The sequence below is a fragment of the Lissotriton vulgaris genome, unplaced genomic scaffold, assembly GCF_964263255.1.
Source record: "Lissotriton vulgaris unplaced genomic scaffold, aLisVul1.2 SCAFFOLD_2691, whole genome shotgun sequence".
Taxonomy (NCBI): Eukaryota; Metazoa; Chordata; class Amphibia; order Caudata; family Salamandridae; genus Lissotriton; species Lissotriton vulgaris.
The window spans coordinates 53,874-183,874 of NW_028255437.1; the positions used below are offsets into that span (position 1 = coordinate 53,874).

The window sequence follows — 130,001 nt, forward strand, 5'->3', positions numbered from 1 at the left end:
TTTAACTTATTTATTTATTTTATTTCAGTGCTTTATAGTGCGCAAACATGACCTGTGGGGGTATCAGAGCACTTTACAAGGTTTACAGAAGTGAACAAACAAAAGGCTTAGAAGTACAGAAGTATACAAAATGATTCCCCATAGGGGAAAAAGAGGGACACAAGTGTATGGCTACAATTACAGTTAGAATCCTTAAAAAAAACACTGTTTCTTGGTGGAGTGAATAGGTGATCTGAGGAAAAGGCGATAGTCTTAGATAAGTCCGGCAGACTATGGTGGTTGAAGGCAGAAATTAGACGAGGAATTTACCCATGAGGAAAGTTTTGGCCTCCTTTTTGAAGCGTGCCAGAGAAGGGATTCTTCTGATGGCAGGTGGGAAAGAGTTCCAAATTCTTGGTGCAGCCCCGGAGAAAGCCCGATTGTAGGTTTTTTCCCCCCGAAAGCGGGCAGGTTGGAGCAAAAAGTCTCTAACGGACCGGAAGTTCCTGCTTCCTTCAGCTACCACTAATTTCTGTGCCAGATAAGCAGGAGAGTTTGTGTAGAGAGCCTTGTGGGTAATGCATGCCAGTTTCATCTGTATTCTGGCCTCGATGGGGAGCCAGTTCAAAGCTTTCAGATGTGGAGAGATGTGGTCGACTTGGCTAGTATCAGTAAGTAGTCTTGGGGCCGCGTTGAGGCAGACTTTTAAAGGTGCCAGGGAGATCTTAGGTAATCCCGAGAGGGTGGAATAGCCAGATTCCAGCCTAGAGATGACTAGTGCCTGGACTGCCATTTTTAGGTCAGGAGCATCGATGAAGGGTTTAAGCTTCCATAGGACATCAGGTGGAACCTAGTTGATGTGGTCCTGCTTGTTAAGGTTGCAGTCGAGGATTATACCCAGAGATTTGGCAGAGCCCACAATGGTCGGCGGGCAGTTTAAGGCTGGGAGCCTTGATCCACATCTGAATCGCGGGGTTGGCTTTTGTCGGGGAGATTAGGAGAAATTCAGTTTTCTTTGCGTTTAGTTTGAGGTGGTTAGAGGCGAGCCATTGGACGGTCAGTTTCAGGGTCTCATTCAGGCAGAGGATCTCCTCGAGCGATTACATTTTAATGTATATTTAAAGTGTTGTCCGCGTACATATGGTAGGAGATGTTAGCGGTGCAAAGAATTTCAGTAAGCGGCTCTAAGTAAAGATTAAATAGGGTGGGGGACAGGGTTGAACCTTGAGGGACTCCAACTGTGACCAGGGGGGAGCTGATAGGTTGCCGTTAATTAGGAATCCCTGAGAACGTTTGTGGAGGAAGGACCTGAAACAACAGAAGAGCAGACCAGGTCTGGGGGTAGTGTGTCACCATACCAATGACTCCAGACCCCGACCGAGCGCATTACTCTGTTCCTTTGGGAGGCTTCGGACGCATTAGCGATCCATTATTCTTACATGCTCCCAGTTTAATGAACAAAGTAATATGTTCTATTTAACTAACCATTATCGGCGGTTCCGCAACTGAGCGCGCATGCGCAACGAGATAGTGTCTCCTTCCGCGCTTGCCCTGATAATCTCTTCCGTGTTGATCACCACCGGTTGGTGGTTACTTAACGGTTCAAGGTGGACTTATCAGCACCTCCACTTCCGCTTGGTGCAACTACAGGGGTACCGACGGACAGGTGAGTGTCCCTCCGGACCCTCCTTATTTTAGTTAGCCCCTGCATTGCAGTTAGCTCGTTCAGAATAATATAAAAAAAAGGCCTTTCAGCATAGCCGGTCCTTAGCTCTAATGCCACTATGCAGTAAGAGAGGACTCCGTTTTTCTCCTCTATAACTTTTTTGCCAGCACAGGAGCCCTGAAATATAGTCAGCCCAGCTGGTCCCCTTAGGGCTACTACTAGCTCCTCTTTTTAATGCCACAAGAGAGGTTCAAAGCAAGCCTTTTTCCATCGAGGTATCCATAAACTATCTACAAAGTGTTCAGGGACACTCTTATGTGTCTACATTGAGTTATGTGACATGACGTATCTCGCAGCATGTGCGATTTATAATGTGCCATTAGGGTTGATGTGGTGGGGCTTGTGTCTGGCAGTTGAGCACCTATCACACGTTTGTTGGGTTATTTGTGTAGAGCAATTGGCTGGGACACTGTAGAGTTATGTACTTACTTTGTCCTTTTTTCTACACTGTAGAGCGGGGCCTCATACTCCCGAGCGGTTGCCGGGTGAGGTGAGGTCTTCACCCACACAAGGCTGGGTGAGTATCACCGTGAGGAAATGCCTCTGTGTGATTAAGCTAGTATGCTTGAGCCTATATATGCAGAATGTAAATTAATTCATGCAAGTGTTTTTCTATGCGGTTACTCTGTATTCAGGCGGTTGTATGTGTGTTATTTTATGTTGTTGTACAACAAAAATTCTTTTGTTTGTTGATAGGAAGAAGATATGCTTCTCCTCCGCCAGTGGACGTCCAAGCGTTCTAGTTCCTGGTAGATATGTATCTGTCCTGTCTATCAGTAAACGTATTCAATTTTTAGCTTATTATATCACGTGTGGTTATAGTGGCAGTAGCGATTATACACCTAAGGTCCTGAAGAAAGCTGGGGAATTGCCCCTTAGGCTGAAACATGTCGACCGATTTGCACAACGCCACAGGGTAGTTCAACTTTTCTACCAGGCGTGTTTTTAACCATTGACACACTGACTTCAGTATGTACATTCTCTCTGAGCCAGTGTAGCCAATTTTATTTTATCACCAATTTTTTGAGCACTGCACTTTATTTAGTCCACTTCATGGCAAACATCATGGCTGGACCGCTGACATCCTTTTCCGCTACAGCACTGTATGGCTAGGTGTGGTAAGGATTGATCAGCAAGTCCCACGTGACGCAAACTCCACCAGCAGGGTGGTCTGATGGAACTTTTTCTAGCCTTTTGTGTCCAATAATTTTCAACAACATTGATACACATGTGCATCTTATCGTTTCAGAGTCATTGGTATGGTGACACACTACCCCCAGACCTGGTCTGCTCTTCTGTTGTTTCGTACTTGACTAGGGGATCGAGCAGACAGACCTTTAAATATTCCCCTTGACCCTCCACACAATTTTGTTTTTTAGAGGAAGGACCTGAGCCATTCTAGTACCACGCCATCCAAACCCATCCTGAATTTGAGGTATTCAAGTAATTTTTCATGGTTGACCGTGTCGAAGGCCGAGGATAGGTCCAGGAGGATTAGAAGGCAGGTTTTGCCTTGGTCTAGGGCTTGGTGGGCATCATCCACGATGTGGAGCATAGTGGTTTCCGTGCTGTGCCCCGGTCTGAAACCAGATTGGAAGTCATCAAGTAGGTGGACGTTGTTGATATGTTGACTTAGTTGCTGTTGTACACACTTCTCTAACACTTTGACTAAAAGTGGGATATTGGAGATAGGTCTGAAGTTGTATGGGGAGGCTGGATCCTGCAATGTTTTTTTAAAATAGGGAGGACTTGGCTGGCTTTCAGGGAGCCCACAATCGATCCCTGCTGGAGAGCGGCGTTGATTATTGCAGTCCAGCTAGGAACAATGAATCGGGAGGCAGCAGCGAGACACTTGGATGGTAGCGGGTCATTAAAGTGGTTATTCGGGTTTAAGGTAGAGAGAATTTTAGAGACGGAGTCTTTGTCATAGTATTTGAAGTCGGTCCAACTTGCTTGGTTTTTAGGTGATGGCAGTGGGGGTAGCGTGGAAAGGGGGGGCAGGTCAGGAAGGGGTTGAAAATATGTGGCGGTACTGAGTTAATTTCCTAATGCCGTGATTTTATCAGCCAAGAAAGAGGAGAATTCCTCAGATGATATTAGAGTCTCTTTCGGTGTTTTAGCCAGTTTATTGGATTGGTGTTTGACCAGTTCAAAGAGGTTGCGGGGTCTATTCTTGGCATTCCCCAGTTCTGATCTGAAGTATTCTTTTTTAGGTTTCGGCTACCGTCGCACTGCGTAAGCAGTGGGCGGAGCCGAAATCTTATGTGTGTAGTATTGGGGCCTGAACACGCCCCTCTTCTCCATTGGCTGGCCTCGTAAATGCTGGCCAGCCATTGGAGGAGAAGAGCGTCACTCAGTTCAGGGCCCGCCTTGACGTGATTCAGGGGCGTTTCTGGGTCTATTTTTAAGTCCCGCCCTCTCCTCTTCCCATTGGCTGGAATTTTACCTTCCAGCCAATGTGAAGGGTAAAGGGCGAAAAACATGCCCCCGAATCTCAAATTGACCTTGTTTTTCTCGTTTCTTTCTTTTGTTTTATGTAGCGCGAACTCGCCCCGAAGCTATCCGGGTGCTTTACATGAGCACCGGTTGTGTTGCCGATGGTCACATTCATTTCTAGTTTTTTAATTGTAAAAGAATAGGAGACGCGCCAAGATTGATGCTAATCTCCCAGCTACTCGGTCAGCTGCCGGAGGGACCACACGCTCCTCCCTTCAGCATGCAGTCCCAACCTTATTTCCTCTGGCAGGCGGCTCCTGTTTACTGCTGCACGGGCCGGTCGTTCTTCTTTATGGTGTATTTATGCCGAGGGCTCCAGTTCTGTGGTCATGTGATAAGGCTCTCTGATCCCTTTAATCATGCAGCAGCCTCAATGCGACCCAATATGTTGTTTCAGAAGGCAGGACACCCCTCAAGCTCCAGAGAGATCCAGCAATAAAATGCCCTTGTGACACGTACCGGATAGTGCATTCCTCTCCAGTTTGATTAGACTGGCTGTTTTTAAGCAACCCTTTTCCCCAGGTGAATGAATCTTTGTTTATAGTATGTGAAAAATAAATATGACCTTTAAACATAAAAGAAACCTTATTTGGCTCCTGTAAGGCTTTTTTTAGAGAAAGAGCATAACACGTCACCTGACATTTAAATAAGCACAGGCGTGATGTTCTTTCTCTTTATTTTGCATGTCGCTCGAGAACGAGAAACTTGTAAAGGAAAAGGCTTCACAGTGAAACACTTATAAGACATGCTTGCTAGTATTAAACCTCGCATGAAACATCAGATAATTAAAATGACTGGCTGCAGCTTAATCAGAGCTGCATCAGTTTCACGGCTCGTGCACACATATGGGCCATGCAGGCGCTGCTCACCACTCCCGGCGCCCGCACAACATCCTGTTTTCCTGAGAGCCCCTCTGCCTCTGCCTGAAACGAGACCCCATGCAGTCCGCCCTGATGAAGTTCTTCAGTAAATATTGGACTAAGAGGGGCCTGTCTCTGGACTCGGCCATGCATGGGGAGTAGCAGCTACAGGACAACCAACCAGTGAGTACCGGCCCAGGCTTTCCTTTAGCGGTGTTGAGCAAGGCCTCGGGACGTTCGCTTGCACGTTTCAAACACGTTAGGAGAACACAGTTATCAGTGTTGCATGGGATTAACAATTTTGTAATTTTGTTTTTGTTTTTCCTATTCTTATTATAACTATTCTTATTTAGACGCTTAGTTGCTGTCTTGCGGACCTGGATGTTTAGCCCCAGTTACTAGTAACTGACCCGAAAATGTGTAATTCTGTGCAGATCACTTACTTTCCCTGTGCTAAAAATTATGACTGTGATACAATTGTAAACCTAATGCAACTGAAATGTGAAAATGCGCACTTGATACACATGATATATTACCTTCTCTCAGTATCCACATGGCACACAACACCTTTTTACCCAACAGCTGGTTTCCTGCTGTGTAGCTATCTATATGTGCATAGTTGTTTTTATTTATTATTGTTGCGGCTGCTATTTTATTACACTTTTTATTATAACTTTTCAACATGCTGGATAGTAGCAACAATACGCTACAACATAGTTCACTTATGAGGTCCCAAATGCAAGACCTATTGGCTATGCCAATGCTTGTTTTAACGTGCCTACATGATCCCACGAGTGGTGAACGGTCACGCTTTACTAATTTTTTTAAAAAAGGTGCAGAAGTCTCTTCCAAACTATCCTTGTTGTTGGCTTTTTTTATTTTTTACACAAAATGCAGATTGACGTCGAATAATTAATTCTATTGATTTCAAGCATTTATCTGTTTCATAAAAAGCAGATTGTAACGACGTGAGAATTACTAAATTAGATTTCGTTCTTACATCCTGTGATTGCCTGACAAAGAACTTCAGAAGGCGCCAGGGCTATGTTCAGAGGGTTTTCACAGGGGTTACTCATGGAGAAAATCTGATATGCATCATTTTTGCAGCTTGTGCAAAATGGAATAGAGTAGTTAAATTTGCCACACGTTTTAAAAAATTAACTATATCTCTAAGTTTGAGTCAATAGTTGTTTATTTCGTGCTTATCATTTAAAAAAAGCCACTTTGCTCGGTTTGCTGTAGTGCAGAACGTTACCTAATATTTATATATATTCTTTATTATAAACCAACATTTTACCACGACTACTTGGAAGAGGGGTTAAGGGCCATTTCTGAAGGTGGGACACAGATGTTCGTCTGAATCTGTGATCTTAGATACTGTAGGAATCACTTAGCAGTATGGAGGGTGGGACTGGTGTGAGACTGAAAGTTGGGCCTCTAAAGCCTCTCTACCTTTCCTGGGTGGCTAGGCTGAAATGGCACCCACCGGCACAGAGAGGCCTATGGGATTTGTCTAGATACTCTGTAACAGAGTTACTGTTGCATGCAACAGAGATCACTGTACAGGCAAGAGAATAGTTGTTTAATGACTGGCTCTTAAATGAAGACATCAAATACAATACTGCGCGCCTGAAGTCTATATCCTATCCGTGGAAGAGGTGCTCCAGCAGAGTTTTTGGATGATGGTTTTCAGGCAGTGTCCTCCAATGAAGTTTAAACACCATAGACGGCTCTGCAGCTGTCTGTTGGGTTTAAAATCGAAGTCCAGGTTTAGGAGACCCGGAAGTATACTTTAGCAGACCCGGAAGTATACTTCAGCAGACCCGGAAGTATACTTTGGGAGCAGGACGTGGATAAAACAGGAGCAGGTTCCCATCCCTCCTACCACCGCATACTTTATGCTGCTATTCATTGATGTTTTATGGACCAAGCCACAGGTCCCCGTGATAGTGAAAGTAGCCACTATCGCTCCAGTATATAATGGCCACGGGTGAGACTATCCTATTCTACTCTAAGTAACAGTAGAAGTTCAGCAAACTGAAACTGGCTCAGTTATGAAAAGAATTTATAAAGCACACTATACCCTGAGGTGTCAAAGCGCTAATGGAAGGCACCCTGAAGCATTCAGAAAATAGCCCTAAAAAGGGTAAGGGCAATGAGAAGAGAAAAGCCATGTTTTTAAGATTTTTTTAATACGCAAATGAGTTCGCTTCCGAGATATAGACCGAGTATTCCACAGTTAAGCAGCAGTTACCGAGATGAAACAGCCTCCCCATCTGGCTCTCCGAAATCTGGGAAAAAACACCTTCTTGCAGAAGGAGGATCCGAAAAGCCTACTAGGGGTGTACAGGTGGAAGACATAATGAAGTTGGCTGGAATATTTTTGATGCAGAGAGCCTTAAAAAAAAGTACTGGATGGTTGTGTTGAATTTTTTTAGGTGCTCTCCACCTCCTACCATGCACTATTTTCTCACAATTAGACCCAGTGGCACCCTTACTGTTTAAATCCAGTCTCTAGAGCTAAGGGCCGCTAAAAAAGAATATCATTATCCTCCAGTGCACTAGTCAATGGGGGCGCCTTATGGTTAGTGTTGGGGAAGTCTTGGCAAGGGGTATCTTGACCTGTGCAGACTCATGTTTTCCTTGTTCTCCACGGGCAATTGACGCCAAGGGGACATGTCCTTGGTTGCACAGGCCCCCAGTAAGGGTAACTGACTGCAGACAGGAACCTTGAGGACTGCAGCCCACGGGCTCTGGTCTGGTACCTTCACATGTCTGCCAAACATTTCCATCTTACCTAGTAGTTTTCAATCTAAAAAGACAATGTTCATGTTTGCTGAAAAGTGCTGTAAGATGAGTGAAAATAGTGCAGATGCTTGTGCCCCACCCAGAGTCCTCCTTACACGTGCTTCAAGGTCGGCTCATCCTTTCTGAAAGGGATAGATGGACACCCTTTAGCACAGAGTTGTTAAAGAGCAATGACAGCTTGGTTCTAGACTGTCAGCTGGAACACAAAACATTTTTGACTGGCGCTATTTCATATCTTTGGTGGTAAGTTTAGGCATTGCTTGGTGCAAACAAACCCCTTATACTACTGTGTTGTGAATGCGGATTCCTGGCAGTTGGATGTGGGATGAGAATTATTTTGTATAATTGTAGTATGGTTGTGGTAATGGGGTGACCCAGTGAACCTCACGACCATTTAGTACAATAAGCCCTGTCGGTAGACAGAACTTTTATGTTTATTGTACTACTTAAATAAAATATGCGTGAGAGTCATGAATTAAAACTACCACTCCCATAATGCATTAGGCGCGTTGAACTTGGGTCCACGATTGCATCTCCGACCCTCGGTGTCATGTGGCAAAGCTATACCCCTGTCCCTGCCCCCATAGGCCCTGCCTTCAGTTCCCAGGCTTGCCTAGTTCAGTGGATTTTCAATGAGCTCATGCGCCCCACCCAGGTGTTTGTGCCAGGCTGCGAAGAATCTGATATGCCCCCGTGTTGGCATGCACCTACTTAACACACGCTGGCTCGAGGCATTGCAAGATTTTCATGGAAAATGAAAGCAGGGCTCAGAGATGGGATGACTAGAGCTAGACGTCAGACTTTAGTTACCTGGCGGGCTGATGCCGCTCTTTTTTTAAATTAATTTTTTTTATTTAATGCGATTTTCTATAGCACGAACATTACCCGAATGTGTCAGTGCGCTTTACAAAAGAACCAGTTGCGATACTGTAGCGATGTCATGGTGGAGAAGCACACTGACTGGTGGTTACCTGTCCCTAATTCCACTCGTTCCCTGCAGACTAACAAACCAAGGGCGGAGTGGGACAGCGTTTCAGAACCGGAGAAAGACGGAGACCGCGGCGCCTTTAATTGGACCTTCGTGGAGCAGGACGCGACTCCGCCCCTTGCCGACGTCAGAGGACCCGGACTGGACAAAGGGCAGGATATCCTGTATGGTGGGTGTGTTTACACCTCGGAGGACGGAAGCGGAGAAGGCGAGCAAGCGTGGAAGGACGGAGCGGAGAAGAAGGACGGAGCAGAGAAGAAGGACGGAGCGGAGAAGACGGACGAGAGCACCGAGAGTGAGGGAGAGCCAGGAGGCCAACGACCCTGTGCATCGCCGTGCCACACTCCCGAGGGAGGAGTGTGGCTTTCCCAGGTACGGAGACGTTTTGCGGCTTGGGTGGGGAAGAAGAACGCCCCTGTGTAGATTTGTAAATAGCCTTGTGCGTGCCTGCCCTGTGTGTGTGACCCGATTCCCATCCACCCATTCTTACCCCGCCACTGTGCACAATCACGACTAGGTAGCGAAAGACACGGGTGACTCCTCACTTCACTTGGGTCCTGATCAGTCCGGAAGTATCCAAACTTTAAACTAACGGCTCCCTCTGTTGGTCTCCTTTTTCCCTCGGTATACCGGCCTGGAGACCCGAAACAGAAGACAGCTACGCCGGTCAAGACAGCGTGGACTATCCACAAGCCGAAGACACCGCCACCACGAACAACCTGGAGTTCGCCAGGGAAAGACTGACTTATAGGACAAAGAGAACCATAAAAATAAAGCCAAGTTTAAAACGTTATACCGGTGTACCGCCTCTACCTAACCCTGAAACCAGTACCAAACCCCCTCCCCCGCCTACAGATACATAAGGACTTAGAACCACACGAGTACAGCTGGGGCAATAAATGCAGCTTTCTAGCAGGAAATCGAGAGTCTGAAATATGTATTTTAAATGTGTTGCCCGTTCATGCGCCGCACTCCTGTCGGCTCAATGGCGGACCACCGAAAATGGTAAATTGTAGGCATTTTAAAAAGCCTGACACCCTTGAGAGGCTGGCAGAAATGGAACCGGGTCAGTCAATTTTTATGACAGACACATGGGTACATTTGGCAACTTTTCAGCAGGCCACTGTCGCCATAAGGTCGGAAGGGCTGGGGCAGAGTCAATCACTGGCTTTTCTGCCGAAAAGAGATTGCCTTTGTGAAGCTCTTGGGCAAATCCAAGTCAGGATAAGAGTTTAGAAGTATATTAAATTCATACTTGTTCTTTAATCACTAACAAGCATGGATCATGATCATGATAACACGAACGTATTAGCTGGCTGGCTGCTTCTGTCTCACAGTAGCACATGTCAGCACTGCCACACCCCACCGCTCCAGAAGTCGTCACACATTGTCAATAACACCAGCCTTTCAGTCTCCCTAGGGTGCCCTCAGCAGCACGGATTACACTGGCTGGTTCAACAGCTCTCTGAAATAGACGCGCCAAAGAACCGAATCATAGAATCAGCCTGGAGACCGTTGCCATTGTCATCGACCTTGCACAATACAAAAACACCACCAACAAGCATTGGCAAAGCACCACACTGATTTTTGAAGAAAAAAAATTGGGGCATTTTTAATCAAGAATCCTCTACATATGGGACAGGATACAGTACTAATCATTTTCATGCAGTGGGTGAACGAACACAACTCAATGTATTGACATGAATTAAAGTTTGGTAGCAGTTCACACTGCTCCTATGGAGGGTATAGTGGGGTATCAATTAAAAGGAAATAAGGAAAGGATAGGGCCTTAATCACTTTGTCTTGTAAAGGAGTAGCCAATGTATTCATCATAAACTAGAACAAAAAGTCAATAGCATCAAGAACTGCCTGGCTGGCGCTGCCCAAATCAGCTAATTGGAACTGTGGAGACATGAGTGGCAGGAGCATGTCACAGCATGGTGGTTGTAAACTAACAGATGCTCCAGGGGGAACAAGAGAGCAGGAAGAACCTCTACGTATTCCCGCCCAGGGGGACGCCGGGCCTTCTTTGGTGTCTGTAAACAGTGTGTGTGTGGGTCTGTGTGTGTGTGGGTCTGTGTGTGTGGGTCTGTGTGTGTGTGGGTCTGTGTATGTGTGGCTCTGTGTGTGTGGCTCTGTGTGTGTGGCTCTGTGTGTGTGTGTGGCTCTGTGTGTGTGTGTGTGTGTGTGTGTGTGGCTCTCTGTGTGTGTGTGTGTGTGTGTGTGTGGGTGTGTGTGTGTGTGTGTGTGTGTGTGTGTGTGTGTGTGTGTGTGTGTGTGTGTGTGTCTCTCTGTTGGTGTGTGTGTGTGGGTCTGTGTGTTTTTGTGTGGCATTTGCCAGAGATTAAACTATTGGCATTGTAAATGACAATGCCATTTATTTATCTGTTTTCAAAACCAACACATAAATACAAATGTTGTCATTTACAATGCCAATAGCTCAAACTTTTCAAAAGGCGAAACCATTGCATTATAAATGCTTGTTTGAATTGAGGATGTTCTTGTTGTTGGAGTTTTTCGCCTGGCGGAGAAGTTTTAGATGCGCAGCATTGGGGTGTTGTCTCCAAATTCTTTCAGATTGCCGGAGGGATCTCCTCTCAATGTTTAGGGATCCAGTGAACCATGGGTTTCTGTCTTTGATTTGTGTTCTTTTTAGTTTTAGTGGTGCAAGGTCATCCAGAATGTTCAATATAGTCGCTGAGTAGTGACATTGAGGTCACTGATCGTAGTTATATTCAAGGGGTGGGAGGAGGTCAGATTTGCAGCGAGCCTCCAGTTTCATCTGGTCAAGGTCCTTGGTGTCTCTAATCCAGCGTTTGGGAATCACCGGTGGCGGTGCCTTTGTCTTGTGAGTCCCGGGTAAAAGGAAGGCAATGGCGTGGTGGTCAGACCAGGTGTATGGAGAGAAGCTTGACTGAGGATTCCTTAGAAATGATTCAGTCTAGGGTGGCCCCTCTTGAGTGATTTGGCAGAGAGCAGGCTTGAGTCAGGGTTTGATCGGTTAGGAGGTCTTTGATGGTGTTGATGTAGGGAACTTTAGGGTCGTTCCAGTGCAGGTTGAAATCACCGAGGAAAATCTCTTTAGCATTGGAAGAAATCTTAGTTGTGATGCTTTCCAGGAGGTGATCAGTGAAAGAGTCATTCAAACCTGGGGGGTGGTTAAAGATGTGCAAATTGCACAGATGTAATGAGTTGCTGCAAATGAAGAGGGTGAGGTATTCGCAGGAGTCAGTGGTGTCCGCCGTGAGTTCCGTGACAAGGAGGCTAGAGCAGAAGATGCAGGCGATGCCTCCTCCTTTCCTGCCGGATTGTCTGTCCAGTCTAGTAATATTGTAGTTGGGAGGGACTACTTGTTTCCACTAGTTCTGCCCATAAACCCAGGGTCAGCAGGTGGTGTCTTCTTGTATAATAATCTTCTGCCATAAACACTTGGCATCCAGAACCCAGGGTTATTCAGAAGCCAGTGGTGGGTCTGTCTCTGATCCTGTACGGCGAAGCCAGCTTGCAGCATATGGACCTGTTAGTTTGCAAATGCAATGAACTATTTCTGAAGAAGGCACTGTTCATGGCAGCAATTATTGGTCTCTCCAGGGCGGGCTGCAGTTTTCCTTAGACTTGTCAATCATCCATCAGTTGTTGGTTTTCACAGCTTGCTCTGAATGGTTCTGGCATTTTCTCTTGAATTGTATGTACTCCATTTGATGTTTGTTTTCTGGTGGGCCACTGTTTCTCTGTCAGCCTTTCTGCCAGAGTTGACTCTTTTCTCACTGACTTCCTTCTGTCATACTTTGAAGAATGTCTGCAAGTTTGATGATGGAAATGGAGTTCAGCGTGGTATGTTTACTACACAATGTATTGTGTAGATTTGGACCTTTTCTCTTTATTGGGAATGTCTGAGAGTTTATTATTTGAGGGATGTCAACATGTGTGGTGTGTGTACAGTGCAAACCTAGTCAGAATACAACAGAGCAAGTGCATGGGAAAAGGTAAAGTTGCAGGTGCCTATAAATAAGACTGTTTGCGTTGCTCTTGCACCACACAAAGTGGTGCAAGATTGGTGCAAACCTTAATACAGATTTTTGAAGCCACGCTAAACCATTTTTCGAGGCTCCAAAAATCTGGAGTAAGGCAACGCAGCACAAATCGCTGTGTTGCATTACTTCGCCCCAGGGAGGCATTCCATGGGCTTTGCATGAGTCTTCCAACACAACTTCCCTGTATTTTGACCCATCTCCAGATTTACAGGAACTTGTAAACCAGGGTATGTACCAGAATCTTGCACCTTCCCAAGGGAGGCGTAACAAGGATAAGATAATCTCTTGTTTCCCGGGATTTGTTTTTTTGCAAGAAGGTGTCCCTTCCTGGGCAAAAACAATCCTGCATGCATCGCAGGCACCATGTACCCAGGTGCAAGGGTGCCTGCATTGGCTCTAGGCTGCCCATTGTGCGCTAGTGCATGGTAAAGGACAGGAATGTGCCATATTCCATTAAATATGGCACATTAGAACATTGGAATGTTAGTAGCTCCATTGAAAACAATGGAGTGCTCTGGGCTTATAATGGCTGGTATAAGCCTGGAGCTCCAACATTCCAATGTCTCTTTGTTCGTAGCTCTGGCTGTGAACAAAGCCTTCAGGGAGCCTGAGGGGATTCCAATCCCCTCGCGCTCCCTGAAGGCTTTCTTTTTTTTGTCAGAACATTCTGCCCTTCAGTGGCAGAATGTTCTAATAGCCTTATAGCCCTTCGAAGCAGGGCTATACCTGCAATTAAAGTCCCGCTGCTTTGTTAAAGACCCTCGCCTTTGGATCGGGCCTTTAACACTACAGCAGGCCTTTTATAGCCGGTATAGCCCGCTACGGCGAGCTATAAGGTTATATTCATGCCCTTTCCCTCTCACGCAGTGCAAAAATGTGACTTGCTGCACTGCGCTGCACTTCATCACACAGCTCATAAATGAGCCCCACAGTGTGCGATTGGAGCGAGAGGAATACTGCGTCATGATGAAGTATTCTTTAACCCTTTCGATGCTGATGACGAGCTCAGCTCGTCATGAACAATGGGGCTCATAAATAATCAGCACAGGAGGGGAAAATGCACAGCAGCCATGGTGTTAAAAAGATGTGTATTGTTGTAGGACATGTGGGTATAATTGCTTTCAATGCCTCCCTTTGCTCTTGGGAGGTGGAATCCAGCAATACAATGAATAGTTGATGGTCATGTAGAAAGAAAGGAGAGTTGATGTAATGCTTGTGTGTTGTTGCATGCTGTCAAAGAACTCTCTAGACTTCAGTTTGTATCTTCTGTCGTACACCGGATGCTTTGTGATCCTCAAGTGTACTCACCGCACCTTCTTCCACCTGTTCAAGTTCTTTAATGTTGGCTCAGGCTCCGCCTCCTCTTTCCAAATGTTGCTTTTGGACATTTGTCAAATCCCAAAGTTCATGCAGATTTCACTGGGGAGGTGATTTACTAAATATATAAGTATAGCTGTTTGTCACATTTGTCACCATCTGCAATGTATAGATCTTAAAACCATGTCCGGGTTCAGTGAAGATGTCATCCGACCAGGTACGGTCCAGGTGCTATAGCAGCGGGGATAAAGAATCTCCCTAGAATATACCTCGTTAAATCTTCCCTTGGAGGTGCTAATCACCCCCTTCTCGTTGAGAACTGCTCCACACTTGTGTAAATGTTGTACGATTGTAGACATTACAGTATCCAAGAGTGTGACATAGGATCAAATGCTCTTTATTGTACATTCTGTAGCTGATCCATGTGATGTTGGCTTTCCTTGCAGCTGCTCCTGATGTTTTCTGAAGTATTAGTTCGACTTTATTGTGATTGATTTTCTTCTGTTGCTTCTTATATTGTCGTCCTGACTAAGGACTTGGAAGTAACAACACCCCTTTTAGTACTTGGATCCAGAAAGCGCGCAATGCCTCGATTCCCAAGAAGAAATCCATACTTGTATCAAACCTTCCTCCTCCTGGTTCACCCAGTCACTTAGAGCAGGAAAATAGTCTTGTCAATGCCTGGAATGGAAATGGAGAACCTCTTACTGGCCTCAGGATTAAACCTCCTGTATTTCTGCTCTTTGTGAATATAAACAAAACGTTTACTGGATTAACATTGCATTCTACAGAGTGTGGCGGCACAGAATAAACCTAAAGAGAATATAATTAAGAAGCTCACCGGCCCTGCTGGGAATTCTTCCAGACTTTCTGTGATGCACTATCTATTTACTTCCGTGGTAATGTCACAGAAATCATCATTATCAACAACTTTATTTCAGTTTGAAGAACCATAAAAGCAAATAAGAATGAATACAATGCTAAACAAAATATACAATAAATTACAAATCTCAATTTGCTGCGATGCAGTTGATTAGACTGGTATACATTTTAATTCAGATTGCATCGTTTAGCACCAATAATTGATGGATCCAATAGAGAACCCCCAATACAATATCTGCATACCAAATCAAGGTTCCAGATACGCAAAAGACTCCCAAAAAAACGAAGATAGCGCCAAACTGGTCCGTTATGCCATCCGGCAAACTGATATAGTACCCGTAAGAGGACACTCAAATAAACTGATTATCAAAGAAGCATTAAAGTACTTGTTTACTCTCTCCTGAGGCGGAAAGCCGGGGCCTCTACTCTCTATCCCTTTTGCGGTGTAATTGCGGTAACTTTTAAAAACTTGTAAATATTTTAATTGTTGCGCTTTTAATTCCACTGCATAACCGCGCTTCTCGAGTGCAAGATTTGCTTTGCACCGAGGCACGCTCCTCTCACCTTTCCTTCCCAGCGTGGCCGATTAGGGGCTGACGACGCGGGGTAAAGACGCCATCTTGGAGGGAGAAAAGGTTGGTGGTCCAGTGGCAGGACGCCTCCCACCCTCCTCTACAGAGTATAAAATGATGAGGCCATTCCGTCCGGGCAGCGGGCGGGCGCAGCGGGCTCGCCGGCGGCGCGCCAAAGGCAAGCCCGTCTGCGCCCGTCCGCGCCGGACACGGGCCTAGGGCCACCACCCCTGGCTCTACCGATTGCACCCGCCTCCCATCCTATTCTCACTCCTTGTTAACTGATCTACGTCCACAACTTATGGAAGGATGTACCAGATATAGTCCAGACTCCATATCTTCCACTACAATTTTAAAATGTAAGCACTGTCAGGCTGCCATCCCTCTATTAAACAAATCGGTGGGAAGCGACAATCAAAATCAGACAACACAAAAATTTATAACGGCTCTCATTAATGTTCGCTCCCTGGCTAAACACAGGCAAGAAATCGACGATCTACTTCTAGACAGGAACATCAATATAATGTTCCTGACAGAGACCTGGTTGGATAAAGCATCGGATCCAGATCTTGTGATAGCCGTCCCAAAAGGATTTAAAGCCTACAGGCTGGACAGAACAGGCAAAAGAGGAGGTGGGATAGCTATAATTGGCCGGGTCACTCTCAAAATCCGCACTACGGCAATACCCTCCACAGCATGTGAGGCGTTCCAATTTGATATCTACCTGTCTCCTTCTTATAACTTTAGAGGCGTACTATTATATAGATGACCAGAAAATTCGGTCGGAATTTCTTACAGAAATCGCCACTATCTTAGAAGCCTTTGCAACTGAGAAGTCCATAACATTGCTAGGAGACTTCAATTTCCATCTGGACTGTAACAAAGATAAAGACACCATGTCTTTACAGTCGGAAATGGAGGTCTTCGGTCTATCACAGCTGGTGATGGGACCCACCCACAATGCAGGACATACACTAGACGGAATATTTACTAATCTAGATAATCTGCTAGTTACTGACGTCCTGCCAATGACTTGGACTGACCATTACTAAAAAATTAGCGAAACCCCCACTGTTAAAACACCTACCCCCAAGCAGGAATCTTTTAAGGTATGGAAAGACATCAATATTCCCAACCTTAAGGTAGCATTAGACATTTCTAAACCCATCTTGTCTAATGATCCAGAAATAGCTACAAAGCAATACCAAGCTTGGCTGGACCAGGCTACTAACAAATTAGTACCAGTTAAAAGAATGTCCAGGAATAGAAGTTCTCCTTCAGCACCCTGGTACACAGAAGAACTCAGAAAACATAAACAGATATGTAGAAATAAAGAAAGACACTGGAGGAAAAATTATGACGCTGAAAGTAAAAATACGTATAAGGAGCTTCAAATTCAATATAAACTCTTGATTATAGAGGCTAAAAAAAATTACTACAGCGAGCAAATCGAAAGTGCAAAAAACTCTAATAAAAAGCTCTTTGACATAACCAAACAGCTTGCAGGAGATGTTCCTGACTTGAACCCTCCTTGTTCACAAAGTTTCTGTGACTCATTAGCATCCTTCTTTTTCACTAAAGTGAATGATATCTTCTCAGCATTTAAATCCGCTGATAATCAAAGCAATGAGGATATAACAACACCACTTACTGACAATATTTTTCCTCAGTTTGCGGAAATTACAGAAAATCAAATCCAGGACATTATCAAATCCATTAAGTCTGGCTCAGCATTGGATCCTTGTCCCCTGAAAACTCTCTGTCCATTAATGGACACCGTGATTCCTGTCATAACCCAAATCTGTAATCTAATGTTCCGCACAGGAATTTTCCCTAACCCTTTAAAAAAGACCTTACTGAAGCCTCTTCTGAAAAAATCTGGACTAGATAAAATGGAGTTGAAAAACTACAGGCCAATAGCCAACCTCCCGTTTCTTGCCAAAATAGCTGAGAAAGCCATGAATACTCAACTTGCGGAATTTATCGAGCAACACCATCTGCTCGATGAAACCCAATTTGGATTCCGCAAGTTTCATGGAACAGAAACGGCGCTTATCAAAGCGGCGGATGACATCCGATTAATCCGAGACCAAGGAGGCGCAGCACTGTTGGTGCTTCTAGATTTATCGGCCGCCTTCGACACGGTTGACCACAAGATCTTGGTCGAACGTGTTGAAAAGATGGGCGTGCAAGGCCTGGCTAAAAAACTACTGGCATCTTTTCTGACGGATAGATCCCAGGCAGTCACCTTAGGACAATTCGAGTCAGCAGAGTTGTCCTTGCCATGTGGGGTACCTCAAGGTTCATCCCTTAGTCCGACACTATTTAACATCTATGTGTCGGACCTCGCTAAAACAATCAAAGCACATGGGATGAACCTTACCTCATATGCGGATGACACCCAGTTGATTCTGGCCGTTAGAGATGATGGGGAAACAGTAGCGGAGAATTTTAAAGCAGGTATGTTGGCCATCGGACAGTGGATGTCAGCAAACTGTTTAAAACTGAACTCCGATAAAACCGAGGTGGTAACCTTTGGTCATCTCAGCCCCTAACTGGTCCCCGGCATGGTGGCCGTCATCCTTTGGAACCTTGCCCAAACCAACCACGAAGGTGAGAAACTTGGGCGTCATTTTTGACGACAACTTGAACTTTATGGCTCATGCCAACCAGACGGCCGCCACAGCGTTTTACAAACTACGCTTGGTTAAGAAGATCCTTCCTTTTCTCCCCAAAAATGTAGGCAAGACATTAGTTAGCGCCCTTGTCCTGTCAGCATTATATTATTGCAATGGCCTGTTTGCCAATGCCCAAATTAGAGTCATCAAGAAAATGCAGACAGTTCAGAACGCAGCAGCCAGACTTCTCTCAGATATCCCCAAATTCAAGCCTATAACCGAGACCTTGAGAAGCTTTCATTGGCTCCCTATCAGGAACAGAATCAAATTCAAAACATTGTGTATTGTTTATAAATCGTTAAACCAACAAGCACCTCAATTCCTGAGAGACCACCTTGTTCCATATATTCCTTCTCGGCCACTCCGTTCAGCCAAGCTGAACGATCTGGTTGTTCCATGGACTAAATTAGTCAACTGGGGAGACAGACGTTTCCTGGTTGCCGCCCCAAAACTATGGAACACACTTCCTCAATCCATAAGATCCAGCCCAAATCTCCTGTCATTCAGAAAGAAACTGAAAACATGGTTGTTTAACCTCTAAGAGCCAGAAGCCAAGTATAGGAGAGTTCACAATAGTACAGCGCCGAGACGCCTGCGGGCATTTGTTCGCGCTTAGGAAATGTTAAAAAGAAATAAATAAATAAACTAAAAAGCATCCCAGTAGATGGATTAGATTAAAAATTCATGAAAGATTTTAGAATAAAATATGTGTTTGAGACAACTAAAAGCAATATATAAGCAAAAAGAACCTAAAACGCAAATTATAAAAAGAGCATTATGAATTTGATTTTTAAAAATAATAATAAGACTGTACTAAGTGTAACAATCCTTCAGGAGAGTATTATGTGTTGCTAAATTTCACGTGCCTGCCGGGCTGAGACAAGTCTGGCCATACACATTCGAAGACCTCGCAGCCCCCCTCAGTGCTTCTTCTAGGATGTTTTAGCATCAATAGCAAACCTCCGCTCCGTATAAAGCTCCTTCCAGAGACTTGATATTATAAATCTCAAATGCTGTAGCAGCTTTCTTGGAAAAGGTTTGTTTGTATGTTTTTAGCAGTTGAGACGAATAGGGTATTAGCGTACAACCAGCTTTATGGTCCAATGTAAGCTAGATGTTCAAAGTTCAAAGAAACTTTATTCAATTGAATTTACAATCATAAAAGTACATTATATAAAAATATTTACAACATTTTGTAAAAAGGGATTTACATGTGAACAAAATTGACTGATTGATACAGTAAAACATTAGATTAATCTTTAAAGGAATCGACTTTACAGTGGTACCCTGTATGGCAATGAGGTAAAAGTTATTAACACAAGGACGAAGGAAAAATTTACTATGCAGAAACCGCTAGTTGAGAACGAATTTTCATACATGCCTTTAAAAAACAAGCAACTGATTTGGCAACGAAAGGGGAGTCTAAACACTGTAGTGCCAAAAGAGCAGGTCTGCATCTTCTCAGTCCTATTTGTCTGAGCAGTGGGACCAACCAACGTTTACGTGGGATCTCATAAAAAGTACAGAAAAAAGTCACGTGCAATGTAGACTGAGAGGAACAGTCGTCACAGGGGCATTTGATCAATTCACGCGACCAGTCAGAGGGGACAGGGAACGAGACAAGACGGTAAAATGAATCAAACCGGAATCTAGTTAAAACATATCTATCATAGTTTGACAAATAAAAAGACAGATAGGGTTGAATGCCATGTGAGGGTTGGATCATCATTAAATGTGTGGTCGACTGTTTACCAATTTCAGAACACATGCGTAAATCACTTAAATGCGACACACAAAGATTCTTTAGAGTCTTTCTTGGAATGGCCATAATGATGTGGGGTTTGTAAAAAACGCTGGACAATTCAAATCGTTCAAAAAATTAAAAACATACAGTAGCCAGGGGATCTTTTTCCAGTGGGTCAGTGTCAGGCAGTCTGTTATTAGCGACCGAGTATCGTATCGTATCGTATCGTATCGTATCGTAAGGGGTGCTTATAAAGCGCACTGACACCATGGGTTTCCTGGCGCTGGTTGGGAGTACAGAGAACAGAGAGACTAGGCAGATTGGGGGAAGAGCCAAGTTTTTAAAGACTTACGAAAAAGGGTTAAAGAGTTAGAGGTTTTGAGAGGGAGGGGGAAAGAGTTCCAAAGCTTGGGGGCCAGGTAAGCAAATCTCCGGCCTCCAGATCTACAGAGCTTGAAGGAAGGAACAGTCAAGAAATGGAGGTGAGAGGATCTCAGGTTGCGGGATGGGCGGTAGGGTCTGATGAGGGATTTGACGAAAGCAGGACAGGGGCCAGCTAATGACTTAAAAACAAGGCAGCCGATCTTAAAGGCTGCCCTGGAGACGACAGGGAGCCAGTGGAGTTTGACAAGAAGGGGCCCGGCGGATTGCCACTTCGGAATCCCTAAGGCCAGTCTCGCCGCCTGATTTTGGACCACTTGCAGTCTAGCCATCGATGTTTTGGACAGGCCGTGGTAGATCGAGTTAGAGAAATCTAGGCGGGAGAGGACGAGGGCCATGATAACATGCAGGAGGGCATCGGGTGTGAAAAGGTATGCCACTTTCCTGATCCTGCGCAGTTGGTAAATGCAGGACGAGACCACGGTCCCTACCTGCGGCCCTAGGGATAAGGCGGAATCGATAGTGACCCCCAGGCTCTTCACCGAGGCTACAGGAGTGGGAGAGGGGCCCAGGTCCGCCGGCCAGAATTGGGGCCCCCAGAAGGTGGCGCTCTTGCCGGGAAGGAGGAGCTCCGTCTTTCCGGGGTTCCGTTTTAACTGATTATGGCCCATCCACTGGAGAATGTGGGACATAACTGCTTGAAAGTTGGGGATAGCAGAGGGGGAGTTGAGAGAAAAGATGAGTTGCAGGTCGTCTGCGTAATTGAACACGGTGACGTCCCACTGCCTCAAGGAAAAAAGAAGGGGGCGAAGATAGAGATTGAAGAGAAGAGGGGACAGAGAGGAACCCTGGGGGACCCCACAGAGCGAGTGCTCCCTGGGAGCCCTGAAGGCGCCCAGGCTGAGGGTCTGGGACCTGCCTGTCAGAAAGGATCTGACCCAGGCCAGCGCCAGGCCCTGGATGCCAGCCTGTTCGACACGGTGGAGAAGGATGTTGTGGTCCACCGTGTCGAAGGCGGCTGACAGATCTAATAATACCAGGGCCTGGGGAACGGCCTTGTCAACACCGTCTCTCAGGGCGTCCAGCACGGCCAAGATCACTGTCTCCGTAGAGTGGCCGGGTCTGAAGCCTGCCTGGTTGGTCTCGAGAAAGTTGGAACTCTCGATGAACTGAGAGAGACAGGTGGTGACGTGGGCTTCCAGGATCTTTGAGAAGAAAGGTAAGAGAGAGATAGGGCGGTAGTTTGCCGGGACAGCGGGGTCGGCCCCAGGCTTCTTCAGGAGGGGCACCAGCACGGCCTCCTTGAAGGAGCCCGGCACCCTACCAGAAGAAAGAGAGGAGTTTAACAGGGGGAGGATGCAGTCGGGTAGAGAATGGCAGATGTCCCGGAGTATAGAGGGGGGACAACAGTCGTCTGGAGATCCCGACTTGACGCGGGTAGCAAGAGTGGCCAGAGATGTAGAATCTAGAAGGGGAAATTGAGTGAAAGAGGAAGAGTTGTGAGGAGGGGAGACAGATCCAGCGCCAGGAGACATGACGGGTATGGTGTCCTTGATGGATACGATTTTTTCGATAAAGAAGGTGCTGAGAATGTTACATGCTTCCTGTGTGGGGGCCTGAGTAGGGAGCGTCCTGGGGTCGGAAGTGAATTCAGTGAGCACCTTAAAGATTTCCTTAGACTGGCAGGGGGCAGATAGAATTTTGCCAGAGGCATAGGTTTTTTTGGCATCCAAGATGGCAAGTTTGTACCTATTGCGTGCGGCCACATAGGCATCTCTGCTTGAGGAGCAGTAGTCCCTCCTCCCCTTGCGTTCAAGCTGGCGGAGTTCTAAATGAAGGGCTTTTAAGTGGGGGGTGAACCATTTGTGGGAATGACAGTGGCGGGATTGGGGAAACTTAGTGAGGGGGGCGAAGATGTCACTGGCTGTGGTGAGCCAGTCTGCCACAAGCCTACAGAGCTCGTCGGTGCCAGTGTCATTAGGTAGCAGGGGAAACGTTTGGGAAAGATGATCCGATAGTTTGGAGGGGTCGACAGCCTTCCACTTGCGAGCCATGCCACCCTCCCGTGGGGGGGCCCTAATCCGACCAGCCGCCGAGAATGTGGTGTCAATCAGAAAGTGGTCTGACCACACACAAGGTGTTATAAGTGGGCGAGAGGACGTGACTCCATGCGTCCAAATGTGGTCGAGGATGTGGCCACCCTTATGGGTGGCTGACCTGTCTAGTTGGATGAAATTCAGGCTCGAGAGACCCTCGAACAGTTCGGAGGCATGTGGGCCAGCGTCCTCGTGCTGGAACCAGTAATTAAAGTCACCGATGATGACAGTACGGGGGGAGCAGGTAGCAATATTGGTCAGCTGGTCGATAAAAGATGAAGGGAAAGAAGGCATGGAGTGGGGGGGACGATATAGTAGCACCAGAGTGACTGCACCTACCTCAGTCCCCAGGCTCAGGACCAAGGTATCCACTTCCGGCAGGGTCATGGCCGCAGAGGCGATGATCTTAAGATCCTTGCGGATGATCGCCGCCACCCCTCCCCCAGTGCGACCCCCTGCTCGGTTGGTATTCAGCAGAAAATAGTCGGGGGGTAGCGTGGCCAAGATATCTGGGAGAGAGTCGTCGGTGAGCCAAGTCTCTGATAGCAATAGGGCATCGGGGCTTTCGGACATAAGTAGCTGTAGGATATCGACTTGGTGCTTAACCATTGAACGGGTGTTTAAGTATAAGACCCGAATGGACGACTCGGTGAGAGCCGGGGCAGCAAGTGATGGTATCGGCGCAAGGTTAGGGGTTGAAGTGCCTGCGATGCCAAGAGATGTAATGCGAGCCTAAGTGTCGGAGGGGAGAGGGCTGGCGGAGGCATGTAAGCACCTGAGAGCAGAAGACGAATAGGATACAGGAGTGGCAGCGTCCCAGGCCCCTGGTCCCGTCCGGCCGCGGACGGGCGCGGACGGGCGCAGACGGGCTTAACTCAGGCGCAACTCCGGCGCGCCTACGTCGCGCCCGCTGCGCTCGTCCGCTGCGCTGACACATAAGGGCCGTTTAAATAGGGGCGGGACGAGGGTGGAGTGTCAGGGCTACACTCCGAAGGGACAAGCCCAATCCAAGATGGCGCCCGCGAGCGCTGGGAACCGGCGGTTCCAGGCAGCCCCCAGCCAGCAGCTTACCTTGGGAAAGTAAGGTTTGGAAGTTAATTTGCCTGCATAACGAAAGGGTATATTAAAACAGTATAAAAATCAGGCGAAGCGTGAAAGCGCGACCCGCTCGCAATCAGCGGGGCACAAAGCAGGAAATGCCACAAATTGCTCTCTGAGCGTAGCGAGCCAGCCCACTGCCACTGGGCCACTCGCAAACACGGAGCAGGAATCAACACGCGCTCCTAAATAGGGGCGGGACGAGGGTGGAGTGTCAGGGCTACACTCCGAAGGGACAAGCCCAATCCAAGATGGCGCCCGCGAGCGCTGGGAACCGGCGGTTCCAGGCAGCCCCCAGCCAGCAGCTTACCTTGGGAAAGTAAGGTTTGGAAGTTAATTTGCCTGCATAACGAAAGGGTATATTAAAACAGTATAAAAATCAGGCGAAGCGTGAAAGCGCGACCCGCTCGCAATCAGCGGGGCACAAAGCAGGAAATGCCACAAATTGCTCTCTGAGCGTAGCGAGCCAGCCCACTGCCACTGGGCCACTCGCAAACACGGAGCAGGAATCAACACGCGCTCCTAAATAGGGGCGGGACGAGGGTGGAGTGTCAGGGCTACACTCCGAAGGGACAAGCCCAATCCAAGATGGCGCCCGCGAGCGCTGGGAACCGGCGGTTCCAGGCAGCCCCCAGCCAGCAGCTTACCTTGGGAAAGTAAGGTTTGGAAGTTAATTTGCCTGCATAACGAAAGGGTATATTAAAACAGTATAAAAATCAGGCGAAGCGTGAAAGCGCGACCCGCTCGCAATCAGCGGGGCACAAAGCAGGAAATGCCACAAATTGCTCTCTGAGCGTAGCGAGCCAGCCCACTGCCACTGGGCCACTCGCAAACACCGAGTAAGGATACATTGCTCCTTAGTCCATATACGGTGCCAGAGGAGAATCGGTTGGTATCTAATGGTGTCAGATAGATAATCCCAACCGAGCTCTGTGTGGCTACCGTAATTGGGGGCGCTTCGAGGGAGGGCTAATACATATTTCAGGAAATCATTTTCAATTACTTGAAGCTCGTTGGTGGGAGCATAGCCCCATACACCTGCTCCGTAGGTCGCCACGCTCAGACATTTGGCTTGATAGATTTGTAGTATCACAGCCGGAGCGGGCTTACCCAACTTTCTTGAAAATGAGGTCAGAGCCGATGTTGTGCGCTGAAGCTGCAGTTTCCTACTGGAAATGGCAGGTTTCCAGGACATTTGATCATCAATGAGGATTCCTAAATATGGATAGTTCCTAGCACTTTCTAACCTAGTATTCTCGATATAAAGGGGTTTGCATTTCTCGGTTTTCTTGCCAATATGCATAACAAAAGTCTTGGATTTATTTACTTTTAAGCCAAGGGAAAGCATATATTGACAATACTTGTCCAGTTGCAACTGAAGCTGATTAGGTGTCCTCGCTAAAATAACAGAATCGTCAGCATATAGTAATGCTGGGATTGGACGGGCGCTTATGCAGGGGAGGTCCTTGTTTCCTGCCAGCATCGCTTGTTCCAAACCATTAGTGTAAGTATTAAATAAAAATGGAGCAAGAACGCACCCCTGTCTGACGCCTTTTGTAATACTGAATGAATCCGATAGCTCTCCATTGATGCCATATCTCACACAAGCTCTGGCATCCGAGTAGAGCTCTCGGAGAAATTTCAGAATTGGGGGATCTACTCCCAAATTACTCAGGATCTCCCACAGCTTGGCGTGAATTACGCAGTCGAATGCGGAGCTTAAGTCCACATAGACCAGGTAAAGATTACCGCTTTTAGCCCAGACATATTTGCCCATAAGAAGAGTTAGGTTAAGGGCCTGTTCCACAGTGCCCAGTCCCTCTTGAAACCCAAACTGGAGGTCGGTAATGATCTTATTTTCCTTTGCCCAGTCCTGGAGACGTTCCAGGATGAGTCTCCCGGCGACCTTACCCAGCGAGTCCAAGAGGGAGATTGGTCTGTAGCAGGCTGGGTTGTCGCGTCTCCCTTTTTAAAAATGGGAAGAAGCACAGAGGTAGACCAAGAATCGATTAAGCCGACCTGAGAGGCTGCAGACATGACTTGCATGACTACTGGGGACCATAATTCGAGGTTGTTCACAAAGATGTCAAGTGGGACTCCATCAGGACCGGGAGCTTTCCCGGTCTTTGAGGAAGTCAGTGCTGCGTTCACCTCCCCAAGGTCAAAGTGAAGGTCAATTGGATAGGTATTATCACTGATGGAAGGTGCCTCCCCTAGTCTTGTGCCATCGATCGTTGGAATGGAATCCCCAAAAATCTGAGAGTAATGGGTTACCCATTTTTCTGCGGGTACTGCCACATCTAGATGAGAAGGAGCGGTGGCGTCCGCTAAAAAAGGGGACTTGACTGTTCGCCAGAATAGCGTGCTGTCCTTGGATCTTGTACTCTCGTGAAGTTGGGCCCAGAGATTGTTTTTTACTTCCCGTTTGCGGGCTTTTAGGGCCAGTTTGTAAATGTAAATGTAAATGTAAATGTAAAATGTGTACATTGCCTTCTTAGTAAGGAAATTTGGGCAGTATCCCTGTCTTGGCTGTGAAGGGCTCGTTTTAGTGCGCTAAGGGCTTTACGACAATGGGAATCGAACCATCCCCGGGTATCTTTATCCTGCTTCTTGTGTTGGCGGGTAAGCTCCTGCCGTATAGTTTCTAGAATCTTAGCGAAACTAGACAGGATCAATTGAGGGGGTGAAGTCACCTCTAAGCAGTTGTATATTTGAGGAAGGGATTGTTGGATGATCCTTCCGGTGACCTCATTAGGGTCGATCTTTGACCACTTTACTGTGTAGCCATTGGTTTTGCTCATCACCAGGGATTGCTGAGTTAAGAGACTGGGCTTGGTGTGAGAAGAGGAAGCGGTGTTAAATATGATGGTGATACTGTTGGGGAAATGGTCGCTAGAGGGGTCTGTGCCAGTTGTAAAGTTTTTCAGTCTGTTGCCTAAAATTTGCGAGCATAGGATATAGTCGATAGTAGACGACAATCCTCTTCCATGGAAAGTTGGCTTAAAATCGACAACAGGACACACAAGTTCGTTCGCAAATTCAAGTTCCAATGAAAATAGACAGTTATTTAATGCAGACCCTATAGTAGAATGTGTGAAGTGGGTGATGGGGAAATCATGGTCATCTTGGAGGCCACAAATACCTTTGTTGTAATTACTGCATAGATAAACATTAAAGTCCCCACCCCACACAAAATAACATTGTAGCTGTGAGTTTTTAACTTTCTGATCGTGCAGGAATAAAGTAATTTCCGTCAGGGACTTTACACAGTCAACAGGTGTTGAGTTATTATACATATTAATAAAGTAATAAATGGAACTTTTATCAGGAACTAACTTAAGAATTTGGAAAATTGGGGACACTGGGAATACTTCAGTAATAGTAAATGGGATTTGGTTGGAAACGTGGATAGCGAGCCCACCCTTGGGTCTTCCTTGTACAGATGGAGTAGCAGACATATGGAAGGTTTTAAAGCCCTGAATGTGAATCGGCTCGGTAGCCCAGGTTTCCTGGAGGCAGACTATATTATGCCTATTGACCAAGTCGGTCCAAGACTGGAGATGAATCTTGGATCTGAGGCCCGCTACGTTCCAATACATGACTGGGAGATCCCAAGTTGATGATAAAGTAGGATATGTAGACAGCGGGTTAACAGGGGGTGGTGAAACACAAATCTGAGGGGACGGGAAAAGGGACGAGGGGGTGGTTTTTAGATCACAGGAAGTTGATGTAATATTTTGTTGCCTTATGTGTGTTTCCTTATAAATGATAGAAAGAGCCGAGCTGGGCTCATGGACCCGTGGGGTTGGCGAATACGAGGATACATTTAGCAGGGAAGTGGAGGGCTCAATGAGAGAGCCGGACGAAGAGGACTGATTGGGGCCTGCCAGCCAAGTTTTTCTGGAGATGTAATTAGAATGGGTCTGGGTATTAATAATGTCTTGGGTGTAGACGGAGGGGACTGATGGTCAGTCAACCATGTCCAAACATTCGTATCTGTTGGATAATGGTGGTCCTCTCCAATTGGTAAAATGACCAGAGGCAGGGTTGGAGAAACCATAACCTGCCCAGTGACCGCGGTCTCTATTCCCATCCCAATTACCCGCTCTCGTCCAACTCCAGGGAGGACCGGCGTTGTGTCGAGGAGCCGGGGGGTAGAAATATGACAGATTATGGGTGGCTATCCCTTCAGTAGAGGTGCGGTCTCCCCAGGAGCAGATGTGCTCAACAGTATTAGGATCAGCAAAGTTCACTATAACGCAGTCACCCTGGATATTTTTGGGCTCAGTGCCGAGCCATGGCACTCTGCGGACGGTGTTAACTCTGTTGTCCAAGAAAGTTGGTAGAGGTCTATTATTGGACAACCAGTATATAACTTTGTTTTTTAGTGACCAAATTGGCTCGTCCTGGTTGGGGGGGAGTTCCGGAACACCTGTCATAATTACTACGTAGAGGGATGCCTCAGGCGGGAGATGGATGGGATGGCCCCGTCTCTTTCGATTTCTCGGGACGGTGTTAAATCCAACCGATTGTTGCTTGGGGAGGGAAGGGGCCGGGGTGGGAAGGGCAGGAGGAGGAAGAGATTTTTGTTGATTGGACAGCTGATCCTTGGAGTTAGTCAGAGATTGGGTTGATAGGGGCTTGGCTGGTTTGGGTGGAGCTTGAGGCTTAGGTGCAGCTGGTGGTGGCTGTTTTTGGGTAGGTTTCTGCAAAGCCTTTTGATTAGTGTTAGCATTGGGAAGAATCGATTTTGCCGAGCTGGGCTTGGTAGTTTTGGTATTATTTGAAAGGGATTTCCCTTGGGCTAGATTGGAATTTTTAGTGGTACCCTTACTTGGGATCAGGGCTGAAGACAGATGGGTAAGTTGGGATTGGACCTGGTGCAATGCCTTTTCAATGGGATTTAAATATAACTTAAGTAGATCTCCTATTTTACTAAGCAGTAAGCTATCGTTGCTGCAGGTATTGGTAGTTAGATTACCATTATCAGCCATACTGCCCTCGCTGTCATAGCTACTAGAGCTGCTAAGATTCAGATTATCTGCGGTAAGGATCGTTGCAGCTGCTGGGAGCAGTGTGTGCTACTGCCGACTGCAGAAAGCGCTCCCACCAGCGAGTGCGACCAGGTGGGGAGGCGAGCCGATCCGTAGAGCAGGTAGGGAATCTGACAGCAAATCCACTTGTTAGGCGAGAAAGAGATGTGAGCGGCACCCGCAGAGCGGGTGTCGCGAAAAGTAAATGAGCTGCGAGTGAGGGGCGTGGCCGCCGGGGGAAGAGGCACCAGCTGTGCTAGTTCAGGGATTGCTGGTCCTCGCAGTCCCCCGGGCGGAGTAGTTCAAATTAATGCCCCCTCAAGCCTCAACCCACAGCGCACTCCGCTGGGAGCAGTGTGTGCTACTGCCGACTGCAGAAAGCGCTCCCACCAGCGAGTGCGACCAGGTGGGGAGGCGAGCCGATCCGTAGAGCAGGTAGGGAATCTGACAGCAAATCCACTTGTTAGGCGAGAAAGAGATGTGAGCGGCACCCGCAGAGCGGGTGTCGCGAAAAGTAAATGAGCTGCGAGTGAGGGGCGTGGCCGCCGGGGGAAGAGGCACCAGCTGTGCTAGTTCAGGGATTGCTGGTCCTCGCAGTCCCCCGGGCGAAGTAGTTCAAATTAATGCCCCCTCAAGCCTCAACCCACAGCGCACTCCGCTGGGAGCAGTGTGTGCTACTGCCGACTGCAGAAAGCGCTCCCACCAGCGAGTGCGACCAGGTGGGGAGGCGAGCCGATCCGTAGAGCAGGTAGGGAATCTGACAGCAAATCCACTTGTTAGGCGAGAAAGAGATGTTAGCCTTAGTCCTAGGTAGTCAAAATTGGATACCTGCTCTGGTGCACCTGGCCTGAGCCAGGCTGAACTGGTTTATGTGTGCCAGATAAACTTTATTTGTACCAACTTCAAAGGAAAATGTGGTATAAATATTGGGGCCCTGACCCTAGAATGTTCGATTACTGCAGGACTAAGGAACGTGCCAGGAAGAAGAGCAGGAAAAGCTGTGAGGAGAGACTACCACTTTGCTGTGTGCTTTGCTGTGTTGGTCTGCAGTTGCTGCTTCTGTCTTGGGCAGCGAAAGGACTGGACTGGACTTTCTGCAATCTACTTTTGTGACTTTCTCCGAGGGCTTGAGGTCGAGCTTGCCCCCTGTTGGAAGTCTCAGGAAAATCAAAGACTTCAACATCTTCTGGGCACCGGCTTCTGGAACTGGATGTTTCCGCTGCCACAGAGGACAAAAGGCAACACAACTACGTCAATGACGCCACTGCGGCTCCGTGACCTGAAAGCACTGCAGAGGGCACCGCCACACTTCGCACTGCAACCCTGGTCTCATTCACACCACTGCCCTGATATCCCTGATGACAACGCCACGCTGTCACCGACGCCGCTGCCTGCACATGACCTGTGGACACTGCTCGTAGATAACAGTGAGCACCATCCCACTGCGCACCGCAGCCCTGGTCTAACAGAGGATGACTCTCCTAGCTTACATCGACGCCGCTGCCTGCACTGTGTTTTGGGGGGCACCACTCATAGATTGCTCAATGCACCGCCCCTCCCACACTGCAGCCTTGGCCCACCATTGCCAGCGCCATCAACTCCAGATCGCCCACTCACGCTGCTGCTTGCAGTGCAGCCAGTGGACCCCGCACACCTCATTGTTCGGTCTCGCACCGCAGCCTTGGGTCTACCGACGACAGCGCTTCAGCAATGACGCTGCTGCTACCTCCACCGTGATCTGTCAGCTCTGCAATGAGTACCGTAACAAGCACTGCCCCGCTTTGCACCACAACCCTGATCTCACTGACCTCACTGGACGACCGTCACCGAGCCGCTGTCTGCACCGCGACCTAAGGGCACTGCAAGTCACAACGCTCCGCTTCACACCAGAGCACTGACACCTGCCGGTGCTCCTGATTTTAAACACAAGGAGTTCGACCTGCAACACGTGTGACTTCAAGGGCCTGACAACTCTTGCACCGACTCCAGGAACTGACACCTGCTGATGCCGCACCCCTAGAGCTCACTGCAAGGTCCGACACCCTGCATATCCAAAGGTACTGTTTTACGGGTCTCCCTGACACTGTAGCTGGCCTGCGATGCCGCGGTCGGCAAAACTGTTGGGTTTGTTTGCTCACAACGCCGTGATAGCCCTGGACTTCAAGGAACTGTATCTAAAGCCTATTTTTGCTTTATTGGTATTTGAATCACTGTATGTTGGATTTTTTATTGTTTTACACAGATAAATATTAGCTATTTTTATAAAACTGGTGTGTTGTCCTTTTGTGGTGTTTTCACTGTATTACTGTTGGTTATGTGCAAGTGCCTTTACACACTGCCTCTGGGATAAGTCGGACTGCTCGTGCCAAACTACCAAGAGGGTGAGCAGCAATTATTTTAGACATGTAATCCCCTTATCCTGATTAGAGTGGTGTATTCTTTCTGGCTTAGGTGCACCCCGTAGCCAACCAGAAAACCCATTTCTAGCAATAAGCATGATGTTTCTCTCTGTTACTTCATGGTATAATAAATGCTTGTCCTTAACCGAGGCTGATGCCCCCACTGATATCAATTGAAGTGCAACTGGGGGCCTCCCCCTAATTTATTTATATATTTTGTGCACTTCTAATTGGAGAGATTGTACTTTGGTGATGAGGCAAGAATGTTTTTTTCTATAGTGTTATATCTCAAGATGTTTCGTTGAGATGCTTGCTCTTTTGCTCTGGTGTAGACATGAAAGTATTGACCAGGGTGGTACAATACAGACCAGATGCAACTCTGAAGGCCTGCGCCCCCTCCCCTGGCCCTTGCAGGCATATTCTAGCACTGCTAGGCCTATGGAACTGCCAGTGAGCCAGGCTCGCAGCATTAATAAATTGTATTTGAATGCCCGCTTCCCAGGTGTTCTGCGAAACTGGGAGAAATCCTCAAATGAGGCTGAGAGCAGATATATCTGAAAAATATGAAATGAATCTGCATCATGCTAATTTACCAAAGTAAATGCACCCTGGACCCAGGTAAGTGTATACTAATAATTTGTATCAGAACATTTAGAGGCTTCAGACGATGTTGAAAGGGCTGTTGTAGCCATGGCTACCAAAACATGGCATGAAACCCTTTTAGCCAACATACAATTGTATTCTGGTATTTTGCGGTGTTTTGAAGTGACCTGGGTGGTGCCATTAATAGAATTGAAGCTATGTTTAACCGTTTGATTTGCTTTTTCATCTTTCTTGCACATACCTTATCTTGCACTGCGTATCTGAGGAAACCATCTTGGAATATTAATACACAAGTCCTCCTTCAGGGCACTCCACATGCTGCAGCACACCTCACTAGGTCATGAAGAACTATGACCACGCCAGTCCATCACGATAGATCTCTTCAGGTTCTTCTAGCCAGCCCGCATCATTTTCAAACTCAGGCGCATCCTCTGCAAAGCCATCGCAATGTGTCATCAGTGAAAAAAAAGTACATCCATATTTGTAAAACACGAACTACTCACCCTTACGGGGCTCAAGGTGCTGGGGGCTGTCATGGAAATTAAGTGAGCTATTGCCCAGAGTCACATGGTGCTGAGCTGAGCTGTCGCCGGAGATCGAACCTTGAACTCCGTGCTCCGAAGTCAGCTGCCCTGGCCGCTGCGCCACATCTCTCCACAGTCCAGAACCCAGATACCTTCGGTATCACTCAGTGACTTTATGCTTGTCATTGACCTTGTGCTGAGGGCTCGCTCCTAGGACTGCATGTTTTTTTGGAGATGGTAAGGAACACCGCTGGTTTTAAAACCAGAGACGCAACATTTACAAGTTATTTAGGAACAGGGGTGAGAGCACACCGCTACAAAGAAACACGTGTCTAGAGATCAGCACTATCTGCGCCAACTGTGGCGAAACACTCGAACACTCTTGAAGCAAGCAAGTACCTGAAACTGCATTTACCACAATGCCAGGGGCGAACCTTGCTGGGAGGTGAAGCAGTGTGCTCCCACCCTTGTTCCTGTTTACAAGTTATTTCTGATAAAGTTTTTAGTTATAAATAGATTTAAAACAAAGGCCTGCTCACAATTGCTCAAATTCCTTAGAAACCACCTTGGACTCCCAATGTGACATTCTTTAATCTACGGATTCTTCGAGCCGCTCGTGAGCGGTGGGACCCGCCGGCACTCAGTTGTGCAGTCGGCAGTTGTTTTTCCTCAACAGACATTTACAGAGCAGGGGAGAGTGTAAAACACACAAGCGGGATGAAGGAGGAAGAGAAAGATGAAAAACCTGTGACAAAGGCAGAAAGTATGAGTAAGATAAAGGAACAAAAACTGTCTGGTGGTGTATTAAGGGGGCCGAGGTGAGTGGATGTTTAGCACGCCGACATTTAATACGACAGCAGCGAGCTTCTGAGCAAACCTTTGGGCTTGGCATTTAGGGGCCAGATGTACAAAGCTTTTTCGAGGTCACAAATGTTTGCGATCACAAAAAAAGCATGATTTAATGTACACAGCCCTATATGTGATTCAATAACATCTTACTGAATTGCAAATTGGGTTTGGGACTCAGTTTTAGGAAGCAGTGTGTTTAGACCATCCATGCCTAATACCAACTTGCATGTGTGAATGTTTTTCAACTGAAATGCGGCTGCAAAACATTCACATGTTACTGCCTAATTCAAGTATGTGGTAACGCATTTTCTGGGAAGGGGTCCCTCCCCTTTGACAATGTTTGTAAAATCATTTTTAAACTTTTTTCATTTTTCTTTTGTAAACTCATCCTTTAAGGAAAACAGGCTGCATTACAAAAAAAACAATCACAGACATGGTGGTGTGATTTAAGCAATTCCGAATGGGTCACAAACTGAGACCTACCTCATGAATGAATATTAGTGAGGTAAGTCTATTTGAGCCACACTGGAAATGTGTTAAACATGAATGTGCGCATTGCTGTTTGCCATTACCAAATAGCAAATCGCAAAGCTTTGCTATTTGGTAAATGCAAACACCTACCTAGCACACCTGGCGCTTATTCTTTAAAAATAAAGCCCTCCGGGTAAGTAGTGCGCTATATAAATGCCTATACATATATACATACATATACTCCCTCTTGGAGCCTACTCCGGGAATCTTCCCTAAATCTATGCATTGGCACCACTCTTTGCCGGCCTCTGAGTGCATTTCAGCTTTGCGCCTGTAGAGGGCGCCGTAATACCAGTATTAACCTTGTGCTGTGAACACGTTCCAGATGCTCTTTCGGGGCTGGATAAACACGGAAAAATAGTCTGTCTGTCCCTCCTCCTGTAAAGACGTCATTGGTTGCGGGGCAGGGTCAGCTCAGGACTCTGGGTCTGGATTGGAGCCACAGCTTTTTGTTTCCCCTCATGTCGATAAACAATGGCCCTGGAACCGTTTTCAGTTGAGAGGGCGTTGCTGGCAAGCGATAGCTGCATACTAAAACAAGCATTGGTAAATGCATTATGTTTTGCATTTTTTTTATTTTTTATTAATAAAAAGCCGTCTTTTTAATGTTAGTTGTAGCTTGGTTAATAGTTGTGCACTATAAGTTTCTGAAATTCTTTTCAAGTGTTATTACTTTTTTTATACTAGACACCAACGGGAAATTTGAGGTTGTGAGGATGGGCTAGAAGAACGAAATAGCAAAGCAAAATCCACACTTTGTTCTTTGCAGACCACACTTGCAAAACAGAGCAGCTGCAAGGAAATAAAATAAAGAAGGCCCGTTCATTTCACAGGGTAAAAATTCTGCGATTGTAGCACCTAAACACAAGAGATGAATTGTTAATCCAATTGCTACACATGCAGCCGGGTTAGCTCCCTTGCAGGAGAACAACGAATCCCGCTCAGATAATAGTTCTTACCAGGGCTTTAAATCGGATGAAAAAAGTAGGGGGCTCTCAAATGGGCGTGGCCATCGTAGTTATGGGCGTGGCTTAAACACACTAGCTAAAAATGTGTGCTTAGCATAGTGTGCCACTCGACTTGTATTTTGCTGTTTCTGTCATTGCATCCAGATATATCATACAAGTAACATCATACCTACAACAAGTTAGGACTATTGGCTTTGTCAATGGTTGTTAGTTGTTTAAGATAAATAATCTAGCAAGTATGGCTTGTATAGAATAGTGAAAAAGCTTCCACGTAAAGCCTGGTGACACCACAACAATGTCGCTGCTCCTGATTTTCAAAAAGAGAAGTAAATTCAGAGAGAAAATTACTCTTTAAAGGATTTCCCTTCCCCTACAAGGCTCACCTGGCGTGACGTCATGCCGTAACTTTTCTACTAATGAGAAGAGCAGTGTGAGCAGCGCACATCGATTTGCCTGCTGTCACTGCAGTCTGGAAAAGTAACGGACCTCTTGTGCCAGGCACAAAACAGAGCCCAATAGAGACCCGTTTCGAGGCCCTCTTTGAAAAACCTGCTGGTGCTCAGACCCGGTGAGACCCGGCCCACTTAAAGCCCTGATTGTTACATTAATGTGCTTGTGTTTTAACTCACTGTGATGTTAGTGGCAGAAAGAGTGGCCCATGAGATCAGTAAAAAGTACCCTTGCATAACCTGGTCATTACTGCAAGTCGGTAGACGATTAGAGTTCAGATCGTATTCTGCGCCTTGAGACCCTCACGGGTGAGAAGCGCGCTTTATAAACCCCTGATTGGTTGATTGATTGAACGTATCCAATTAGTTAGTAGCCCTTTCTTTCAAAACATTAGCACCTCTGACGTGAATCAGACATTGCACCGCTTAACAAAGCAGGTTCATCGGTCCAATAGACGTGCAGGCGTTTCAATCATCAGTTTCTTCAACCTGGGAGATTTTACTGCTTGACTTAAAATATAATAATTGTGTGGAGTTGTGCTGGTTGGTAAAAGTGAAACCCAATTGTGACGGGTGCTTTCTGTCTGCGACACGCTTCCACCAACCGTCTGGACATGTTCGAAGTCAGTGGATGTGGCCAGAGTAGAACGACCACACTGAAAACACTGCAAAGCAACAAACAGTCACCGCAGACTGGACACACTGTGGAAGAAGAGACGCAGCAACAGAGTGAACCCTGCAGAAGAAGAGACACAGAAAAGCTGAAAACGCAGGACAGGATGAGATGCGGGAACAAAGCGAAACAGGGAAAATTCAGCAGAGGAAGGGCCTGAAACAGAGCAGAACAAGAGAGACACATTCTGAAAACGTAGAAAGGCAAGAAACAAGAGAAATACTGAAAACACAACATGCAACGAGGAGAAAGGGGATGAAAAGGGCATGAATGTTTCCTCAACTCAGCCCCCAGCACCATGGTTTATGCTTGTTGAAGCGGTGGACAGTTTCTCTGATGGGAGATGATCCGAAAATGACTCGAGGGGGAAGAAGAAGGAAGTAGATGAACTAGTGTACCCTAAATCCTGGTGCCTGTCACGGTCTTTACGCTCCCCTCCCCCATTGACGCTGCACATCCATCTTCACCAGAGGTGGCACATGTAAGAACCTTTTTGGGGCGGTGGCTTGAAGGCAGCTGTGAAGCTGAAAACTGGCCTATGTATATAGAAGGACCTTTATTGATCCCAACTTTGATTTTGCTTTTCCTTTTGGATGGGGGTTCCTGCCAAAGCTACTGACTGTAAAATAAGCAGGGCACGAGTCGGGGGTCCACGTGGACGGCATCCCCCCACTTCTTTCACCGAGGGGATGCCGTCCACCCTGCCAAGAAGTTGGGCCCCCACAAAAAAGATGCTGAATTCGTCCTGGTGTTCCAAACACCGGGACACATTCAGCAGCGCCTGCACGTTGTTGTCTGCTTTCGATCACAACAACGTGCAGGCGGGGACGGGGCTCTCTTATTTGTGACTCCTGCTGGGACAGGGCCAGACTGGGAACAAGAACCGGCCCTGGCAAAGTGCTCGGCTGGCCCCCCTCTCCTCCCGGAGGGAGGGGGGAGAGGTGTGACCGTGCTCTGTGACAGGGCCGGTTTTCGGCCGTTTTTGTTACAGGGCCGTTTTTGCAGCATAACGACCCTGTAACAAAAACGGCCCCAGGGGCCCAAAACCGGCCCCCAACCATGCGGCCCACCGGGGGATTGCCTGGTGCCCTCAACGGCCAGCCCGGGCCTGTGCTGGGATACTCAGCCATAACAAAGGCCGAGTCTCAGGGGTCATCAAGCCTCCCTTTGTTGGAGTTTCCTGGCTGGCAACAGTCAGGAGCCTCCCGCAAATGCAGCAGAGGGGAAACAAAGGCTTGCACCTTGTTAGCACTTCACACATACTTAGGAGAGGCAGCTTTTCACTTTGTTCAGGCTCCGTTTAGGAGATTTGCATTCACTGTTAGAACGTCAGATGTGTTGGTCTTTCCCAGTATTTGCACAAAATAAATTGCATTTATATATGCTTATTATCCTTGAGGGGGCGTTGTAATAATTCAAATATCACTATTGCTTTTAAAGGACTATGGCTATAGAAAGCTTAACTCTGACAAAAGGTAACATTGTTTTATATGTAGTGTACAAAAGTGTGAATCTTCTGCCTAAATCAGGAGGGTCTGCAAGTATACTCGAAATGTGCTCAAACGTACTCATGATAGTGAGGTAAGTGAAGTAGTGTGGCTCACTGGTTAGAGGCGGCAGACCCGAGAGCAGAGGACGGCCCGGGACCAGGGTTCGATTCCCGGCGCGGCAGGTTTCTGGACCAGGGTCAGCGGACTCGATAATTCTCTCGCCTCGGTGCCCACTCTGATCAGCGATCACACTCGGCAACTCTGGGCATTAGCTTGCCTCATCTTCACTAACGGCCCCACCAGACCGCCGGGGATGCCTGGCCTCACCCTGGAGATACCCATTAAGGGACCATCTCTCAGGGAAGCCAGGAAGGGTTTTGCAGCGGTCGAAGCGCCTTGGGACCCTCCGGGTAAGTAGTGCGCTATATAAATGCCTATACATTTACATTTACATTTACATTTACATGATACACCTGCTAAACATATATGTGAGGGCTTAAGATCTGATGTCACTTCTTGTGATGCCAGTTCCTGTGATGTCATACACTGTGATGTCACACGCTGCGATGCCATGCGCTGCGATGCCACTTGCATACTGATTAACTAGGTTAGTCCCCACACTTCTTTTTTTAGGACTTGTGCCCTGAAAATAAGCTGCCCCAGCGTAACTGGTTGGCACGGACATATGTCCTCATCTTGAACTAATATGAACTTAAAATACCCAGAGAAGGAGAGGCTTTCAGCTGTGCCAAGAGATACTTGATCTGGTATTTCTTCCTGCAAGACCTTGTGGGGGTTGACTCGGGCGAAGATTGGGCCTTCACAGTTCAGGAGTGCAGTGGATTAAAGTACAAACGTGCCTGGAGGTTGTCAGTCTGTGTAAAAAAAAACAGTATTATGTGTCCACGAATCCCTCTCACACCACTATTCGAGTAATAGATTTGTAGAAAGAATGTGTGCATTACCACTTTCAGGTGCAAAGTTAGGTCTGACCTAATTTCTTTAAGTTGCCCCTCTTTTTTTTGCAGATTTATACAGCGTGAACTTGACATGAAGTTATTAGAGCCATACCTGCCAACTCACACGGTGCCAAATCGGCTTCCATCACATGGTTACCCGGTGAGGAGCCGATATCACACGGTGGAAGGGACAAATAGCTGAAAACCACTGTAAAGAGGGGTTTCCAGCCCGTTTTCCGAGGCTTTGAACTGCCGACATCCATTAACCCCTTGCATGCTGATGACGGCCCCCAGCCGTCATGCACTACTGCGCTCGTGTGCTGATGACGCTGGGGGCCGTCATAAACCCGCCCACTCGCGATTTTGCGGCACAGGTGCAGATCGCAGCCCCATGGAAGGGGTTAAGGGGTGGAAAAACACCCCAGGACATCAGCACCAGCCTCAGCAGGGTTTAATTTTTTGGGGGAGGAGGGGCTTGGGGCTGGGTGGGGTTCAAAAGTGCCTCATAGGAAATCTCTGCATGAGGCCACACCCCCTCCTCACACAGAGAGATTGTTTTTCAGGTTGGCAGGTACCAGAGTACCAGTTAAATTATATATGGTCATGTTATTTTTTTTTATTCACAGGGAGATCAAGTGATTTGCCCTTTACAACGTTTTAAGTCAACTAACAAAGGTCCATACAACAAATAGGAAAACATATTTGATGATTCTTCCTCATGAGTCTGCATGGGTGTTGGGGTGTGCGTCTTCTGGGTGTGGTACCGGAATATCATATCCTAAATGTTCAAAAACACATAGCCCCATTGAAGTTAATAACAGAAAGCATATAGTCAATGGAATCATACTGTAAATGAATGAATGAATGAATGAAAAGGCACTTATAAAGCGCGTGGCTACCCGGAGGTGTCCCAGTGCCGTAGACCAACATGGACGGAGACAGACTAGGGAAAGGATGTAGCATTTGTCAGCTTCAACAAAGACTCAGCAGACAAGGCCAAACCTTGCAGGAGCAAAGACAAACAGAGATCAAAGATTAGACTTGGAGCCAAACAGGCAAATGCTAGTGAACACCCAAACTCAGAAATATGGCTGCTTCATCTAGGACCATCAACAGAGCAAAGGCACAGAGGCCAGTGCAATCAGATCATCTCAGTGACTTAAACTTCACACAACACCATAGAATCTCAGGCCATTTCCCCACCAGCCTTACAAATTGTCAAGAAACATAACCTCTTGAGTGGAAGCCCCAACGGCAACCACATGAGGAGCTTACACTGTGCCTAAAATGCTCACGTCTGCAGCCCTAATAGTAACTTGTTCTGTATTGTTCAGTTTTTGCTGTTTTTCAAGACAGTAAGTTAGAGGTATTTGTAATCAATCTATCGGCCTTGGAAGGATGAAAGGTCACATTGTCTTTTCTGGAATTCATGCCTGTGACCTGAAGGCCAGCTCAGATGGCACCAGTCAGCACTTAACTCACTGAGCCATCTTGCACGCTGACACTAAGGACCATTTGTACAAAGAAGTAGCAGAGTGAGGCATTAGCCGTCATGGCTTAACGCCTCTCTCTGCCACTTCAGAAACACTGCACCATATTTACAAAAATGTGGTGCAGCCCTGTGTTTCCCCCTGCGCTAATGCTAAATTTAGCAGCCTAGCACCAACGCAGGCACCCTTGCCCCATAGAGCAAGGGTGTTTGTGTGCAGCGGAAGATTATTTATGTGTAGGAAGGTGTCCCTTCCTACACACAGACAATCTTCAAATGCATTTTGTCACTTCAATCTGTGCTGCTTAATAAAGTTACAAAATACAATTTTTTTAAAGGTTGTTTATGTACACATAAACAATCCAATGCATTTTGCAAGGCAGCACACATGGAAAAAGCAAAAAACGAGGAGAAATAAAGCATTTCTCCTCGTTTCGCCAAGTTAAGACCAGGTTCTCCCTGGTCTTAATTTTGGAGCTGCCTCCTATTTACGCCACCCTTGTAAAGATGGGACAGCATCAAAATCAGTGGGTGTTGCGGCGGAATGCCCACTGTAACACCCACTGCCCACCCCTTTCACGCTAAGCATAGTGTGAAAGGGGGCCTTATTTACAAGGCAGCGTTAAGCCACATTATGTGGCTTAATTCTGTCTTGTAAATAAGAGGCCCCTATCGCCACCTTTCAGTGACGTTGTGATGGCGATAGGGGTTTGTACATATGCCCCTTAGAGCTGGGGGCAGCTGCACACCAGTTCTTCTGTCGCCAGGGAAATCCATTAAATGACAAGATTATAAAAGACCTCCAGTTATTGCTTCTGTAACGAGGACCACCCCTGCAAAAAGAGATGGTCCAGTGAGCCAGTGACCACTCTGGGAAGAGGCAGGGGTAAGAGCGCCATGAACCTAGGAACTACCACAGTGCTTGGGCACTCTTGCCCCTTTCTTCCTGGCAGCCAGGCCCTTATTGCACACCCTTTCAATGCATCAGCTCCTTCCTCACAGGGTGCACACTGATCATCAGCCTATCCCCTCCTCCTTCGAACCAACCAAGCTCATCTGTGGAATACCCCAGTATCATCACCTCACATTCTTTAATATCAACATGACCCTACTAGAAAAGCTTTGAAGACTTGGCTTTTCAATCTTTAGGACATGATGTATGTCTGATAGCTCTCTGGTGGTGAGCGCCAGGGACCCTTTATAGCTTTACAGGTGAGAACATAATAATACTTGCCAACATCATGCTAATCTTTGGAATCAACATCATCCCATGCGCCAACGACACACAATTTATCCGCACCCTCTCTAAGGAAACCACCAGCACTCAAGCAAAGTTCATCAAGAGCATGGCGAAGTCTCCCTCTGAATGAAATGCAACTGCCTTAAACTCAACACGGACAAGACGAGGTAGTACACTTCTTAAGAAACACTACACTCTGGTCCTCGGCCTAGCAGCCAACCGAACTCGGACCCACGTCCAACCTTTCCAGCCAGGCAGGAACCTGGGAATCTTGGATGACAGCAAACTACTGATGGCAGCCAAGTCAACTCAGTCACCACTTCCTGCTTCCACACCCTCAAGACCCTCAGGGAAGTCTTCAGCTATCTGGGTCTCAACGCCCGCCAAACAATCACTCAAGCACTCACCACCAGCAAGCCAGAATAAGAAAACAGACTCAACATTGGAATCTCCACCCAACTCACCATAAGGCTCCAGTTCACCCAGAATACTGAAGCAAGACTCACATTACACCTCCCTCCATGCACCCACATCACCACTCACGTAAGAGGCCTCCATTGGCTCCCCATACACAAGCGCCTTCTGTTTACACTAATCAAACACACATACAAGGCACTACCAAAATTTGGCCCCCACTACCTGAACAGTTGCATCAACTTCTACACACCGTCCAGGCACCTCAGTTCCGTCAACCTCATGCTCGTGACTATTTCTTTAAAAAATAGCATGCTTAGTTGTGACACCATTGGTAATTTGTGCAACGAGCACACACAACGAGCACTACAGTATTTTTTTCTCACAGGGGAAGATCTGTGATGAAATCCAGAGACATATTTTCCTGTGATCATTCAGGAGTAGATATGAGGACTCAAGTATCTGCAGGATTCTGATGGGAAGATTTTATCTGGGCACAATCCGAAGGCTTACAACTGATCCTGAAGAAACTGCAGAACATTCAGAACTCGGCGGCCAGACTAATCCTCGACCTCCCCAGACAGACACAAATCACCCTTCACCTGTAGAAACTCTGCTGGCTTCCTGTCCACAAGAGATGCAAATTCAAGATCCTGACCCATGCCTACAAAGCCCTGCACAACCAAGGACCAGCATACATCAACCACTGTCTGAGCGTCCACCAACCCTCCAGGCTCCTGCGATCCGCCTCCCTCTTCCTCGCTCATGCTCCTCACGTCCGCCAAAGCAACAGTGGAGAGCGCTCCTTCTCGTACCTCACTGCGAAGTCCTGGAACAGCCCCGCCCTTTATCTCCAGAATTCACCCTCTCTTCAGAGTTCAGAAGGGGCCTCATGACCTGGCTATTCAACGGATACCACCCGAGCAGCTTGGACCTCAGTGCCTGGATACCCGTGCGGGTGATTACCTGTGCTTTATAAATCTGGTTTGATTGATTTATTGACATCGGGTCAACACAAATGTTTAGTAACTAAATCGTAGGTTTTCCGTTCTCCCGAATGTCCTACACCAGTATAGCACTTTTTCCTGTAACTCAGATACAGGAATACATCATGTTTTTTCTGAAAAAATAGGCCATCTATTATGGTGTGATCAATATCATTTTCATGATTTTAATGTTGTGGATCCAAGGAGGAGAGTTCTACTTTTATCTGGGCCAAAAAACTTTCTAAAGTGGATACATTGACGTTTTCTAAAGCTTAGAAACAAAGTTCAGTCATTGAAGTTTTTTCAGGTTCCAACTAGTGTTACAGAGCCTTTCTTCGCCTTTTTCCTGGTCTATATGTGATGTAATATTGAAATCTCGAGACAAATTACTTCCACCCAACATGTCGAGAATTTGTACGTTTTATGGACTTCAAGACCCATACATTCTTGAGATCTGTCCATAGGGTTACTGGATGTAGAGCCCCTTCTAGGCGGTGCAGGCACTAAGCTTCTTTTATTGACTATAATTTCTTATCATAGATTGTATATTTTGTGGACAGGGCATCATATAGGCAAACACACATTCAATCCTGCGCGCACTTATCAAGAAGATCAGACACTACTTCTGGCGTTGGTGACGGGTCTTGGGGAGGAGGGAGGGAGAGATGGCGGATAGATTAAAGTATGTTGGGTTAAAACATTCAAAGCCTAGTTTAAATGGAGGTTCTGATAGTAAGAACTGACATATCTTTATGGCATATTACCACAGGGGTTGGGATAACGAGTACTTTGCGACTGTCAATATATGTTTTGTGTAGAAAAACAATAAACTATGTTTTGAAAAAAAAAAGATTGTATATTTTGTGCTGCTGTCATCACGGTGCTACCAGATGCTCCGCTTCGCTCATCGGATCTCTCTGGGACAGGACAACTCCAAAGGCGATGGAAGAGCCATTAGTTGCTATGCCAAAGGGTAGGTTCTGATTGGCCTGCCTCAGATTTAGACCTTTGGTGAAAGCGGATTTCAGACGCCTCTTGTTGAGTTGCTCCACAGTGGAATGGAATTTCTTCTCTGGTCAGTTGTACATTAGCGTTGGCCACTGTAGAGAAGGATGCAATGGAGCGTTGTTAAAAATGAACAGACCCTAAGAATCTCCTTCACATGTCGGGGTCTATCCGCCATCGCAGCTACTTCTTTTAGGTTCCCAATTGAAAGCTTTCTCAATCAATCAATCAATCAATCAATCAATCAATCAGGATTTATAAAACGTGGCAAGTTACCTGTGAGGTTCATAAGGCACTTTATCAGAGAGGAAGAACTCTAGAAAATGTACTGATTGAATTTCAAAGATGAATTTCTATAATTTGGCATGTAAAGGATGGGTTTTCAAGTGCCTCAATACTTCTCATACATGTCAATATATTTGTAGACTGTGAGTAAAAATGAGATGTTTACTATGTAGAGAACAATAAAAGGGTCCACAATATTTCTGAAGATGCTGTTCATTAAATGTTGAAAAGAAACTGAAGTATTGCATGAACCAATCAGCCTGACCAAAGACTTAAAGTGACCGTAACTAGTATTGAAGGTGGTCTTCAAAACTTAAATCAGTTGCACAGGGTAATGATTCCTCACTGATGCTATTCAATTCTTGGTAATCCACACAAGGTCTAAGATCGGCACTGGATTTTGGACAAAAAATATTGTAGCCTTTGAAAGCAATATAAAATGCCTAATGAAGCCCACTAAGTTCTCCTCAATATATTTATTTAGATGTTATAATAATCCACATTTGTAAAGTGCGAACAATGACTCGTAAGGGTCTTCAGGCACTGGGGGCAGTCGGGAAGATTAAGCAAGCTATTGCCCAGAGTCACATGGTGTTGGGCTAATCTGCCACCGGCGATCGAACCGTGATCCCCACATTCCAGCATCAGTCGCCATGGCCGCGGCACCACACCTCTCCCATGTTTAGATGTTCATTTTGTTTAATGGTCAGAGCACATATCCCACCATGCAGAATTGTGGCGTTTAGAATTAATGGCACAGTAGCGTTCCCTATGCGGAGGTAAAGAATCTGCACCCTTCTCATTGGTTCTGCTAATTCTCCTTTTACATATCTTTAAATTCTGCAAAGGCTTCAGGAATGCTCTTCTCTTCTTTGATTGTGCTTAAAATGAAACATTCGGATAACAGATGCAAACGATACCTCCTATCAGTGGAGAAACAATGTGCCCAGCTCCCCTACCGCTTACCTGGCCTGGCCCTCCGACCAGTCAAGACACTTTCGGGACCAGTCTTGCACCCAAAGGCCCCGCCTCTCTCCTTCTGCAGCCTCCTCTCTCTCACTCCCTCTCCTCTCGCTCTCTCATGCCTGTCCTCAACTTTCTGTGTCCTCTCTCTTCAGTCCCTCTTTCTCTCATTTGCCTCCCTTTATTGCCTTTTTTGTGTTTTTGGCCCTCTTCCTTATGTTTTTTTCTCGCTCTATGCTCTCTTTTTCTTGATGTTTTATACTTTAGTACCACTCCCCAATTTACTTACCTCTTTGTGTTTTCTGCTCTTACTTTAATTTCAGTGTCTCTCTCTTCTCACCTCCCAAGTGACTTTTATCCTTCCACTCTTTTCTTTTCCTCCCCCTTGCCTCCATCTTGTGCCTTTTCCCCCTTGTGTGTATTTTCTGCTTTCAGCCTCTGTTTCCTTCTCCCCTCTCTCCCTGCTTGCCCCTTTATTCACATTCAGCACCCCCACCGCCTTCCAGCACTTTTCCCCCTCCCACCTCTCAACACTTCTTACCTGTTTCCTGTATTTTTTGCTTTTTCCAGTATCTTCTACCTGCCAGTTCTAGCCCCGCCCACTGCTCCCCTCGGGCTCCTACCAGGACCTACTCAATGGTGGCAGCTGCTGCCCAAATACACAGCCGACATGCCACTGGTGAGCCAAAGGTAAGCCTGTCTGCGCCCATCAATGTCCCTGGACAGAAACTAGCGCCAAAACCCATGGTCTGATCAGCTCCCGCTGCTACACAGGAACTACACTACGCTCACCCAGCCTGAGTTGTCAAACCACCGGCTGCTGCTGCACAGCAACACACAGCAAGGTAGGACCTTTATGCTGATTCCACTACTGCTACACTTGCAGCAACCCACCTGCATACGTCTCTCAAGCCCTCATCACCCACTCAGACTATCAGCACACAACACTCTGCACCAGGATCTCAACAAACACTTGCTTGCATGCTCCTCAACACCTGTTTGCTTAGCAAACACCCCATTCAAATGTGGGATCTGCTCTATAACAATGTGCCACACCTCCTCTTCCTCACAGAAACATAGTTAAACCCAACATCGACTCACGACATTGCCATGGCCATCCCAGAAGGCTCCAAATTGCATGTCATGACGGTCTTCACAGACCAGGAGGAGGACTCACAATTACCTACAAAGACACAATCAAATGCGCCACAACCTCGGACTTAGGCATCCCTTTTATGGAACACAAGCAGTTCAGCATACAGACAAACTACAACTTCACCCTGAAAGGAACCCTGGCATACACACCAGCTGGACCATGAAGCAACTTTAGCAACTGCATCACAGACATCATTGCGGCCCTCAACATCAATTCCAAGGACTCGTTTATATGACTTGGCATACTCAATTCCCACCTGAAGTACCCAATTGATCTCTCCTATAGAGCCTGAATGACATCAGGCTCTCCAACTCATTGAAGACCCATCAGACATCACAGAACATATTCTGGATCCAATCTTAGCCACCATCAACAATATTAAATACATCTTTGCCTTACTGCTCACATGGACTGACCACTCTATCATACAATACCAAATCTCAACACCGCAAGCAAAAGCACCCACCAGCATCACCCTGTCCACCTGAAATTGGAACAAAATAACGGAGGTTTACTGGTGCAACGCTCTTGAAGCAGGCCAACCTAACACTACTGACAACCTAGACAAGGACATCGCCAACTTCAACCAAAAGATCAAGACCTATGCAGACTCACTCGCACCCATCAAACTTCACAGATAATGCAGAACCAAGAAACAGGCTAGCTGGTACACAGATGACCTCCAGGAATACAAACAACACTCCAAACAGCTGGAAAGAAAATGGAGATCCAACCATGAAGCCAATGCCGGAACCACCAACAAGGCTGCACTCAGGCACTACCAACATCTCTTGGGAGACACCAAGTGAAGAGCCCTAACCAAATGTATTGAGACAAGTTCCAACAGCTGTGAGAGATCTTCGTTATTATTAAGGAATTCACAACCCCTGACGCCACAGCCAACTCTATAACACCATCACAAGAACTCTACGACAACCTAGCCAACTTCATGAACAGCAAAATCCAAACATTTACAGCAACTTCAAGCAACAACCCAACCCTGACGATATCACTGACACCCTACCTGCCACCAACCAAGACACACAAATAACCAACTGAAAAGCACATACTGAGGAACACTCCACAGCTATCATGAAAACAGCCCACAAAGGGGGCACAACAGACCCTTGCCCTCATCACATCCACAACGTGGCAGGACGACAGATTATAAAGTTGCTCACCAACATCATCAACTCCTCCATCCAATCAACCACCTTCCCTAAACACTGGAAACATGCAGCAGTCAATACCTTCCTCAAAAAAACATTGGCCCACCCCAGCAAGCTGGCATTCTTCTGGCCCATCTCCATGCTCCTGTACCCAGCCTAAGCGATAGAAAAGGCAATTAACGAACCACTCAGCAACCACCTTGAGCTCCACAACATACTTGACAGCACCCAATCAGGTTTTCGAAGCAACCACAGCACGAAACATCACTCACCGCATCCATGGATAAGTTCTGCAAAATAATGGATGATGAAGAAACTGCTGCCTTCACCTTACTCGACCTCTCCATGGCCTTCAATACCGTATTATACGTCACCCTCATCAGAAGACTGCACGACAAAGGCATCCAGGAACCGGCCCTCAACTGGATATGCTCCTTCCTCAGAGGAAGAACACACAGAGCCAGGCTACCACCCTACACATCGGAACCCAAGAACCTGATCTGTGGACTTCCCCAAGGTTTCTCATTCAGCCCAACCCTGTTCAACATTTACACCACTCCGGTCACTGACATCATGATAGCACATGGCATCTCCATCAGTTCCTATGTCAATGATACCCAACATATCCTATCAATGTGCGTTAAGTCCATCACTACCAGAACCAACTTTGCCAACTGCATGATAAACGTAGCAGAGTGAATGAAAGTCAATTGCCTGGAACTCACCTCCAACAAGACGGAATTGTTGAGCTTCGGGAACAGGAACTCCACCCGGGACTCTACTGGTGGCCTTAACACCTCAGACCCACACCCACATCAACCAACCCCAGAAGGAATGAACGTCAAAGACAAACTCAACATGAGAGCACTGGTCAATGCAGTCAGCTTCTTCTGCTTCCATATACTCTGAATGCTTCACAAGGTCTACAAATCGGTACCCTGAAAAAACAGACGCACCATCACACAGGCCCACACTACAAGCTGACTAGTCTACAGCAACACACTGTACGCCAAAATCTCCAACTACCTGCTCCACCGGTTCAAGACCATTCAGAACACATCAGCCAGACTCATTGTCAAACTCCCACAACGCACCCACATCACAGCACATCTCGGAGAGCTCGACTGGCTCTCCATACATATATGATGCCAATGCAAACTCCTCATGGGTGCATACAAGGCACTGCACAACCCAGACCCAACATACTTTAGCAACAACCTTCTCTTCCATTGACACACAAGACACTTGCGCTCAGCCTCACTCTTACTCGCACACATCCCCTGTATTCGCAAAAGCAGAACGGGAGGTTGACTCACTACACACTCACCTATACACCTGCTCTAGTGCCTGGATACCCTGCGGTGAGAAGAGCCACGCTATACACTGTGCTATTATCAAGGTTTATCTCCTAAGCGATAAAAATCTGCCGAAATGCATGAATATCGCTGAAAAGTCAGCGATATTCATGCATTACCGAGCTAATGCTCTTAGCCATGTTATCGACCTCCCATTGGATAACATGGCTAAGAACTGCTCAGGGGCAGGTGTTAGCTTTTGAAGATATTCGCGCGTAGCGGAAATATCTCCAAAAGTTGGTAATAGGAGATAGCGATGTTAGCGACTGTTTCCAGTCGCTAACATCTTGGCACGCCCACTTTGCATGTCATTAGTGATAAATATCACTGACATGCAAAGCGGGCCCAAGATGGTCGCTATCTCCTACTAGCTGTCGCTAACTGGTGTTAGCGACAGCTAGGTAATAGGGAGATAATTTTATCTCCGCTTTCTTGGCTTTTAAAGCCAAAAAAGCGGAGATAAACCCCCTTGATAATATGCCCCTTAATTTTTGGCACTGTGGTGAGGAACATGTTCGCTGAGCGGAGGCTTCTATTCGGGTGGTAAGGGATGATCAAAGGACGATTGATTGCTTATCCCTTTCCCCATGACGACTTATGGGTAATAGAGAGTGCCTTGAATTTGACTCTCTCCAATATCGGAAGCCAGAGTAGGGTTATCAAAGCAGGTTTGGCTGACTGCCGATAAGGGACGTCTAGGAGCAAACGTGCTGCACAGTTCATGATATTCTGAAGTCTGCCGGTAGTGGTTTTAGGAGCTCCTAGATAGAGTGCATTTCCATAGTCCATGTGTGAGAGAATCCACGCCTGGACCGTGATCCTTCCTGCCAGGAATGGGAGGAGAGGGAGCACGTTCCGAAGCAGCCTCATGATGCCGTAGCAAGTTGCAGACAGTGTCGCTGTTTGGTGCCCAAAAGTCAGGGAATGATCCAGCCACATGCCAAGACTTTTAATCTGTTTTTTTTGGTGGAGGGGCGGAGCCAAGGCAATTTGGCCAGTGTAACTCTGTGTTGGAAGTGAGAGAGTTGCAAAGGAACATGAGCTCCGTCTTGTCTTCATTCAACTTAAAGCAAGAGAGATCCATCCATTTGGCAACCTCCTCTAAACAAGGGCCTAAACTTACAGAAGAATTGTCTGGGCGATTTAAGGTCACGACCTACTGTGTGTCATCAGCGTATGTGACGATTTTGATGCCAAATGGTTGGACTATCTCAGCCAATGGCCTCATATATATATATTAAATAACATGGGGCTCAGGGAACGCCCTTGAGGCACACCGCATCTGAGGGCCATACGTTTAACCCCTCCCCTGCTGATGACGGAACCGCTCTGTCATCAGCCGCGGTCGCGCTGTGCTGATGACGGAGCGGTTTCGTCATGGCCCGGCCGCCACGCCTGCGCAGCGCGTTCTATTGAGTGGGCGGGGTCGTGACGGAACCACTCCGTCATGAGCACAGTGCAACCGGCGCTGGTGATGGAGCGGTTCCGTCACCAGCATGCGCCCACCACGCGGCCCCCCCGCCCCCATAGCACTTCGGCGGAATAGCCGCCGCAGTGAAAGGGTTAAACACAACTTCTTCTTCGATGACCTGAAAGCAACGGTCCTCTAATAAGGATTGTAGCCAATCGATAACACCCCCTGACACTCCCAGTCTCCTGAGTCTGAGGGTCAGGATATTGTGATTGACGGTGTCAAATGCGGTGCTGAGATCCAGGAGAATGATAGCCGCTGCGCGACCCTGATCTAAGATCCTCCTGGACTCTTCGGCCACCGCTAAGCGTGCAGTCTCTGTCCCATGTAGGAGTCTGCGACGGGTGCAGCAGGTTACTTGATTCTAGAAACGCCGATAGCACTGAATTCTATTGCAGGACAGGAGGCTCCGATTATGCTAGTCTCATTTCTTTATTGAAATGCTCAGCAGCCAAGTAAAAAACCACATTACCAAGAAACACTTGGGTGATAACCATAGAGTCTTGTAGTATAAATAAGCGTGCAGACAATCCCACTCCCTCTTTCTTTGCTGCTCCGCAGCCAGTTAAGTGCTCTTACCTTATTCTGATTGTATTTGAGCTTTCTTGTGCTTTTCATACTGCATTGTTTATGCCTTGTATGCGCTTTGTTTGCGCTCTTTGCCGCGTTGTATTTTGTTGCTCCGTTTTGAGTTTCGGCGTCGCGCGGCTGGAAGCGAGAGTTCTCCTTCCTGGGACCGGGCGCTTTGTGCCTGTGCTCTTGTTTGTTGTTGTGGAGTGGTTATAAGGGTCCTGGTGGCCTCGCGCTGTTCGCGCGAGCTGTCCTCTTCACTGGAAGGCAGCCGGTTTTCGCGCATGCGCGCATTGGCATTTCCGGCGCTCCGTGTTTACTTCTCACCGGAGCTTGTCTGACTGGCGTCTCTCACGACTGTCCCGGGGGGGTTGCTCAGCTTGTAACTGCCCTTCAGATTTTACCGAACTCGGGGTAAACACAAAGGTTGGATCTTTAAGTAGTGATTTTAACGAGGGTTTTATTGGTATATAGGTCTTCTTCTGCATAACAAATAAAGAGTTCAGGGAGAGAGAGTTTCAGTCTCTTTACAAGGGAACGAAAACAAAGTTCAGTAACTGGTAGCTCCGGGTACTTCCGTTGGTATAATACGTGGTTCCCGCTGACTCTGAGGAAGGTTTCCGGTCTTGGCTGTTCCGCCGGTAGCTGAGGTCTTCCTCGTCGGGACCGCAGAAACCCAGAAAGCAAAATGGAGAAAACTAACGGTTACTGGGACGTCCAGTACAAACAGTGGAGGGTAGGGGAAGTGAAGGAAACCAAGTGACAGTGAACTTTACTAACGTCACGTAGTGCTCTCAGTGCTCGTGAAGGGAGGGGCACATGGGACGCTAATTACACTCGGCAGCGGTTATCACTCGGTAGGGAGACTACTCCGTCCCACACACCCCGCAACTCGGCCCCGTACCTTGTTAAGCCACGTTCCTCCCTCGGGACCGTGGCGGGCGATGCACCGAAACGTTGGCCTCCAGGCTTGATGATATCAGCTGGGCTCGTCTGCGCTCCGTCCTCCTCCGGATACACACTCGCGTTGCTCCTTCTTCTCTCCACACCGTCTACCTCCAGGGAAACGCCGTCCGTCGATGATGAGACACTTCCGCCTTTTGACATCGCTCCGTAGAAGGGGGGCGGGGCTGCGCCAACCTCGTCATTCCAGTTAAAGGCACCAGGTCCCGTTTCAGGTGGTATCCAGCAATCGTCCCGTTTCTCTCTCCACTCGTTCTCTGGCAGCTGTGGGGACAATGGGCAAGGTGAGAGGGGAGCGGCGGACCACCACTCCGGGTCATCTCGGGGTTCTCCTAGCACCCCGTCACATAGACGTTCTCGCCCACAGCCTTCGCAGTTGACCCTTTGGACGCCGGAGTCTGTCAAAAGTCTCCGGCTGGAATAATTTGCATAGGCTTTGCCTAGAGTGACTTTCATTTTGTGACAGTGAGCCATCCCTCCACTCTTTAATTGTCTTTCGTCTGTAGCTTTTTCTACAGTTTGGCTTACTGTGAGGGTTTTTTCACTCCCCTTTGAATTGGCCTTTGGCTTGCTTTAATTTTCCTTCCTCCTTGTGGGCATAATTTTCACGAACCTCGTGACCATGAGTGATTACTATTATGAGGAGGAAGAGGAGTTTGATGAAGAGGCTCCGGACAGCATGGAGCAACATCTTGTAGAGGCTTTGGACCGGGGAGTTCAACACTCCATGAATAAGGCTCTTGTCCGTGCTATCACGCCGCTCAAGAGGCACTTGACTAAGTATGCCCGTCAGCAGGGTTGGGTCCCTGCAGCCAAGAAGGCTTCTTCCACTTCCCCTGCCAATCCACATGCTTCAGACTTCAAAAAGTTGGCACAATCCTTGTCCTCTGCCAAGTCTACCACTATTGTGGAGGAAGACGAGAGTGAAGACTTGCAGTCCTCTTCGTCCTCGGACCCTTCTCCTCCCCCTCCAAAAAAGAAGAAGTGTAAAGAACATTTTGTCGATGCCTCAGCACATCCCCCTGTGTTTACCTTTGAGCGGCGGACATTGTCCATCCTCAGTCCACGGCTTGGCTACCTTCCCCGGCTGTGACGGAGTACGTCCAGCAGCACATACGTCAGCCCTTTGAAAAGGAGGTACGTGCCCGCCTCCGTTCTGCATGCCCGCGACCGGATTTGGCTGACCATCTGGCGGAGACCCCTGAGGTGGATCCCACCATGACGACGTACCTGCGCAAATTTGCGAAAGATCCTAAAAAGGGTCTTGATAGGTCTTGGCGGGCTTGCCAAGACAAGGTTTTGGATCTCTTGGGGCCCCTCACCAAGATGTTGGACCTTGGTTTTCTGGCAAAAAGTACGAATCGGATGGTTGATCCAGATGAGCTAATTAATTGGGCTCAACCCGCCATTTGCCAGTTGGGTAATGCCAACTGTGCGCTCTCTGCCGAGCGGCGCCGTTCCATCTTACTGAAATTGGACCCTAAGCTGGCAGAATTGGCGACTTCAGAGTCGGGCCCTGCGGCTCAGGGTCTGCTTTTCGGGCATCCCTTTTTGAAAGAACTGACCAACTTCGTAAATACCTTCAGTGGCCTGGATAAGGCACAGGCGTCTCTGCGCCGGACCTTTCGTCCGGTTTTCAACAGGGCTGGAAGAAGTAGGGGGCGTTCCTCCGGCCGTGGTCAGCAGCAGCCCTCCCAGAGGGGGTACCAGTCCCAGCGAGGAGGTCAGCAGGATTCGGGATATACCCAACGTTCGAACTTCTATCCCTCGAGAAAAGGCCGTGGCCAGTTTAAAAAAGGACGTGCTGGTGGCTCCTCCGGCGGCTATCACGATTCCGCCACTTCAGGTGAGAATTCTTCCTGCATGCAGTGTTGTTCTGGGGGGCAGGATTCGCCTTTTCCTAGAGAACTGGCGATCAATCTCCAGCGATGCATGGGTGCTGGAGACAGTTCAGGGCTTCAAACTAGAGTTTTATCAGCCTGTTCGTCAGTCCCGTCCTCCCTTTCCTCTCCATTTCTCAATGCAAAGTCAAGAGTTCATCACAGAGGAACTCAAGTCTCTGGAGAAGAAAGGGGCGATTGTGCCGACAGTGCGCCATCCTCAGGGCTTTGCCAGCTCAATCTTCCTTGTGGAGAAGAAGGGAGGGGGATTGAGGTTGGTCCTCAATCTGAAGGAGTTCAATGCGGGAGTGGTTTACCGCCACTTCAAGATGGAGGGCATCCATCTTTTGAGGGATCTCCTGAGGGAACGGGATTGGATGGTCCGTCTGGACCTCAAGGATGCATACCTCTCTGTTCCGATTTTTCCACCCCATTGCCGCTTTCTTCATCTTCAGTTCCAGTGGCAGGGGATTTGGTATCAATATCAGGTTCTACCTTTCGGCCTTTCGTCAGCACCGTGGTGCTTCACGAAACTGTTGCGTCCGGTCGTGGAGTCTCTCCGCAGTCGCGGAGTTCGCTTGATCATCTATTTGGACGACATCCTCCTGCTGGCGGATTGTCCAGTCAAGCTTATGACTCATCTGACGTGGACCGTCGACCTTCTCCAGTCTCTAGGATTTTTAGTGAATGTTCCCAAATCTGTACTTCAACCTACTCAGGTGATAGATTTCTTGGGGTTCCAAATCAATTCCCTCTCTTGTCAACTTCTGCTTCCTCGTCAGAAAATTCGATACATCAAGCGGGAATTGAGGTCTGTTGTCTCGAGTCCGACGGTGTCGTTGAGATCATTAGCACGAGTTGTCGGTCTTTTAGCGTCTTCTCTGCAAGCGATATTTCCGGCTCCGCTGCATTACCGAGCGTTGCAGCGCTTGAAGATTCAGCATCTTCAGAGGGGCCTTCGCTATTCCAACCACATTCCTCTGTCGGAGGAGGCGAAGTCGGAAATGACATGGTGGTTGAATCACATGGAGGCCTGGAACGGCAGAGCCCTCTTCGGATCTTCTCCGGAGATTGTGATTGAGTCGGATGCCAATCAGTGGGGCTGGGGAGCCCGCTGCGGCTCGGTCACGACGGGGGGACGGTGGTCCCCACAGGAACTTTCTCTCCACATCAATTGTTTGGAGTTGCTGGCGGAATCGTTCGCGATGAAATGTCTGTCTCCGCTTCAGTCACGCTGCTGTATACTTCTCCGGATGGACAATGTATCGGCAGTCCGTTATATCAACAAGCTCGGGGGGACTCGTTCGAGATTGTTGGCGGAGATCGCCAAGGAGTTTTGGCATTACTGTCTACACAACAAGATCACAGTTATTGCGGAATACCTTCCGGGTTGTCGCAATGTTGTGGTGGATTGGAACTCCAGGCACCTGAGGGATTTCAGCGACTGGAGACTCCATCCGCGGGTGTTTCGACAACTTCTACGGATTTGGGGCCCTTGTCAGATCGATCTCTTTGCGTCCCGGCTCAACGCCCAACTTCCCCGGTTCTTCAGCTGGAGACCGGACCCGGAGGCTCTGGCAACGGATGCTTTCCTTCAACCGTGGCCGACCTCCCTGTGTTATGCGTTTCCCCCGTTTATGATGATCCCCAGGGTTCTGGCCTATGTGACACGTTTCCAGGCGGAGCTGATTCTGATCACTCCTCTATGGCGGGCTCAACCGTGGTTCCCTGTTCTCCTGGAAATGACTTGCGCATTGCCATTTCTTCTGCCTCAGAAGCAGAATCTCCTGTTAGATCCGCATCCCCTAGTTCAGTCAGGCTCTCTCCTTCTCCTGGCGTGGCGGATTTCGGGGAACGTTGGGCTGTGTCAGGCCTTTCGACGGACGCTACCAGACTCCTCAGCAACGCCTGGGCCCCAGCTACCCACAAACGTTACAGAGGTTCCTGGAAACGTTGGAGTGATTGGTGTGCTCAACGGCAAGTTGATCCGACATCCGCAGATGTCTCTTTAATTGTCAATTTTTTGGCATCCCTATATTCAGCTTCTGGTTTGGCGTACAGTACTATCAACAATTTCCGCTCTGCTAGTTCGGCGGGCCATCTTCCTATTGATGGAAAACCTGTGGGGGAGCATCCTCTGGTGTCAAAAATCCTTAAAGGTGTTCGTATGGCTGTTCCTCCGCGTCCCAAATATGTGGCTTTATGGGACGTTTCGGTTGTTTTGTGTTTTTTGGAGGCCTGGCCGGTCAATTCCTTGCTATCACGCAAACAACTTTCGGCCAAGCTTACCATGTTACTATGTTTGCTTTCTTGCAAACGGATTTCAGATGTTCACGCATTGGATCTTGCTGGACGGAGTTTTACTCCTGAAGGGGTTACATTTCGCCTTTCCAGGCGCACCAAAACTAATACTGAGATTATCTCTTACCCTTCTTTTCCGGCTCGTCCCAACCTTTGTGTGGTCCAATGCCTTAAGGCTTATGAGGTGAGTACTTTGCTTCTTCGCTCTGATATGCAAGGTCAATTGCTGATTGCATTGCAAAAGCCTTTCCGCCCCGTTACTCCTGCTACATTGGCTCGCTGGGTACGGTGGCTTATGGAAGAGGCAGGAATTGATGTTTCTGTTTTTGGTGCTCATTCGGCTCGTGGGGCCATGGCCTCTAAGGCCTTTTCATTGGGAGTCACCTTGGGGGACATTATGAAAGCTGCTGATTGGTCGACAGATTCTGTGTTTAAGACTTTTTACTTTAAACCTGTACCTACGGTTGCTTCTGTGGTGTTGGATGAGCTTTGAACAAGCATAATCGGAGCCTCCTGTCCTGCAATAGAATTAAAAATTTGCAAACATTCGTGACAAGAATTTTCAATTCTATTAAGGACTAGGAGGCGAGGATTATCCCACCCATGGATTATACATTGTGATACTGACAATTGTTTATGCATTATTCTGTTACAACAGTCTCTATTGCTTTGTCTTTTTTCCCACCCTTATTTCGACATGTTCCTGTTTTTACCGGACGTGTATTACGGCTTTGTGTCTCTTTTCAGGCTCTGATCCCAAGTGATGTATCTCCGGTTCCACGTAGGAGTGCCTGTTCTCTTCTCTGAAGATGGTTCCTGTTTTTCTGCCTTCGGCTGTTTGGGATATGTACCTTTCGTCACCTTCCATGGACTGAACTTTGCTTTTGCATTGACTGTTTTGAATTGTTTACGGTTTCCTGGATTCTCCTCACCAAAGAAAGAGGAAGTGGGATTGTCTGCACGCTTATTTATACTACAAGACTCTATGGTTATCACCCAAGTGTTTCTGGGTAATGTGGTTTTTTACTTGGCTGCTGAGCATTTCAATAAAGAAATGAGACTAGCATAATCCTCGCCTCCTAGTCCTTAATGGAATTGAAAATTCTTGTCACGAATGTTTGCAAATTGTTAATTCACACGCCTCTCGAGGATTTTGCTGATCGTAGGGAGGATGGAGATAGGCCGATAATTCCCCAGAATCTCGGTGCCCAGATTTTATTTTTTTTCAGTAATGCTTTTACCATAGTATATTTCCATGGCAGAGGAACCACTCCAGAGGAAATGGAGGTCTTGATGAGGTCTCCAATGACTGGGAGAATTGTACCCTTTGCTGATTTCAGCACATGAGGGGGGCTGGATCCCTAGGCGATCCTGATTTAACCCGGGCCAGAATGGCTTCTAGGGAGTTGAGATCCTGCTCAGAGATACAATCCAGCATTACCAGAGGGTGGGTAACCATAGAGTGCTGGTTAGTCCTTCTCATCTGCCTTTCTTTCTCCTTTTTTTCTCCTTCTCTCCTTTTCTGTTATGTTACACCTGGGTGTTGTCACAGCGAATACAGGCCATTGGACACTTATGAACGAAAACATTGTGTCCTAGTTGCACCGCGTCTTTATTCGGTATACTTTGTAACATGTTGTGTTATCAAGAATGACACATATATCATTATAGATGAAATATCACTCACGACATAACACACACGAGGTGGCTTGCACGTTTTGATTCTCTGCCCAGGGTCTCAGAATATACGGGGGCGCATGCTAGGACGCGTTCAGGTGGCTGGCGTTGTGTCCTCGGTATAATATACGAGCAGTCAAATCAAATCAAATGAAAAAACCTTTATTCGGTATTCATGATATAGAAACACCATAAAAGTACACATAAAAATGCACATAAAAATAATGATTTAAAAGAAAGTTTCAACATTGACAAATAGTACTAGTAGATAAAGTGCTAAAGTGCGTTCTAGGTAATAGTAGACAGACAGAAGCTACTATCAAATGCATGGAGTTAAAAAAGAAGCTGAATTTTATACAATAAATGCATTGCATATCCTAACCTAGGTTTCGTAAGAGTAGTCTACAATAAGAACGTCCTGCTTGATATTACAGCCCTGGGGGAGTCAAGGGTGAATGTACCACAAGACGAAACTCGTGCTGGCTGTCCAGTTCATGGCTACAGGTACCTTGTGTTTATAACTGGAGACCACGAGTTGGAAAATGGAATAACGAGAAACGGATCTTTATAGCCTTCAAAATTGATGATTGACTTTCCGAGTGCCCTGGACATTTCTGGTGTCCTATTTATTTTGTAAGGGTGGCATTTCTGACTTCGTCACGTGTTTGAGCAGGACATATGGACTTTTGTTTGTAAGGGATCTCCAACTTCCCCTTTAAAAGTCAAAAAGTTAGTTTTCTTTCTTTTCACCAGTTCTCCTGTCACGTGTCCTTTACAGCGCACCGTTTGATCTTGTTTAAAGAAGGCAGAGGTGTCCGAGGCAGGCGGACCGGCCAGTGACACCGAGAGATGCTTAGATGTGGTCACTTTAGTCAGTCGTCACTTTGAAAGTCCACCCGTGATCTTAACAGCCCCTCAGTAGAGACTCCAGCGCACATCAACCGCGCGTTCACGCCGGCGTCACCATAGGATATATAAATACATAGAATTAACTGAAAAGGAGCTCGTTTACATGGGGGAAAAGGCAGTGTTCGGTGCCCTCGGGTTCTCTTTAGTAGACAAACATTTTCTTTGTTTTGGTCGGACTTATTTTGGGGGTTTCCAGAGTTCAGATTCTTTTCACGTGATTTTCCGACCCGCCCTTCCTTGCTTGGCAGGATGAAGGGCTGTAACAGGATCTGCGCCTCTGCCCTCCGCCCCGGGGGTGCCCTGCCAACTCTGCCCTCGCAGCAGAGGGCGGGGGTGGTGGTGGGGGAGGGGGGTTGCTCTGCCCTCCCCCTCAACCCACTCTCAAAGGAGGTCTGCAAACTGCCCCCTCACAGCACCCCTCATCGCAGCTCTACAGACTCCCCCCTCCCTTCACAACAGCCACCGGGAGAACTCTGCCCCCCACCCCCCTCACAGCAGAGGGGCTCCGCCGGTGACAGAGCTCGTCCTCCACCCCCCGGTGAGGACCCGCGGGGGAGCAGCGCCTCATCAGCTCCAGACACCCAGAGGCTGAGCACAGGCTGCAGGAGGGAGAAGTACAGGCACGTGTGCAGCTCGGAGGGTTCGGGCGCCTGCTGCAGGGGCGGTGCGGAGGTGGCGATACATGCTGCAGCGGGGGAGGGGCTGGGCAGAACTACAGGGCAGAAAGGACTAAGTGAGTAGGCACGTACCGCTAGGCAAGTGTTTCTGCTGCAGCGTGCAGGGGTTGGCAGAAGTATATGCACCTGCTGCAGGACAGTAGGGCCGGGCAGAGGTATAAGCAAGCACCTGCTTAAGGGCAGGAGGGGCTGGGAACAGAACAGATACCAGATTCAGGACAGGAAGGCGGGGCAGAGGCGCCCTCAGTGGTGTCAGGACTGGAGGGGCTTAGTACAGATACAGGCTCCTGCTTCAGCACAGGATGGGCTGGGCAGAGGTATAGGCACCTGCTGGCACGGGGGAGGGGCTGGGTGCAGGTACAGGCCAGGAGTTGTGTCAGGACAGGAGGACTGGTCACTGGTATATAGGGTAAAATCTCCTTTATGGAAGGGGAGTTCAGTGACTCCCCTCTTCCGCGCTGCTCCTGCTGGCTGTCTTCTTAACTGCACTGTGTTTCCTTGCTTCAGGGTTTTTAGGTCGAGCCTGGGCAGCGCGTGTGCTGCTCTGTGGGGATGTTGGTTTATGGGTGTTTGCTACTGTCTTTCAGATTCTTTGAATCAATCGGCATTTTTTAGGGGTGCCTGGGTATTGAAACTTGTATATTGTCTATTTTGTTTTGGTGTCTGATAGTGTGTCTGTTGTTCTTTGGAAGTTTGATAGGCCCTTTTGGTCTCATGGAGTCTGATAGTGTGTCTGTTGTTCTTTGGAAGTTTGATAGGCCCTTTTGGTCTCATGGAGTCTGATAGTGTGTCTGTTGTTCTTTGGGTGTTTGATAGGCCCTTTTGGTCTCATGGAGTCTGATAGTGTGTCTGTTGTTCTTTGGGTGTTTGATAGGCCCTTTTGGTCTCATGGAGTCTGATAGTGTGTCTGTTGTTCTTTGGGTGTTTGATAGGCCCTTTTGGTCTCATGGTGTCTGATAGTGTGTCTGTTGTTCTTTGGGAGTTTGATAGGCCCTTTTGGTTTCATGGTGTCTGATAGTGTGTCTGTTGTTCTTTGGGAGTTTGATAGGCCCTTTTGGTTTCATGGTGTCTGATAGTGTGTCTGTTGTTCTTTGGGAGTTTGATAGGCCCTTTTGGTCTCATGGAGTCTGATAGTGTGTCTGTTGTTCTTTGGAAGTTTGATAGGCCCTTTTGGTCTCATGGAGTCTGATAGTGTGTCTGTTGTTCTTTGGGTGTTTGATAGGCCCTTTTGGTCTCATGGAGTCTGATAGTGTGTCTGTTGTTCTTTGGAAGTTTGATAGGCCCTTTTGGTCTCATGGAGTCTGATAGTGTGTCTGTTGTTCTTTGGGTGTTTGATAGGCCCTTTTGGTCTCATGGAGTCTGATAGTGTGTCTGTTGTTCTTTGGGTGTTTGATAGGCCCTTTTGGTCTCATGGAGTCTGATAGTGTGTCTGTTGTTCTTTGGGTGTTTGATAGGCCCTTTTGGTCTCTTGGAGTCTGATAGTGTGTCTGTTGTTCTTTGGGTGTTTGATAGGCCCTTTTGGTCTCATGGAGTCTGATAGTGTGTCTGTTGTTCTTTGGGTGTTTGATAGGCCCTTTTGGTCTCATGGAGTCTGATAGTGAGTCTGTTGTTCTTTGGGTGTTTGATAGGCCCTTTTGGTTTCATGGTGTCTGATAGTGTGTCTGTTGTTCTTTGGGTGTTTGATTGGTTTCTTTAAGAGCAGGTGGCGCTCCCACGGAACACTGCCTCTTCTAACAAAATGAGAAGAAAACTTTTCATTTTTATTTTTATAATGCAGTCCGTTTTCCTGAGGAAAAAGAGCTGCATTACAAAAAAATATTGCTTTATTTAGAAAGGAATCACAGACATGGTTGTCTGCTGACCCCAGCAGGCCACCATCCCTGTGTTTGTAGCCATTCCCAATGGGTCGCAAATTGCAACCGGCCTCATGAATATTTATGAGGCAGGTCCATTTGCAATCTATTGGGAATCAGAGGGTCTGAGAGACTGTTGTACATAGCTGTTTGCGATTTCCTAATTGCAAATCGCAAACATGCACAATTTGGCAATCACAAACTGACCTTTTTATACCTCTTGCCCAAAATACTAGACTGTGGGTGCAAAATATTCCAGAATACGTGGTACATACTGTTAAATACACACAACACTCAAGAGAATCTTTAAAGTCTGAAATACATTTAATGCACAATAACCACTGAGCAATCAAAAGTAATGCAATACAATTTCAATTTAAATAGACCAGAGCTTCGCACGTGATCGGTTAGGCCATGTAATGCTAAAATCCATTCGCTTTTTACATACTTGTATACATTTGCAGTCAATGCAAGGGAATAGAGGCAAGACCACCTGCTAAAAAAGAAACTCATAGATAACAACGAATGATCAGGCGCCAAGACGTTCGTGAGTAGTCCTTGACAGTGTGATACAAGTAACACTAACATGAGCTGATTCCACTGCTTTCTAAGGTGCTTCGCTCATATTTTCCAACCTCAGAACGAGGCTATGCTTTACCAACAACGTTCAGTAAATGTGTGTTGTACGACATGACATGGGGTTGCATGGCCACAGTACATTCAAAATGTGCCTAAATGTGTTTGAATACTGAGGGGCAGATTTACAAGGAACCGACGCATCTGCATAGATGCGCCAGTTTCCTTGCGTCAGCGTCGAATGTCCTTGTGCCACTATGAATACAGTGCTTCATGGCGCAAGTATTACCACATGCATCAGAAATTCTAACGCATCTGTTGGCGCAAAAGTGATGCATTACTGGAGTTGCTCATGAAAGTGACGCAACTCTAGCAATGCGCCACAATAGATGGGTGAGCCCCATTCAAAGAGCCCTGCGTCATTCCCTACGCCTTGACTGAGCAGGCATAGGGATTTTGATGCAGTGAAGGCATAGAGTGACACAGTGAAATCTTGTAGATTTCACCAGGGCCCGCCTTAGGCATGTGCAAGCTGTGCACCTGCACAGGGCCGCCAAACCCCAGGGGCTGCCATGCCAATATACATCCTTAATACAATAATCTTCTGAGGATGGATACATATTTGCGTGGCAGACCCAGTGGCAGAGGTTTGGCGGCTCTGTTCCACTTCCAAACACCCTGACCCCCTTCCTGAGCTCCGGGGAGGGGCTCCGCCCCGCCTGGACCTCCCCTTCCGAGGCCCCCTACCTACGCTCCCTGCCCAGGGCCGCCATGAGCCTAGAGCAGCCCCTGTTTACATAGTACACATACGTGCATTAAGATAAGTATATTATCCAATGTTATGTCATCCAAACTTAATATAGTGCAACAAATCACCCCCACAGGGGTATCTCGGCGCTAAGCGCAGCCCCAAGATGAGAAGGATACGAAGAAATGGGTCAGAAAAGCCAGGTTTTAAGTAGCTCCTTAAGGCAGACAAAATCCGAGCAAGTGTTAATGTGAGGCGGAGGCTTGAGAAGGAAGGACCGCCCCGTCTGAGTGTGCATAGTGATCAGCTCTCTCTCAAGCACAGGCTCTCGGGCTTCGCTGACTCCCTTCTTCTCTCCTTCTAGGCAGACACCATGTCTTCCCTTCTCACGGAAACCGATGACACTGGAGTCTCCAGCGATGCTTCCAAGCCAGCGGTCATTAACTTCAACGTCCGCCAGCCCTCAGGTCTGGCCTCGGTGCTGAAGTCTGCCAGGGCCAGATGCAAGGGCCAGCCAGCTGCTAAGGTACATCTGCCACATGTGTGATGGAGTAACTTCCACCAACCTGCAATCATGCCAATAGTGTCTTTGAGTTATTAACAACTAAGCATACTTTCTAAAAAATAGTTTTGCTCTAAATGTGTACATTAACAGATTTTGGGCTGATTCAGAGTTGTGCATATAGATACCCTGCCCACTTTATTACAAGTTCTACAGGACAAGATGCACTTTGTTGGGACAGAACAGTCCCTCGCATGGCGATGGACGAGCACCCCTACCCTGAGCGCCCCACCTGTACTGATGTCTAGATCCCGGATCTATGTTGATACAACGCATGTTATTACAACGCATGCTTTTACAACGCAATTTTTACACCGCAAAAACTTTTACAACGCATGTATTTACAACGAATGTTTTTACAACGCATGTACCTTTACAACGCATACCATTGCAACGTAAGTATTGGTAAGTATATGTTAATTTTATAATCGTAAATTAATTAAAAAAAATATAATTTAATGTAATTTAATTTAAATTTAATTTTAATTTATTTTTACCCTGTACTCCTGTACCCCCAAAACCCAAAACTGACCCTGAACCCCAAAAAAAACCCTTTACCCAAAAACTAAAAACTGACCCTGAACCCCAAAAATACCCCTTTACCCAAAAACTAAAAACTGACCCTGAACCCTAAAAATACCCCTTTACCCAACAACTAAAAACTGACCCTGAACCCCAAATATACCCCTTTACCCAAAAACTAAAAACTGACCCAGAACCCCAAAAATACACCTTTACCCAAAAACTAAAAACTGACCCTGAACCCCAAAATACCCCTTTACCCAAAAACTAAAAACTGACCCTGAACCCCCAAAATACCCCTTTACCCAAAAACTAAAAACTGACCCTGAACCCAAAAAAATACCCCTTTACCCAAAAACTAAAAACTGACCCTGAACCCCAAAAATACCCCTTTACCCAAAAACTAAAAACTGACCCTGAACCCCAAAAATACCCCTTTACCCAAAAACTAAAAACTGACCCTGAACCCCAAAAATACCCCTTTACCCAAAAACTAAAAACTGACCCTGAACCCCAAAAATACCCCTTTACCCAAAAACCCAAAACTGACCCTGAATCCTAAAAATACCCCTTTACCCCAAACATATAACATATAAAAAATATTTATATACTTACCAATACTTACGTTGTAATGGTATGCGTTGTAAAGGTACCTGCGTTGTAAAAACATTCGTTGTAAATACATGCGTTGTAAAAGTTTTTGCGATGTAAAAGTTGCGTTGTAATGGTATGTCGTTGTAAAAGTTGCGTTGTAAGTGATGTTTCCCCTAGATCCCTAATGCTGATTTTGTGTTGTCATGGGCGAACACAGATCACCTGTGTGCGCCATGGCATAGGTACCAGGTGGTACCCTCATAGTGGTGAAAGGCTAATACCTTTGTCAGGAGTTAAAGACCACAACCGCGGTGGTGGCAGCAAACTGTGTAGTGAACAGGTCCTTTTTACCTGTGTCACTGGAGTGAGGCCTACAGACTCACTCATTTAAAGTTCCCTTGCTGCGTGCTTAACTTACCCTTGACCTACATTGGTTTGGTATGTAGTGATGCACAGCGCATGTGTGGAATAAAAGTGCTGGGTGTATGTGTGTTTGGGAATGGTACAATACAGGCATAATGCAGTGCAATGCAGTGCATGTATATGATATGCATGTGCTAGGTGTATGTGTGTCTCTGAGTGGTACAATTCCAGCGCTTAATTTGAGCCGGTGGTTTCCGGTGCTCGGCACTGGCACTTAGTTGTCAACACAGGCAATTGTGACAGTCTGCCACATGGTGGCGCTGTCTGTGTAATTAAAAGGAGCCCGATTCACAGAACTAACTTAAGACAAAATCCTAAACGTACTACTTTTGGTATTCACAGAAGTTAGGATTTTGTTTTAAGATTGTCTTAAAACAGACTTAAGATTGTCTTAAAACAGACTTAAGACAAAATCCTAACTTAAGTCTGTTTTAAGTCTATCTTAAGTCTGTTTTAAGACAAACTTAAGACAAAATCCTAACTTCTGTGAATACCAAAAGTAGTAAGTTTAGGATTTTGTCTTAAGTTAGTTCTGTGAATCGGGCCCGAGATGTTTATTATTTCAATATAGAGTGAAAATGACTACTACCTGCCACCTAAGCCCTTCTTATTGATCGGGGGACCTGGAATTGTCTGAATTGTCACACTTATAGGAGTGTGATGGTTAGTAGTCATGTTGGTGCTATTCTTGGCAGCGCTGTCAGGGGCAGTGGGTGGTGCAAGCTTCGTATCCTGACGAGGGCCCTGGTACTTATTCTTTTTACAAATTATGCACTGTGCAATTCATGAAGGATGAAATGCTGTACAATGCATGTATGTTATATGCACAGGCTGGATGTATGTGTGCCTGTGAGTGGTATAATTCATAATGGATGAAATGCTGCGCCGTGCATGTATGCTATATGCACAGGCTGGATGTATGCGTGCCTGTGAGTGGTACCATTCATAATGGATGAAATGCTGCGCCGTGCATGTAAATGTAAATGTAAATGTGCTGGACTTGTAAAGCGCACAGCTGCCCGTAAGCGTCCCGGCGCTTGCTTAGGGAACACGTCCTGGTATTCCCCTGTGAGACACCACGGCAGGGTGTCCACAAGGTGAAAGCCAGGCATCCCGCCGCGAGGGGCCGTAGTGGAGATTAAGCAAGCTATTGCCCAGAGTCGCAGAGTGTGACCCCGTGAGTTGAGTAGGCACCAGAGCGAGAATTGTCGAGTCTGTGGAATTTTGAGCCCGAGACCCGCCGAGGCGGGGAATTGAACCTTGGTCCACGGTCGATCTCAGCTTCCGGGTCTGCCGCCTCTAACCACTGAGCCACGCTTCTCCACAATGTATGCTATATGCACAGGCTGGGTGTATGGGTGCCTGTGAGTGGTACAATACTTGGAAGATTCTGGGTTCCATTTTCAAGGGCTGACTGGAGGTACATGAGGAGAGGAGGTTGATGAATCCTTCCAGTCAGATTTGTGTGTTGCTGTATTCCTGTACGCTGGCTGGGACCCACTGGAGAAAGGGAGAGCCCGGCTCTTTGTACACTTTAAATGGTGCTGTTTGATTCAGAGAGAGGTCGCTGAGAAGGGGCCTGGGCACATCTCTAGAAGGAGATGGGGCTGATAAGAGAATCATAGAGAGCAGGGCTCAGACCCCGGGGTAACCTTTTGATGCACATATCACTGTGGCTGACATTCATGTGTGAACTCCAGTCACTCCCATGACCTGTGTAGTGGGGCTATCAGACCTGGAGTCGCTCCTGCTGTGACAGACTGCTGTCTGGAGGAAGGGAGAAGAGGGCACTTGAAAAGGAGGCAGAGCCCCAACATAAACTTCAAAGACTTAGGGCCCAATTAATATTATGGCGTAAGCATACTCTGTTGCAACAGTGACGGATTGTGCTTACCACCAACATAGGTGTCTGCCAATTGAATTTATAATTGGGCGGACCATAGTTTGGCCACGGCCGAGACTACTATGCCTCCGCCGTGGCTAAATCTCTCTGAAGGTTTCCAAGAGTAATTTGCATGGGTGGACATTTAGCTGTGTTTACTGCCCTTCACTGCCAGAAAAACCCTGGCTGTAAGGTGCAATAAAATTCAATTGGCAGACATTTATGTTGGTGTCTGCCAACATAAGTGTCCCCCAGAACACTTAAGCCTGTCTGCTGTGTGAAATAGAAAAGCAAACATTGAAATATCGGAGCAGAAAACGTATACTGGCCATCATTAGCCCGGAGCCTCTCCTTTGTTTTCAGTGTAGTCCTAAACATTGCTGTGTTCTAATGTGCATTAACGCCATTAGTTTGTGAATTATGTGGAGCAAGAACACATTGGGTGAGATGACACATTCAATGGAAAATGCCAATTATTGTGAGAAAGACTGCTTTAATGACATAGGTTCTTGTGTGATATCTATATTTTGCAGCAGTAGCCTCCAAAGCCTTATAGACCACACCTAACCAAGGATGCTATCACACCTCTCCCCCTAACCGAGCCACCATGTGGGCCAACCAGCCTCCTTCCCCCTCTGAGATCAAAAGCCCCCTTCTCTGTGTTAGTCCTCCAAGCCCTTCTTAGCCTGTCACCATCTTCATGTGTGTTCTGTTCCTCATCCCTTCCCGTTGCCTACCACACCACCAATTCTGGAACTACTGATCCCACACTCAGTCCCTTTTTACCTTTAGCCCTTTGCTCCTTATAGTCCCTCTGGACATACCTCTTGCCCGTAGCCTTCTTGTTCCCTCTGCTCTTAAGCCTCCTCAGCTGGCCTTTGCACCCAGTGTACAAACCAGTCTCCACAGCCTTCTCTAGGTAAATGCCATCCGACAATCCTTAAGTAACATTTACCCAACTCTCCTTCCTGTCTAATTGGCTGCAGGTGCCCTCCTATCATCATCCCTAGCCCAGCCACCCGCTGGACTGTACTACCTTCTGTAAATACCTGAGGAATGGCCCAATGATGGGGGCTGCCGCAGAGGGCCCCCACTTTCAAAGACATCTGAGAGGGCTAGGAAGACTCGTAAATATTGATTGGTCTAAAGACACACCTGGATATCTCATTCCCTCCCTTGAGGACGCGGAACTGGCTTTGTTTGCCGTGAAGAGAAACGGAACTTTCACAAGTTTGAGGTCTACGCTTATCGGTTTTGCAGACCCAGTTGCGCATTGAACAGGTTGAGCTCAAGCACTGGTTCTGGGTCTTTGCTGACTTATTCTCCTCTCCTAGGCAGACGCCACGTCTTCCAGTGTTGGGAAAACCAATGACATTGAAGTCTCCAGGGATGCCTCCAAGCCAACCGTCATTAACGTCAACATCAACGATCCCTCATGCCTGGCCTCCCTGCTAGAGCGAGTCAAGGCAGCAATGAGGATGCAGCCATCTGCCAAGGATGGCGACTCCATGTCCAGCGGGGAGCAGAAGGTGCTGGGGGTACGTGAGTAATCAGATATCTTTGTTTTTTTGTGAGGACCAATCTAGTGTTCAACAGAGATAGGAGATGTAAGAATAATTCAGTACTGTTTATAATGGTGGACCGCGATTTGGTTGGTGAATCCTATTGTTTTCTGCTGGGGTGTCTTCTGAAGGGGCCAGTCCTCAAGACCTTTCTTAATTGCAGGAGGGCTCTTCATGTGGATGTTGTTCAAGATCTTGGTACATAGATAGAAAAAGCCAGTTCTGTGGTTTTCTCTTTTTTGCAGTTCTTTATTTCCAGGCCTGCAATCTTCAAGCCTAAGGTGTGGTACTATTTGCCTGAGGTAGTTATTTTCTCACCCATGTCAGCATTGGTGTAATTTGTGGTGGTCACCTACGGGGGGCAAGGGTTCTAATGATTAAATGTACTTGGACATGAACTTGGTGTTGTTCCTTCATGATGGGGGTGATGAGGTTGAACATCATCAAGCTTTTGATCAGCTATGCCTCAATCAATCAATCAATCAGGGAATTTTGAAGTGCACCACTCACCCATGAGGGTCTCAAGGCGCGGGGGGGGAGGAGCAGCTCCGGTCAGTCAGAGAGCCAGGTCTTGAGGGTCTTCCAAAAGATGTGCAGGGTGGGGGCGCGTCTGATGTTGGTCGGGGGCTCTTTCCGGGTCTTGGCCGTGATGTAGGAGAAAGTTCTTCCACCTGTTCTTGTTCTGCGGATGTGCGGAGGTTCGGCAAGGGCGAGGTCTGCTGATTGGAGGTTTCTCAGGTACATGGAAGGAGATTCTATCAATGAGATATTGGGGTCCGGTGTTGTGGAGGTATTTGTAGGCGTGGGTGAATATCTTGAAAGTTACTCTCTTCTCGACGGGGAGCCAGTGGAGATTTCAGAGGTGTTGGGTGATGTGTTCGTATCGAGGGATCATGCTGAGGACGAGTCTGGCTGTGTCGTTCTGCATGGTCTGGAGTTTGCAGAGCAGAGACTTGTTGATCCCTGCATAGAGGGTGCTCCCGTAGTCCAATCTGCTGTGTATAATGAGGTGTCTGAAAGACTTTGCAACAGAATGTCGCAAAATATGAGACAACTAAGGTTTTATTTGTTGTGATGAAATCAGTTTTACTGAGACAGGGGTTGACGTTATTCAGCAGGTAATCATCATACTTACCTGCCTTGGTTGTATCGCCAATGTGTTCTTTAAAGGAGACTTTGGCGTCAAAGTTGTACCCAAGTAATTGTGTGTTGAGCTTGAATTAACAGCAACATTGTCCACAATAATTTCAGAAAGACAGGCTTGAGTTTGGAGATGTTTGGTGCTTTTGGCAAATAGGAGGATTTGTAATTTTGTCAGATTTACCTTTCGGTAGGCTCTGGACATCCGGTTCTGAGTGAGATCAGGGTAGATCTTGAAATGCCAAATGTCTAGTGAAATCAGGCTGTGTCTGGTGGCTTAGTGGACTAATCTGCCAGCTGTAGGGGCTTGTGTTTGACATTATGGTCACAGATTCAAATCCCGGCTCGTCCACTTAGTCTTTCATCCTTCTGAGATTGATGAAACAAGTACCATCAAGCCTGGTTACAATAAACATGTGCTATTCAGCACCACGGTACCCTTCTGGGCGACAGCGCGGTTTACAAAAACATGTTTTGTTCTGAAGAAGTTCTTTTGTGTTTGAGTGGCCTCCATTGAGAATTGTCATAAGACAGATGGTCTTTTGAGAATGGGAGGGAATATTAAGCAGTTGAGAAGAGAAAAGGATAGGGTTGGGATGTCACAGATGCAGCCATGTAAGGCGAATACGGAGGCACTGTCTTAAGAGGACATGGAATCCAGAGGTGGTTGAAGGACCAGGGATGCTGCGAACCATCTCACCTGACGTTTGTCTCCGCAGGCCGTACTGATCGTCATCGGAGCGCTCTGCCTCGCCGTTGGTGTTATCGTTTGTTTCTATGACGAAGGCTTCGTGTTCCGGACTGGATCTGGATTCTGGACAGGGATTCTGGTGAGTAAATTGTGATAGGAAAGAAGAGAAAGGGAAAGGGTTTTTGGGGGGAGTAAGCTGCAAGGCATCATTGCTAGCGGCATGCACTCTTTACAACGCAGGCTTTACCGCTTCTTACTTTTACGATGCTGAAGTTACCACGCAGGTAAGTACCATGCATGCAATTTCCAGGCACTTTACAACACAGGTAAGTGTATTTTTTAGTGAATTTAAGCGACCTAGGGGCATATTAACAAGGGCAATATCTCCGTTTTTTTGGCTTTAAAAGCCAAAAAAGCGGAGATAATCTTTTCGCCCAATTTACAAGTGGGTGCTAACATGCATTAGCGCACGTTAGCACCCTTTTACCCAACGCCTCCCTTTGCATCTCTAACGAGATGCAAAGTGGGCATCACTGGGCAATACAGCCTTGCAAATATCGCTGATGTGCACATCGCAATATTTACAAGGCTGCCCCAGCATTCAAGCAGACGCTAGTTTTTGAAGAAAACGTCTGTTTTCGCCAAAAACTAACGTCTGCTAAAATGCAGAATTACCTATCCCTAGCATTGGGGGTGGATTATGCTGATATGACCCTGTGGGTTGTATCAGCAAGGTTATCGTCATTTTGCAGGGAACATCGCTGGAAAACCAGCGATGTTCCCTGCAAAACGGCCATTTCCCCGCTATCGCTGGAATTGTTAGCGCTCTAGAGAAATGCGTTGTTAATAACGCGCTACAATGGCAATAAATTCAAGAGACAGACAGCGATAAAAAAGCGCTAAGCGCGCTTTGCATTATTTATCGCCGTCCCTTGATGACATCCCCCCTGGCCTTTTCTAAAACGATCCACATATGAAAACAAAGCGAGGGATGAGAAAGACGGCATCTGCATAGGCTTGGGACGCAATAGTCACTGAATTTAGAGGCACCAAGACCAAAGACAAACAATATATCCATTGAACAGTGAAAGAAATATGCTAAACTTCTAGGGAAATGGTGATGGGGAGGTGACTAGGAAGCCCAAACACAATCCAACAAACGCAGACCCTACATTTGCACCCCAGGTCCCCACCAAAAGCTGATAACACAATCAGAGTTACCAATGTTTGAACAAATAACATAATCAGAGACAACATACTGCGAACATTTTTTGTTTTTAATGTTTATAGAAGCATAATCTTTAACTTACTTGTAAGACAATAAATTTGTGTATAAACAGTAGTGATCCCATATGGAAAAATCCTCCTTGACAAATACTTGAAAATATTACCAGAAACTGTGTCAGTGAAGTGGCTTGAGGGCCTTACCTTGACAATAATGTTGAGTAAGTCATCTTCAGATATCACCAAACATGAGCCCTCATCTTCAGTTCATGTTGGGATCAACTGAAGGTTCAGATATTAGAGGCGAGGAGTGCTCAATGGATTCCAGGTCTCATTAAACAACTTTACAAAATCTTCACATTTAGATCTGGGGTCAGGAACGATAATGGCAGATGAGATATATGAATAATCTTACAACATGAGAGAGACACTGGTATTGAATGTTTATTATACATGCTTAATTTGGAAGGACTTTACTCTATAAATGTTCCCTGTAGGTGCATCTAACTACTGTGAGATTAGTCAACCCAAAGAAAGAGGTGGCTTTTCTTAATTTATTCCATAAACCACTTAATAGAGGGCTTTGGTCTCTTCTTTTTATATTTAAGAACAGTAAATCACCCAGAAGGTCCTTTGTGCAAACACTGTAATTCACAGTGGAGAAATACACACTTTTTCATCAGGGCAGAGAGTCTGAAGGGCTTTCGGTTCCTTATTCTCCAGGGGGTTGATGGCAATGTTTGTTGTAGCATGAAACCATGACAATTCTTTTGTAATGTTGCATTTTGTAATGTATGAAGAATAAAGGGAATGGAATCAATTAATGTTTTTGGATAGAATGTATGTGTGTATGTATGAGTTACTTCCTTGGTAAGACCCTACCCTCAAGTGAGCAAATAATTCTTTGTTCCAAGTTTCCATGTGTTAACTTTTGTGTTTTCTTCGCAGTTCATGCTGTCTGGGGCTGCATCGATCATTGGCGAGAAGCGTGCTGGCAAGCCATGGGTAATCAGTCTCTTCTGGTATTGAGTTGTGATCTCTGGAGAACCTCAGTCATCCTCTCTGCACACGGATTCTGAGGGTGCCCCAGTGGTCCCTTGTGTGTGGTAACCCAGCATGGTCTGTGCTGCCTGGACACTGCATACTGGGTCTTGCTGCAGGAACCTCATCCACTCTCCCAACAGGATCTGACTCATGAGTGTTGTTTGTCATCAAGCACTTGACCATTCGTAGGGCTCTGCCCTGTTATTGAAGCTTTTGACTTTGTGCTTGCCCCCTGCTGTGATCCTCCTGCAACTTTGGCTTTCCCTGACAGTTGCTTAGCCCAAATGTGTTCCCTTTTTTTGTTTTCATAGACTATTCACTTCCTCTCATGGAAAGTTTCACTAAATGAATCACTTTGAATGATCCCCTTGTCTGTCTTTGGCTTATTCTGAAGTCACCGTTCGGCCCTCCTTGCCAGCCGCATGTTCTGCACTCACTGCGTGTTGTCCGTTTGTCACTTAAACTCACTCCATTCAGGCTAGGTTCAGTGTCTGCTCATTTATTCACCCTCAGTATTACCCCCTCACATGTCCCTAGTTTCTTTCTTCTTCACTCGCTCACCCTTCTTTCTGTGAGCTCCATAACTTGCACCACCTTTGGTACTTCACTTGAACACACACTGAACATGTTCCCAATTTCAACACGTTCAATCTCTTTGAATAAATTCTCATTTTCGCCTGTCCTTGTTTTGAGGTAAGTCCTTTTGAGTGACCACAGTGCCTCACCAGTCCATTCATGTAGAGCGTGGGTCCCTGCCTTTCTTGAGCCTCATATTGAGTCTCTTTGGGTGAGCCCAATGTCCTCTCCTGTCCTTGAGTCTCATATTGAGTCTCTTTGAGTGAGCCCAATACCCTCTCCTGTCCTTGAGTCTCATTTTGAGTCTCTTTGGGTGAGCTCAGTGTCCTCTCTTCTCCTGTCCTTGAGTCTAATATTGAGTCTCTTCGAGTGAGCGTGCCTCCCTCGCCTGTCCATGAGTTCACATTGAGTCTCTTTGAGTGAGCCTACCTCCCTTGCCTGTCCTTAGGTTGACATTGAGGCTCTTTGAGTGAGCCTGCCTCCATCGCCTGTCTTTGGGTTCATATTGAGTCTCTTTGAGTGTGCGTGCCTTCCTCGCTTGTCTTTGGGTTCACATTTAGGGTCTTTGAGTGAGCCTGCCTCCCGCGCTTGTCCTTGGGTTGGCATTGAGGCTCTTTGAGTGAGCCTGCCTCCATCGCCTGTCCTTGGATTCACATTGAGTCTCTTTGAGTGAGCCTGCCTCCATCACCTGTCCTTGGGTTCACATTGAGTCTCTTTGAGTGTGCCTGCCTCCAGCACCTGTCCTCGGGTTCACATTGAGTCTCTTTGAGTGTGCGTGCCTCCCTCGCTAATCTTTGGGTTCACATTTAGGGTCTTTGAGTGAGCCTGCCTCCCTCGCCTGTCTTTGGGTTCATATTGAGTCTCTTTGAGTGAGCGTGCCTCCCTCGCCTGTCCTTGGGTTCACATTGAGTCTCTTTGAGTGAGCCTGCCTCCATCACCTGTCCTTGGGTTCACATTGAGTCTCTTTGAGTGTGCGTGCCTCCCTCGCTAATCTTTGGGTTCACATTTAGGGTCTTTGAGTGAGCCTGCCTCCCTCGCCTGTCCTTGGATTCACATTGAGTCTCTTTGAGTGAGCCTGCCTCCATCACCTGTCCTTGGGTTCACATTGAGTCTCTTTGAGTGTGCGTGCCTCCCTCGCTAATCTTTGGGTTCACATTTAGGGTCTTTGAGTGAGCCTGCCTCCCTCGCCTGTCTTTGGGTTCACATTGAGTCTCTTTGAGTGAGCCTGCCTCCATCACCTGTCCTTGGGTTCACATTGAGTCTCTTTGAGTGTGCGTGCCTCCCTCACCTGTCCTTGGGTTGGCATTGAGGCTCTTTGAGTGAGCCTGCCTCCATCGCCTGTCCTTGGATTCACATTGAGTCTCTTTGAGTGAGCCTGCCTCCATCACCTGTCCTTGGGTTCACATTGAGTCTCTTTGAGTGTGCGTGCCTCCCTCGCTAATCTTTGGGTTCACATTTAGGGTCTTTGAGTGAGCCTGCCTCCCTCGCCTGTCTTTGGGTTCATATTGAGTCTCTTTGAGTGAGCGTGCCTCCCTCGCCTGTCCTTGGGTTCACATTGAGTCTCTTTGAGTGAGCGTGCCTCCCTCACCTGTCCTTGGGTTCACATTGAGTCTCTTTGAGTGAGCCTGCCTCCATCACCTGTCCTTGGGTTCACATTGAGTCTCTTTGAGTGAGCGTGCCTCCAACGTCTGTCCTTGTGTTCACATTGAGTCTCTTTGAGTTAGCTGCCTCCATCACCTGTCTTTGGGTTCACATTGAGTCTCTTTGAGTGAGCCTGCCTCCAGCACCTGTCTTTGGGTTCATTCTGGGTCTCTTTGAGTGAGCCTGCCTCCATCACCTGTCTTTGGGTTCACATTGAGTCTCTTTGAGTGAGCCTGCCTCCATTTTTTGTAAACTATGTTTTTATTGCAGAATCATAGAATATACAAACAGTTGTTCCGACATATTAGCCTCTGGCATCTGTTGTCCTCAGGTCATAATTGAAAACATCACACAGCCATTCAGCCCGCAACCCGAAGGTCGGGCGGCGTCAGCTATAAAATGTCAGGGACAGAAGGGAGAGGTGAAAAAGAAAACACATGAAAAGGCAATCGTTTGTAGTCGGTATAATGGTCTGCCATCCGCATGTCTATGTCCCCTTAAACATCCTTCCCAACATTTACCCTCTTAGAGGAATCCCCAACTCCCCCTCCCGCCACCCTCCCCGTGCTGCTATTGGTGTGGGCCACGTTCAAACATAAATACCCTTAATTGGAAAAAGAATTGGAGGTCAAAATGCAATCCCAATTGTGCCTCACTGAACTTCTCATGATGCTGGTTCCTCATCCTGTTCCTCATCCGCAACCAGATGGTCATTCAGCGCTTGCACTAGTCCCTCCCAAGCCCTCGCCATCTCCATAGTCTTTTCATTAGCCGCCCGAGTGGCCTGCTGGAGCCTAACCATACCTTCACTACGGGCCCATTTCTGTAGTTCATATGTCCACCTCCTGCTGGACAGGCCCTCCCTCGATTTCCTGTGCCAGGTGATTTCCCTCTGTGCTAGAATGAGGCCCAGGTCAATGAATTTACTAGTGATTTTTGTTTTCGCCGTGTGAGGAAACCAAAGCAGACCAGGTCGCCATGTCATACTCCACTTGTCGATCAGTAACTACCCTAAGGAGCTCACCCACCTCCGACCAGTATTGCCCCAGCACTGGGTAATTCCACAACATGTGGTCTAGTTCCACATCATGTGCCAAACATCTAGGGCACGCCGCCCGATGGACCCCGAAGTGTCTCCTAATCTTTCCCGGAGTAAGGTAAGCCCTATGTACTACAAAAAAGTGTACCAGCTGAAATCGAGCATTTGTGCTTCCCAATGCTCTTCTCCCATTTCTGTTTCAGCCCTGTAAGTGGTTTCAGACCCTCATTCAACATTCGGGAATGGAGGCAGGTGATCGCCTTGAATGTGCCCGCCGCCATTACCACGTATTGGCAGGCCATAGTCGTGCTGGGCTCCATCTGTCCAGTTTTCCAGTGTTTGCGTATTGCCGTTGTCACAGCTGCATACAGGAGGAAACTACCATACGGGAGTCCAAAATGTTCCTGCACCGTCCGGAAGTGCAGCAATTCGCCATCAGCATATAGGTCGCCCACCATATGGAGTCCCAAGTCCTCCCAATCCATGAGCGGAGACCAGTCCCCACCATGCGGCAGCACCGTCAACATACCTAGTGGGATTTCTGGAGCATAAGGGTGGGTCACCCCCGCCCTCTTCTGGCTTCTGTTCCAAAATAAACACAGGGTCTTTTCCTCCAACGTTAGATCTCGTAACTCTAGTTGCTGCTGCATGATAATATAAGACAGGATATGTCCATCGCGAGTGCGAACAGCAACGGGGAGAGGGAACACCCCTGCTTCGTCCCCCTCCGCACTGGATAGTCGGAGGAAATGACCGACCCCAATCTCACCCTAGCTGTCGCTGAGGAGTAGAGGACCTTCGTCCAGCGTCCGAATAGGTCACCCAAGCCAAACTTCTCCAGTACCTTATCAAGGTACCCCCATTCTAAGCTATCAAAAGCTTTCTCTATATCTATGGACAGCACTGCCGGCATCTGATCGGGGTCCAAAGCACTCTCCAACACCCGCACAAGGCGGCGGATATTGGTCGAGGTGCTCCTGGTCGGGATAAACCCGACCTGATCGTCATGGACCAGTGTGGTCATATGTGGCAACATTCTGGTAGCCAGGATACGACTCAAAATTTTATAGTCCACCGTTAGCATGGAAAACGGCCTATACGAGGTCACGTCGCCACTCTCCTTTCCTGGTTTCAGCAGTGGAACTATCAGCGCCTCCCGCATCGACTGAGGCAGGTGTCCCAGCTCCAGTGCTTTGGCATAGACCACTAGCAGGCGGGGCTCCAAAATATCGATATTGTGAGCGTAAAATGACCATCCACTCCCGGTGTTTTGTTCCGAGCCATCTGCTTAATTGCCCCTTGTATCTCGGGAAGCATTATTGCGCGACCTAGATCTTCAGCACTATCCTCATCCAATTGAGGAAGCCGGATCTCCACCAGATAACCCTCTATGTCGGAGACTTCAGCCTCCAGCTGACTTCGGTAAAGAGACGTATAATAGCCCAAGAAGCGCGAGAGGACCGCCACCCGGGAATAAACCATCTCTCCCGTCGCCCCGCGCACGCTCAGGATCGGGCATCACCTGGGCACCGGAGTTGCCAATTTCGCCAACAGTGTGCCCACCTTGTCCCCTTCTGCATGTACCTTTGTGGTATACAGTCGATAATCATAACTCCTCAATCTCTCCGTCTCCGCGGCAACAACTCCTTTGCTTCCAGTAATCGTGCCTGCAGTGTCGGTTGCTCCGGGCGCCACCGCTCCAAAGTCCGCAGCGCCTCTTCTGCCCTGTCCACATTAGTAACAATCCCCGATCGCGCACCCGAGTATTTTCCAATACTCAGCCCTCTCACCACCACCTTGAATGCGTCCCATTCTACAGCCCTAGTGGTAGCCGTTCCGTCATTCTCAGTAAAGTAACATTCAATGCCTACACGGAGGTCAGCACTGAAACCCTGATCCTCTAGGGTTTCCGGTCGCAACCGCCACGTAGGGACCGCCGTCCTCTCATGCTGCCACTTGACGCACATCAACTAGGGATTATGATGCGATATGGTCCTAGTTAAATACTCCGAGTGTGTCACCAAGGCCGCTATCGCGGTACTGCAAAGGATTGTATCAATCCGAACATGCAACTCGTGGAGTGCAGAAAAAAAGGAGTAGTCCCTACCGGCTGGGTGAAGCCCTCGCCACAGGTCCATAAGGCCCCATCTATCTTGCCACGCTGACCTCTGTACCGCCAGCCTGCGAACTGGGGAATTATTCAATGGTGGATGCGACCTATCAAGCACTGTGTCTGTGATCGAGTTAAAGTCCCCTCCCATCAAGACCTGTCCCGCCAAAAAATTTGCCAGTGACCCTGACAGTTGTTCAAAAAAGCGAGCCTGATCCACGTTCGGGCGTAAATACTACAAAGTACCACATCACGGCCATATAATCTCCCCTCCACCGCCACATATCTGCCCTCCTGATCTACAACCTGTTCGTGGCCTGGAAAGGGACCCCGGCCCGCACCCACACCAAAACCCCTCTAGCAAATGCAGAGTATGTCGTGCCAAACACCTGGCCACGCCATCTCTTCTGCAAGGTGGCACATTCCTGTTTGGTAAGATGGGTCTCCTGAAGCAGTGCTATCTGGATCCCACGTCTCACCAAGTACGCATGCACCCTATGGCGTCTTGACATAGATCGCAAACCACGCACGTTCCATGTGAGACACTTCAAATCAGGTAACTCTCCCATTGCAACTGCTCCTCAGCTTCTCCGTCTTCCCATCCCGTCCGCCGACACCAAAACAGCTCTGACCCCCACACACAACATCCCACACAACTCCCCCAGCCCACCCCCCCAGAACAGGACCCAATAACAAATTATTAGTCCCCATCCAAACTCCCATAACGATACACACAAGTCTAATCTGTGGCAGCCACCACAGTAAGCCTTAAGGGCAACAGGAGGGTGGGTCTGGGCCAACGGGCGGCACGCTACGCCATCACCTCTAGCCCTAGATCGCAAGCGATAGTGTGTCCCCATAATCATTGTTCCATATCAAAACACTGATATCTGCTCCGTTATGACCAGTTCACAGGAGGCAGGGACCCGAAGGGGGCTAGTCACCCATGATTTCGTCTGCAGTTTGGGGTGTAACCACCGGGCCCCTGGCACTGTCCACATCAGAGACTTCCGTGCCCGATTTTCCCTCTATCTCCTCGGAGTCCGACCCCATCGCCGATCCACTCTTCTGCGAACCAGTGATCACCGCCGTCGCCACCAGGGCTCCCCGTTTGTCGGCAGCTATTTGGTCAAACTGTTTCTTCAGCTGACTCCTATTCCGTTTGCGGATTCGTTGTGATTTGCGCACCTGCAACGGTTTCGGTTTACCCCAGTCTCCTCTACCTCTGCGGTCCGTGCCGGCTCTATACGACGCAAGCCATGTCCAAGCCTCCTCAGGAGTCAGGAAGAAGTGTGTTGACCCATCCATGATGATCCTCAGTTTGGCTGGGAAGAGCAGAAAGTATTGGACCCCTTCATCTCTGAGTTCTTTCTTCACCGATAGATACGAGGCCCTGCGACGTTGTACGTCTTGAGCGTAGTCCGAAAAGATCATGACTGAGCTGTTCTCCACCTGGAAAGGCCCCGCTGAGCGGGCCCTCTGAATCAACAGGTCCCTATTCTTGAAGTGTAGAACCCTGGCCACCACCGGCCGAGGAGGGCGACCCTGCAAAGGCGGCTTGGCCGGCACCCTATGCGCCCTCTCAAGGGTGAAGAAGGAGGAGAGGCCCTCCGGGGCAACAACCGTTTTGAACCAGTTCTTTAGGAACGCGACCATATCCTCCCCCTCTGATTTTTCGGGCAGGCCCACCACTCAGACGTTGTTGCGCCGGTTGCGGCTTTCGGAGTCCTCAGCTCTCCTTTCCAAGACCGCCAGGCGGCTCAACACCTCGCTCAACTTGTGTTCCGCGTGACCACTGCCGGTTTCAGGTATTGGAGCACCAGCTCGGTTTCTTTCACCCTGTCCACCAAATTTGGCATGGTCCGCTCTCAGGACCCTCAGCCCCGTCGCCACCTGCGCTATGTCCTGGTGCAATGATTCCTTTGTTGCCGCTATTGCGTCCAGGATATTGTCAAGGCGCTGATTAAGCCGTTGTTCTTGTGCCGATTCCCCAGGGACCATATGGGTATCCTGGCCATCGCCCCGCCCCATCTCGCTCTCAGTTTTCAACTTCGGCTTCATCACCCCGGCAGGTGAGGCCTCCCGCACCTCCAAGGCCACCTCCTCCGTGGAAAATGTACCGAGCACGCCCCCTGGGCACCCAATGGACATGCAAAGTCAGTTCCACACCTCGGTGCTCCCAGGGATGATCGGCCCCGCCTTGGACCCGGCCTCCCCGAGAGGGCCATCCACAGATTTGTAGTCCACCGGTTGCTCGGCCCGGGCCCCCTCAGCCATTTCTCGATCGCTGCGAGTGTCTGGTCGTCCGCCCCTCTCTGCTTGCCTGCAAGTGGCCTATGGGGTTCCCAGTGCACTGCCACTCCTCCCGGCCTCAGGGGCCATATCTTCGGACGCCACAGGATGCCGCCATCTTGTCCTTTCACACCCAGGTAGCCAGGCGCAGGCCGAGGTGAGCGACCCCACTATCACCCCACGTGTACCTTAGTCAGAGAGGGAATCGCTCCAGTCCTCCACTGTCACCCCCGCCCGGGGATCAGCGGCGTGCTCATGCCCCTCCACAGCGGTCCGCCACTCAGGCACTGGCGGCCTCTCCCAGGTGTCCAGGGAGGGCTCTACGTGCACCCCACTCCACCCAGGGACCTCCAATGAGCTCGTCGACAGCAGGCCAGATGGAACCATCCACACCCGTAACTAGGGAAAGACAGTCATCGGGCGCTTCCACCCGCCGCGGGGCCCAGCGGGAGATACCCGTCACCACAGTCGCATTATCTCCCTCCCGAGCCGCACGGTCGTTCCCTCACTCAGTCCACCAGCGCTACTCCGCAGGCCTGACCCTACTCCAAACCTCACAATATCGGGCGCAGGCCCACAGCGCAGCACTCACCGGGTCCGCCAGAGACATTTCTCCTCCTCACAATCCGCTACCCGCAGATGCCTGTCCGGGGTCACCATGCACCGCAGTCCCCGCAGTGCTCCAGGGTCTCTCCCGGCCAGGGGAGCACCGAGGTGTGGACCTGACTTTGCGTGTCCATTGGGTGCCCAGGGGGCCCGCTCGGTACATTTTCCAAGGAGGTGGTGGCCTTGGAGGTGCGGGAGGCCACACCTGCCGGGGTGATGAAGCCGAAGTCGAAAACGGAGAGCGAGATGGGGCGAGGCAACGGCCAGGATGCCCATATGGTCCCTGGGGAATCGGCACAAGAACAACGGCTTAATCAGCGCCTTGACAATATCTTGGACGCAATAGCGGCAACAAAGGAATCATTGCACCAGTACATAGCGCAGGTGGCGACGGGGCTGGGGGTCCTGAGAGCGAACCATGCCAAATTGGTGGACAGGGTGAAAGAAACCGAGCTGGTGCTCCAAGACCTGAAACCGGCAGTGGTCACGGCGGAACACAAGTTGAGCGAGGTGTTGAGCCACCTAGCGGTCTTGGAAAGGAGGGCTGAGGACTCCGAACGCCGCAACCGGCGCAACAACGTCTGAGTGGTGGGCCTGCCCGAAAAATCAGAGGGGGAGGAAATGGTTGCGTTCCTAGAGAACTGGTTCAAAACGGTTGTTGCCCCAGAGGGCCTCTCCTCCTTCTTCACCCTTGAGAGGGCGCATAGGGTGCCGGCCGGGCGGCGCCACGTCTGTGTCCACACTCGCAGTCCCATCCCAGCTTTCGCGCGAAATGCGGACCTCTGATCACGGGTGTTGGGTTCGGGGCGCACCTACATACCCGGCGCCTGGAAGGTTATCCGATCGCCAAAGTGTCCCGCGACCGCCGACTCAGACCCGGCGCGCCTCCCAGGACACTGCCTCAGTGGCCGCCATCCCAGAGCTCCGGTGTGAGTCACTCTTTCCGCGGCGGTGCCATCATCAGGGGGGGCCTCACCTCCAGCCCGTCAGTTCTCACCTCCATACCGGGGCATTCGGCGACTCGGGCCCCTGCCTCGCTCCGATGCCACCCCCTCGGCCGCACTCGCAGATGGCCCTCCTGCTACGGTCTCTCAGAGCATCCGAGAGCCGCCGCCATCTTGTCCCCACCTCAGTGCTCCCCGGTCAGTGTCGCTGGCTCTTACTGCGTGATAGAGCCTCCCTTAGCCTCAATACTGGCCGCCACAGATGCCCCGAGCATTCCGCCCTCAGGTTCTGTGCTACAGGCGACGTCCAGGAAGCTTTTGCAGGAGAATATGGGGGATCGGGCGCGGAGCTACTGGCTCACGCTGCCTTCCCCATCGGCGTCCAAGCCACGCCCCCTTGTGAGCCTGCCTCCATCACCTGTCTTTGGGTTTATTCTGTGTCTCTTTGAGTGAGCCTGCCTCCCCTGCCTAACCGTGGGTCCTTCTTAACGTTGATGCTTGCTTTTTAACGCAAGCCTTCCTGCCCTCCCTTGCCTTTGTTTTGGCTCATTGCTTTCCTTGCAGGGCTGTATCTGGCTATGCTTAGCCTATTGACCTGGTTGTTGCCTTTCCGCCCATGCTGTATATGTAGAGGTTTCTACTTCCCTCATCTGCTCCTGTCTTCTTCACTGTTTACCATGGTGAACACCCTAAATATCGATTCCAAAATATCGAATGGACAGAATATCGAATCCAAAATATAGAATAGACAGAATATCGAATTATCAAAATATAGATAGGACAGAATATCGAAATTGGGGTAGAAAATATCGAATTCCACAATATCTAATTTTATAATACAGATTCCCATAATATCGAATTTTATAATATAGATTCCCATAATATCGAATTTTTTTAGTGTTATGTACGGTAGTATATTTGTTAAAATTATGTATTATTTTTCTAATGTACGTTTATTTTTTTTTAAAAGTAATGAATGTTATGTAATTACATTTTTGCATAATTTAATTACGTAGCGGGTTGTGGGTTTATAGGGGAATAGGGTGGAAAGTAATTTCATTATATTAAATGAAATATTAATTTTTTATTTATATGTATTGATAATTAATTGATTGATAATTAATTAATAATTAGTGTTTCATTGCATTAATTGGTAATTAATTTTTATTAATTGATTAATTGATAATTCTGTTAATTGTATTTTTTATTATTAGGAGCTGGTTGTGGATTTATAGGGGAATAGGGTGGGAAGTAATTTAAATATAGTAAATTAAATATTACATTTTATTTATATGCATTGATAATTAATTAATTGATAATTACTTATTAATTGGAAATTAATGTATATTAATTGGTCATTAATTTTTATAAATTTGTAATACATTTTTATTAATTGATTAATTGATAAATATGTTAATTGTATTTTTTATTATTAGGAGCGGGTTGTGGGTTTATAGGGGAATTGGGTTTGGTGGTAATTTAATTGTAAAAAAGTTAATATTTATTTTTATTTATATGTATTGATATATAATTGATAATTATTTATTGATAATTAATTTTTATTAATTGGTATTCATTTTTAAATTGGTAATTAATTGTTGTTAATTGGTCAATATGTTTAATTATTTTTTTATTGGTATTGATAATTTAATCTTATTTTAATATTAAATTATTTATTTCCCTACTGTTTCACTCTCTGGAGTGGGAATAGTAATTTCGACCCCCCCCCCCACCGCTATCCAATGGTTTCCCTACTGTTGCATTCTCTGCAGTGGGAATAGTAATTTTTACCCTCTCGCTATCCAACGCTTTCCCTACTGTTGCATTCTCTGGAGTGGGAATAGTAATTTTTACCCTCCTGCTATCCAACGCTTTCCCTACTGTTGTACTCTCTGGAGTGGGAATAGTAATTTTTACCCCTACGCTATCCAATGCTTTCCCTACTGTTGCACTCACTGGAGTGGGAATAGTAATTTTTACCCTCCCGCTATCCAAATCTTTCCCTACTGTTGCACTCTTTGGAGTGGGAATAGTAATTTTTACCCCACCCCTCTCCCCACTATCCAACGCTTTCCCTACTGTTGCACTCTCTGGAGTGGGAATAGTAATTTTTACCCTCCCGCTATCCAAAGCTTTCTCTACTGTTGCACTCTCTGGAGTGGGAATAGTAATTTTTACCCCTACGCTATCCATTTTCCCTACTGTTGCACTCTCTGGAGAGGGAATAGTAATTTTTACCCCTACACTATTCAACATTTTCACTACTGTTGCACTGATTTTTAATTAATATAAAAATTATTATTTTAATTATTTTAAATATTATATTTTATTTATTTTTATATTTAAATAATATGTTTATTTATATATTTATGTCATATTTTTTCAATTTTCTAAATATTTTATAATTAAGATTAATAATTATTTTATAATATTATTAAGTTAATTTATATTAAAAAACATTTTTTTACATTTCATTTATTACTAGCTTACCCGTCATGCGTTGCTGCGATCTCAGAAGAAAGGAAATTTAAGGAAACTTGTTATGATAACATTCAATTTACATTGTGTCATTTTTTTTTAAACTTATTCATTTTAATATGGAAAACATTTTAAAGTGTTTTAATTCTGTTTATTTATTTGAGTGCTTGTGGATACACGGTATTTTTTGTTTTTCCGTCTGGTGCGTACATAAATAAATCAGAAGGTTTTCCGATGCATGAGCTGGCTACATACAGTTTTCCATGTGAGAAGCACGGATTCTCCAAATCTAGTCCACACACTTGCAGCGATTGTCCTTGTGCTTTGTTGATGGTCATTGCAAAAGAGAGTCGCACCGGAAACTGTAAACGTTCAGTATTGGAAAGATTATGAGGGCCCTGGGGGCCGGGGGGCCGATATTTAAAAATTGTTGGGTTTTTTTTGCCAGAAACCTTCGGGAGAGTGTACTCAACAACTTTTAACCATTTTTTTTTTGCCAGAAACCTTCGCGGGAGTGTACTCAACAACTTCCCAAAAGTTTCATGCCGATCGGATGAGTGGTGTAGTAATGCATAAAGGACAAACAGACAGACATACTTTTGTTTTTATATATATGGCTAGATTTTTACATTTTAAGGTTTTTTACATTATTGTAATTATTTCTTATTTAATTATGTTCATTATTTAATTACATTACTAGAATTTTTAATACATTTAAAAAATTCGATATTTTAGTTAACTATATTTTGACATTCTATATTTTGGAATCAATATTTTAGTACTTACCTGTTTGTAGATAGGCATCCTATATTCTGTCCCTCGATATTTTGGCGTCGATATTTTTGTAATTCGATATTCTGTCCCTCGGTATTTCAATACTGAACCGTTTACCATATCCCCACTTTCCCACCCATGCTCTGTTTCAGCTCACTGTGTTTCTTTGTGGGGTCCTGCCCTCCACAGGTCTTGCTCTGGCGTCTTGACTCTTGAAAATTACCCCTGGCTTACTGCCCGGGCTGTGTTTGGGTTCAGGGGCAGGATCCTCCCTCCCTGGTGTCCTGATCCTTGCAGTTTTTACTCCCTATTCATCCCTTGTTTTCCAATCTCCCTCAACTTCACTGTGCCTTCTTTCCTAGTCATCTGACTCAGCCTTCCTTCTAATACTCTGTTTGGGGAAAAAGTCTCTTTGAAGGGAACTCTCCTTCCCCTCACCTCTGTTTACCTGCCTGTTTACCAGACCCTTGCCTTCCCTTCCTGGTAATGAGGTGCTTGAGATCAAGTCACCTCTCTACATGGTTCTGGCTTTCCCACGTTTAGCTCCGCTTCTTTCCTGGTGAACTGTCCTGGCCTTCCTGCCTCTGGAGTGTCCCATCCTCCCCTGTGTAGGATTCTAGGGTCTCTTAGCATAGCCCCCCTCCAGACTCATTGTGACTTATCTATTTTTTGGGACTCCCAGCACTAGGCTGGACTGCCATAATGTGGTGCAAATGGCTAAGAAAACTAGTGTCTTCTGTGGCCTGAGATTTGAACAGGATATTTCTTTTTTCTTATGCTTCTTCAGGGCTCTGTGCTTGGGGGGCTCACAGCTCTTTATTTTTCCTTTTTCCATAGCTTTGCACAGCAACAGTGATGAATTTGTTGAGCCTCTGTGCAGCCATAGCAGGATTCGGTGTGAGTGTGTTCGATCTCGGGTGGAATCCCGGATGGGAGACAGGTTCGGAGTACTCTTGCGATCCAAAAGTATTCTTTCGGTACCTCGACAGGTACTCATATGACAGAGTCACGTTGGAGAACGAGCTGAGAGTAAGAGAATGCAATGACTCTTTAACCAAACTCATGGTAAGTCGCTCTCTCTGTGCTTTTGTTCTTGAGCTAATGGTCGGTAGAGAGGGCACATTACTTTGTTTAAATTGTAATATTTGTATACGCAGTAAGGACACACCGGTAAGTGCTGGGCTTCAAGGTCAGCAGCTCTTTCTTTCAATAAGTAAGCTCCCGTCCCTACATTCAAATGCACCCAAGACTGGACATGATGGTCCCGATTCACAGAACTAACTTAAGACAAAATCCTAAACTTACTACTTTTGGTATTCACAGAAGTTAGGATTTTGTCTTAAGTTTGTCTTAAGACAGACTTAAGACAAAATCCTAACTTAAGTCTGTCTTAAGTCTGTTTTAAGACAAACTTAAGACAAAATCCTGACTTCTGTGAATACCAAAAGTAGTAAGTTTAGGATTTTGTCTTAAGTTAGTTCTGTGAATCGGGCCCGATGTGTAGGTACCTATGCATAATGAAACCTACGACACCTTGCGATAACTCTCTGCTGGATGTTATGTTATGTCAAGTCATGTTTATTTGTTAAGCACACACCTCCCCTGGGAGGGAATCCTGGATCTGAAATAGAAGCTGTTTGGGCTGCTCCAGGGTCAGGGCTAGGTAACAAGCCAGGCCTTCAGTTTCCAAATTCAAGAACGGAGGTGGCGGCTAGGTAATTCCAGACCTGAGGAGCGAGGTAGGAGAAGTCACTACTACCAGATCTGTTTCTGCTTATGTGGTGATTGTTTGCGAGTAGGAATCCGGCTGAACAGAGGCGTCTGGAAGCAAAAGTTTGTGGGGTTCCTGAAGTACGTCGGCCAATCTTGTGCAAGGATTTTTATGTGAGGAGTTTGAAGAGAGCTTGTTTGTGGTTTGGACAGTGGCGGCTGGTGACATTTGAAAGTGGTGAGGCGTAAAATGATTGGTGTAGCACACCGCGAGCGAGCGCAGCGAGCGAGCCCGAACCACCTAAGGAGGGTTCGGGGGGGTTTCCCCCCCGAGAAAATTTTGACAAATTAGTAGGCAAATGGCGGATTTTCAAGACTTTTGGAAGCCACTGTGCTTAACAGAAACAGGCCACTGCCTCCCCTCAAACTATCATCAGTTCCAAGGCCTCATGAATAAACCATTCTAAATTGCAATAAACCACAATTAATTTTACCCCTTCCGTGTCTTGGGGGAAATGGGTCGATTGGCTGCCTGCAGTGGTCTGCCTACTCCCTACTTGTCCATCTATCCAATTTGGAGTGGTGATTAATTTAATCCTGTGTTGTGACTTGAACCACGCTTGATAACGGACTACATTTCAGTATTTTCAAGCCAGAGAACGAGAGGTTACTGTGTGGGGAGGAGCTAAAGTGATCACCAACCCTGCCTGGTGTCAGATTTAAACTGAGTGTCAGAAGCAGTACCTGAATTATCTTGATTCTGTGGGAGCGAATGACCAAGGCTTCAATGCTGAATATTTCCAAATTCCCAAACACCCCTGCACCCGGATTTCTCCAAGCCCAGGAATGGAAGGGAAAGGGGAAGTGGATAACAAACAACAAAGATAGACTTCCACACTGGTGCCTTCTTCACAACCTCTTGAATTCGCGAAGCTGGCGAACACCTGAAACAATGAACAAATCATTCCAACAGTTCAGACAACTTTTGGAAATTCTACTCTCTCTCCGCTCCACCTCTCTATACCTGATACAATGTGGATTTTGCCTCTCTCTTGGAGCACACTACCAATTAGTCTTTACTTGTTGAATAGTAGGACTCTAGTTGTTTGTTAATGTCTATTTTGATAGTTGCGTCTAGTAGAGGTGGTAAATAACAGTATAACCACATGCATATAATTTATACTCCCATTTACTTGTAGAAATTCGTAGAGTTTATGCCATCGTAGAATTACAGAAGGATATCCAAAGCTCACTGTACTCAAGGATTGGCAGTATAACTGGAGAGTCTGTTGACTGACTTACAATTGAAAACTGCCTTTCAATAACAGCTCAAAGATTAGGCATTGCTGACAAAGTCAATTAGAACTGCGCAGACTCTCCCTGTCAATGAAGTCTCTGCCACTCAGAAGGTATAGTTCAAGATTTGCACTGGACTGCACAAGCGCTGCAATGAAGTCTTTTATGAAGAAATGAATATTCCTACAGCTCAAGTTCAGGATAGAAGCGGAAGAATTACTTGCCAACTGGGAATAATCAGCTGAAGAAAGCTGCCTCAGGAATTCCTACCGACTCCACTGGAAACTCGAAGAGCGGAGCTGCGGCAGGAAACGAAGTGGAGAAAAGAATTTGACCAGAGAATTTTCTTTCTCCCCTTAGCCCACTAAAAATGATTTAGAGAGTTTTCTGACTGGAAACGGGCTGAAACTAGGCTAAACTAAGTGATTATGACAGGGGCCAAAAGCGGGACGTCGAACTGCCGGAAAAGGACAGTTGAAGTGCGCCACTTAGAACGTGCAGGAAAAGGAAATGGCGGACCGAACAAGGAAGACTAGAACGCTAACCCAACACTCTAGCGGAGCAATCAGGAAGCGTAAACCAACCTTCCCTCAGACTGCAGGCATGAACCTGTTTCTGGATGGAACTCCAGATTGGAAACTGCTGCAAAGCGTTTACTTTACCCTTGAAAATAGGAACTGAGGGGGGCCTAGTGATGGAACCTGGCATGGACCTGACACTGAGTCCCTGGACACCAGCAGTGCGCTCTCTGCCACTTCACTTTTGTATGCCCAACTTAACTTCATGTGCATATGAGAGTGTTTGACTGGATCGTGTGTAGTGAACTGAAATTATTTTGCGGCACGAACTGAACAGTATAAGCTGAAAAAGAGGTCTAGTGTGCAACCTGTGCAGGGAGTAGATAGCTAAGTGTTCACTTACTTGACTTTAGATTCAAACTGGGTTGCTGCTGCTTGAATCATGTGCAAAGTGCGTGCCCGCCGGGCCAAAATGAAGGCCAGACAACTGCTAACCATACATGTTCAAAAGTTAGACCTATACTTTATTTAATTAATAAGGAATCTCGACTTAAATGCCTAGCGAAAATACCACATATGTCAGTTATTCTCTGGATGAAATAAACTGAAGGAGGCTCAGACTCATAGACTTTCCAATGTGGCTGTGTTTGTGATTACCACATTATGAGGGGCAGACGGAATAACAGACTGCGCCAGTGTCAGTGGCCAATCACAAAATGAGAACCCACCACAGGCCCCGCACAAGGCAAACGCTGCACAGCACTTCATGAGAGCTAAAGTTCAATACCATTGAAATGACTCTACATAACATTTCATAGCAGTTAATCTGACTTCCAGTTAAGTATTTATAATTGTAATTGCATTTATATAGCGCTTACTACCCCTTAATGTCTCACAGGAAGAATGACTTAGATTGCTTTCAAGTACATAAAGACACTAATGAAAACCCTTTCTTATGCAGAAGATGCCTCTTTAACTCTGTATCAATGTAGGAAGGGGGAGGCTCTAGTTGGCGCAGTGCAGGCACTAGCGACAAGCAGGGACTCTCTCTTCCTCGTCAGGGCTGAGGGTTACCTTCCAGACAACCTCTGCTTACCCTCTAGGTAGTGTGGCTTAAGCAGTCTTAGGCTAATCTTTGGGGCACATAGGGTTAAACACTTGCAACAGTACACCTTTACAACCAACCCACCACACAACGAGACCAGACTGTATTCTTGTAAAAATATATCTCTTTATATAAAGTTTTACGCAGGCTTAGGAAGTACAGTCAATAACTTTACGGATACGGTTGCAGATGATTAGCTTGAAGTAACCACAGTTCTTATCGTAGTTCTTGGGAGGCCCGTAGGCCGGTGTTAAACAAAGTTCTTTGTGGAGCCAGCGGCTTCCAGGGGATCTGTCCCACGTCGCGTTGCCTTCCCGGTGTCGCTGATCGTTGCGGCTCTTCGGCCGAGCAGGTCACTGGTCGTCCGGGGCAGCGGTGCTCTGTGGCGGCACGGTCCTTTCTTTGTTGCCGGCTCCGACCTTGGAGACGGCGGCTGTGTGGCGGTGACAAGTGGCAGTACGGTCCCCAAGTGCAGGACGTACCCAGCGAAATGTCGATGCAGCTGTGGGCTCACAGCTGGGCTGTCGGGCAGGCTACCGACCTTGTGGATTCTCGTAGGGCACTGGTCTGTCCTTGCAAGTGAGGGACGGCTCGCTAGGCAGTCGCCTCGTTAGCTCGGACCAGACGGGTCCTCCGTTGCTTTGTTCTTGGGCTCCCAGTGCAGCTGTGGTCACGATGTTCGGGCCAGCGGCGGCTGGTCCTTACTGTGCTTCCGTTGTTGCTTCGGGCCCCAGTCACGGTGGTCGGGAGGGGGTTAGTTGCCTTAGAGGAGCTTCCTCGTTGTCGGTGCTGCGGCGATGATCAGCACCCGCAGTCGCTTTCTTCCAAGGGGGGGGTGAGCGTCCACTGGTCCTGGGACGCTGGTCAGGGGGCGAGTTCAGTTCCACGCCCTTGGAGATCTTTCCGCAGAGTTTGGCACAAGTAGCACAAAAGTCTTTTCGTAGTCTGTTTGTCGTCCTCTCCTTCAGCAGCAAGGCACCAGACACAGGCAAGAGTCAGCACCCTTCCTTGTCTTCTCGCGGTCCTTCTCGTAGGGCAGAGTCGTTCTGTGGCCCAAACTGGATCTAATTTGCAAGGAGCAGGGCTCCATCTTTTATAGGCCAATTCTTTTGTTCTCGCAGGCCAGGGGGGCCTTGGCATATCCATTCCCAGTTCTGGAGTACCCCGGCGGGTGTACTCCGGCTTCTGCCTTCAGTGTGAGGGGCAGGCGCATCAGACGCCCCACAGGAGGTGGAGCCAGCATTGTCTGGACAGGGGTGGCCAGAGTACCTTGTTGATGGGGCTTCGCCCTTCCTGGGCCAGGTGCCGGCAGAGTCATCCGCCGCTCCCCAGGAGGGTGGAGCCAGCATTGTGGTGGCCGAGCACAGTGACAGTTCGAGTCAAGAGGCACTCCTACCTCCCACTAAGGTGTAATCTGCGCATTCACCACCGGTCATCCCTCCAGCCCTGTCACTCACACATCCCAGACAGTCGGATACACATACTGGCAGAGGCAACTGAAATGGTTAGGCCAGCAAATGCTAACTTTCTAAAAGTAGCATTTGCAAACCCAGGATACTGAAATAAACTTGACTACAAGAAATATCTCCTCATCCTGAGTCCAGGCATACTAAACATGACTCACTACCATGCTCCTTGAGCCTGCGGGGATTATAGGATATAATAATCCTCGCAGCCCAGTCTGGCCTAATGGAGCAGGTAGCCTTCAGTAGTGAACTACGGTCTTCGTTGTAAGTCACTACTAGGACATGCCACGCACATCAGGGCCTGTCCTACCTTACACCTACAATGCACCCTGCCCGCAGGCCTACCATAGGGGTGACTAATATGTAGTCAAGGGAAGGGTCGGTGCTGGCAAGTGGGGACACTTGCCCAGCTAACGTGACGGTACGAGACCGCACGCGGGTTCTGCGGTCGCAGTTCCCAGACACATCTTTTACGGCTGCTTCGGTGGGTGGCGCAACCAGCGCTGCAAGCCCACCAGCAGTATTGGCATCTACCCGCCCCGGCACTCTCTTGTGCGCTTTACTAAGGTCTAACAGTAGATTCAATGCACCAATTAGGGATACCAATCATATGTACAGTTTACAGTAGGGAGCACTTGCACTGCGGCACGGATCAGCCGTGGCGCAGTGCCCTGAGTATCGGAAAACCAGCAAAACATCGGAGGCACATCAGCAAAAAGTGGAAGGGAGACTCACGCCAAGGTGCCAGGTCTAACATGTGTCCCCTCCAGCTGAAATGTGGGGGGAACTACCCTTCCCCAGGGAGTTCCACATCACTAAGGCGGAAAAATCTGGACAGACCGTCAGCGTTGGCGTGATCGGTGCCAGGGCGGTGTTCCACCGTAAAGTCCATACTCTGTAGAGAAATGGACCACCTCAACAGTTTCGGGTTCTCACCCCTCATTTGCATCAACCATCTGAGGGGCCTGTGGTCCGTCTGAACTCGGAAGTGAGACCCAAACAAGTAGGGTCTTAGCTTCTTCAGCGCCCAGACCACAGCAAATGCTTCACGCTCTATTGCACTCCACCTACTTTCCCGTGGAAGTAACCTCCGACTTATGAAGGCTACGGGTTGGTCAAAGCCCTCCTCAGTCATCTGTGAAAGAACAGCCCCTACACCATGCTCTGAAGCGTCTGTTTGCACAATGAACTCTTTGGAGAAATCAGGGGCCAGGAGCACGGGCGCCGTGCACATGGCAGTCTTCAGGGTGTCGAAAGCTTTCTGACAGGTGTCAGTCCAAATCACATTCCTGGGCTGCTTTTTCGAAGTCAGCTCTGTCAAGGGGGTCACGATCGTGCCATAGCCCTTGACAAACCTCCTGTAATACCCAGTGAGCCCCAGGAAGGCTCTCACTGCAGTCTGGGTCTTGGGGGGTTCCCAAGCCAGGATGGTTTCGATTTTGGGCTGCAAGGGGGCTACCTTGCCACTCCCAACTTGGTGTCCCAAGTACACCACTGAACCCTGCCCAATCTGGCACTTGCTTGCCTTGATTGTGAGGCCTGCTCTGCGCAGGGCCATCAACACTTCCCAGAGGTGTCGCAGGTGTTCGGGCCAGGTGCCGCTGAACACCGCGATGTCATCCAGGTAGGCGGCACTGAACTCGTCCAGTCCAGCCAACACCTGGTTGACCAATCTCTGAAAGGTGGCAGGGGCATTCTTCATTCCAAATGGCATAACCCGGAACTGGAAATGCCCATCTGGTGTAGAGAATGCCGACCTCTCCTTTGCCCCATCGGTCAAGGCGATCTGCCAGTACCCAGACGTTAAATCAAACGTGCTGAGAAACCGGGCAGCCCCTAGCCGATCAATGAGCTCGTCAGCTCTGGGGATGGGGTGCGCGTCAGTCTTCGTGACTGAATTGAGTCCTCTGTAGTCCACACAGAACCGGAGTTCGGGTGTGGCTCCCGGCGCAGCAGCCTTCGGAACCAAGACCACGGGGCTGGACCAAGGACTGCTGGAAGACTCAACCACCCCGAGGGCAAGCATCTTGGAGACCTCCTCCTTGATGCAGGCCCGTACCCTGTCAGTCACCCGGTAAGCCTTATGCTTCACCGGCAAGCTGTCTCCAGTGTCCACATCATGGACGCACCAATCTGTGACACTCGGAACCAGGGAAAACAGGTCTGGAAACTGCCCCAGCAACTGGCGGCAATCCTCCTGTTGTTCGGCGGTCAGGGAGGGTGAGAGGTTAACTCCATCCACTGACCCATCCTTCTCACAGGCCACCAAGAGGTCCGGTAGAGGCTCTGACTCCTCCTCCATCCCGTCATCGGTTGCCAACAACATGCCCACTTCGGACCTTCGTAAGTGGGGCTTGAGGCGGTTGACATGTAGGACCCGCAAAGGGTTCCTGGGCGTCTTCATGTCCACCAAGTATGTCACGGGGCTCTTCCGCTCCACAACCTCGAATGGTCCTGTCCACTTATCTTGAAGGGCACAGGGCTCCACCGGGGCTAAGACATACACCTCCTGTCCAGGCTGAAGCTCGACCAGAGTGGCATTCTGATCGTACCACCGCTTCATTTCCTCCTGGCTCGCTTCCAGATTTGCCTCGGCAAGTTGTCTGAAGCGCCTGGTTTGGTTTCTGAAGGCCAGCATGTAGCTATATACATTCTGGGGAGGTTTCCTGGGAGATTGCTCCCAGCCTTCCTTTACCAAACTCAGTGGTCCTCTCACGGGGTGGCCGTACAGCAGTTCAAAGGGACTGAACCCTAGGGACTTCTGTGGCACCTCGCGATATGCAAACAGTAGGCATGGTAAGAGGACGTCCCACTTACGCCTCATCGGACCTTCCAGGCCCATGATCATGCCCTTGAGGGTTCGGTTGAATCTTTCAACCAACCCGTTACCTTGGGGGTGGTAAGGCGTGGTGAACTTGTACGTTACGCCACACTCTTGCCAAAGGGACTTCATATATTTCGATATGAAGTTGGTCCCCCTGTCGCTCACTACCTCTAGAGGGAATCCTACTCGTGAGAAAATTCCCATCAGTGCACGCCCCACCACGGGAGCCGTCACTGTCCTCAGAGGTATGGCTTCAGGGTACCGGGTGGCATGATCCACCAAGACCAGGACGAACCTGTTGCCCATGGCTGTCTTGGGGTCCAGAGGCCCAACAATGTCAATACCCACTCGCTGGAATGGCGTACCGACCACAGGGAAGGGTTGGAGGGGAGCCTTGTTCTTCCCTCCCGTCTTCCCACTTGCCTGGCAAGTCGGACAGGTTCTGCAATGAGTATCGGAACTCTTATGCATTTGGGGCCAGAAAAAGTGGGTGACAAGCCTGTCATAGGTCTTGTCCATCCCCAAATGTCCCGCTAAAGGCACATCATGAGCCAGACCCAGTAGGAAGGCTCTGAACTTCTGGGGTACCACCAGCACACGGGCTGACCCAGGTTCAGCAGCCTTAGGCTCCGAATACAGGAGGTCGTTCTCCCAGTACACGTAATGTGTTTTGGCCTGAACACCGTTGGCCTGGTCTGCAGCCTGCTGCCGCATACCAGCGAGAGAAGGGCATTCTTTCTGCTCCCTGCAGAATTCCTCCCTGGAGGGTCCTCCTTCTTGCTGCCAATGGGTCAGCTCAGGCAGGTCCCCCAGTTCGGCGATCTGTTCCCCCGTAGGCTCCAGGGCATCCCCCTCAAGGTCTGCTTCCTCCTGGACCGTAGGAACTTCCGGGGCCGGTTTCCCGCGCCCCCTGCGCCTTCTCCCTAAGGCCGGTTCCTGGGCCTCTCCCTCAGGCCCCAGGACCTCTCGATCACCCTTACTGGCTGCCATCGACCGGGTGGTCACGCACGCCCAGTCAGGCAGACCCACCATCCGCAGGTAAGTCGTTTTCTCCACCTTTTCCCAAGGGGAGTGTTCCAAGTCGTTCCCTAGCAAACAGTCAACAGGCATGGTTTTTCTTACACAGACCTGCAGAGTACCAGAGACCCCCCCCCACTCGAAGGGAACTTGAGCCATCGGACACTGGCTCTCGGAATTATCAGCATTGATAACCCTACAGTAGGCATGGGGTACAACCTGCTCTTGAGACACCAGGTGCTGCCTCACTGCAGTCACACTGGCTCCTGTGTCTCTAAGAGCCTCGGCTTCCTTACCATTGATGATCACCACCTGCCCATATTTCTTAGTGTTAGAGGGCAGGTAGTTCGTAGGGATCATCTCGCTGTCTCCTAACGAGACCAGGGTCATGTGAACGGGATCTCCACCCCCCGGGACCATCATTTCTTCTCCCAGGTGAACGCTAGTCACTTGTCGGGGCGGAGCACCAGTGGGTGCGGGTTTTCCAAATAGGCGACACTTGGGGTCACTCGATATGTGCCCAGGCTCGCCACATTTGAAACAATTGAAGGGCCCCTTTGGAACAGGTTTACCTGTCGGGGCCCCATTCTGCTTCGGGGGTGGGGGAGGCTGAGAACCCTGCTGCGGATTCCCTTGGGAACTACTTTGGGGGCCTTTTTGGAACCCTTTCTGTTTTCCCCCCTTGTCCCCCCCACTCTTCTGCTGGGGACCCTGCCCACTCTTGGCGGAATCTCCCACGGGACCCTTGTGGACCCTGGTGCTGAGCCAGCGGTCCGCCTCCTCAGCAAGCTTCCTCGGGTTGGACAGCTTGCTATCGATCAGATGTTGGCGTAACTCAGGAAAACAGTGATCAGACAAGTGCTCCCATGCAATTAAATCAAAGAGACCTTGAAAATCATTCACTTTGTTACCTTTCACCCAACCATCCAGTGCTCTGCAAAAGTAAGTCACATACTCCACATACGTATTCCCAGGCCGCTTAGTACATCCCCTAAACTTCTGTCTATACATTTCAGGGGTAAGCCCGTACCTGTTCAATAAAGCTTCTTTCATGTGGGCATAAGACCTCTGATTCTCAACGGGCAAATCTAGCAAGGTATCTCTCCCTTCGCTAAGGAACCTTCCCCACAACCCCGCTCCCCAATCCTTCTCAGGGACCCGGTGGGAGGACATGGCTACCTCATATGCCCTAAACCATTGTCCTATGTCATCCCCCTTAAAGAACTCCTTGACTACGTCCTTCGGGATATGCACTCTTGACTCTACCTGCACTGGCGATGTGCTGCCACCAGAGGGAGGATGATCCAAGCCTTTCTCTTTGAGACTCATCTCCCTCATTTTGATCTCATAATTCATCTGGTGCTTTCGTTCTTCCAGCGCCATTCGTTTTGTTTCCAGCTCCAGCTGGATTTTCATTTCTGCCAACTTTCTTTCGTGATTCCGGGTTTCCATCCTGTCCGCCAGCTCCTCTGGCGACAGGCCTTTTCCAAAGCTGTGCTCGCTGTGTTGTCGCTCGAGATCGATCAGATCCCCAAGCGCATTCTGCTCCTCCGTTGCGTTCTGCTCGGCGAGGACGTCTTGCTCTTCCGGGGTCTTTCGGGACTCTATCCAGGCTTTCAGGGCCTTGGAGAGCTGCGTTTTGTTTTTGCAGCCAGCGTGCGGAACTTTGAGTTTCTTGCAAAAGAATTTCAGCTCGTCCCTGGAATATTTATCCACTTTGGTGGGGTCCCACTCTACCTCCAACACCTCGGAGGTCGTGGACTCCGCTCCATCCAGGCTCTTCGTGCCCGGCATGGTTTCTGCACTCGGAATCTTTTTTCACAAAGCAAAGTCGGTGGTTTAGTAACTGTACCGTAATCCTTGTGTAGCGGTCAGAAGCTCAGGTATAACTATCGCAAGTGTAAATTCGAAAATCCTCACCGCTGCGTCCAATGTAGGAAGGGGGAGGCTCTAGTTGGCGCAGTGCAGGCACTAGCGACAAGCAGGGACTCTCTCTTCCTCGTCAGGGCTGAGGGTTACCTTCCAGACAACCTCTGCTTACCCTCTAGGTAGTGTGGCTTAAGCAGTCTTAGGCTAATCTTTGGGGCACATAGGGTTAAACACTTGCAACAGTACACCTTTACAACCAACCCACCACACAACGAGACCAGACTGTATTCTTGTAAAAATATATCTCTTTATATAAAGTTTTACGCAGGCTTAGGAAGTACAGTCAATAACTTTACGGATACGGTTGCAGATGATTAGCTTGAAGTAACCACAGTTCTTATCGTAGTTCTTGGGAGGCCCGTAGGCCGGTGTTAAACAAAGTTCTTTGTGGAGCCAGCGGCTTCCAGGGGATCTGTCCCACGTCGCGTTGCCTTCCCGGTGTCGCTGATCGTTGCGGCTCTTCGGCCGAGCAGGTCACTGGTCGTCCGGGGCAGCGGTGCTCTGTGGCGGCACGGTCCTTTCTTTGTTGCCGGCTCCGACCTTGGAGACGGCGGCTGTGTGGCGGTGACAAGTGGCAGTACGGTCCCCAAGTGCAGGACGTACCCAGCCAAATGTCGATGCAGCTGTGGGCTCACAGCTGGGCTGTCGGGCAGGCTACCGACCTTGTGGATTCTCGTAGGGCACTGGTCTGTCCTTGCAAGTGAGGGACGGCTCGCTAGGCAGTCGCCTCGTTAGCTCGGACCAGACGGGTCCTCCGTTGCTTTGTTCTTGGGCTCCCAGTGCAGCTGTGGTCACGATGTTCGGGCCAGCGGCGGCTGGTCCTTACTGTGCTTCCGTTGTTGCTTCGGGCCCCAGTCACGGTGGTCGGGAGGGGGTTAGTTGCCTTAGAGGAGCTTCCTCGTTGTCGGTGCTGCGGCGATGATCAGCACCCGCAGTCGCTTTCTTCCAAGGGGGGGGTGAGCGTCCACTGGTCCTGGGACGCTGGTCAGGGGGCGAGTTCAGTTCCACGCCCTTGGAGATCTTTCCGCAGAGTTTGGCACAAGTAGCACAAAAGTCTTTTCGTAGTCTGTTTGTCGTCCTCTCCTTCAGCAGCAAGGCACCAGACACAGGCAAGAGTCAGCACCCTTCCTTGTCTTCTCGCGGTCCTTCTCGTAGGGCAGAGTCGTTCTGTGGCCCAAACTGGATCTAATTTGCAAGGAGCAGGGCTCCATCTTTTATAGGCCAATTCTTTTGTTCTCGCAGGCCAGGGGGGCCTTGGCATATCCATTCCCAGTTCTGGAGTACCCCGGCGGGTGTACTCCGGCTTCTGCCTTCAGTGTGAGGGGCAGGCGCATCAGACGCCCCACAGGAGGTGGAGCCAGCATTGTCTGGACAGGGGTGGCCAGAGTACCTTGTTGATGGGGCTTCGCCCTTCCTGGGCCAGGTGCCGGCAGAGTCATCCGCCGCTCCCCAGGAGGGTGGAGCCAGCATTGTGGTGGCCGAGCACGGTGACAGTTCGAGTCAAGAGGCACTCCTACCTCCCACTAAGGTGTAATCTGCGCATTCACCACCGGTCATCCCTCCAGCCCTGTCACTCACACATCCCAGACAGTCGGATACACATACTGGCAGAGGCAACTGAAATGGTTAGGCCAGCAAATGCTAACTTTCTAAAAGTAGCATTTGCAAACCCAGGATACTGAAATAAACTTGACTACAAGAAATATCTCCTCATCCTGAGTCCAGGCATACTAAACATGACTCACTACCATGCTCCTTGAGCCTGCGGGGATTATAGGATATAATAATCCTCGCAGCCCAGTCTGGCCTAATGGAGCAGGTAGCCTTCAGTAGTGAACTACGGTCTTCGTTGTAAGTCACTACTAGGACATGCCACGCACATCAGGGCCTGTCCTACCTTACACCTACAATGCACCCTGCCCGCAGGCCTACCATAGGGGTGACTAATATGTAGTCAAGGGAAGGGTCGGTGCTGGCAAGTGGGGACACTTGCCCAGCTAACGTGACGGTACGAGACCGCACGCGGGTTCTGCGGTCGCAGTTCCCAGACACATCTTTTACGGCTGCTTCGGTGGGTGGCGCAACCAGCGCTGCAAGCCCACCAGCAGTATTGGCATCTACCCGCCCCGGCACTCTCTTGTGCGCTTTACTAAGGTCTAACAGTAGATTCAATGCACCAATTAGGGATACCAATCATATGTACAGTTTACAGTAGGGAGCACTTGCACTGCGGCACGGATCAGCCGTGGCGCAGTGCCCTGAGTATCGGAAAACCAGCAAAACATCGGAGGCACATCAGCAAAAAGTGGAAGGGAGACTCACGCCAAGGTGCCAGGTCTAACAATCAATATCTGCTCACTACCTCATTGCTAATTTTTAAAATAAACAACTTCAAGAGAAGCCAAGACAAATACTAGGTACTGTGAATTCCATTTCATAGATGGGGGCAGTGAAATTGCTTTTAAAAATAGGTAGATTCATTTGTAATTGTCTCAGCATATAATGTGACGGTTTTGGTTTTTCCCAAGTTTCTGACAAATAAATTCAAAAACCTATACCTAAACCAAACGGTTGATGGAACAGCCAAAACAAATGTGCTCTGAGTGAGAAGTAGACAGCATGCGTAGGACATCCGATAAATATTTATTAAAATACTCCTAATAGAAGAATCGGATGTTATCCCATGTTGAATTCAGAAAATCGTACTGCTGTTTTTTGTAATCGAGTATGCCATGATATGATTTCACAAGCTATAATCTCAAAGCAGAGTTAAAACCATGTGCGAGTGTGTGAGCCATCGTCACCAACTCCATTGCATGAAATAAAAAATGGTTTGGTTTTATAGTGCCAAATAAATAAAACCATGTCATTATAAGTGTGCTTTAGTGTTACATGCCCCTAAAGAATAGGTTAGAGTTGCTTGTGCATTTGTGTTGATTTGGTTACATTAGGTTTTAAGTAACTCATCCCATAGACTAGATAGCTCAAGATATGGCTGATTGATTGCTTTGTAAATAAAAATGTTTATTTTCATTATTTAAAGTTGAGTTTTATATTTGGTGACGGGTACTTTGTTAAGTGCTATGAGCTTTACTACTACACTGCTAAAGGAAAGGGCAGGGCCAGAATGTACATCCTACCTAATTACATTTTTGCATGCATGACTGGGTAGTAAAAAAATAATAATTAGGCCAACAGGTCCGATGTGTAAAGAGGCAAACATTCCACCATACAAGATAACTTCCAAAGCTGAAGGAAAGCGATCACTGCCCCACTCCTTGTTGTCCTTTTAGCTGCTCCAAAGTGTGAAGTACACTTGAAGTAAGCACTGGATGGAGGAGGTACGCCACTGACAAGTGGAGGTATTGGAAGAGTTTTTGCAGACAAAGGGAAGGGTGTGCCTGAAATAAAACTTCACTCAGAGAATGGGGTAACTATTAACCCTCCTCTTGTATCGCACAGCCAAATCAAATTCCTTTTCTCTATTCCCTTATTCTTGTTTGCAGATCAAATGTGAGCACTTCTATATTTATGATTGACGTGTCGCTCACAGTGTGCTCAGGAGGATAAAAGAATATTTTTTCCGCCAGGCATTTAGCAGAGGAGCCAACCACCCCACGATGGAGTGCAACATGCGTAGGAGGGAACATCACTTAATTTCAAAAGACAGTCTATTTTAAAACACATTTCTATGTTAAACATTACATGCCAACGTCTCTGCATCTTTAACGTGGACTGGTTTGTCGAGTTCTTCATGATTTTGATTTGAAAATAAACTTTTAAATGCAACTCAGCTCCCAAGTATTCATAAGGCAACGTGTAGCACTATACAAAAGATACGAATAGATAAATAAATAATTAAAGGTACACATGTTCTACAGGGGCCTTCCCTCTCCCGTAGTTCACAGTGCCAGTATTGTGATGGCAACATCCTAGTACCTCACTATGATGGAATGCTCATTTTGGTACAGTAGTCTGGTGGAATGCTTACTTTGACACCACATCTTTAATGTAGATCTAATATGCACTGTGGTATGCAATTCCAAATAGCATAATTCCCACGATATCCAATTCTAATTTCTTATGTTATACCTACTGGTTCAAGCTTGCGATTGACGTTATTTTTGTTGTGTATAACATGTCTTCTCAGCAGGAATTGTTAGGTATTCCAGTTTTTCGGATCATTGCTTATTAAAAAGCATATTTTTCATTTAGCCACTACTCTGCGTGGAAGCAAAATTGTACCTTCTTTTGACTTGATTGCTCTAGCAAACTTTTTAGTTTTTTTAATGCCACAAAACTAAACTATTAGAATGGTATTTCAAGAATGCTGGGGCAAGGAGCACTGGATCCGTAATATCGTTTTATAATTAACAGGGAAGTAAAATGAATGGTCCAGGAGGTATGATTCATGATGAAAATAGCTACTTTAATGGAAGGAACTGTCCCATAATTATGTCAGCAAAGGGCCAGAGTTTGTGACAGACGTGCTCACAATCAAGCAGGTATGTTGGAACATATTCTGTTTTCCGGTGAGGAAGTGTGCTGATCATGGATGGACTGTGAACTCTTGTCAAGGATTGAATGTGGAAACTCTTGCCAGTTGTTCATTGCCTGTGTGGCACTATACCGGTACTGCAGCATGTTCTGCCTTCTGTCAGCATGGGGGATGAAATGAAATTAGGACAGGCGATATTCTTGCCTCTGCTTGTCCATCATCATGAGCTGCCACTCAGGCCTCATGAATTCAGATGATACCAATACACCTCACGACTCTGTCTTAAAGAGCTTGTGTAGTGTGGTTTGAAATGGAGAAACATGCACCCACAAATGCATCATATCCTGTGCACCCATTCATCTCTCCTGCTGCTTTTAAGGACTGCAGGTTTCCATTCGCGACTAGGTGCCACCGGTCACTACCTGTGCAGAGTACCTTTTCGAGAGCAGGTCCCAAGTTGATACTCATGACTCCCACCTGGCTGGTCCCTCTACTGCTCCTTTAAATTACAGTGCATCCAAAGAAGTTATACATAACTCAATCTACGTACCTCCTGAACCAGGAGAGGCTCCTCTAGGTGTGCATCAAAAAAACAATAGCGAGCTTGAATGCTGGAACCAATATACGTCACAGCAAAATAGCAAAACAGAGTACTGGAACCATTTCACAACCCCCTAACACAAAGGGAGTTGGCAGAACACATTGATGTGAGTATAGTAGATGTATGAAACCGGACATGTGAACCCATTTATTTCAAACTTTAGACAACACATCGAAGGCAATTGAATATCAATCAAATAAATTCGATATACAAATAACATTATTAGAATCACTAGCAAAGTTTACTGCAGCTATTGACTCTCGCTTTGAGAACATGCACACCAAAATAAATGAGCAATTGAGGGAGGCTACGGAAATTCCAACAGTAAACAAAAGTCATAACCAACTCAACCAGTGTCATACTTCCAGTTTTATTAGTGACAAAGTGCAAGAATTTCCAGCAATCGTATCCACACTAGTTGAAGAAATAAAAAGCATGAAGTAGTCTCAATTTCTGTCAAAAAATGTCAATAACCTCCCATGTGCACACCCCCATTGCAACTAAGAATTCAATACCAATAGCTGCACCATGCCCAAACTCCACAATGTTACAGCAACAACACACTTATACTATAATAGCGGAGCAGATGTACACAGACCAGACGCCACGACTACAGAGATAAAAATGGATTTAAAAGCGCAAAACCGATGGCCCAGACAGTAGGCATAAATACTCCTCAAAGACTGATCGGGCCTATAAACAAAGTTACTGTAATACTGTTAATGTGAAAGTGCCCGCCTGGGCCTTACCTGGTGAACTGACCGAGTTCACACTTCACAATGAGTCCAGTCCTTCTTCCTTCTCTACTCGAGCCAGAAACCACATAGACTACCTGGCACTGCAGGTAATGGCATCACGCACGAGTCCCATGACGATGCTTCTTCGGGACACTCAGTCACCTGCCTCCTCGGCTCACCGATGCAGTCTGCCTGGACACTGCCTTGAGTGCAAAATGGCTGCCAGTGCCACTCCAAAACACTGACACACGCACGCGGGAAGTAGTAAGATCAAGCCTGCGCAGCCTCAGATAGTCACGACTCGACTGCCCTTGGCTGACACACCCTTTCCCCCTCGTCACAGGGTGGGTCCCTCCCACCACGCCCTGTGAAGAGTGGGAAAGGGGTGGTGACACTGTGACGTACTCTCCTCCACTCTCTGATGGACGTGGAGAGTTAGCGATCCCGGGCTTGCATCTAAAACGCCCGGGGCTAACTTAACCTCCACGCCATCAGGGGGTGGAGACTGGGCCTTCCAGCTATGTTTTTGACGAGCCGATTACGTCACAACCTTCAGGGCTGTGATGTTGTCGGCCCGGCAATCACATAGCATGCTTTTTTTGGACCCGGCCGCCAGGGAGCAAAGGAGCAATTAGTCACATGACGTGACAGCGCACAGCAGACCTGCGGCGGTAATGGTGAGTGCGGTAGATTGAATGCTGCTGACTCAGGTAGTGCCCCGTGTTCTTTTCACAGGCTTATTTAATAAACTTAATGTTTATCTTAATCCCTTGCAGAATGTAAAAAATACCTGGGGCGGAGCCCCGACGCCCTAATAAAGAAACCGCCACTGGGTTTGGAAGCCAGCGGAGCACTTTGCAGTGCTTGGTGATGTGAGGTAGGAGGTTGAGATACAGTCTGGCTGCTGAGTTTTGTGTGATCTGGAGTCTTCTAGTTAGTTGAGCGTTGATTCCAGCATAGAGTGCATTGCCGTAGACCAGTTCGCTGTTGATGAGGGCTTCGGTGACGCATTCTGCTAGTGTTGGTGGGGAGCCATTTGAAAACCTTCTTGAGACTCTTGAGTATGTGGAGGCAGGAGATGAACATCATGTTCACTTGGCCCGTCATTGTGAGTTGGTTGATAACTACTATTTCAAAGTTCTTTGCATGGGTTTCCAGGAGGGATGTGGGCCCGTGTCTGGCTAGCCACCAAGGGGGCCCAGAGCGAGGTGTATTTGCTGAAGACTACTCCTTCCATATGGACTGGGTTGAGTTTGAGTCAGTTGGTTTTCATCCATGTGGTGTCTTCGGTCATGCAGAGAAATTGGTCCGGGTGTTTGGCATCTTGTCGGAGAGAGAGAGTATGCGATGGGTGTTGTCAGCATTGGATTTGATGTTGATTCGATGGACATGGATAATGCTGGTGAGTAGGACCATGTAGGCATTGAACAGAGTGGGAATCTGCAGATGAGGTTGCAGCATTCAAGGTGAAGGGGACTAGGTTGGGCTAGGTTGACCAGGTGGGTGTGGCCAGTCTGGAAAAAGCAGATCCAGGAACTTGGATGCCAGCATCTTACAGTCATTGAGTGGGAGATGGTGTCAAAAGCTGCAGAAAGATCCAGTAGGATGAGGGAAGCAGTGTCACGTCTGTCCGTGATCATCTGGATTCCGTCTCTGTACTGTGGTTGGGCTTAAACCTGGATTGACTGCTGTAAGGGAAGTGGCAGCTGGGTGTTTATCATCTTTTCCATGACCTTTGCTGGGTAGGATAGGCAGGAGATAGGTCAGTAGTTGGCAAGCATCTTAGGGTCTGCTGAGGATTCTTCGAGAGTGGAAGTACTGTGGCATGTTTTCAGGCATTCACCTAGTTGGCTGAAATGATTGAGTCGCTCGGGATCAGGGTGAGGACTGCACTGATGGGATTCAGTTCTTTCATGAAGACGTGGTGAGGGCAGGGGACCAAGGGTGCTCTGGAGTTCATGGACTGCATGGTCGTGGCTATTACTTGAGTGGTGATGGTGGCCCTGGTGGGGTGGTAAGGATGGTCCACTGGGTGTTGGTAAAGAAGGGCATAAAGTCTGTGAGAGTCTGGTTGGGGCTCACATTTTTTTCGATTCAGGTGCTTTTATTGGTGAAGACTAGGGACAGCTGGTTTCAAGAGGGGGTTATGCTGGAGGAGCGTGCTTCCAAAGAGGGCAAAGTCTTTAAATATGGTAAGGATTTCCTTGACATTGTCGGTGCTGCTTTTGTTGTGGTCAGTGAGCATGGAGCGTTTAGTGGCTATGATCTGCTGATGGTAGGGTCTCAGGGTAGATTTGTATTTGCTCTTGTACGTGTAATTTTGACTTTGTCTCTATCTGTTTTCAGGTTGCTTGCAGTGTAATTTAGTGAGCCTGAGTTTGTGAACTAGCTTGCTTGCGGACCAGCTGTTGTAGCTTTGTTAGTTTTGAGAGGAGCCAGTGTGTCTGCGTCGGTGGTGAGCCGGGGTTGAAGCTGGAAATGTATTTGGGGAGGTTGTTGTTGTTGTGTCGAATCCAGTGGTGTAGGAGTTTAGAAGATCAGAAAGCTTCTGAGATCTTGTTCCAGTCCCATCATGAAGATTTGGTGATGGTGTTTCTGAGGTGGTGTGGGATGGGTATGCTAAACCTGATGAGGCTGTGGTCCGACCAGGTGATTTGTATGAGCGTGTCCACTGTGATGTTGCTGAAGCTGGTGAGAATGTGGTTCAGTATGCGTCTAGCAGCATGTGTGGGGCTTTCCACTCACAAGGTGAGTCTTAGGTTGGACATGTCCTTGAGGAGGTTGGTCTTTGTTGGGATCGGTAAAGTTCTCCAGGTGACAGTTAAGGTCGCAAGCGGACGTTGGAGTTGAGGATCATGTGGGTAATAAAGTAGGTAAAGTTGGTACATATTCTGGAAGAGGGGTAGATGAGGGGGCTGCTCAGGGTGTAGTTGGCGGTGATGAGAAGTGTTTAGGTCCAGTGTTCTATGTTGCTGGTGGTTATTTGTGAGATGGTTGAGCACTGGATGGATTCTTTGAACGTGTCTGCGATTCTGCCTACGGGTCTGTTTATCCTGGCATATCTTGGGATCTTGTATCTGGAGAGGGATTGCCTTGGCAATGTCAGGGGCCAATGAGAGAGTAAGCCAGGTTTCGATTAGGAAGAGCAGGTCCGGTGAGCAGTTGTGGAGCAAATCTCAAATTGTGCTGGTGTTTTAAATGGGAGCGACTGTTAAGTACAATGCAAGACTGAAAGGGGTATGTGGTAGTGGGTGTCCGGTATGTGTTGAGTGTGTATGGAAGGGGTTGGGTGTGTGAGATGTGTGGGGAGAGCGAGGTGGGTGTGGGAGGTGGCATGTGAAATGGCATATGGAGCATGCACCTTTAGGGCAATGAGGCACGGCAGCAGCACTGGGAGATGCGACCAGGGTTCAGGAAGCTGAGGGCTGCAGTGGAGTAGCAGTAGCTCTGGAAGGTGGTGGATGGGAGGAGGACCAGGGGTCATGGTGCTGGGTGGGGCATAAACGGGCACTGATGGGTTTGCCCTTTTCGCTGCTTTGGTAGGCCAGTCGGTCGTCTGCCATGTAGGCTCCATTAAGTGAAAACAGCTTTGGCAGAGAACCAGTGATGTCACTTCTAGTGCAGTTGGATGATGCAAAATCCAGTGATGTCACTTCCTATGTGATATCACATCCTGTGCAGATAGATGAGGTGAAACGAGTCCTCTTGCTTGGTTGTTTCTTTTAAAGATGGGACTTGGATCTCTGTGCCAAGCCACGTCATACAGAGATCTGCCTTTGACGGTTCAGTAATGCTCAGGTATGTCAAATGGCATGAGTCTCGAGATTCTCTGCAATATATGCGTATTTTTGAATTAAGAATTATGGTCTTAGATATCTTGTAGATTGATAAAAGTAAACCCAATTTCTCAAGAGCAGTGGGCCGTAGTTATGCAAAGATCTATTAGCGTGACAGAGTATCTTAAACAGAGACCTCTTATGTATTGACGTCCAATGTAATGATTTAAAGAAGAAGTTGCAGTGTCGCATTCTGCCGTTATTGCAAATCAGTTTAGTGGCTGCATTGTGGATCGTTTGGAGGTATATAAACAGATAGTCTGCCATTCCCATATATGATGCATATCCATAGTCCAGGCGACTGATTATCAGAGGGTGAACAACCGTACGGCGCCAATCCATCGGGATCCATCTAAACAATTTTCTAAGAAGTTTTAATAGTCTAACACTCGATCTTTCATGGTGAGTGTTTGATCTATAATAATTTAAAGATTTCTTGCTGCTTTCTATGGCACTGCAGCAGTGCCAAGCGATGGAGGTCACCGAGGAGTATCCCATACATTTAAAGCACCACCAAACAGCAAGATTTCATATTTCTCTGCATTGAGCTTCAGGCAGTGCGCTGACATCCAACCAACCACCTGCGAGATCTTGCTTGGTATTAGACTGAGCGTCGCCAAGGAGATGATCAGCTGGCTGTCGTCAGCATAAGGGCAAATGTCAAAACACCACTTTTTAACCAGAATGGCGAGAGTTGAGACAAACACATTAAATAGTGTAGGACTCGGTGCTTATACCGGGGGGACACCATATTTAGAGCTATGGAGAGGCGATCTAAATTGATCCATCTGGATGGACTGGGATCTATTTGAAAGAAATGAGCCGAACCATTGGAGAGCGGTGGAACGGAAATGTGTTTCATTCAGCCTCTTCATCAAAAGTCCATGTGAGAAAGTATCAAATGTTGCAGACAGTTCCAGTAAAATTAAGACCACTGCTTTTCCCTGATCTACCTTTAGCCTAATATTATCCAAAACTGCAACGAGTGTACTCTCCGTGCTGTTATCCACTCTAAAGCCCGACTGGGAAGGGTCAAGCAAGTTATTATCCTCCAAGAAGGAAGATACCTGACAGTTAACCAAAATACTGTAGCCATAAATGGCAGCAGCGAGATGAGATAATTCAATAGGGTGGATGCCCCAAAGTTCACTTTTTTGGCTAAAGGGAGAATTAGTGCATAGTCCATATGTTTGCGTAAGTTGCTGCACTTAGCGAAAAATAAAACATCTGAGTCAAAAATGCACTCAACATTGGTTATAACCGTGAAAAAATATGAATCTCCTGTACGTTATTAGAGTTTGAGAAAAGCTGGTCTCTGAAGTCTGACTTACTGGTGAGTGGGACCGCTAACTACTTGAGTAAGTAGAAGAATGAGCAAATCGTTCCCCAATTGTTTGCAGAAAGCCTCTTCTGCTCTTCTAAATGAAAATTAAAGTCCCCAATAAAAATATACCTGGTCTGGCATAGTCTTCCCATCACGATGTTGGGCAAGGCAGCGCTGTATAAAATGATGTCGCTTCTACGTTTCCTATATGTCCTTGAAAATACACCATTTCCAGTCCCACAGGCCTATTTTAAAGCTATTGCAGCCAAAGTCTCGGGCTTGCTATGGGGGAACAAGCCGGCACAGATTGCCCGGGACAAACTAGTGCGCAGCTGGTACGATGGGGGAATAGCGCTCCGAAACGTGCAGTTGTGTTATTGGGCAGCGCATCTTAAAATAATCAACTACTAGTTACATGCCCCACAGCACGAGCCCGCGTACCAGGCGCATAGGCGGGAACTAGAAGACGGCGGACTGATGTCGGCCCTGTAGAGCAAATGTAGGCCTCCCGGTTTGAGGATAGACTCCTGACAGAGCACATGACTGGCGGGGCAACATACTTTACATATCGCAAACTAGTCAACAATCTGCCTGATATGACGTCTAGATTGAGACACGCATGGTCCCGGGAGGTGGGCGTCTTCGATGAGTCGGAATGGCAAGAGGCACTGTCATCGGCGCGTGAAACAGCCATACCGTCAAGACTCAGACTGGTCCATCTCAAAGTGTTGCACCGCACGTACCACACCGAACAACACTCCATGCAGTCAAGAAAGCCCAACACCAATACTGATTACGGAAATGTGGGGAGGTGGGTACATTTTTTCACAAAATCTGTGAATGTCCACAAATTGAAGCATACTGGGCCAAGGTAATGCGCACGATCTCCCAGTCAGTAGACATCTCGCTACTGCCAGAACCCAGATGCTGTCTATTGAATGTGTGGGAAGCAAACGACCTCACTCACCAGGAACAAGACTGGGCAATGTTAGGAATGATGTTCGCTAAACGCAACATCGCTAGGTTGTGGGGGTCGAATGTAACGCCTACACTCCGACAATGGTGCAAGGATATGGATGAAGCAATGGTGGCCGAAAAGGCGGTTTTTATTCATCGTGGATGTCCCCGAAAGTGGGAAAAGGTATGGGGTGCCTGGAATAAGTACAGAGGATATCTTTGTGACCCACCAGAACTAGAGATAGAGGATGCATCTCTGTAGCTGGACGCTACTGCCGGGGGGGCGTTAGGAAGGGGAGCCGTCTGTAATGATCCTTCGATGTTGGTGGGGAATGTGTGGCATTGTAATGCTGTCTTGTTGTGATTATAGCCAATTATGAATCTCTAATTAATGTAATTTTTGCCCTGATGTTCAAATCAATAAAAAAAAAATATATATATATAAATACCTACTGTGTTTCAGCATTAGAGGGGTGAGCCATGCAAACAGCTCATTGGCCCACTGAGAATGGTGTTTTGGTGGCCTATATACAAAAGTGGCTCCTAATAACCTTCGATCTTTTAGAGTTAGATTCTCCCTCCTCCGCCAAGCGGCTGTCTTCCAAAGAGAATGCATAGATGTCGCTAAAAACTAGGGCGGTGCCGCCCCCATGGCAGCCAGCCCTATGACAATTCCAAATCTTATAGTTAGGGGGTATTGAGATGGCAATGTCAGGCATGGAAGATTCATGGAGCCAGGTTTCAGTAATAAATACTACATCTGGCATTTCATCTCTAATTAGATCCCAGATTTCTATAGAACGTTTTAGCGCCTTGAGATCCTCACCGGTGAGTAGCGCGCTTACAATTCCTTGATTGATTGATTGAGGGAGTGAACGAGCATTAAAATATGAGCATTCAAAGCATGCTCACTGAGGTTATTAGGGATGCTGGGAAGGTCCTCAACCGAAGGTCACTGCTAAGAGCCTCCCGCCTGCAGTTACGACAAGAGTACAGGCCGCCAATTAAGTTTAGTGACCACCTAGGACAGCAGTTTAAATCATATTCTACTGTTTCATTTAATTTCAGTAGGAATACCCACATGTATGGTAATCTTACCTTTGACTTCTGGGGTACTACTGACAGCATGGTGACTGGAGTTGTCCAGGCGCGAACTGGCGCAGACAGCCTTGCCTCTGGTGCCATTTGTGGTGCAAGCGGCACAGCCGGGCATCTCCCTCTCTTTTATGCTTCCCACACATCAAAAAGCTAGACTGTCGTCCTGAAAGATACAGGTCTTAACTCGTGACTCAAACTACCACCGCTTTGTGTATTGCGGTCGAGGTAGGCTCAGAAAGCAAGTCTACAAAAATGTTGGCACCCCTATATATATTTTAAAAAAAATAAACAGTTCCCGTAATCAGCAGCAGACATTAAACTTTTTTAAATAAGTAAAATCACTTCAGTTCAGAGCACATGTTTAAATAGAACATTGTAGCAAAAAAAACATTTTAGTGCAAAACCATGTAGACAAACAATATTTTACCAATTTCCCTTGTACTAGGAGCTAATTGGGAAAAATAAAATGACTATTAACCCCGTTTACTACTGGAAATGGTATATATATTTGATTTTAGGGACTTTTAGCCAGCCCTCTTCATCCATTGGTCTTGTGTTGTGCCATTCACATTTTGATAACACCCCCTAGGGCTTGCATCATGGGGCAGTTGTAGTATCTTACAAGTTGTATGACTGAACCTTCTTGGGTCCTACCGGACTCCATAGAGCTGTGACGTCAGTTTTAGAGCGGAACGCAATGAAAGCTTGGTTTAGAATGTTGAGTTTGCAGATGCACTCAGCAGAATAAAGACGTGTATTATTAAGCTCTGTGTGTGGCATAGCCATTGGTGGGTACCCTGCCTGGGGAAGAAACTACAGCACTGATATACACACATAAAGGTGCCAGACACTACAATTGCAATGCTTTCTTTTAAAGATAGACCAAAAATTAGTTTTGCTTTTAGCCAAGGTGTTGTTTAGATTTGTGAAGGCCCAGCAGCTCCCTCAACAATAAAGTTTGACAAGAACAATGACAAAACAAAACAAGCACTGTCAAAGCCAAAGGCTGGCAGCCAACACCACACCCATAGCTTTGCCAATGCTTATTATTGCACTGCAGTAATAACACAATAATTACTATACTTAAATGAGCATGTGTATTGTATGTATAGCACATGATACCTTTTTACTTTATTTTTAATTTGTTTAATGTTACATTATTATTCAACTATCATCATGTAATCCAAGCTTGGCACATTTTGTAAACTAACAGTTAATGCACAACAACTTTGTGATCCCAAAAGATGTGATTCATTAAATCACAGGCTTCAAAACCACAAACAACAGGCTTTAGATGAGCTAACTTGAGGAAATTCCCTCTAGTCTTTTTTTAGTGGGACAGATTACAGGGCAATTGTTTTGACTTTGTTGCCACAATTCTGTTTGTGATGATGCAGTGATAGTCGGGATGGGGTAACAGTGGTGGGGGTTTCCGCTGGTGGGGGTGGCTTGGATGGAAAGGTGCATACACTGCTCCCCGAGTACTTCAGTGGTTTCACCAAGTGCACCATGACTGTGATGCTCTGCCGTGTGTCGATTGGAGGATGCACCTGATCCCATCTTCTCATCCTCTTCTCCGCAGGGTCTATTCAATGGCTTGAGGGTCATCAATCTGGCGGCCATCGTCTTGGCAATGTGCATCACCCTCTACTCCATCGGCTATGGGTTTAGGACTTTGTGCTGTGCGCCCACCTCTCAGCAGGTAACTATATGAGGACAGGCTTAGCGTTCCCCTCAACCTCTGTGCTGCTGGCTCATATAGCCTTCATCGGCAATAGTAGTGTGTCTGCCAAATTCTGATAATTTAAGTGGACATCTTGGGTATAACATGTTGTCTTTATCTAGAAAAAGCCTTTTCCCATCCAGCATCAGATGACTTCCTCTTAACTCTGCTTCCTGTGTGCTGCTCTTCATCTATACGCTCCATTTTTATTTTGAGTTCATACTGGCATGATCTATGCTTCCTATCTGTTTGATAGACATGCCCTGCTGTTCATTTAGGGCCACACGTACAAAGCCTTTTGTGGTCGCAAAGGGTCTTATTCACTAAATCAGGCCATTTGCAACCACAAAAACGCCTTTTCTTATCTATAAAACTAAATTGTGATTCTGTAACAATTTGGTATTTGGAAGGGGCATGTTTAGGGCGTCTATTCCAAATACTGAATTGGATTGGTATGTATTGATGTTTTGCGATTTAAGTCCAGTTGCAAAACAATAATATTTAACCACCTCCTGATATGGAGGTGGTAAGCCGTTCGCAAACAGGGAGGGACCCCCAAAGCACCCCTTCCCTTTTGTGAATGTTGAAAAAAAAATGTTGTGTAGGCAGTGGTCCCAGGGACCACTGCCTACTTTAAAAAAAGGAGCTTACACTTGTCCTTTATTGTTTTAACACATCCAGTTTTCCGTTAAAGAAAACTGGTTGCATTAAATGGTTTGCTGATCTCAGCAGGCAACTAGCCCTGTGATGCCTGTGATTCTTAGGGCCTCATTATGATGTTGGATGGAAAACCATCCAACAGTATGTCGGAGGTTTTCCGTTTGAAGAGATTTCCATCTGATCACTGTATTACGATACTTTCATGGCAGTCTGCCTGCCATGAAAAGGCAGACAAAAGTGACTTTGAGACCCCTAGCAAGGCCCCTTTGCTCCCGGCCCTCTGCTATGGGGCATGTGGTGCCCTCCTAATCATCCCTGCACCAGGTGTCAGGCACCACATGGTGCCTGCCATACGGTGCAGGGATATTTGAACTATGCATTTTTTCCAATGCAGCTTGTGCTACGAGCGGCAGACATGCCACAGTGGAAAAAATACAGGATCTGACCACCAATACGGCGGTCAGATGGTAATCTGGGAAGCGGGACCTCCAACTGCTTGTCGGTAGTCCAGCTTCCGCTGCTTCTTAATCTGCCCCTATGTGGTCGCAATTTGTAACTTAACTGAATAATTTTCATAAGGCATGTCAAATTCTGACCCACTAGGAATCATTAATTTGCAAATCAACCCATTAGTTTGTAGGTCAATTTTCAAATTACTACACTGGTTGAAAAAATACTGGTTGCAAATTGCGACCAGTATTTTGCACTCAGTGCTATGTACATCTGGACCTAAATCTTCTGATATATCCTAAATTTGCAGAGATGAAACGGTGGATGCAGACTTCCATCCATCATGTGGCATCTTATTCCATTCTTGCTACTTTTACTGTATCCATGCTTGGCTCCCAGATCTGCTCCTAGTCCTGTGTAACACCGCATGATTTCTCTCTTTAGTTTCTGTAACTTCTCTCCACTCTTCCCTATGCTTCAATCTGGGATTTGATTATGGATCTCACACATCATTTCCACAGGTTTGTACATGATATTTCCTTCTAATACGTTCATTCACGCTTCACCTGTCGTCAACTCTGCGTCAGTTCTGGTGTCTTTTTTCGGTATCACTCACTTATTGCAAGACTGAAGTCCCTCGCCTCTGCATCTTACATTATTCTATCTGCCTTCACTTTTGCTCCTCTCCCCATCCTTATCCCTTCTAGGCACACAGCCTTGGGCTTCAGCTTGACAGTAAAATGTAATTCTTCTCATTTGTCACCTTGCCGCCATCTCTAATAGGTATCGCGGGCTCAACATCGGTAGCATTGACTATCCTTCGATCATGCTAAATTCACTGGTGCCTAAAGAGCTACCCTTCTGTCTCTGTCTCCTCCTGGTCCTCCATCACAGCTACACCTATCATTAGGATGCCACCTGTGCCCTGTTTGTCCTTCCCTCGCCCACCTATGATTCAGACTAGCTGGCAGCAGACAGTGACAATGTAAGCTGTTGATGTCAGACTACACAGAGTTTAATAGCCTGAGCCCCTCCTCCCCACCTCTACAATGATTCAGGGCATTATGTAGAACTCTGTGGACAGATTACTCAGTCACTCACAATAGTGAAGAATATCTCATCCACCGAAATATAAATCCCATAGGATGTAATTGGATTTATATTTCGGCGACTGGATATCTGTCACTGGTGTGACGGAGTCACTCATTCGCCGACTTCTAAATCAGGATCTCAAACTGCAAATTTCTACATGTTTCAGCAGTTAGCATTTAACGCGCTTGCCACCCTACTGGCTAGTCCTACTTTGTGCCACTCATCTCTCTTCATTCGCCAGCATGCCCTTCCGATTGCCTTTAAAGCCCCCAATGTTCTTTTACCACATCACGGTTGCCATAGTTTCCCCTGTAGCTGGTGCCCCTTCACTGCAAATGCACCCCCTCTTGTCCTGTTTACAGACTGCATTTTGTAGTTCACAAAGTAGTATTCCTCAACTACTGTACAGTGCTATTCTCAAACCAACGGGCGGAGCTCTCAGCTTCTCCTGTGAGCTATTTACAGGTGGAAATGCTAGTACAAAAATCACCCACTGCAGAATAAGACTGACGCTATTTATATACGACACTTCTAAAGTTACTACAGCCCTAAAGGTGTCAAAACATGCTCCAGTGTACTCCAGCCCAGCCTTGGAGTAAGCCAGGCTCTACACATGGTCAATGACAGGTAAGTGGAGGCAGGGGAGTAAGATAATAAGTAGCACCTCACAGGAACTAATGTTCAATAAATAAAAAAAAGATCTCAACATTTAAATATGCATTTTTTTTAATATAAATATAAATATTTATATATACATTTTTTATTTTGAGATTCAAATAAAAATCTTAATAAAAAAGAAAAATACTTTTATTAAAATTAAATGTAAACCAACACAACTTATAATAAAATGTACTAAATATTAAATAAAAAATAATGAGGGAGGGTTTTTTAATTATTGTTTAAAATTATTTATAAATTAAATTAATATATGTAAATTAATTATTTAATAAACTTTTAATTTGATGAGTTAATGTGCTGCAACATTTAATTTTACTAGTCCAATGTTAATAATAAATAATACAAACAAATTTACATTTATTTTGTTCATTAAATTACATGATATTACACAATTATTGTGATATTGCATGCACATGTCCTGGGCGTGTGCTGCTCTTTAACAGCTCTCTGGTTCCGTCTAAAGAGAACTCATTCCCCACCCGGGTACCATGAGGGGAGAGAAGCAAAAACCCATAGGTTAATTGCTGGTGCATGTAGTAAGTTATTAAGAAAGGTTATGACCCCTTCGGCTTGCATTTCAAGTACAATGACATTATTTACAGTCCATAATTTTCTTGTATAGAGGTTGGTTATGAGGTTGCCAGGGCTATCTCCCAATGAGGTCCTTCTTTTTAGGTGGGTTAGGGTCTGTGTATCCTGAGAAGGAGACACTTAGGGTTTGGAATAACATAAATATAAGAAAGTAAAGGTTCCTCGAGTATATTATGATGAATGTGACAGTCTTTGGTTGGGTCTACTGTTTCGTGAGGATGTGTTATGGACCGTACGACTCTTCCGCCTCCCTCGTCTTCTCTATATGCAGTAATAAATTTACTCATTGGTAAATCTACATGTGCACCCTTGTGAATAGGTCCCCCATTTTTGTTTTTGGTCACGTGCTATCCTACTGTCCAGCCTTCACCTCTCATCTCGCGTTTAGTTAGCAGGAAATCCAAAAATCTCATGCATCACTATTTCTATAGCCTCAGCACTCTGTTACCATTTGGGAGCCCCATCCATGTCTTCAATAAAGTGAAGTAGTGTGGCTCACTGGTTAGAGGCGGCAGACCCGAGAGCAGAGGACGGCCCGGGACCAGGGTTCGATTCCCGGCGCGGCAGGTTTCTGGACCAGGGTCAGCGGACTCGATAATTCTCTCGCCTCGGTGCCCACTCTGATCAGCGATCACACTCGGCAACTCTGGGCATTAGCTTGCCTCATCTTCACTAACGGCCCCACCAGACCGCCGGGGATGCCTGGTCTCACCCTGGAGATACCCATTAAGGGACCATCTCTCATGGAAGCCAGGAAGGGTTTCGCAGCGGTCGAAGCGCCTTGGGACCCTCCGGGTAAGTAGTGCGCTATATAAATGCCTATACATACATATACATACATACATACATACATACAAGTGCAGATCCATGCAGGCACCTGGTGACCTCTGCCTCCTGGTAAACCTTACACCTTCTGTTTCTTATTTGTTGTTTTCCCCTATTTCAGGGTAAGGAGGCAATTGCGAAGGAGGAGAAGGGTCATCAGCCCCATCTTAAGCAGTCACAAGGATTGCAGCATCCCTGAAATGTGGGAACTATCTGGAAACCTACTCGGTGCTTGTCTCACGTTCACACGAAGTAGGCGTGGAAGTGAGGCTAACGTGATCTATCTGTGATCCATAACCCCTATCTGCTTAACAAATAAAGGCACAGCTACAAATATATGTATGTATGTATATATAACTATATATCTATTTTTTTTATTACACAAACAATTACAGAAATTGCAAAATATTTAGGATGAAAAATGTATAAAGTAGAAGATTATCATAATTGACCCAATATATCAATATTTAGAGTATATACATTATATTCTATATTTGCCTTTAAATCCCACACTTTATAAAAACATTGTTTATATATCCTTGTTATAGCATTCCTAGTCATTAATATTTAACTGTGCAAATCACCTGGAAATGTATTGGAATTTCCCTCATATGTTGTATCTCAAATCATAAGCTCTTCTGCATTGTTTTGCCACATATCCATTCAGATGGTGCACCTGAGTCCTGTGATGATAGATCTGGCTACCAAGTCACTATAAATGGCACCTTGTAGACTTCCAGCCTGAATTAGTCCAATTTCAAACACTTCCAATCAAGGTGGGGAGTGGTTTGAGGGGAACCATTCACCCTCAACATTTGTCCTTGAAATTAAAAATCTACCTCTAGTGTTTTCTGTGGTATAGACATGTCCAATTCACCAGGGCTAGTGCCTTCTCCCCTAGCCCATCGCTGCAGTGTATTGCTAGTGTACTTATGGAATACAGAAGGTTCGCTAGAAACCATACTGCATGCATGCAATTGCTTTCTACCCAAATTAGCACCCCTAAAAAAGCTTATTTTAAAAGTGTTGGTTTCTCTCCACTTCCAAATTGAACTACATTCATGTTCCACATTTCTATTTGTCGAGAATATTCTCTGCCTCTGTTTTTCTTCCAAAATCATATTCCTTAACAGTCTAACCGGTTGTCGAATATCTCGATAAGCCAATTTCTCCAAAAACCATTTTGGGCTGCTTCTAAGGTGTCTTCTAGATCAATAGGTTGTAAATATGAACAGTATCTACAACCTAAATATTAGTAGCTAATCCACCCATCTTATTCCATAACATCCATCCTAATTATGTCCCAGTGTTTGATCAATCCCTATTTAAATGTATCCCCACCCTTAAAAATCTTTATTCAAATTGCCAATGGACTGGTGTGTAATAATTCCAATAATGGACCATTGTCCATTCAAAACAATGTGCGGATCTCTTGCAATTTACATTTTTTTATTGGTTTTTATTGACGTGTTACTATGTATGCTAGGGTTCTAATCCAAACTACATTTAGGTTGCCTAGTCCACATAAAAAGCATGCAAATTGTCCTCCCATTTCATTTATAATTATTTCCAAACAGAAATCACAGGGGTCTGCTTCACAGCTACAATATTGTTCAAGGATTAAAATTGGTGACAGGAGTATTTGAAAATAGGAGCTGGAAACTACTGTCTGTCATACAACATAAAATCTTTTTGTATTCTTTTGTATTTTAGAATTTATATAGCCCTTTATTTTCTTTTAGCGGTCTAATTAACTGATGTAATAAAATAATATTTGTAAACATGGATGCTACATTTTTTCCTTGGTCCATTAGACTGGTGGTGATGAGAGATTCAAGTGGAATAGTAATACGTTTTACTCTTCTTAAAAGTAAAAAAGATGGAAGCTTGCGGGAGCTCTTGTGTCCTGGGCTGTACCGCGCCCCATCTTTTGTCGTAACGAGTACATTGACATCTCCAGGTTCCAATCCGTTCTATCCAGTCGTAGTGACCAAACTCAACTCTCAACCAGCTGACAGTGGTTCTCTTGTCTTCCTATCTGTCTGAAACATCCATTCGCGTTTTGCTCCCTGGGGTCACTCCAGCCCCTGTGGCCGTGCTCGCTTATGTTCCTCTGCCCCAGAGAACATCTCACTTCACTGGTTTTGAAGTATGTTGAGCCTGAAGTCCACAGTTATCTGAAGCTCACACCACTTGTTCATGGGACCAGTGTTTAGGACTCAACCATAACATATATACATGCTACATGTGTGGTTAGCTATTACTGAGCTATTTCAACACTCATTGGACAGATGAGATGTGAAAATCCTCCTTTGGACGCGACTCCTACTGCGGGTGGCATGTTGTACTCTTGCAAGTTGACCGGCTTCAGGAAGAACTCTTACCTTTGATGAGCAGATGGCACCAGCAGCTACTTTAAAAAGCCTCTCTGAGGTGTTAACATAGGTTGTATGATAGAGGGACGTGTGGCTAAAACATACATGCCTCTCCCTATCAGCCTACCCCACAAATGCGTCATAACCACGCATTCCTTTACCATGCATGCCTTTATCACGCAATTTCATGGTAAAGGCATGAATGGTAAAGGGGTATGTGTGGCTAAGGACGTGACACCCTTCCCCAGCCCTAAGCTACAGACTCCCTGCCTGGCCCTCAACCCACAGCCTGAGGTCCAAATACCCCGAACCCCTCACACCCCCATGCTGTACCTAACCCTTAATATACACTACCCCAACCCCCTCCCACCCTCCACGCTGTCCGTAAAACTACCCCGACCTCTTCCACTGCCCTTAGGTCTAATACCCTAACCCCTAATTAAAAAACGACCCGACCCTCCCCCAGCCCTGTAAACTTCCCTCGACCCCCGGCCCTGAAAACTACCCCTGACCTCTCCCAGCCCTAAAAGTTACCCTGACCCCAGCCCTGAAAACTACCCACCACCCATCCCAGCCCCACTTACCTCACCACGTCCTCTAGTTCTCTTCCTGGCGAGGTCTTCCTGCTTCCGTCTAGCAGCAGCTAGACCGCGCACTGCCTTAATCACACACATGTGGGGTTAAGGCATAATCGTAGTTAAGGTAAGCGTGGTTACGCTTATTATGACAGAACACGCGTGGCAGAGGCCACAGTATTCTGACTCTTTCCGGTTAACAAAGCCTTAATATGACCCAAGATGCCTCAATCATAGGCAGAGACTGAGGCCCTGGCTCAAAGTTCTTTGTCTAGTAGAGGGAGTTGTCCTGAGGAGCCCTCACCGCCTAACCCAGAGGGTTCTCTGAGGGGCCAAGACTGCCTGAACCAGGATCCCGGTTCATAGAGCTCACAGACTGAACAGACATTGGTTGGTCAAGCTGTCAATACTACGCTACATGCAGAATACAAGCTACAACTCATAGCCAGAGTTGTCTTCCTTGCTGATCTCAATAGCAATTACACCAGGTTCTTCAGCACTAAGAGCAGGTCCTACTCAATATTCAGACATACAGCTTGGCCAGGCAAAGATAACTCCAGCTCAAACCCTCATCTTTCCAGGACTGTTTGTCCAGTTTAGATGCTCAGTCAAGTCCTGTGCCTATTTTCCTGCAATCACCATTAATGCAGCTTATCACTAGTCTCAAAGTACAGCAGGTTTGTGCTGCAGTTCATTTATCCAATGCTGATCTGAGTATTAATATCTGCAGCGTCTGAGACCCTACTATTCCATGAACATGTAGCTTTCCTGGCACACTACAGATGCTTCCATGAGTGGATGGACTTCTTTCTTGGACGCCCAGGTGCTGTTTTGGGGAATCTGAGTCCCAAGATTCTGCAAGTGACCAGGAGAAAGGGAGGCAAAGGATGCGGGTCCTCATTTCACCAAGCGCTACCAAGCGCCATCATCACTCCCGCTCCATGGGTAAAGCCTGTGCATGTCCATCAAATCCAGGAAAAGGCAGGGCCAGGCCAACCCACTTGGCTGTTATTTTTTCCTCCACCAAACCTGGTGTGGGTCTTGCTTGAGAAGAACTGAAGCATTTAGTCAAGATCCACAATTACACTTGTGTGTTGTGGACTACTAGGAGCAAGTACTTCAGCATCCATTTTGGGCTCCGCCCTATTCCACCTTTTTGTTCTGCAGGTTTGTGGGTGTGATTTGTCGTCACGTGACCAGTAAGACAAAAGCAGCTTGTAGCCCACAAGGTCCTCAAAAACAAAACAAAAACACAACCCTAACAATTTAATTGAAGAAGTACAACCATTTTGAGTGAGAAGGGTCTGAAGATAGGGGCTGTCACAAAAGGGAAAACATTGGCAAAAATATTTGAGAAGCAAAATGAAATGTCTCGAACCATGTCTAGTCCATTGAAGCTGGATACTCCTGTGGCATTGGATTTTAGGTTCCCTGTTGGAGATGGATAATGTGACACCATCCGGGGTGGGGGGGTTTAGCAAAAATGTCCTCAAATTTTGTGTTTAAATAGGTTTGAACTGCTCCAGAACACGGACGGCAAGGACTTAGATATATATATATATATATATATATATATATATATATATATATATATATATATATATATATATATATATATATATATATTTATTTTTTTGTGGGTAAATCGATCAGAGACCCATTTCCCGGGGAATGTGCTGGGGTCTTGGCATCAGGAAGGTTATCCTTGACCCTAGTGGAGGTTGGTGATGGGATTATGCATCTGAGAGCTGAGATTATTGATCTAAGGCAGATGGTAACCAGGTTAATTTTTTTCCTAGACACATACAAAGATCTTCCCAGAGACCCTGACTATAGTGACTGTAAATTCCAAATTCAACAGCTCCTTTAATCCGCTCCCCCCACACAAACATCAATGTATACAACCATGGAGGTTCTACAAATGAGGCAAGCTGTTGAACGGGCTCCAAACCCGGGCTGAATACAGAGGTGGAGCACAACACGGTAATGGTTGTCAATCAGTACGTAGTCATAAACCTCAGTCAACGGATCACCAATCCCTTGCCTCAAAGCCCTCCCAAGAAGGTGATGCGTTAAGAGTAGGAACTGTAGACCTACCCCCTACAATACCTCCTTTATTAACAGATCACGCAGACTGTCTCGACTGAACGGAGAGTCTACTATAGTCACACTACATCTGCAGAGAAAGACAGCTACATAAGCAGCAGTGGCGGCTTGCTCACGGAGTGCTGTGGGCGATGGGGTGAGGCGGGAGAGGGGCAGGGTAGGGGGTAGTGGACTCCAACATACAGCGGAACAGAGTAAGGTAAGCAAATAAATAAATAAAAGTATTTACCTTGCACGCGCTGCATCGCCAACTCAGTGATGCAAGGAATTGTCAGATACCCCTTCGACAGAGGCTTTGAAAGAGCTATTTATAAGAAATATGGAATTGACAACAAATGAAAATGAATAAATGATGTCTCTTGGAAGATTGATGCTCCTACTTCAACCCATTGTCTCATTCCACCATAAGGGATTCTTTTCTCAAAGATACATTGACTGACGTCCCTAACGGAGGACTGGGCAGCGGACAGTAACGGATGTACCCCTATAGTTCCTGTTGGTTTGGGAGGCCTAATGGGAATTAGTGCTCCTGCGGCGCCTGATATCTTGAGTGGAGGGATGGCTGTTGTGACCGGAGTGGCTAGCCGTACCAGCTCAAACACAGATTTGGTCAATAAGAAAAGTACCACAGGATCTAGTGTACTGCGTCAACTTGTTACATCTAGAACTATTTACATTATTACCTGGTATATTGCAGGTTTAAAATCATTATCAAAGTATTAGACAGTCACTGGGGACAATTTGTTGATGGGTTTGACTTGTATTTATTTATTTCAGGAAACATGGGCCACCAACAGGAGTTATCATATCCCAGCCCACAATACGCGTAGTGGCTGGCCTCCAGTGGCCTGACTGCTTGCAAATAAGTCTCTTTGTTTTGTTCTATCAAAGTGATCCCTATGGACTCTCTAGATACACTAGGATTGAATGTTGCATCTAGTTATAGGAAACTGACCCTTTTAATTAGGTCTATAGCTGGAACATTAGTAAGTCTAGAGAATTGTCAATTGTTTGATTACATCTTAAAAACCTACATTCAAGATCAACAGGTTATTATTGAGGATGATTTTAATGTGACATGTGAACCCTCTGACCTGACTATGGGATTGGCCAAGGTCAAGGATGTGTATTAGGGTATTCTTGAACTAGCTGCTCCCTGTAAGAATCAGCTGAGTAGTTCTGTACTGCGGTTTGTGATTCTTACAGATTACAAGTCTGCAGTGGCCGCTCTCCTTCTTACTGAATTGCTGCTCCTCCATCTCAAAGGGGTGTACATAGAAGTGATATTGATTATGACCTGAGGGCTCTTTTTTAAATAGTACTTTAATAGGCAATCTGGTGGGCTCAGCAAACCCACCTGCTGATATTTTGATCATTACAATTAATAGCAGGAACGTAAAATGGGGGATATTAGCCACCAGCCCAATTATTATCAAATCGTTGTATGAAACCAAATTTATGTGTTGGCTCGCCTACGTGAAAACTTGGCAGATCAATATTAGAAAGTCATAACACCTTATTTGCCAATATGAAAGAATTTTTGAAGGACCATACGCTGTGGAGCAGAGTACCTAGGGTACGAGAGGGGTTTACCGCAGATTGCACGCCGGAATCAAGCATCCAAGGACCGGTTTCTGGCTATCAGCCTTCTTCAGCCTGGATAGCTTGACTCCAGTGATGTGGAGAGCCTGGGACTCACGTCTGAGCATACCCAGCCCACTCGGGGGGAAAATTGCAAAAAACAAAGTTGATGGACAGAATGCAGAACAATGTCTTACATTCACCCCGGTACAAAGATCTGGGCCTAAATCCATCGTTTTTTTGCACTCCACACCACCCTAGGTCAGACAATGGCTATATGCAAATCAGCCTTGACCCTGTGCCTCATGGGAACAGTCCAGCCCGAACTACCAAGCCATGTCTTTCCTAGACCGGAATCAAACATCCAAGGACCGGTTTCTGGCTATCAGCCTTCTTCAGCCTGGATAGCTTGACTCCAGTGATGTGGAGAGCCTGGGACTCACGTCTGAGCATACCCAGCCCACTCGGGGGGGAAATTGCCAAAAACAAAGTTGATGGACAGAATGCAGGTCAATGTCTTACATTCACCCCAGTACAAAGATCTGGGCCTAAATCCATCGTTTTTTTGCACTCCACACCACCCTAGGTCAGACAATGGCTATATGCAAATCAACCTTGACCCTGTGCCTCATGGGAACAGTTCAGCCCGAACTACCAAGCCATGTCTTTCCTAGACCGGAATCAAGCATCCAAGGACCGGTTTCTGGCTATCAGCCTTGTTCAGCCTGGATAGCTTGACTCCAGTGATGTGGAGAACCTGGGACTCACGTCTGAGCATACCCAGCCCACTCGGGGTGAAAATTGCAAAAAACAAAGTTGATGGACAGAATGCAGAACAATGTCTTACATTCACCCCAGTACAAAGATCTGGGCCTAAATCCATCGTTTCTTTGCACTCCACACCACCCTAGGTCAGACAATGGCTATATGCAAATCAGCCTTGACCTTGTGCCTCATGGGAACAGTCCAGCTCGAACTACCAAGCCATGTCTTTCCTAGACCGGAATCAAGCATCCAAGGACCGGTTTCTGGCTATCAGCCTTCTTCAGCCTGGATAGCTTGACTCCAGTGATGTGGAGAGCCTGGGATTCACGTCTGAGCATACCCAGCCCACTCGGGGGGAAAATTGCAAAAAACAAAGTTGATGGACAGAATGCAGAACAATGTCTTACATTCACCCCAGTACAAAGATCTTGGCCTAAATCCATTGTTTTTTTGCACTCCACACCACCCTAGGTCAGACAATGGCTGTATGCAAATCAGCCTTGACCCTGTGCCTCATGGGAACAGTCCAGCCCGAACTACCAAGCCATGTCTTTCCTAGACCGGAATCAAGCATCCAAGGACCGGTTTCTGGCTATCAGCCTTCTTCAGCCTGGATAGCTTGACTCCAGTGATGTGGAGAGCCTGGGACTCACGTCTGAGCATACTCAGCCCACTCGGGGTGAAAATTGCAAAAAACAAAGTTGATGGACAGAATGCAGAACAATGTCTTACATTCACCCCACTGGAGTCAAGCTATCCAGGCTGAATGAAGGCTGATAGCCAGAAACCGGTCCTTGGATGCTTGATTCCGGTCTGGGAAAGACATGGCTTGGTAGTTCGGACTGGACTGTTCCCATGGGGCACAGGGTCAGAGCTGATTTGCATATAGCCAGTGTCTAACCCAGGGTGGTGTGGAGTACAACAAAAAAATGGATTTAGGCCCAGATCCTTGTACTGTGGTGAATATATGACATTGTTCTACATTCTGTCCATCAACTGTGTTTTTTTGCAATTTTCACCCCGAGTGGGCTGGGTATGCTCAGACGTGAGTCCCAGGCTCTCCACATCACTGGAGTCAAGCTATCCAGGCTGAAGAAGGCTGATAGCCAGAAACCGGTCCTTGGATGCTTGACTCCAGTCTAGGAAAGACATGGCTTGGTAGTTCGGGCTGGACTGTTCCCATGAGGCACAGGGTCAAGGCTGATTTGCATATAGCCATTGTCTGACCTAGGGTGGTGTGGAGTGCAAAGAAACGATGGATTTAGGCCCAGATCTTTGTACTGGGGTGAATGTAAGACATTGTTCTGCATTCTGTCCATCAACTTTGTTTTTTGCAATTTTCACCCCGAGTGGGCTGGGTATGCTCAGACGTGAGTCCCAGGTTCTCCACATCACTGGAGTCAAGCTATCCAGGCTGAACAAGGCTGATAGCCAGAAACCGGTCCTTGGATGCTTGATTCCGGTCTAGGAAAGACATGGCTTGGTAGTTCGGGCTGAACTGTTCCCATGAGGCACAGGGTCAAGGTTGATTTGCATATAGCCATTGTCTGACCTAGGGTGGTGTGGAGTGCAAAAAAACGATGGATTTAGGGCCAGATCTTTGTACTGGGGTGAATGTAAGACATTGACCTGCATTCTGTCCATCAACTTTGTTTTTGGCAATTTTCACCCCGAGTGGGCTGGGTATGCTCAGACGTGAGTCCCAGGCTCCCCACACCACTGGAGTCAAGCTATCCAGGCTGAATGAAGGCTGATAGCCAGAAACCGGTCCTTGGATGCTTGATTCCGGTCTGGGAAAGACATGGCTTGGTAGTTCGGACTGGACTGTTCCCATGGGGCACAGGGTCAGAGCTGATTTGCATATAGCCAGTGTCTAACCCAGGGTGGTGTGGAGTACAACAAAACAATGGATTTAGGCCCAGATCCTTGTACTGGGGTGAATGTATGACATTGTTCTACATTCTGTCCATCAACTGTGTTTTTTTGCAATTTTCACCCCGAGTGGGCTGGGTATGCTCAGACGTGAGTCCCAGGCTCCCCACACCACTGGAGTCAAGCTATCCAGGCTGAATGAAGGCTGATAGCCAGAAACCGGTCCTTGGATGCTTGATTACGGTCTGGGAAAGACATGGCTTGGTAGTTCGGACTGGACTGTTCCCATGGGGCACAGGGTCAGAGCTGATTTGCATATAGCCAGTGTCTAACCCAGGGTGGTGTGGAGTACAACAAAACAATGGATTTAGGCCCAGATCCTTGTACTGGGGTGAATGTATGACATTGTTCTACATTCTGTCCATCAACTGTTTTTTTTGCAATTTTCACCCCGAGTGGGCTGGGTATGCTCAGACTTGAGTCCCAGGCTCCCCACACCACTGGAGTCAAGCTATCCAGGCTGAATGAAGGCTGATAGCCAGAAACCGGTCCTTGGATGCTTGATTCCGGTCTGGGAAAGACATGGCTTGGTAGTTCGGACTGGACTGTTCCCATGGGGCACAGGGTCAGAGCTGATTTGCATATAGCCAGTGTCTAACCCAGGGTGGTGTGGAGTACAAAAAAAAGGATGGATTTAGGCCCAGATCCTTGTACTGGGGTGAATGTATGACATTGTTCTACATTCTGTCCATCAACTGTGTTTTTTGCAATTTTCACAGTGTTTATCCATGCACAGCGGGGTTGAACACAGGGCTTGGCCTGTCGCCAGGCCCTGTGTCCAAAATCCCAGCAGCCTGTGAACCCCACACCTTGCAGAGCCTTTGCTGTGCTGAACACAGGGTTGCTCTTCGGGCCCTGGGGACCCCACCCAGGGCCAAATATAATAAAAGAGAGTAGGTGGCCAGGTGATCCCCTCCCCGAACCTTATTAGGCCGTAGGGATCCCATCAGGCGGGAGCAAACACGTTTCCTAGCCCACACCGGTTCGGGCAGGGAAACCACTGTGTCCCGGGGCTGAGCTCCTCAGCACACAGCAAGCACCCAGTCTCAGGGGATAGGATCCCCTAGGCCAATAAAGTCTTGGGGTGGGCACCCCCCCTCTTTTTCAAAAACTGACAGCCTTCAAAATGGAGTCCCCGCAGCTATTGAAAGGCTTGGGGAGGAGGTCTGTGCGATGCCCCGCCTCTTAAAAAAATATTGTTGGGCCCGGGGTGGGGTTCCCAGGGCTGAATACGGCTTTGGAAGGGGAGCTGGGCACTCCCTGCCCATAGTTAATGTATTTGGCCCCAGGGGATGGGGTCTGCCAAGAAAAAGGGAGGTCTTAAAACACAAAATTCTCATGCATTTTCCATAGACTTTTTTAGGCAGCCCTACCACAAAAACTGCTGACAGAAATTACACCAAATTTGGCAGGAAGCTAGATCTTGGTCCCGAAAGCATGCTTTTTGTGATATGGTTTAAATAATTTCAGGAGGTTTTGAAGAATCATGATAGAATTATATTTCTATATCTGAATGGTTGCATCTGTGGGACTCTCACAAGAGTATCTTGAACCCAATTAAAAAAAATAGAGCCTTCGGATTGGCCCAGGGGGCATTTTTACCCTTGGGCCAACTTGCTACAGTGGGAGCAAGGCTCTGACTGGCTGCCAGCAACATGAAGGTTAAATGTTGCTCGCAACCATTACAGGACTCTGGGACTTAGTTATCTGTCCTGCAATTTTTTTTAAAATGCATAAGTGGTGAAGGGAAGGGATACACTGCCCCCTGCGGGGCTGGTAAAAAACATCATTATGTTTGGTGAGATACTGCGGGATCGCAAAAAAAAGAAAATGGTGGCCCGCCATTTAAAAAAAAAATATTTGGGGAGGAGTATGAGTAGGCCCCCACTCTTTGAGCCCATTTTGTGCCCTTGGGGTCTCTATGCCCTGGGGTCCTAATCCCCGAAGCCAAGGAGAGGCAGTGGGGCAGGTGGCCCACCTCCCTTTGCCTGTAGCACCCTCTGGGCCAAAATCTTTGGGGCAGATTTACAAGAAAGTGATGCATCTGTAGAGACATCTATTAGGGCAAAAGTCACGCATTGCTGGAGTCGTGTTGCAAACACAACGCAACTCCAGAAATACTACCAACATCACAAAAACCACCACCAATACCACCACCACATCAATACCACCACCTCCACCACCACAATACAACCACCAATACCATCAGCAACACTATCAGTACCACCACCAATACCACCACCACCCGTACAACCACCAATACCACCACCACAATACCGCCACCAATACCACCACCAATACCAACAATACCACTGATACCACCACCAATACCAGTCCCACCACCACCAATACCACCATCACCAATACTGCCACCAATACCACCACCACCAACACCACCAGTGCCACCACCACCACTCACTGGTAATAGCATGGACACTGTATGAGGCCGGAGCTGCAGCCGAGACCATCCCTTCATGCCTGCCATAAAGCACAGCCAGCCCTGTACCAGGAGGTGAAGCCAGGGTCCTACTATAGCTAGTGTGTTTTTTATTAGGCCAAAGATGGCAATGACATTACGCAATGCCAGGCTGCACACTCAAATCACGGGGAGGGCAGGAAATAGCCCTCCCCTCGTGCTCTTTCTCCTGAGCTGCAACAGTGTAATCACAGAGCGAAAGGTGTTGGAGCGCTTTGTTAGTGTTTATTGCTTGAATGTAACTCTCACTTCACACTTTGTGTCTGTGTAATTTACAACACTTACACATCTTCTTCACTACACTATTTACCACTACTTTGAAGACGTAGGAGCTGGTCCCTTCCTCTGATATTTACTAACAAGCAGTTGAGAAGGCCCTTTATTGCAATGCAATAGGTCTTGCATTTGTGAGAGTTTAAGCTATTAGTATTGTAAATGACAATGCCTTTTTTATGTTATAAAACTCAAAAAGGCATTGTCATTTTCATTGCCAACAGCTCAAACTCGAGTGAATGCGAGACCTATTGGCATTGCAAATGCTTGTTTTATTTTAGCATTGCCTCACGCACCCATCCTTCCCCCTACCTCCCATTTCCCGCAGTGCTGCTGGAGTCTTGCTCATTCACATCCTCTGCTTTTCTGTTTTTGAGTGCCAGGTCCCTGCCTTCTTGTCTATCTGCTCTCTTTTCTTTTGCGACTTTACCTTGTCTTTTCTTTCTTCTTCATCTTTTCTGGCCATTTTCTACTACTTTTTCATTTCCCATCTTCTTTTTCCTTTCTGGGTTGTGAGAGACATAGAAACAAGCATTTGAAATGCAATAGGTCTCGCATTAGGAAATTTTGAGCTATTTGTCTTGTAAATGACAATATTTTTATTTATGTGTTGGATTTGAAAATAGCTACATTAATAGCTTTGTCATTTACAATGCCAATAGTTATAACTTTCGCAAATGTGACACCTATAACCTGGGGTTGCGCTGAGTGATGCTGTGATGGTGCTGAGTGGTGCTGTGGTGGTGCTGAGTGGTGCTGTGGTGGTGCTGAGTGATAATGTGGTGGTGCTGAGTGATAATGTGGTGGTGCTGAGTGGTGCTGTGTTGGTGCTGAGTGGTGCTGTGGTGGTGCTGAGTGATGCTGTGGTGGTGCTGAGTGATGCTGTGGTGGTGCTGAGTGATAATGTGGTGGTGCTGAGTGATAATGTGGTGGTGCTGAGTGATGCTGAGGTGGCGCTAAGTGATAATGTGGTGGTGCTGAGTGATGCTGGGGTAGCGCTGAGTGATGATGTGGTGATGCTGAGTGGTGCTGAGTGGTGGTGCTGAGTGATGCTGGTGTGGCGCTGAGTGATGCTGTGGTGGTGCTGAGTGATGCTGTGGTGGTGCTGAGTGATGCTATGGTGGTGCTGAGTGGTGCTGTGGTGGTGCTGAGTGGTGCTGTGGTGGTGCTGAGTGATAATGTGGTGCTGAGTGATGCTGTGGTGGTGCTGAGTGATGCTGTGGTGGCACTGAGTGATGCTGGGGTGGCGCTGAGTGGTGCTGTGGTGGTGCTGAGTGGTGCTGTGGTGGTGCTGAGTGGTGCTGTGGTGGTGCTGAGTGATGCTGTGGTGATGGTGAGTGGTGCAGTGCTGGTGCTGAGTGATAATGTGGTGGTGCTGAGTGGTGCTGTGTTGGTGCTGAGTGGTGCTGTGGTGGTGCTGAGTGGTGCTGTTGTGGTGCTGAGTGGTGCTGTGGTGGTGCTGAGTGATGCTGTGGTGGTGTTGACTGGTGCTGTGGTGATGGTGAGTGGTGCAGTGCTGGTGCTGAGTGATAATGTGGTGGTGCTGAGTGGTGCTGTGTTGGTGCTGAGTGGTGCTGTGTTGGTGCTGAGTGGTGCTGTGGTGGTGCTGAGTGATGCTGTGGTGGAGCTGAGTGATGCTGTGGTGGTGCTGAGTGATAATGTGGTGGTGCTGAGTGATAATGTGGTGGTGCTGAGTGATGCTGAGGTGGTGCTAAGTGATAATGTGGTGGTGCTGAGTGATGCTGGGGTAGCGCTGAGTGATGATATGGTGATGCTGAGTGGTGCTATGGTGGTGCTGAGTGATGCTGTGGTGGTGCTGAGTGGTGCTTGGGTGGCGCTGAGTGGTGCTGTGGTGGTGCTGAGTGATGCTGTGGTGGTGCTGAGTGATGCTGTGGCGGTGCTGTGTGGTGCTGAGTGATAATGTGGCGGTGCTGAGGGAATAAGTGGTGGTGCTGAGAGGTGCTGTGCTGGTGCTGAATGGTGCTGTGGTGGTGCTGAGTGATGCTGTGGTGGTGCTGAGTGATGCTGTGGTGGTGCTGAGTGATGCTGTGGTGGTGCTGAGTAGTACTGTGGTGGTGCTGAGTGGTGCTGTGGTGGTGCTGAGTGGTGCTGTGGTGGTGCTGAGTGGTGCTGTGGTGGTGCTGAGTGATGCTGGGGTGGTGCTGAGTGATGCTGTGGTGGTGCTGAGTGGTTCTGTGGTGGTGCTGAGTGATAATGAGGTGGTGCGGAGTGATAATGTGGTGGTGCTGAGTGATAATGTGGTGGTGCTGAGTGATAATGTGGTGGTGCTGAGTGGTGCGGTGTTGGTGCTGAGTGGTGCTGTGGTGCTGCTGAGTAGTGCTGCGTTGCTGCTGAGTGGTGCTGTGGTGGTGCTGAGTGATTCTGTGGTGGTGTTGAGTGGTGTTGTAATGGTGCTGAGTGATAATGTGGTGGTGCTGAGTGATAATGTGGTGGTGCTGACTGATGCTGGGGTAGCGCTGAGTGATGATGTTGTGATGCTGAGTGGTGCTGTGGTGGTGCGGCGTGGTGCTGTGGTGGTGCTGAGTGATGCTGTGGTGGTGCTGAGTGGTGCTGTGGTGGTGCTGAGTGATGCTGGGGTGGTGCTGAGTGATGCTGGGTGGTGCTGAGTGATGCTGTGGTGGTGCTGAGTGGTGCTCCTGTCCCTCAGGCTGAATGGTCGCTCCCCAGTGTCCCCTCGTGACACTCGGTATCGTTGTGCTGCTTTTGCCCTTGATTTCTGCCTAATTCCATTTGCCTGCTGTGTGCCTGCCTGCCGAGTTGTTCTTTTTGTAATTTAATTAATTATATGTGCCGCTTTCACTGTACTCGGTATCGTTGTACCGCTTCTGCCCTTGATATCTGCCTAATTCCATTTGCCTGCTGTGTGCCTGCTTGCCGAGTTGCTCTTTTTGCAATTTAATTGATTATACGTGCCGCTTTCTCTGTATGTGCGCGTTCTGACTAGCGCGACGCTGTGCCTCCCCCTCCGCCTCCATTTTGTTGTTGTTGTGATCCCTGGAGCCCGCCCCGCCTCCCAGCTGAGCCGCCCTCCCAC

General features: G+C 47.4%; 1 protein-coding gene across 2 annotated transcripts; it reads left to right on the top strand.

The window, feature by feature from the left end:
* The first annotated feature begins 58,216 nt into the window (after positions 1-58,216).
* On the top strand, positions 58,217-116,644 carry LOC147659121 (transmembrane protein 176B-like). 2 transcript variants are annotated; one of them, XM_086951958.1, is made up of 8 exons: positions 58,217-58,594; positions 62,193-62,350; positions 67,142-67,345; positions 69,229-69,339; positions 71,373-71,429; positions 84,766-84,993; positions 110,427-110,546; positions 114,985-116,644. In XM_086951958.1, the coding sequence occupies exons 2-8, from the start codon at positions 62,198-62,200 to the stop codon at positions 115,060-115,062; spliced, it is 951 nt and encodes a 316-aa protein (XP_086808084.1). In that variant the 5' UTR covers positions 58,217-58,594; positions 62,193-62,197; the 3' UTR covers positions 115,063-116,644. The 2 variants fall into 2 exon arrangements, with proteins under 2 accessions (XP_086808084.1, XP_086808085.1); XM_086951959.1 differs by having other exon boundaries at positions 58,563-58,703; positions 62,189-62,350.
* The last annotated feature ends 13,357 nt before the right edge of the window (positions 116,645-130,001 follow it).

Bases quoted from the DNA above. Each gene is read 5' to 3' on its own strand.
- LOC147659121 (XM_086951958.1), top strand. From the start codon at position 62,198: ATGTCTTCCCTTCTCACGGAAACCGATGACACTGGAGTCTCCAGCGAT. The intron at 71,430-84,765 runs GTAATCAGTCTC...CTTTTTCCATAG, and splicing joins AGCGTGCTGGCAAGCCATGG to CTTTGCACAGCAACAGTGAT. The intron at 110,547-114,984 runs GTAACTATATGA...CCCCTATTTCAG, and splicing joins GTGCGCCCACCTCTCAGCAG to GGTAAGGAGGCAATTGCGAA.